The 144,179-nt window shown below is 33.5% G+C and overlaps 2 protein-coding genes and 1 long non-coding RNA gene across 3 annotated transcripts; 1 reads left to right on the forward strand and 2 right to left on the reverse strand.

The window, feature by feature from the left end:
- Window positions 1–5,597: 5,597 nt before the first annotated feature.
- LOC129219461 (uncharacterized) lies at window positions 5,598–8,381 on the reverse strand. Its single transcript, XR_008580420.1, has 3 exons — window positions 8,029–8,381; window positions 5,930–6,041; window positions 5,598–5,806 (listed from the first exon to the last, which is right to left on the reverse strand). It is a non-coding gene; the product is annotated as an uncharacterized LOC129219461 (long non-coding RNA).
- Window positions 8,382–9,402: 1,021 nt separating this feature from the next.
- LOC129218864 (uncharacterized) lies at window positions 9,403–11,348 on the reverse strand. The gene is made up of 2 exons (XM_054853184.1): window positions 11,153–11,348; window positions 9,403–9,575 (listed from the first exon to the last, which is right to left on the reverse strand). Exons 1-2 carry the CDS (start codon window positions 11,346–11,348, stop codon window positions 9,403–9,405), a joined length of 369 nt encoding a protein of 122 aa, XP_054709159.1.
- Window positions 11,349–15,003: 3,655 nt separating this feature from the next.
- LOC129218330 (UDP-glucose 4-epimerase-like) lies at window positions 15,004–91,110 on the forward strand. Its single transcript, XM_054852565.1, has 9 exons — window positions 15,004–15,326; window positions 22,894–23,043; window positions 30,973–31,091; window positions 31,884–31,997; window positions 44,028–44,207; window positions 78,156–78,336; window positions 86,095–86,186; window positions 87,769–87,961; window positions 90,543–91,110. Exons 2-9 carry the CDS (start codon window positions 22,911–22,913, stop codon window positions 90,593–90,595), a joined length of 1,065 nt encoding a protein of 354 aa, XP_054708540.1. The 5' UTR covers window positions 15,004–15,326; window positions 22,894–22,910; the 3' UTR covers window positions 90,596–91,110.
- Window positions 91,111–144,179: the final 53,069 nt, after the last annotated feature.

The following is a 144,179-nucleotide window of genomic DNA, read 5'->3' on the forward strand; positions in this document are numbered from 1 at the left end:
AAAGTATTGCTGTATCGCTGTATGTATCAGATGAAAGAGACAGACATAGTAAAGGAGAAAAAAAAAATATTAAAAAATGCATCTCTTACACCACCGAGAGAAACGTTGTTAAAACTGCAAAAGGGGCCCCATACCTTAAATGGCTTAGAGCCCCGTTAAATCTAAATCTGGCCCTGAGTTGGAGTCGGCCATTTTCCCTCCGACTCAGTAGATCTGCAAAAATGGTCTATGTAGATAAATTTTGGGGTAAGACTTTGAATTTACATTTCCCCCCTTTAGTCTGGAAAGAGAATTAAAACTTAAAATTTGAAATTATGACCTATTTCAACTGGCATGTTCAATAAAAAGTTTGAAACTAATGGTTATGCATTTTCGAATTATGAATGCTTCAAAAAATTTGAAAAATAAAAAAGTTAGGTATATAGTTAATTTAAAAAAAAAAAAAAAAACTTACACAAAAGAAACTGGTGCAATTAATGTTAATCACTTTGATACTTAATAAGTTTGTTTATGACGTAATATCGTCGGCACTATGCTGAACTACCGAATATGAAAATTGGCTCTTTTCAGGAGAGCCGAAACAATATTTTTGTCCACCAGACGCTTTAGTTATTTTCAATTTTTTGATTTTTATAAACAACATTAAGTGTAAATCTTATTGTTTGAAGTACAGTAAACTCTCGATTATCCGCGAAAGTCTCGGAAAAAGAAAAAAAAATAGTTGAAAAATTCTGTTCTTCAAAAACGCGGATCTGAAATCAATTCGTCCCAGACTTTTTTTCCCTTTCCCACGACAAGTGCTCCTTCTCAAGAAACGCGAAAGTCGGTATGCATTGTCATCAACTTCTCTTTGACACGTGCCTCAAGGGAAAGCGTTCAGCTGATTTCGGTAAAACACATGTGTTTACTGAAGACCCCTAGTTTAAAAGAGCGTAAGACATTATCTTTATCATCTGTTCCGATTGAGAAAGGTTAGGAAAACGCCTACAGGTCTTCTGGGAATTCTCTGATGGGGTCTTTTTTTGTTGTGGTCACTGTTTTCACTTCTGGGCTGTTGAATGTTTTAGGTTGACGGAAAGTTCCTACTCATGATTTAAATTTTAGTTTATTTTAGTTCTGTAGAACTTGAAATACAAGTATTTTTTAATGCCGCATCTCTTTTAAACGTTTCACGTTTTATTAACAATACAATCACTGTCAAGCAAAAGATAATTTATGTCTTCTTTACCTCTGGTTTTAAACCTTTTTCGGATTATAAGCGACTTCCTTTATCCGCGGTACCTGAGCCACTCAATTCCGCGGATAATCGGGAGTGTACAGTAGTAATAGCCCTTTTTGAGTACTACGGCAAACCATTGAATTTGAAAAACGAGATTCGCGATTTTTCACCTTCGTTTGTTACCGAGTTTAGCATAGTGCCAATCATATTATAAAGTTTCGTTTTTTTTTTTTTTTGGATTACACAAAACACACACACATACACATTACTTTCGTTTAGTACATTCAAAAACTTAGAACCAACGGTGAGGAGTTGAAGTCGGACTGATTTTGAGGCAAAGAAGTCGGAGTCAGGAGTCGAAGGTTTAAAAATTCAACAGTCGGAGTCGATCATTTTCACTTAAAATCAGCAACCCTGCCAGTTCTTGTGGAATCAGAGTCGAAGGCTCTAAAATTCCCGAAGTCGGAGGTCGGAGTCGGTCATTTTTCTTCCGACTCCGCAGTCTTGCTTAGAACTGCTGGTGTGACTATTCATTTCAATAATTTAAATCTCACTACATTTTAACTTTTATTTTCTATTTCAAACATGCTTCGGCGGCCCACACATTTTCCTCCAAATAGCTGTGATTTGTACGATGATATTTGTAAAAATCTAGGAATGAAATATGTTTGCGGCCCCTATGAAACTATCATGATTATTTATCTGATTAGCCCGGTTGCCCGCCGGCTCCATCCACCACCAGCTAGGCCTAATCGATGTAGACCTTTTATTACCATACAAATTAATTAAAAAATCGTAAAAATTTGCACCTTTTCTAATTTTTTTAGCGCAAAATTTTTACCCGTTTCCAGTTTCTATTTGTTATCAAATAAAATACTTGTAATGGGTTTTAGCAAACTAGGCTCTTCAAAATATTTTCAATTTTTTCTCTTGATTCTGCTTTTGCGCTAGCAAAACTTGGTAGCTGTAATCGTTTTCCCTTTTCCATGCTTTCCCAAGTTATCCCGGAAAAATAATATAATGAAAGAAAATATAAATAAATTTAATTTTATACGTGTTCTGACTCGCGAGGTTCATCTTAATATAAAGCTAGGCATCGGACTCAAGTTTTTTTTTTTGAATTTTTTAACTTAATATTAGTTGCTCTTCTTTTGTTTACTTAAGATGTGGGTTTCTCTGCTCCCCAATAAATATTTTGAGCTAGTGGATGAGCACTGCTATAACCTTGAGCCCTGGAGTTTCCCTCCGTAAATTTGTGTGTTTATAAGGTTTGATTACGGAAGGAGGGGGGCAGCGGCGTACGCAGACAAATCAGTTCGGGAGGGGCTGAGCTCGAAAGTCTTTGAGCTGGGGAGGGATACTTATGAACTGTAGCTAAGAAAAGTTCATGTATCGCTTTTCTGATATCAATACGAATGTAAGATTTCAAAAATACATCATAAAAAAAAAACTTGTTCTTTATTATAATTTTTATAATTAATTTTGAAAATTTCAGGGGGGGCTGTAGCCCTATCAGCCCACCCCCTGGGTACGCCACTGGAGGGGGGGGGGAACCCTCAGTATCTTAATTGGTCACTAACCCCATCACCCTAACGTTACCAAACATGACCTAAAATTGCGTTTTCGATACTTTAATTTTAAAACTTTTTCAGGATGCACCTCGGCTCTCACTCCCTATAAAATACCATTACAGATCGACTAAAAGTTCGTTTATTGGACTTCAATTTCTTAAAATTATCATAGTCAGACTTTTCGTCAATATCTGATTCTCAGACAGTTCTAGTTTATTGATCTCGCGATGACCCTGCTCACAAAAACCTAGTTTCATGTTTTGCATTTTAAATTTGATTTTTTTTCCATACATATTTCATTTTATCTATTTTAATTTTTTTATTTTTTGCTTTTAATTTTTATAGGGAATTCGTACTTTTAGATGCAAAGAATGATTAGTTTCTTTATCACTTTAATTGGAGGGGGGCAGAGCCTGATTACCGCAGGGGCATGTGGGGCACAGGCCCTTCCTCTTAGATTTCAGGGAGGGGGGCCAAAATCCCCTTAATTTATCATGTTAATTAAAAATAAATAATGATTTCACTCAGAATCTAGAGTACAATGATATCATTGATAGTTTTGCAAATGCCAAAACAAGGAAAAAATCTATTTGTTGTTAAAAATTCGCCTTAAAAGTGTGATCTCTTTGCAAATCAGAAAACCACTCCAAATTTAGTCTGTATTTACTATTAAAAGTTATATGATAGATCATTTTGGTATTTACGGTTTACTGCAAAGTTTAACCACATTTATATATTTATCGTATACTACTATATCTCTTCTACTTTTTGAATGTATATATTACATTGTGATATGAGGTACCACCAAATTTAGTACGGTTGTGTAAAAACACAAGTATCGAAATATTTTATTGCTTCAACATATAAAAAAAAGCTGGAATGGGGGGGAGGCACAAAATGAATTTCCTGAAATAGAAATGTGCCCCATGTCCAATGTCAGGATGATCAGGCTCTGGGGGGGGGGGGGATCTTGCAAAGTAAAATTTGGCTATGCCCCCCTGTCGGGCAAGTTTGCCACCCTGTCGGGGAATTCCTAGCGCCACCACTGTTTAAGCTTGACCTTGATAATGTTTATATTCTTTTGTGATATCAAGGAAGGGTAATTGGCACCAAATTGAGTTGGGTTGCTTTTGTAGAAGTTTCTCAAAAGTATTCCAACCCAAATCCGTGCAGCAATTACACGTCCCTTTTTCATTGAAGTTCCCAAAAAGAAGTAGTCAAGGTCAATCTTGAATTTATCAGAGCCACACTATAATATTTTCTTTCTCAACACCAACTTTTTAATTCATTTTATAACTTTTGACACTGGACCCAAAATTCATGATATTTTGTATCATGATTTAATTTTTAATTGCATTAATTGAAAATTTAACTGCTACGTTACAGATTCATCATTTACACAGATTACACATTTATTTATTATTATTAAGCTCAGCGTTTTCGATTTGAAAATTTTAATGTACTGAAAAAAGGTGGATAGGGCGGTTTTTCCCAGGGTGGACAAAATCTGGCAACCTTGCCTTTCGGTGATATTCCGCATAGCTTTGAACCCGACATTTCTTTGAAAAAACTTCTCAAGATACCATTTAAGGATTTTTTTTCCTCTAGTAAATGCTTTCACTTGATTCATAGCATATTATAGGATTCTAATAGAGACTTTTATCAGTTTATATTGATTGTTTTCAGTTGTAAGACGTGATTTTTTTGATAAGTTGACCAAAAGTTTAAAAAGATGTGATATATGGAAATTCACTGTATAATATTGATTACATTTTGTTTCACTAGCTGTGAAACTAGCTAGCAGACGAGTGACCGAAGCAATGGTTTGGTCACTCGTCTGGTCATCAGTGCTGATTCTACATTAGCTACCAGTTTGTTTGGCACTCTAGGCTTCCTTAAGAGGTTTTCCACCTCCAGCTCACTCACTTCCTATGCCGGGCTGATGAGTGCTAATAAGCGCGAAACTGCAGTCATCGGCTGGAATTGACTGAGCTGGCGGTGTACTTCATGTATTTCCGCCTTAACCCTGGCTATAGGGCGGTAAGTTACTGAAAAGTATATATGGACTTTCAATATTTTACCCCGCCATGGAGAACAACATAGTGGCATGTTCTGAGTATGAAATCTCTCACTACACAGCAAATCATGGATTATACAAAGTATAGTTTTACCATATGGACACATCAAGCCATTGTTGAGTATATATAGATTATTGTGTATGTGTGTTGTAATTTTTTATTTTACTTTATCCTGGTAAACTTTGCTTCTTTAATAATAAATTGATAAAAATTACCCTCTTATCCATACTATTCACTACTTACTAGTAATCAGACTGCCTATTGTTTGGGAGGAAAACTTTTTGATGCTTAAAATACATATTACTCATTAGTCTTAAAACCAATTTTGAATGTTCAACAGTTTGTATAAAAAATAACAATGACACATTCAAATAAAATAATTTTATTTTAAAAAAAAATCCATTGTTTTTATGAAAATCAGCCTTGTGTGCAAAATTTTTCGCTATGCCAATGAATCTGATGTTATGTTAGCCACTTCAACTGTGATAACCTAGAAATATATGTTGCATGAAAATCCTTCTTGTTTGAGTATGAAAGGTTTTTTAAGAAAGATAAAGTTCTGCATCAATTTCCACACTACCTTAAAGTGGCATCCAGACTGGAGCATCATAAAACAGCTTCTGAACATGACCTAAGATCAAAAGCACTCTAGTGGGGATGCCACTTTGGAGGTATGATGCAATAAGCGCATTACCCCTTTTTGCAGAAGCAAGGCGGGTTCCCCAGGAGGTATATTTCCATCACAGAAAAGAAAAGCTATTTGCTACTATTTTTAAAATGTCATTAAGAATTGATGGTGTAATAATCATTTACAAGAGTTGTTAGATAGTTCTAACTAATGGGAAAATTTTATACCAGGTATGTATCCAATGAAGGTGTAAGAATTGGAACATTTCTTCATTTATAAATGTTCATCCATCTGAAAATGCAGCAGGAAACTAAAAAATACAAAATTGTGTTTGGAAAATCAATAATTTTATGTAAGGACATTACACAAATATTTTATTTACTTTGAAAAATAAAAAATCATTTATAAACAGAAAAGATATTAAAAGTAATACCTCTAGTGTGATACTTTAATGTCCAAAAGAAAAACATTTACTCGAATTGACTGGTTCTCAAAAATATTCATGAATGCAAGCCTTCATTGAGTTAGCACACTTTGTCCTTTGCCTAATATTTTAAATAAAAGAAATGAATAAAATTGTAGAAAAGTTATCAAAATTCAACATTTGACAAAAAAAAAAAGAAAAATTAATTTGAATTATGAAATTTTGAATCCAAATTATGTTTTTCGCAATCATGAGTTGCGACAGGACCCTACTCATTGGAGTTATTGTTTCTGGAAACGGCTCCTGTCCCTCCAAGCCTGCCCCTTCTCCTGGGCCTGAGCGGTTACGTGTTTATAGTTTTGTGTATGTAGGCGCGCGTTCGGGCATGTGTCGGCTTGTGTGTGTGCGTAAACCTGTGTGTATGCACGAAGGCGCGTGCGTATGTGTGTAAAAGCGTGTGTGAGTGTATGAGCGTGTGTGTAAGTAGGACATGAACACCACCGCCGAGCTGATTTTAGAGGACAGTGGTTAGGACCAGAGGAGCCGCGCCTGCAGAGGCTCCCAATCCAAGCTGAAAAAGGAACCACAATGCCAAGGACGGTCAAATGAAAACAATTAGCAATCGTTATTGCTCAAAAAGAATAAACACAAATAAGCAACTGTTGAAAATGCAAGAACATTAATGAACAACAAATGGGCGATTTTCGGAAAAAATGTCCCGTTCGTAACGCTGGAGAATCAAAAATCAGGATACTACGTGTAAAAAGCGAAAGAGCTTAAAGAGGCATAACAATTTTGTATCGGGATGAAGAAAAAAAACTATGTTTTGTTACAAAAATTAGAATCGTTTACAAGACATTTAAAAACATATGAATAATTTTCCACATTACAGTCAAATCTCAATAACTCGAATATTCCTTTATCTCGAAGTTTTCATCAGATGCCAAACTTTTGAGACTGTTGTGAAAATTCCCCATAACTCGAAGTACCAACAACTCGAACGTTTTAGCCCATGGACTTCGAGTTATCGAGAGTTGACTGTATTTCCTAACAAAGAATTAGTCTACTTATCTTCTGTTTCAAACACAAGTGACATTTCAATGAAGCACGGTCATGAAAATGCTTCATTAATAGATCAAAATATAAATGGAATCTTTCTTGCACTCAGAGTTATATTTTTACTTTCATAACTTAAAATTATATATATGAAAAAACAGGATTTTTAAAGAAATTTTTAAATTTGATTAACGAGACTACTGTACTGTACATTGGTTTGAAATGCACTTCTTAATTTCACTTCAACAGCTTTGTCAAAAATGTTTGTATTCTCGTTGGGCCCTCACACCGAACATAGTATAACAGTAAAGCAGACCTGTAGGTACTCAGAAAAGTAATTTTGCATTGAAGGTGCACTGCTTGGCATTGAATTTATGGTACGAGATTTGGCGAATCACATAATATGTATACAGTATAGAAAATATGTTTAATCATCCAGTGGTAAATATAGAATGATAAGTGTTCTTCATCTCTTCAGCAGGAAATTACTAAGATTTAAAAGATATAAATATGGCACAGCTCCAAAGACTAGTTTTAATCATTAAAATTTTGTACAGTATTTATATTACTTGACAAATATCACATGAATTTACAATTAATATACCTGAATCAATGGAATGCATGAGCTGTATATGAATGTTGAAAATTTATTTAACCTGAGAACTAATGTTCGGGGATGAAGGAAATAAGAATGAATTCAGGTAATTGCAGGACTAGTAGAATAAACCTTTGTATTCAACAAGAGAAAATAATTTATAGTTTTTTTGCACTTGGTGGTATAGTTTTTTTTTTTTTTTTTTTTTTTTTTTTTTTTTGTACTAATAGTGAGACAAGTTTACAACATCATTTTTTAATACTCAAAGCTAAAAAAAAAAAAAAAAAAAAAAACTGAAAAAAAAATGATTTGTTTATAAAAATTCCATTATTTGATTTTTTTTAACGGGAATAAATGAAAATTCAAGAAGTATTATACATATCATTCAACTTTACATGGGCAAAACTGATGTAAACATAACGACTATAAAGTGTAGATTAATGACGAAATAACTTACTATGCTTCAGCAGCTCGAGGCATAAAATTTGTATTCCTCCTTCTTACAAGATGGCTTGCACAAAAAGAAAGAAAAAGTTGACACAGCATCAGTTTTCAGTACTCTTTTTTAGTCCGATAAAATCCTTGTGGTCATACATGGCCGTCGTGACAACCTTGAATATCGTGATTTGACATTGACAACCGATTTATTTTTTTAGCTCTGTAGTTGAATGTGAAAGGATTTTGAGGGATATTTCCTGCTCTTTGAATTCTTCTTTATCATCATTATTCGTTCATCTACACGCACAACCGCTTGTTAGCATTTTTCTTTACGAAAAAACCTAATTTCGACAGCTAACGCCACGCTCCCAATACCTTTAACATTACCATGTGCGTTTGTTTTGCATAAGGAGCCGTATCCGCGGTGTTCTTCTTCTCGGCGTGAAAGTATCCCATTCATTAAAAAAAAAAAAAAAAACATTATTCAAATACCATTGCTCGTAATTAAATCATGAAATATTACATTTACAAAATATATTAAACAACTATAGAATTAAAAATATTGATTCTTCCCAACAGATACCACATAGTGTTTCAATAATGATCTCACTATTGCCGAGATTTATTATCCTATAAAGCATTCTTGAAAACAATGACTGTAATTTAAAACTGATATTCATGTTAAATACTGCTCGTGAATTTTCGAATGAATATCAGAAATAGTTATTCAAAACACAAGCAACTGTATAAATAAATGAAATAACTATAATATGTACAGATAATGAAATATTTGCATTTGTAGAATATATGAATACATGTTAAGCTACAGAGGAAAAAATACGTACTGTCCGAAATTGACACAATATGATGTTCTAATAATTACCCCAATATTTCGTAAATTTATTATAATTTGAACAAATTTTCTTTCTTTTAAACAATTCATGAAAAAACTGACTACTATAGATAATTATAATACTATGAAACATTTTTGCAAACAATTACTGTAACTTCAAACAGATATTTCTGAAAACTATTGCTCAAGAATAGAATGAATATCAATGATAACATTCAAAATATCAGTCACTATACAAAAATAATGAAATAAATAAGTACAGATAATGGAATATTCACATATACGAATTCATGGTACAACTATAGAGAAAAAAATACTGATTCGCCAAAACTTACAACTAATTGCTGTTCATTAACTACACATTCAATACTACAGACACAGTTTTCACTTTTTAAAACATTTTTTTTTAAATCCAATACTTTTATTTTAAGGTTTACTCGAAAGTATTAGTTTAAAAGACTAAATATGGAAAAATGAAGCATTTTTTTTCAAACTTTTACTAATTTAATTTTGTATTCCAAATATTAATTAAACATACCGTTATCGTTTTTGAGAATCAATCCATTTCTGCATTTTCTTTTCTGATTTTTTTCGATCTCTTTCAAATTTAGAATTTAGTCGCCGAATTCTTATGAATGTGCGAGCCCGGGAATAAATCTTAATGGCATCTTTACTTGTATCCGGAAACTTCTCCTCCAATATTTGAGCAAGGTCTTTTGTCACATTTTTTGAAGTCAAAATATTATTTTTTCCATGAATTGCAATGAATATTTTTTCAAATTCGGTCACTTTTTCCAGCCAATTGTCATGTGGAACAGTTACGCCTCCATGAGATAATGCGCTAATCCAAGGTGCTTTTTGAGGATTTTCTTCGTTTATGGAGAAACGTCCTAATGTTGGGTCTTGATTACGCACTTTGAATGCGATGTATCCGGCAATATATTTCAATCCTTCATGCTCGGAATAAGTCATCAAACAATCCGATGTATTCTCTTCTGCTTTCCAAGACATGGGTATTTCATCTCGAAATAAGAGTGAGCAAACTTCATCTTGATTTAGAATGCTTTCAGGGGAGGGGATTGTGGATATTGCGTTTAATTCCTCAGAGTCAAATGCATTTTCAATGATGTCAGCTGTCAAGTAACAAGATATTTGTGATTTTTCCTCTTCGTGCTCATCGAGAATATTAGCTTTTGAAGAAATAGCGGGAAGTTTATTCGCCAAAAGTAATTTCTTCAACCTATAGGTCACTTCAATTGGTGATGGATGGTCATAAAAGTTTCCCGCTCCTCTAATTTGGCTGAATAAGCTCTCCAGCGCATCTTGGGTAAGACGAGACGTCAAAATGTATTTGAAATTTTTTTCTTTCAATGTTTCCCATAGTTCGAGAAGTGAAGCGATTGAGATAATAATCCCTTTCTGAAATGGCAGAAGGCTTTTTTTCCCGCAAACTCTCATACCAGTTATTGTTTTCTTCATTTCTTCTAACGTAGTTTTTTGAGCCTTAAAATAATTTTCTAAACCAAATGCTGCTTGCAATGGCTTGTTACTTTTGGGCTTGGTTTGTCTGCTGTTAAATATATCGAAAAATCTATCAACAAGTTCGAAAAATTCCGACGCTTTTTTATTTCCTGTTAATATCATTACAGCTTTCGCTGTAGTCTCGGAAAAAACAGCTTTAGCAGGAGCAACTTTTTGGCGCTCATTTCCTTTGACGGTCAGATGATGGGGTTTTAATTTAAAACACATCTTTATTTCTCCTCTATCTTTATTCAAAACTTCTTCCAAGACCTTTTTGTTTATCTCCGATCCATCCTCAAGCTTTAAACCACTATCCAAAAAATGGTTTCTGAGCAATTTCAAAAAATGTGGAGGGTCAGCAAATACACATATTCTTTCGTTTTTTAACGGGTGTTTAAAAGAATTTTTGTCCACGCTAATTTGCAATTGGTTCCAAAGTGTATTTGATCCTCCTAAATCAGAAACAATTGCTTTTACTAGCATTCCACAATTTTCAGCTTTCGCAATTATATCAAACAACAAATCTTTAGTCATTGGGGTGTTGAAATTGTAGAAGATAGGTTGTTTCCACGGGGCTAATATGCCGCGTGCCATCACAAATTGCACTTTGGAAAATGATCCTAAAACCTGATCTTCGCTGCAATCATAACAGTATTTGCTGTCGATGTGCATCTCATCAAAACTTAAGATGCACATTCTCTCCCCTTCATTCATTGATTCAAATTTTTTTTCATAATGAAAAGAACTGCATTCAAAATGCCTGGCTTACAGTTAAATTTAGAGCACCATCTCTTCAGAGTGCTAGAGCTAGGTAGAGGGATTCCGACTTTATTTCTCAAATAATCGTAAGATTTTCTAGACAGAGCTCTCAGCACTAAACTTCTTGAAATGTCCTCTGCAGTCCAGTTTACATATTTCCTTTTCGTTACCAAAGCATTAAACTGCGTATTAGTAAGAACTTTCATCATTGATTTTTTAATATTGGACAAGTTCTTTACTTTATTCTCCAGTTGTTTTTTTTCAGCGACTAGTCGTTTTTTATGTTGTCGCACACCAGTAATCACTTTTTGCAAAATTTGATTCGATTTTAGGGCCTCGTCTCTTTCTTCTGACACCTTTTTCAGTTCTTGCTCTAAAAAAACTATCTTTCTCCTTAAATGTTCATTAGTTTCACTATTTTTGTCATAGTCGTTCATCGGTACAGAGCCGTCTTCCTCCAAAATCGTTTCAATAGCAGTCTCTGCTTCACATATTTTATTCATACTCGAAAAAGCCTCTTTCAAATAATTTCTTTTCTTGCATCTTTCCAAACGGTTACCCTTGTTAACGCTTTTGCTTGAATCTTCCTCGTTAAAGGCTAATCTGCAGCTTGGAACAGCATTTTCTTTGAGAATTTTTTTTTCTGGCAAGCCAAGTAGTCTATTTTTCAAATCCACAATGTAATCACTTGCTACAAAATGTTCACTGCAGATTCGAGCATTCTTGGGATTGACTTTGTCGTTCCTTTTACATTTAACCAACCAAATTTTCGCAATGGCCTCATTTTTAGGAAATTGATGATACGTGACGGAGCTTCCTTTTGTTTTTCGATTATAATTTTTGCAAGTCGCTACTGCACAATTGGGCATCTTGATTTATTGCATATTTAAAAATGAATGAAAAATAAGCTTTTAATGAAACATTCTAACAGAATAGTGCTGAAAATCTGCAAACACCAAATTTTTTGAACGAACGCGATTTGAGAAAAAATGAGACTCTAAGCACTTGATGCAAATCGTACGGCAGAAATATTCCAATGAACTTCTTGAAAAAGTGGACACACACCTGGACAAAGTCAATAAGTCACCTGTTATCAGCGATGTCAGACAGGTTTTTTTCCACCCCTTTTTCCCACGCTTCTGATAAGTCGAAACATCAAAGAGACGCACCGTCAAAACCCTTTCATGTTTTGGACTTCATGCTCAATTGAAGAAATTTCGAACTTATGTTAAGCAATTTTTGTTAAATGTTTTGCTTCTTGTGTACAGGTAAGTATGTTTCATAAAAAGATTTTAAATTCGAAAAAAATAAAGAATAACCACTCAGGTACACAACTATAAAACGGAAATAATTATGAAGCGATACGAATTAATACGAATTGAAATGAAAAGATGCACAAGTCATCAAATATATACATATTTTTTATTAATCTCCAATTAATTTACATTCTTAAATAATTTCATTCAATAAACATCATTGATTATGAAATAACAAAAAAGTGCCTATTATTTCGAATTCAAAGGTAATTTTTAAAAAACCACTCTGAAATCCATAACTATTCAGGGGCGGACAGGATTCCCCAAGATAGAACCAACCTTGACTCCCAAAGGTTTCAAAAAAAAAAAGAAAAAAAAAACCTCGAAAGTCCACAAGTTTAAGGGGGAGGGGGAACACCCCTAAAGCGCACAGGTTTTAGTCCGTAAAAAATTAAGTAAAATAAAATAAATAAACCGAAGGTACACAGGTTCAAGGGATGAAAGAAAAACTGAGTTTAGGTTTGAGGAAGCAAGGAAAAAAAAAAGAGGCTCAGGATTAAAGGGGTGCAAAAAAAAAAAAAAAAAAAAAATGAATGAAAAAAAAAACGAAGTCACACAAATTTGAGGGTGCAAAAAAGAAAATAATAATAACCAAGGTACACTGAGGGCGCATCGGCCGGCGGGCCCGTCCGCCCCTATCACTGTCTGACCCCTTTTTTTCCAATTATAAAAAAACCTATGTTGCAGCTGCTCTTAATTTTCGTCATTAGTTATTTTATTTTTGCTTCTGTGTTTTAAATTCATTATAAACTACACCCCCCCTCACCGAACGAAAAAGGGAAATCAATATAGGAAGGAATACTAAGAATTAAAGAATTTATTTCAAAACACTGGGATAGTTTTTGAAAAATAATTTAAATAAAGTATAAAAAATTCTCCTGTTTCTTGGAAATGTCATGCCCAGGGCACGGGCAAGGGGAGCCCGTGTGATAAACAGTGCGAGCAGAAAAATTAAAATTGAAGATGCAAACCAGTATTGAGCTATGGAAATACGCAAGTCAGTGCTTCCAGGATGACGTCAGACACGGCCGTTTCCCCCCTCCTTTAGCCACTAAGCGGCGAAACTGAAAGATCAAAGACACGGTCCCACCCTCCTTTTCCTTCACCCTGCCCACCACCCATGAATTCGCAGAACTCGGCCGGGTACGGGCGGACTCGAATCTAAGTTACAAAGCCGTATACGGCCGGCCTCTGTCTTAAGGAGTTAAATCTTGAAAATTAATTTTTTAAAAAGCTGAAAAAAGGTTAACGCAGTAACTTAACATGTTCCATTTTTTCTTAAATTATTTAAATAAAATCTAAATATTCATTTATATTTGAAATGAATTAATTTTTGAATTAATTTTGTCATTTTTAATTATTTTACTGAGTTATATTCCAAATTTGAATTTCGTTCAAATGATGTTTTTTTAAATCCTAAGTATATTACTGGTTTAAAAAGTTTGAGGGTTATAAAAAAAGTTTTAAAGACTTCCAAAAAGTGTGCAAACAGTCTATAAATTATTGGTAATTAATTTACCAAATGCAGTTTATGTAGATATTTCGTTACACAAACAGGTGAAAAAATCGTTGATAAATCCTCTGAAACAGGTTGTTAGTTCATCTAATATCGGTAGATAAATCCATTTAACGTCTAAAATTCGTTGAAAACTCCTCCAGAGTGCAATGTAACCTAAATAGAAATAACGTTGATATTTTGTAAGCATCCAAAAAACGTTGATAATTGCTCCAAAAAATGTTGAAAGTGATGTCATATCTACAGCGATTTCACGTAAAATCGCTGTGCTGGGGCGATTTTGGGACGATTTGTGCTGTTTGGTATTGTATTCGTACTCTTTAACCGGTAACCATTTTTATTTCTAAAATAATAGAGTTTTTACGGTACCCATGATCAGTTCTCAATGTTTACATTTGACAAGCTCAACCGGTAGCAACCGGTTAATTGCTCACGTGACAGCTAGTGACGTCAGCTAATGTTAAAACATTGGAGGTGACGTCCTTATTTGACGTCATTATTTTAACCGGTAGCTACCGTTGCTCATCGAACACAACCAATGCAAATGTCATTACTGTTTGCGTGTTTATTTATTTACATATTTAACATAAGCTAAGCCTGGATACGCGAACGATTTATAACTCAAGAGACGAAAATAAGCGCCGTAGTCCCATGTATGCTTACGTTCGACGACCTGGATCGGTAGCTACCGGTTGGGTAATCACGTGACAGCTAATGATCACTTTCAGCCAATCAACTTGATCAACCAATCATCAGCTTAAATCGGTAACCGGTTCGGCCACCGGTTCATCATCGAACGTTGCGGTTGTTATTGGTTAGTCACTGGTCGACCGGTTGAGCGGGTTTCTCTCTTAAATTTGGCAACCGATAAAAATAAGGAACCTTCTGTAAAGAGCGCGCACATTCTGCCGAGAACACGCCCTTTATAAACTCTCGTTCAGGGAGGCTCTCGTTTTATAACAGCCTACTATTTCCGGTTCCCGATCCTATTTCTCAACAGGAAGATTCGCGCTTGTTAATTTATTCCTGTGTACTAATGTAAACAAGAAGGATAAAAATATTTGACTGATTGTAATATTCATAGTTTTATTGTTTTTTCTCCTACAGTAAACAAAAGAAATGCACGCATTGTGTGAAAAGAAATGAGTTATTGAGCGGAAAAAAAAAAAAATATGGATTCGGGAACCCGAGTAGCAAAATTTAAAAGTTTACGATGGGTTTTGTTTTTGCTACTGCTGCGCAAGTGAGATCTCTGTGTAATTTAATCTTATGATAAGTGACGGCTTAGGATGACATAATGCGTACACGTGTGCAAGATTGCATTGCGTTGTACTATTCTCTGTTTCTAAGCGGTAGGTTAACAGTATGACTTTGGAAAAAATGCTTCCTTGTACAATTTACCATGCTGTTTTGTGAATATTATTGCTCCGATTTCTTGTTAATGTATTCTTTAAATAAATATATACATTTTTTATGTTATTCTGTCGGTATTAGAGCTATTCTTTTTTTACCTTTGAGTTTAAGAATGCGTTGAATGAAAGAAATTAACTAATTTTTAAACTGATTTTTGTGCTGCCATTCATGTATTACACGTTAAAAAACTTCTTTTTCATGTCATTAAAAAGTTAGTCTTAAAGTGGCAGTAGTGTCATGTTATTTGCAATTACAAGTTTATATTTTGTGTTCTGTGTTGTTTTAGTATATAAAAATATAAATAAAGTAGGTCATTTCATTTCAAATATTTTTCAACATTAAATTCTAGAAATCAATAGGTAATTCTGAACTTTTTTTTTTTTTTAACAATTAAAGATTCTTTATTCCCAATTAAAGATTCCTGATTGTTTATGTGTAGTTAATTTTTTATTTTTTGCTTTCACCTACATCTAACAGGTGTAGAAGACAGTATTGGAGGCCTGAGATCAGTTTTACCAGAATACTGGCAATATGTTATAGTTTTAATTCGAGATGCACCAAATGCCATATTTTACTAAATGGGTCATTTCATAGTATTTTTTACATTTATGTAGAGTCCGTAACGTGACCTTTTTTTGCCATAACTTTTTAATTTACTGTTTGATTTGCAAATTATTTTAATATGAGTTTGTGTGTTGGTAGGAAAAGCTCAAAATAAAATAATATGGTAATCAGACAGTAAATTAAAAAGTTATGGCAAAAGAAGGTCACGTTATGAACTCTACATAAATGTCAAAAATACCGTGAAATGACCCAAGTACCAAATGTTCAGCCAAATATTGAATATTTGGTTAAATATTTTAAACTAACATTTGAATTTTATGTCATTTTAGAACAAAATGTCTATTAATTTGATGAAATGTAAGTGCATTTCCATTGAATATTGTACATTTATCAACATTAAGTATAATTATTAATTTAAAATGAATGAAAAATGAGTTAAATAATTCTAAAAGCATTAAAAATTAATATAACAAATTAATAATTTGATTTCTGTTTATCTGCAATTCTGCATAAATGGACAATTACACATTATTTCCACTGGTATATGATTTGATAACTGATAATCATGGCAGCATGTTATGTTATAAACAGGGTTGGCAAGGTTTTGGACACTAGTAAAAACTGCCCAAAAGTCATGGGCAGATTTATGGGGGGGGGGGGGCAGTTTCTTGGAGAACTGCATATAGTAACAACACACTTTCTAAAATCTAAATACAAAAATCATGATTTTGTTCTTTTTTGCATAGTCTAAGAGTGAATGAAGAGAATAACAAATGTACTTTTATGATGGGAAAAAAAGAAAAAAAAAAAAAAACATCCTACATTAAATACAACAGGGTGGCGACAGATCAGGGAAAAGTCAGGGAACTTTACTAATCAGGGAAAAAATCAGGGAAATATCAGGGAATTTTGAAAAAATAGCAAAAAATCAGGGAAAATTGATTTTATGAAGAAATTTTTTTTTTTTAATTTACAAAATTAAGTACTCTAATTCCCTACGCATTTTCCGCCAATTATCTGTTAAACATAATGTTAAATTAATGAGGTGCAATTATATACTGTCGCATATTTGTGCATCTTTTTTCCTCAACGTCAAAGTATTGAATCTTACTTATTAACCACAGGATGAACTTCCTAAGATTGTTTATTTTACTGTTAGGTTGTTTATTTTACCTAGCTTGAAATTTCCTTTTACAATTTCAATGCTATGTAAAATAAACAACCATACAGGCAAAGAGGAAGCCTTCATTAATGTCTTAGCTCCTTTGCCTTTATTCCATTGTCTCGAAGTAATTAAGTACTGTAATCATTATTTCAGGAATAAATCTTTGTTTTTTGAATTAATACTATAAAAGCTTAAAAGTTATTACTTCTTCGGGTTTTTAATTTATTTGCTAAAATTGAACTTTAAATTAAAATAACTTTGCTTTTTGCCGTTATACCATTTTTTGTCACAGCAGATTGTAATGGTTTTCTTTTCTTCAGACTTAAGTATAATTCTTTAATTTTATAACCAAGTTGTATTATTCTTTTATATATTTTGAAATTAACTAATTGCTTTTTTTCTTTTTTTTTTCTTGCATTTCAAAGTTGTTTGTTACAAAAGCAATCTAAGATTTTTTTTTCGTTACATACTGAAATCATTTGAAATAAAGTTAACTTGTGTACTTAAGTAAATATCTTTATTTTTTTATTGTTAAAATGCTGTATTCATTCATTAAAACCTATGTTCTTGATTAAAGAAAAGCTCCCTATGAATGGATGTCAAATGGTTTCATCAGTTTTGCATAAATATGCCAATTAGTTATATAAGAATAACTACATTACTTCTATTCTTTCACTATTACTTGTTATTCTTGCAACAATTATTATACTGTTTGAAAACTTAATTCAAAATAATTTCAATTACTTTTTAGTTCTATCATAAGTACACATATGTTTTTAAGAGTAATTTTAATAGTTTCTTAAAATTCTTATGCTAAGTGGGTTCTGGAAGTAAAGTATTTGTTTTTTTTTTTTTAATTGTCTATAATCTTTCCGTGTATAAAAATTTAATATACTGTTTTGTAGGTTCCCCCCCCCTCCCCGAAAAAATTGTCATTTTTTTAAAAAAACATTTTTTTAAAAGAGTAGCATCTTTTTAAAAAATATCTTTAGTTCAACAACTTTACACAACTTAAAACGTTTAAAATACTGCATTTTATACAAACATACAATGGATTTCAAGTAAAGCAAAGAAAGAAAACCATTCTCATTGGTAATATAAATCAGGGAAATTTGGTGAACTTAATCAGGGAAATCAGGGAAAAGTCAGGGAACTTTTTTTCAGTTTCTGTCGCCACCCTGTACAAGTAGTCAAGCTGATGCTGACTGGGGTGCTAAGTATGTATTTAAAATGACTCTTTTGAACTGAAATCCATTATAGACCTCAAGATTCAGAAAATTTTCAAGTGGTCAATGGCCACTAGACTCAAAAAACTTGGTGGCCACCAGTTTCACTGGGTTTCGAAAACAGCGCTCTAGTACGAGAAGGGGGGGGGGGATTTCAATTTGTATTTTTTGAAACAAATATTATGAAAGTGATGCTAAAGGAATGCTAACAAGAAATATAAATTATATTAATCATGGAAATATAAGAGGGATTGGGTTGGGAGCTCCTAAAGCGAATGGTTCATTCCACCCATTTTAAAGTTTCATAAGAAAAAAAAATCATTAAACCAAAAATAAAGTAGTGTACACAGTACCATGGTCCCACAGTGAAAAAAAAAATATTTCCCATAAAAACAACAACAAATTCCTTTAAAATCTTTTTGTAAATCATTTCAAACACCATGGCAGTAAAAATCAACATGCACTTTTCAGGTAACTAGTTTAATGAAAAGAATTAACTGTAAGAAAATTAGCACGAAGGGAATAGAAAAAATATTAGATAAACATATGATTTGAATTTTTTCAATAATTAAGATTATTGTTTTTTTTTCTTGCATAAAAATAATTAACTACAAACCTCCTCCAGTAATATACAATTTGGCATTTAGCAAGAATATATTTCCAAAAAAAAAACCCCATTCTTTTTGCATTATTTAAATGAAGAGTATGACCAAACATGGCGACTACGTTCCATATGCAGCGTCTCCATGTTAGGATGACTATGAAGGGAAAACGATCAAAGGACTGGCTATTTAGCTTATATTTTAATCTGATGCAATTGAAAATTAAAAAATTGCAACAGTTATTCGAATAAATAGAAACTAGCCTTTGTTGTCTAAACGATTTTCAATGGAACGTATTTCTAATTGATCGCGAGTATTAGCATCCACATCACAGCAGAAATATAAGATATAGTTTATCGAAATATAGTTTTTTCCTTTCTATTTTTAATGATGTATAGGATTTTTAATGAAATAAAGGATTTATGGGACAACAAGGAACTTTGATTACGGCAAAGGAATGTTAAAATGGGGCGTGGGGGAGGGGGCTTTGTGCGGAAAAAACCAAATTGCTTTTCCAAGTTTTAAATTAAATAATTTGTCTTCCTATTTTGACGATTTTCAGAATAAAGGCTGTTTGAATTAATTGGGAATCAAATAGGATCGGAACGACCTTCGAGGGTTTACATAAAAGACATACAATATGGTGTTTTTTTTTCCCCCACGTTTAAAGGGCCAAAATATGCATAATATTTTCATACTTTCAGAACAAGATTTAAAGCAAAACATAAAACTGTTTTAGAAAAAAAATTTGAAAAAAGTAATACAGGGTTCATACACTTTTGGTTAAAAAAAAATCCCCGAATTTTTCGGGTTTTCCATGTTATTTTTTAGAAAATTCCAGGTTACTCAGTTCATTCAAAATTAAGTTTAAGTAACAATGTTTTCAAAATAGTCAAAATTGTTCAAAGTAGCAATGCGTAAGAACTGAAACTTTTCCACTTGTAAAATAATAATAATAAAAAAGAACTTGGATTTTTTTAAAAACATTTCTGTCACAATTTAAGTTTTTTTTATTTATTTATTTTTTTTCCATTTTGTTCAAATTTGTTTTCATTTGTTTACTATTTGTCAAAAACAAAGTACTTTCAACTTATTTTAGCATTTTTTTGATGCCACATGTCATGCATATTAGCATTTTGCTGTAATCGGCAGCAATCTTTCTTCGCTTTTGGTTTACGATTCTTCTTTTTATTTTCTTATTAGTATGTAACACAAAACATATTGAGCAAAGTATAAAGGTATTTTTCAGTATAAATATGTTTAAATTGTTGCATCGATGGGCTTACCATGTAATGCATTCTAACAAAAGTCAACATCCGTCGATCATAGGCCAATGCCAATAATCAGTTTTTTTCCTTTTGCATATAAAGGATGCTTGAATTAAAATTAAAAATTTTCTTTTTTGCACATTTACTTTCAATAGACATTGCTTTCAATATACATTGAGATAAACATCTAATTACGTTTTTGTAAATTTTTGTCTATTTCCATCTCAAACGACCAAATATGGCGACTAAGCAAAAAATTAAAGATAATGAGTAGATTTTTGAATTTGTAGCATAAAAGTAGTTATAAATAATATTTTATCCTTATAAAGCTACAATTATAAGATAAAATTGTCGATTTTTAGCACATAAGTGTCTAAATCAATTAGAATTAAAAAAAAATGTTCTGGAGATAAAATTTTGCTTTTTTCCAGAAAATAATTATGAATTACCCGGAAAAAAGGGCACATTGTTCGTTGTTATGAATTGTTTGCAATGCAATAAACATCCAATGCCATTTTCTAAAACTTAGGGACTTAAAAAGACTTGTGTACTGCCATCTTGGGAATGACCAAATATGGCGGCTACCAAAGGCGCCCATATAGGGGGCAAGGGGGGCCTCAAGGCCCCCCTTTGAAATTAAAACTTCCTTCCTTTAAGTACTTATTTCTTTGCAAACTTGTAAAAACATTTTTTCTCCAGCCATTAATGAATAAGTAATTAAAAATGTCAAATTTTAATGACTCTAATCTGCCCTGAAATCGGTTTCCACGTGGAAAATATGCAGCTAAACCATGGGGGAAATATTTGAGCCCCCCTTTCAACTTTGCACATGGGCGCCCATGGCGGCTACGACAAAAATTAAGAAATATTTTTTTGAATTTGTAGCATGAACACAATTTAAAAATAAATCTTCGTGAAACTACAATTCAGTTGAAAAGTTTTTAGCACATTTGCGTCCAAGGCAATGAGGATAAGATGAAGTTTTAAGAACAAAATATTTCATTTCTCAAAAAAATTACATATTTAAAATAAAATTTAAAAAAAAAAAGTTGCAGCACATTTTGCGTTGTTTTCATTCGTTTGCAGAAAAAGAGAACATCCAATTCTGCTTTGTTTTTGGAAACTTAGGCATTTAATGATCGTGTCTACTTCCATCTTATGAATGACCAAAACTGGCGACTACGTTTCTAGCTGAAAAGACTTTTCGATTAAAAAATGATTTTCCCAACTGACCCTACCATCCTTAGGCTTGTGCTTTAGATGCAGGAAAACGTTCTTCTCCCGTTAAATTTGTGCATAATTCCTGTTCACCCTAGGAATTTTTTTCTTTGGAACTATTGAGGGGCAAAAACCAGAGTGTTCCCAGAGCGTACGAAACCTGCGTATTATCCGCGGGCGGCCTACAATCTGCAGGTCCTAAAATGGGCCTGAAGAAAAAAAAAGCTTCGTATAATCGGAGGCGGTGTATAATACGATGTAAAAGAATAAAGTTTCAATTTAATATACCATTTGAGCAACTAAACTAAAAACGTGAAAAGGTAATTACTTTGAAGGCATAATCAAAATTAATCTGAAATATAATCTAAAATATAATAATTTCTTCTTGAAATCATGATTATAGTAAGCTAATTACTTGAAAACAAAGAGTCAAGACAAAGAAGCAAACGCTCTAATCTTGTGCAAATGGCTTCCTAATTCACTGTATTCTTGCTTATTTTACATGGCTTGAATCGGGTAAGAGGAACATTCAAGCAGCGTAAAGTAACCAACATACAGGCAGGCATTGAGAAAGAACATGCAAGTTTTGTAAAATAAACAACATTCAGTCAGAGTACGGTCTCTATCGGTGAATCTTTATTGTACTGATGCATCTGTGGAGTGGTGTGGAATTCTTTTCTTGGAATTTAAAATAAAAATAACTCCCCAAAAAAGTTGGCGACTGTAGAAATTTTTTGGGGTCGCCAATTTTGAAAACTGAGTCGCCACGTGGCGAGTGGCGACCGTAAATCTTGACCTTTAATCCATTACGGCAAGTATATAAATGAAAATATCCGCTAAATCAGCTATGCATTCAACTGCAATACGTAAAATAATTTACAATTATTTTAACAAATTAGAAGCTTAAAAAAAGGGAACAAAAACCTCACCACCGCTTTTGCACTAACAGAATGATCTACTTATGATTTTTTTTTTTTGCAAAATGTTAATTTCCAATTTTCGTGATTTTAAAAGCGAGATATTTTGGGTTGTTGCAGACGAAAAATTATGAAGAATCTTCTAGTTTCATTTATCTAAACAAAATTAGCTGATCTGAAGTGAACTAAGTTGTGTACCAGTTGGGCATTCTTTCCCTTTCTTAATTAATATGGATTTCTTAATTTTCTCTGCACAAAATCAAATGTAAAGAAGGAATATAACACTGACTAAGAAAATGCCAAAATTAATGAGACTTATGTTTTGAGAAGATTTTGAGGATATAAAATAAAAAGTGACTTAAATAGAATATTTAAAAATTCATTGATTGAGAACATAATTAAAATCGCTGATTTAAATCACAGACACCTTGAGGTTATCATGGTAGAAATCACGGGATTCTCACGGATTGTCATTTGACAAATCAATGAAATTACAAAGATTCTTGTTACCCATCCAAAATGTCATAGAATGCATTTCTTTTTTAGAGCTTTAGCGATTGAAAATGAATGATAATGAAAAGACTGAGATATTCGTAACTGGTGGTGCTGGCTATGTAGGAAGTCATTCAATTCTAGAGTTATTGAAAAATGGGTATAGTGTTGTTGCTGTTGACAATTTCTCAAATTCTAAACCTGGTAAGTTTAGCTTTTCACTCTTATTTTATTTTCTTTTGAATATTTTGATAAATTTTTATACAGACCTTTAATGCAGTGCTCTTATAGTCCTATATTTTCTTAAACTGAAAAAATTCTTATTGTTTTCGAATTTCCTATATTTTTTAGTCTTTGCTCCTTGCTTCTCCTATTTTACCTTGTAATCTTTCACGTGATGTTTAGAAATATGCCAACATTGATTGTCTGCTTTGCCGGAAATTGCTTGTCTTATTTGAGGTTTCAGTCATTTTGCATCCTGTGAAGGTTTCAATTATTTTCAAAGTTAGTCGGTATTTCAAAATATGCTAACTTAAAATGGCTTATTTTCGTTTTAATTTCGTTAGTTTATACATTTCTTAACTTGATTTTAGTTGTTGGGTCAAATCAATCGGGGAAAATGGGAGTTAACTCCCATTGCCTTGGATTTTGATGAAACATGTCGTGGTTATTCCTTTTTTGTATTTAAGACAGCATGCAAGAGAATTTCTGATGAATCTATGATATCTTTTTATAGATTTTTGTATGCTCAATTTTTACAAAAAAAAAAAGCCTGAAATTTTTAGCAATTGAAGAAAAATGTGGAAAGAAAATCCTGCATTTAATTAAAGGCTCGGCACTGAAGTGTGGAATACCTCCAAACACATTATCAACAGTTAATGTCGAACCAGAAAAAAATCTTAGAACATTACCGAAAATAGGATGTCTTTGCTAATCTTCCTTCCAAAAAAAAAAAAAAAAAAATCAAGGAGTTTTATACCCAGTGGTTGAGACTTCTTTTGACCATGGGTGCAAGACTTTCCGTCTCAGGACGGATTTCCGTCTTGACAAAATTTCCGAGACGGAGGTCGGTACGGAAAGAAATTCGATGACTTTCTTTTAGTTTTTAATGAAAAAAGAAAAATTGAGTGTTTGAAAAATATGCTTTAATATTACTGAACCGTTCCATAACCACGAATTTACATCGACATTCTCTCGGTTTTCCGCCATGGGCTCGTTTTGTTTGCAACATGCTTTTGGAGGAGTGGCTTTTCGACTCGTGCCGTTTGACTTTTTTTTAGGTGTAGCTTTGTTATTTCCAACTCACTGCATTGACCAAGGAGTTGCTCGCTATTCTCCCTGATTTTTCGAAGCAATCGGCTCTAATTGAAAATTTAGCCTTTTCTCATGCTATTTTCGATCATCCATTCATTTTTTTCATTTACGGTTTTTTTTTTGCAAACTTTACACGCATAAATAAAAATTATGTATGCTCTTAAAATGTCTTAAGAGTTGAGATCCATCACCGATTGAGAGTGATTGCTGACAAGATGAAATATTTTCGCCACATCAAAGGGCGTACACATACCAGGTAAAACGGAAACTATCAAGGATTTTGGAGATTTTAATGAAAATGGAAATTTTGGAAATATTCGGGGGGGGGGGGGGGATTTCAAGCTGGTTGGAAACACCGATGGGCAACCGTTCCTGCATTTTTGGCAAAGACTTGAGGAAACACTAAATTCTGTCATTGAATCTAACACTCGCTAGAATGGGAATATGGGAGGGGGGGGGGGGTAGAGTAAAGGAAAGAAGAAAAATAACGGAGCAGGAGTTAGCGAAAAAACGCTGCTCTTGCAAAGAGGGTAATCTGTTCGCAAATTAACCTGCAATACTGCGATCTTAAAACGTTGATATCTTGGACAATCTAAGGCGGGGGGGGGGGTTACTCACGGGTTACAGTATAAAATATCGAAAAACTGAATTGAAAATATTTTTGAAGCTAGGAGTGGTTCAATATTTCTCCTCTGCAAACCCTTAAAAATTTAAAAGTCAAAAAGTTTTAGGCTGTCTTTAATGATGTAAAAGTGGGGAGGGGGAGGTTAAAAAAAAAATCGAAGACTGGAGACTTAAAAACACTAATTTAGGCAATCTTTGGTGAATTTATGAGAGATGGTTTTGATGTTCTAACATGAAAATGTTTTGTAGCTGATGTATTAAAAACTATTTGAGGCTATAAGTAAATGACTTAAGTTAAAGGGCATTTGCGACCCTCTTCCGAAAAGTGTTTGTAATTGAAGTCTTAAAACTTTTATGCTGTCTTTGGCAATGTCAAGAGGGAGGGAGGTGGCTCTCTTTAGGCGAAATTCCGAAACTGGAGTCTTAAAAGCGCAACTTTAGACCATCTTGGGGATCGGGGTTCTCCTTTCCCAAAAAATATTCAAAGCTGAAGTACTCAGCTTTAGGTAATCTTTGGAAGACTTAAGAAGAGGGAATTCGAAGGTTTTCTCTCAGTACGTTTTTGAATTTAAATTCTTAAATCTTCGGTGATGAAAAGTGGAAACCGCAAATTTAAGTAAAATTTAGTGAACTTAGAGGAAAGAGTTCGGAGGGGGGGGGGGGGTCTCTCTCCCCGAAGTATTGAAATGCTACTTTATCTATTTTTTGAGCGAGTTAAGAGTTAGGGAATTCAGGGGTCTTTCTCGAAACGTTTTCGAAATTGAAGTCTTAAAACTTTGGGTTGTCATTGGCGATGTGTGGAAGGGAGTTGCTCTCTCAATAGAAAAATTAATCTTAAACAAAAACTTACACTGCATTTAGTAAACACAATGAGAGGGGGGGGGGGGTATTCCGCACCCCCAGGCTGAAATATTTTCGTTTCTGAAATTTTTAGAGCTTTGTTTTGGGCTATCTTTGAATGACTTAAGGGGGAAGGATATAGGAAGATTCTTTCAAAAAGTTTCCAAAATTAAAGTACTAAAATTTTTAGGCGGTCATAAGTCATGTTTATATGTAAGAGGGATACTATTCCTACAAAACAATTTGGAAACTGAAGCCTTAAAAACTGAAATTTAGGATATTTATGGTGAATTCAGAAGAAGGGTTTCGGGAGTTCTCTTCCGAAAATTCTTTGATGCTGAAATATTTAAAGCGCCACTTTAGACTATATTTGAGTGCCTTAAGAGGGATGTGATTCGGGAACCCTGCCTGGGGTCAGGATTCAGTTCCCCTGTTTCTTTTTTTAATTAATGAATGTTGAAAAGGGTACCTTGTTTAAAAAATATATCTACTTCACTGAAGCGATTTTTTATTGCTAATTTCACCACCTGCTATCTTATAAAAGAATTCTTTTTCAAATGAAGACTGTGTGGGGGTATGGTGACAGTTCATTATCATTAGTCGGCCTTATCCTTCCCCCACCTTTCCTTCTTTTCTAGTTTGTTGGCGCTACCTTGAGTAGACTTTCCGATCAGAACTCATTTATGTTGCAAAAGTGAAAATCTTATGTCCTAAGCGATTTTATTGCTACAATAAAAATGTTTACGATCGGCAAAAAACTAATGGTGGGGTGCTGCAAACGCTTTTACCCCTTACATTATCCAACATCGTCTAAAATTGCGTTTTTGAAACTTCAATTTCGAAATGTTACCGAGGGTGGGTTCCTGAACTCCATCCCTTCAATAGTGCATTCAAAAAGCGTATAAACGTTATGAAATTTAAATTACAATTTCGTTTTTAAATCTTCAATTTCAGGAAAAGCCCATAGCGTCCCCCCCCCTTTCTCTAATATTTTTTGAAGTTTGCCCAATGTTGTGATTTTGGGACTATCAGTTTGAAATAATTGATGTAAGAGTCCCTGAACCCCTCCTTTCCCTGAACTTTACCAAAATGGCCTACCATAGCGTTTTTTGGGTTTCAATTTGAAAAAAATTCTGGGGGAGACCCCCCCCTCTTTTTATTCCCGGATTTTAGAGTTTTTGGAATTGTGATGTCAAATCACTTAAATATTACAATTTTAAGGCTTAAAATTTAAATCAAACAGATTCCAAAACTGGCATTGTTAAAATCTACAACATTTATACATACAAATTTTTCCTTAAGCTCGCATGCGGGGGGGGGGGGGGGGGGGGGCTGAAATATTTTCCGTCTTGAACACATCACCAAACTTGCACCCATGCTTTTGACAGGGTTTTAACATTTTCAGAATAACCATACTAAAATTTCTGTAAGTAGAGCTCTCTTTCTTGAGAAAGTGTTTAATTTTGCCAAATAATTTTTGTAAGTGCTGGAATTAAATGGGTGGGATCTTACTCTTTTCTGTGTATTTGTGCATTAAAAAAATACTGTAAGAGAGGCCTCAAAAATGAAGAAATTTTTATTTCTTGATGTATTGAAATTTGATTACCTCGAATATTTTTTTTGTTCTCCTGTATTTCAAGATATAGGATAAGCCACAATCTATTTTTTCGTTGCGAAGGAGACATTTCATTGTTTATTCTATTTTGACGCTTCAAATTATAATGTTTTTTTAAGTTTTATTTTTTATGAGAGTATAGTGAATGCTAAAAAGATTCCTACATAGAAATCAAAGTGAGTTACAGAAGCTCAAAAAAATATTGAAAATATGTTTAAGAGTGTACCTCCACAATGCATTAGCCACCAAAGATATGTTCTGTAAAATGTTTTTATAGTTTCATTCAGTATTGATTTTCTGAGCTATAAATAGAAATATATTGGGTTTGTTCTGTAAATTGAACAGAACTTCTGTCTGGATATAATTTTCAGAATAGTATGTTTTCAAAATTACAAACATCTTTTGGATAAAATTATCATTTTTCGCAAAAATTGTCACTTATTGTAATTAAGTGCATATTATACTTTTAATAATTTGTCACAAAAGATGCATTTAGGAACAATGACCCAGCTTATTGACAGGAGTAGGAATTTTCAGTAACAACCATTTACATTAGAACCTGCAGTTGACAAATACTTCCTTTGAACAATCTCATTTTGCACCAGGAAGAGCAAATCCAAAGCTCCATCTGATATAATCTGCTTTTGCCTCTCTTTTTAAGGAAAGTTTCATGTAGTAGCTGCAATGAAAAAGTACAGATTAGAGATCGCAACTCGCCAATTGACTGCAAAATAATTTAAATGTCAACCAAAACTGTTAGTGCCTGTCTGCGCATTGGTGGTCAAAAATACTCCCGTAACTGTCTATGAGTTTATAATAGCATTAACCATACTGAGATAAATGTATAAAATATCAACAAGAGAACTTTCTGTGAATTACTGCTATGACAGTACCATTTTCCGATTTTCTCTTGTGACATTGCAACTCGCAGTAAATCAAGTGTTTTTCCTGCATAACTATTTATTTTGCTGAAATATTTCAGCATTTGAATGAGCTTTCTCCTCTCTTTAATTTTTGTCTGAGGTATTGCCAATCCTGATCATCTCACAAGACAGGATCTTCATTTTCTGCTCCCTAACACGCAACTTAATTCGCCATCCACGCCATTTTTAAAATATTGAAATTGAAATTTTTGCATTTCTAAAAATTTCTATTGGTCCCTGCTTTTGTCAAAGGCTGTTTTTCATTAAACTTACTTAAATTTGCTCTAAAATCAGCGGCATATTGAAAAAGTGATACTCATCAAAACCTTCATACTTTTTTTATTTTTCAATCCCTTTTATTTTTGGAGCTTCCATTCATTAAATAAAGATAAAGCTGAACTGTTAATTTACTGAAAACCATTTTTTAATGAATTAAGTAATTTACAGCATAAGTAAGTATTGCATCGAGTTTCAGTTTCCAGCACATTAAAAAATAAAAAAAAATTTTTTTTTAGTTTTAGAAAAATGCCGAACATTGCGCGCATTCTAAACCAAAATATGAAAGTTCTGTTTGAATTTTCAATCTTTTTGTATCCTGTACATATTTTAACAATTCTGAAAGTTGGAAGTCATTGCAACACATGCTGGCTTAAATGTGTCGATTTAAATTTTCATTTTACAAAGTCATTTAATTATTTTTTTTCAACTTTATTGCAATTGTTATGAATTTATTATAGGTTATTATTTTTCGGAAAATGTAAGTAGTACAAACTTCTGTTGATAGGTATTAATCAAAATATTTAAATTTGATAGCTCAGTGTGCCTAGATTTTGCAGAATAACATGGGCAATTCGATTTTGTTTGGTGTTATCATACTGCAAATAAGTTCTTAATAACCATGCATAACATTTTTTATATGATTAAAAATTAATCACCATCAAATTAATCTGGTTATATCGACTTAATAGCTGCTGGCAGGAGCCAATGGCTTTTATTGTAGCTACCAAACAGTTTAAGTCGCTACCAAGTTTTCTTATACACTGGCCTCAAAAAGTTAAGGTACAACCGTTTTTTTGCATCTAATTTGCAAACAAATGAATTTAGAAACAAAAAATTTGGAAGATATGTGCATTAAATGGTTTTTTATAGAATGCGTTATAGAAATTTGTATAAGTGTATTAAAAAAACGATTTATAACAAAAAATGCAATTTTTGCAGAAAAGTTCTTTCTTGAAGAAAACAGAACATTGCTGTTTTATGTAGTAAAATGTCAGAGAAACTACAAAAATGGGTGCTAATATGGAATGTGTCCCCCCTAATTTGAATTCATTGGCGGCATCGATTTTCTTTGCTGTTTATTATGTTGTCGGACACCGGAATAGGAAGCAAAGACCAGACACAGAGTAAGCCTTGTTTCAGCTCATGTAAGGACCTCAGAGGAGGATTTAAAGCATCAGTCTGTCTGCAAAGATAGTCCTAAAGATGTCCTATCGCATTCAGATCTGGAGGTCAAGCTGGCCATTCCATTTGTCCCAAACCGTGATCTTCAAGATACTCCTCAACAATCTGACCTTGGTGAGGTCGTGCATTATAATCCATTAGAATGAAGTCATTACCAATAGCATTAGCATATGAGCAGACATATGGATCAAGGATCCCATCCTGATATCCCAGACCAGTCAGTTCCTCCATGGAACACATAGAGGTCAGTGTGACCACCGAGCGAGATCCCTGCCCAAATCATGATTCCACCACCTCTATAACTGTGGTCTTCCAACAGTTTTGGATTGATGGGATCTATTGCGCTATTCCTCCAGATCAGTAGACGGCCTGAATCACTCTCAGTGTAAATCTGAACTCGCCTGTTAAGAGCACTGAAGCCCATTGCTGCTGGGTTCAGGCCACATGTTATCTTGCCCAACATAAGCGGATCCTTCGCTGTGGTTCATTGAGGGGAACACAAACAACTGGTTGTCTTGCATAGAGACCTGCATTGTGAAGACGATTTCGCACTGTAGTAGCAGAGATTCTTCTTCCTGATGCTACAAAGTGGTCTGGAACGAGCTGCGGCACAGTAGTGGTTCTTCTACTTCGGGCCGAAAAAACTATAAAACTGTCTTCTACAGGTGCTGTAGCTCGTGGTCGACCTGGAACAGGTCTTCTGCACACAGAATCTTCAGATTGGTATCGATCCTAAAGTCGCTGAGCATTACTATGAGACACATTGAGACATCTAGCAGCATCAGCCTGTGACAATCCCATTTCCATCCAAATGCCCTACACCTTAACAAATCTGGTAAATGACGTCTCTGAGACATTTTCTAAACTTTATTGACTATTGTCACCAATACTGCCAACAATGCTTGAAAATCAACACATAATACACACAAAAGTACGAAAGCTCAATATTTGCATATTTTTTCTCAATCGTAAAAATATGTTCTTTTCTAAAACATAAAAGTGGTATTAACCTTTTTTTATAAATGGTTTTCAAGTTCATTATTACCATTCATGTAAACTAAGCATTTTATTGTTACTGCCATTTTTTTATGGTGAGCTTCAAAAAACATGTTGTACCTTAACTTTTTGAGGTCAGCGTATTAGTAACCACTGGCTGCCTAACAAAAATACCAGTCTACAGTGTTATTCGAATGAAGTGGATCAGTATAAATGGGCATCTTATTTAATTCTTAGCTTATTTTGATATAATTTGATTATTGAAAACTATTTGCATATTTTGAATATTTTACGTTTTGCAATTGATCTTTGCATTTCTAGTGAACTGTTATTAACTTAATCTTTATTTTTACATCATAGGCAAAGACCAAACTATGCCTGAGAGTTTGAAAAGGGTTCAATGTTTGGCTGGTAAAGAGCTTACATTTTATGAGGTTGACCTTTTAAACAAAGATAGTTTGAAGCAAATTTTCCAAAAGGTTTTTATTCCTGTTATTTTTTTGGCGAATAATATTTCATTAGATGCTGTTTAAGTTTAATTTATTCTATTTTATGAATACTATGCTTTAAATTTAAGTGATGTAATTTCATGTATTAGAAAAACTTCATTTAAATGCCAAGTCCCAACTACATTTGATTGAATAAGTTGAGGAATGCAATTTAAAACAGATGTTTGAAAAAAGTTGTTTTGTTCCATAAAAAATAGCATATGTTTAACTAATTGTATTATCCTAGAGGAAAAAAAAGGAAACGCTCCTAATTATTCAGCCATAATGCATACTACAAAACAAGCTAGGTATTATTCAATTTTTGCTAAAGTCTTTAAAAGTGTTGAAATTAATTTTTTTATGTGGAGCCATATAGAACAATAAAACTAAAGTTGGGACATGTTTTTCTCTTCCAGTTTATTTTTAACCATTCAGTCACAAAATGAAATAAGGAATGAATTACTGTTAATATAGTAGAGCTCACATAAAATCACTCAATGCTCAATAAATTAAGGTACTTTTGTAAATTTCATTTCTAAATTTTTCCATTCACATGTTTTGCAGCATTTTAAATTTTTCCTTCAGTCTTTAATCAATCCAAAAAAATAGGTTCAAAATGATAATTCCTAATTTATAATATGATCCTAATTAAAGTGCTGAAATTTATGTTTACGGTCAAGTTTTTTGCTTTAAATATAACTGGAAATTTAAAACTAAGTTTGAATTTAAAATTTTGTAATGTATGTTACTTTACTCAAAAAATAAACTTTGAACTTCTTACAGCATACATTTTCATGTGTGGTCCACTTTGCTGCCTTAAAAGCTGTTGGTGAATCTTGTAGAGTACCTTTAGATTATTACCGCAACAATGTGGGTGGCTCAGTGAATCTTTTAGAAGTATGTGTTTTATTTTCCGTTACTTATCTCATAACTTTATGAAGTCTTGCAGTGATAGAAAAAAAATTGCATAAAAAAAAACAACTACTTTAGATTTAACATAAGTTTTGTTGTTTTCAACCCTGTTCTTAAATAATTTTTTCGCAAGTGAGACACTTATGCATGTGCAACTTTCATAATTCTGTGAAGCTGCAGATTTTCATCTTTGTGCTTGGCACTACCATGCCTATAATTTAACTCCTGGGGAATGAGTTTCATACCAACCGTTCTTACATGTACATGAACTCATATTATACAACATATATATGTTAAAACCAAAGGTTTAGGAGGGGAGGGATTGGGAGGTACTAACACCCTTTCACGGTGCCCCAGGGAGTTTTTTCTTTCATAGATGCCACTTTCAGTGTAGCCTTCAGCCTCATGCCTTTTTCTAGTTTTGTACTAATGAGGGGAAAAAAACATGATTGGATTAGGCTCAAAATTAGAAAAGAATTATTTATAAATCTTTATCTTTTTTTAAAAAAATGGCCTTTATCAGTGTAAGACTTTATAAGAACTTTTTTGTGATAATGTTTTCTGTATAACATACCGTATATTGCCCTGCATCATCCGACATGCCGCAAAATTCAACGGTCACCAGATTTTCAATAACTCTTGCCTGGTCCTTTTTTCGGCATGCCGGAAAAATTGAGGTTAGAAAAAAAATACCAGAAAATATATGTTCAGCTTAAAAATGAATATAAGTTCTATAAATATCTTATTAATGTTAATAAGCAGTTTAATTTTCTAAAAATATTTACTAACAATGTCATTTGTTATTTTATCAAGTAAAGTATTGTTTGATAACGAATATTTTTATAAAAATTAAATTAAAACTAACTAAGCAGGCATTTAAGCAGTAAGTTACAACCCCCAAAACAGTGCTCAAGAATTTACCGTAGCTAGTCAATAAATAAAAATTAAACTTAGTTCTCTAAAAGGAACCTAATACAATTTATTTAAAGCGAATTATGAACAAATTGCAGTAACAATGATTGATTCTGAATTTATTACTTTATTGGCACATAATTAAATCCATTAATAATGACCTGCCATGAATAAATAACATGCACATATTATATGCAATGCACATTTTTTTTGATAGAAGGTTACTTTCGGGATTTATTTTTTTCCCCCTTATAGTGGTGTGCTTTCTGATTGGAACTGAATGGGTAAAGTTATTTTTGTTTTGTTGCAAAACAAACCACGAATTTTCCGGCATGCTGGTCAATCTCGCTTTTTCCGGCATGTCAGATAATGCAGGGTAATATGGTATATTTTTAGGTTAAAGCTAAATGATTTTAGTTATTTTGTATTTTATAAAATACAGTATTAACATTTTCAGTAAAATACCTTTTCTTTATATGTTAATCTTTAGAACAAAAATAATTCTCATCTCATTTGAAGAAACTAAAGACATTCCTACAGCCAAGGGCGTATATAAGGGAGGACTGAGGGGGCCCGGGCCCCCTCCAAAATCTGGATTTTTTTTTTTTTTTGCTAAAGATAGTTAATTTTGGTTTTAGTTGCTCACAAAGAATTTCTAAACTTTTAGCAACGATAAAAAAACAGAATAAATAATTATGATAGTGATAGTAAAAATTATAAAAAGTTAGATCAGAGACTTCCGAACTGGGTGCTGCAGGAGGAGGTGAGGGGTGCCGCAAAGGGACCATAGTAACAATAATATATACATAAAATCAGACTATAGGATGCTGTGAGAAAATTCTAATTCTTCAATGGGTGCCGCGCGAATCATTAAAGTTTGGGAACCTTGCGTTAGCTGGGATGGTACTAGGCAATGGTGTTCAAAAGGGGTCAGGGGATCTTTACCCTTTACTCAAGAAAAGAACATGTCTTGGGAAAGCTAGGTTATTTCAACAAAAAGAAAAGCAAATTATGTTGGAAAAAAGATTTTAATTCTCCCAAAAAGAAATCTTTAAATTTATTTTTTTTTTTAAAACAGATGCAGCTTATTGCTTAGCAAATTAAGTTCCCCTCTCTTTCTACCCCCCTCACTCTTTTTTTCCCCTTCCTAGTCTGTCTAAAAAAGAAGGTCTTTAAAATGTTTCTCTTCTTAACTCGCGTCCCCTGCAAGAAATTGCTTAAAATAATTTTCAGTTGTTCGGTTGGAGTAATGACAGAAATTGACGTCCTAAAGACGCATTTATTTAGGCGTTTTTCAGACATCAATTTCAGAACATTTCCAGAGGAGGGTCCCCGAACCAACACCCCTTCACTAAGGTTACTACAAAAAATAGCCTGAAATTGTGCCTTTAACTGCTTTGAAAAGCTTCGGAGGAAGATCCCGGAAACCTCTCCTTTCGTCTAAACGTCTCCAAAGATGACCTGAAATTGCGTTTTACCTTTCAGAGGAGGATTCTTGAATTCTTCCTTTCCAAAGATGCCTAATGTTTGGGAACAAGTTTGAATTGCTTTTGAAAAGAACCCTAAAATAAAAAAAAAATTAAAAGTTACTATTTATCAGGTTATTTCGTCCGACATCTCATATTTCTTTCACCCCCACCCCCCTCGTCCCATTCTTTTTTTCCGAGTCGGTCTAAAAATAGGAAAGTCTTCAAAATGCTACACTTTGCAAGCCCCCTCCACCCACTAAAACCATTAAAGAGCTTCTCAAACCTAGTTTTCAGGGCTTAAGTGTCAAAAATTTTTCAGGGGACAATACCAAATCCCTTGCCTTCTGAAAGCATCGAAAATCGTTTAAGATAGCTTTTATGGAACTTCAATTTCGAAAAATGGCCGAACCCCTATAACGTTACCAAATATAGTCCACAGTCGCGGTTTTAAGACACCAATTACGAAAAAATTTCGGACGGAGGGTCCGACTACTCCCGTGTAATATCTGGAAGCGAAAAAAACTAGTTTCGAAAAATTTAAGGTGGAGAGCGTTTAAATCCCTCCATCTAGTATCACTGAATATCTCTTTAAAACTTCGTTTTTTAGGACTTAAATTTCAAAAGTTTTTGGGGAGAGAGAGCCTCAGAACCGAACCTCATATTCCGAAACTGCGTTTTTAGAACTTCAATTTCGAAAAGTTGAGTGGAGGGGTTGTTTCATCACACTAACGTCAAAAAATATAGCCTATAATGGCATTTTAAAGATTTCAGTTTTTAAAAATTTCTCGCAGAAAGCCGCCCCCGCCCCCCCTTCCGTTTTTTTTTTCTACCCGTAACATTACCAAACACTGTCTAAAACAGCTTTCTAAGGACAAAATTCCAAAAAAATTTCCCCGGATTTCCCTCCACCCCTCTCACTGGAAGTGACAATTTTTTAAGAGTGCCCTCCTTAACACTATTTTTTGGTTGCGCCAATGGGTGACAGTATGAAGTCCTTGCCTCACCTCGACAAAAAGAAGATCAGGGCACTATTGCTCCCCCCTTCAAAAAAAACTGAAATTACGAAAAAAGTGGGGGGTTACCTAATATCGGTTATATGGGCCCCCTCCAAAACAAAAACATATATAAGTCACTGCCTGCAGCACCAAGTTAAAATATCAAAATTTTTATGTATTGCTGACAGAATAAATTAAAGAGAAGAATAAATTAAAAAAATAAATTATCCTTTTGGTGAATAACAAAATACAAATATTTAGGTGATGTAGTTCTTAAGTTCAGTGAAATCCCCGGAATATGATACTTTAAATACAGACATTAAGATCTTTTAAAGTTGGTGGAGATTATTGTTCTCATGCATATTTTTGGCATTGTCCTAAGGTTATCTTTGTTGTAGGGTTTCATTTTTAGGGGGGCTATTGTTCAAAAAAAAAGTGTTTCAGATTAATATTTTATAAGTCATTTTGAGAGTTATGAATTTGATATTTATGGGATCTCTCCATTACATTCATGACATTTATTGGTGTGCTTTTCAAAGCATTTTAAGGATTTTTGAAAAGATCTCTTATCTAATTGCATAGTTGACGCCACCACCAAAAGCCTATTCAAGTGAACCATACAAATGATAATTTTCTCATTGATTAGTTTCTGGTTACTCTTTCTCTACACCTAACTTGTTAATATTTATGTCAAAATCATTTGAAACAGGCATTCATCAGCTATTTCAGGTCTGTTATAATGTAAAAGAATCTATATTGTTCTTTTTGTAATGTAATCTGTTTATAAGAAATTGCTGATGTCAGTTTATATTTGCTTTGTTGATGGAAAGTTCTGTTTTTTATTTGTACATAATTTTTGCCCTAGTTGAACGCTTAGTATGTTGTTCTTTAAAATTAAAGTTTTTAATCTTTGAAAAAGCTTGTATAATAAACTGAAATTGTGAGGCAAGTCATCGTAAACAAATCCTTTGCTACTACACTCTTGTATTTACATTAGGACTGGGCAATATCAGAATTTTAATTCCGTGATATGTTGCTTTCTAAATGTCGATATTTTTGATGTATCAATATATTCACGGAAGAGTTCAAAGTTTTCCGGGGGGGGGGGGGCAAAATTTTTAGTTCAGTGCACATTATATTGAAAAACAACAAAAAATACTACCAAATAAAGGGTGTCCCAAAATTAACACAAGATTTGAATTTTCCACAATTTTTGCTGTGAATTGTTGGCAGCCACGGAAAAAGAACATTTTGACAGCTGGGAGTTTAGGGTTAGTAAAAAGGAGTGTTATGCTATACAGCCAGCAAAACAATTCAATCACTGCATGAGAAATTTCCTGTTTGTGTACTCTCTGGTTTCGGTGATATGAATTGTACCCTAGATCATGTGATTTTACATCATTAGACTTCTCCCTATGGGGTTATTTGAAGTCAAACGTCTATGTCAGCAATCCCACAACCACCTGCGCATTACCTAATTGTGATATCGAGCGCCAATAACAGTAAACCGCTTGACCCGCCCAAACTTTCATTATTTTTCAAATAATTGTTCGATAATGAAAACGCATTATAGAATCGAAAACGCTCCATTTGTAATAACCCTAGACCCTCAGCTGCCAAATTGTTCTTTTTTCAAGATTGCCCACAATTTATTGCAAAAATGGCGGCAAATTCAAATCTTGCGTGAATTTTGGGACACCCTTTATAATAAATGCAATTGTTTCTCTAATTCAAAACTTTCCTGGAGGGGGGGGGGGAGAGCATGCAAATAATATAGCTCAGTGCATGACAAAAGTGCTTTGCAACGAAAAAGTTTAAAGATTCTATTTATTATTTTGTTTAAATCTTTTAATTTGAGCAGTCTAAATAATTTGAATATACTTAGAACTATATTTCGTATTGATGTCTTAGTTCATTTTTAATCATTTAATAGCCTTTGCATTAAGAGTTTTTACTTCTTAGTTGAGTAACATTAAAGTAAAATACTAGTAATAAATCTTTAAAGAATGCAGCTATTAATTTCGGAAAGAATCACACCATACACCCACTAAGCACAAAGAACTATGAAATATACTTTTACTAATGCATATGTCACTATATTCAGCATTGCAAGATCTACCTCGAAAATAAAATTTTTCGTCTAGTGAAGCATGTTTAACAATCAGGTTTTTTAAAAAAGAAAAAAAAAATAGCATAAACATTTCCTGTCAATGTGTTCAAGGAGCAATTTCATGACTCAAAATTCAATTGGATTTTTTGTCATCATTCCGTTTCATGGATTTTTTGGAGAAACCCTTAAAGGTGGTCCATCCCCACACACTCCACTGGGGAGCAAAAAACTTATGTGAATTCCTGAATATCAAAGGACCGCAGTGCCATGCCTTCCTTGGAAAAAATCGGACATAAACTGGATTTGCATTAGGACCCCCCCCCCCCGTGTGGTGTATAAGCACCCTTCCCCCTTCCCTTATAGGTAGGCAAAAAACACTATGACAATTCCTGACCATCAAAGAACCACTGTGCCAAACTTGGCAAAGATCCGTCGAAAACTAAATTCGTAAAAGGAAACCCCCGTTGGGCGTCGGGGGGTCCCAAATTGCGAACAAAAAGTTCCCAATGTGAATTCTTGAGCATCAAAAGACTGCTGTGCCAGTTTGGAAAAAATCCGACATAAACTGTATTTGCATAAGGAACCCCCCCCCCTTGTGGTTTATTTGCACCCTCCCCTTCCCTTTTAGGTAGGCGAAAAGCCTTATGACAATTCTTGACCATCAAAGAATCGCTGTGCCAAATTCGGCAAAGATCTGTCAAAAACTGTGGATTCGTAAAAGGAAATCCCCGGTGTGAGGGAGCATGGGGTTGTTCCGATTGCGAACAAAAACTACCCTATGTGAAATCTTGAGCATTAAAAGACCTCTCTGCCATATTTGGCAAAAATCTGACACAAATTGTGAATTTGCATTAATAAAATTGTCATTTGGTTAAATATAAATATATAACACATATGAAACTATTGTTTTTCTAATTGTTTTCTAAGGATACACACATTTTTTAATGTTGATTTTAAAAATGCAATCTATTTTCCTTCAGCAGATCCAATCCAAAATGCATATTGTTAGGTAAATTAATTTTCTCATCAGTGTCATTATTTCACAAGCAATTTCAGAAAAACGAATACGAAAATGTCCTCTCTTTTTTTTAAATCTGGTATTTTACGACGACTGTTATAAACTAAACTCAAAAAATACCAAGCAATGAATTATTATGGCTTCAAATCCGTTGATACGTAAAACTTATATAAAAACCCTATTTTTGCGCATTCATCCAAAACATGCTTCATCTCGCCGAAAATGCGTAGAACTTAAATAAAAACCCAATTTTCGTGCATATCGCCTTAAATGCATAGAACTTACTTAAAATTCCTATTTTTGCGCATCGCTCGGAGTTGCCAGCAATAGCGAGAATGTATCAACGTTTCAAGTGGTGCCGTGTGTCATGAATGGAATTTATGTTTTTCCTTTTAGTTTCGTTCAGATGAGTTGCTCTCCCTCTAATGAGATAAAAATGCCACAAAAGTAGTCTCATTAGAATTTTTTCATTTTTTTAAAATGAAAATATTTCTGTTCAGTATTTTTCTTAAACCTTTTATTCAGTGCAATATCAATGGTTTAGTGTAATTTGATTTATGAATCTTGTTGATACCTCAATTGATTATTTTTTAATTGTTGCATTAAGATGCTTTCTTAACCAACCCATATTCATTTTTCCCATGAGGGGCTATGTCAGCTTTGTCAGAAATTAGGGCCCAGTCCTTGGAAGGACCTCACTCTGAGTCTTAGTAGTATAAATTTTGGAAATTTAATAGGTGGAGGGGATTCAAAGACCTAACTGTCAAAGGGTCCTCCTTGACCTTCGACGACATTGTTAATTTTCCCTTTTACTATAATTAAATATTAAATAACTATTTGAAGAAAGCAGATAATTTCTCGAAATTTCAAACATTTACCCATCTTACCGAATTATGAAAGATTATGTTTTTTTGAGTCAGTATCTTAATTTCTCTGTAATTAAGTCCTGTATTTCCTTTTCAAGCGATATATCATATGGATAGAAATTTAAATATTGTTATCGTGGTAGTAGATACGTACGGATATACGACGGTATATCGGTATATCGCCCAGCCTTAATTTACATGGATATGCTAGAGTTTTTTGTTCATTGGACATTATATGTTTATATAAAGTACAAATTCATGTTAGTTGCAGTTTTCTTTATAGTATAGTTTTATGAACTGTCTACACAGTTTTTTGTAAGTAATTACTTGTAAAAACTGTTCTGATGAATTGAAGCATTTGCATTATGTGTAGACTAAATACAAACTTTAAAAAAAATTCTGTATTATATTTGAGCATAGTTTTGCTATGTTATTCAAAAAAAAAAAAAAAAAAAAAATCTGAATTTTGACATTTTGAATTCAAATTATGTTTTTCACAATCACGAGTGTGTGTTTGTGTGTAGGGGTTATGTGTATGTGTGTGTAGGGCATGTGTGTTTGTGTGCTGGCATAAGTGTGTGGGTAGTTGTGTGTATGAATGTGTGTGTAGGGGGGAGTATGTGTATGTGTGTGTAGGCATAGGTGTTTGTGTCTGTGTGCAGGCATGAATGTGTGGGTAGTTGTGTGTATGTATGTTTTTGTGTGTGTATGTGTGGGTGTCTGTATGTATGCATGTGTGTATGTGTTTGTGTATTGTGTTTGTGTGTGTATGTGTGCATGTAGATGTGTATGTATGCGCATGTGTGTAGGACATGGATGCAACCTGGAGACAGCTTTCGCTATAGGGAGCAGCATCGTGAGGAGCCCGTCGACGGTGATGGTGCGGAGGGTGGCGGTGGGAAAAATCAAAGGAACGTCAAAAACAGTCAAGTGAGAACAATAAGCAATCGTGATTGCTCAAAAAAAAAAAAAAAAAAATCTCTGTTACAATCTTCACAGAGCTTTGACTGTATGTAAAATATTACATTCTGTCATAAACTCATATTTAAGTTTTTGGTAGAAATATGTGATTTGTAAATGTTAGATAACTTTCTTGTCAGGTTTTTTTACTTTTTTCAAAAGTCTTTTGTGATGGTTTGAATTAGGGATATTACTAAGAATATATCTTGCATCCAAATGAGTTCTTCCCTTAAATTTAAAAATCCCCATGCAATTTATATGAAAGAAAGCAGACAGTCTAATTTAAAAAAAAAGAAAAAGAAAAGTCAATTTTGAGACTCTGAGAAAGTTATAGAACCTCTATATTCCTCTTTCTGAATCGGCAAAGTTTTTGTTTGAATCAATGAACTATTGAGAAAACTGAAAGAAATTTTAGGATCGCAAATACACTGCTTATTACTGAAATTTATTTTTTTGTTTCATGATTTTCTCATAATTACATTTTTAAAGCTTTAAAAAATATTTGCTCTAAACATTTGAAACTTTGCACAAAATAGTAATTGAATACTGTGATATAAACCTCCAAAAGCTAATGTACATGCAGTATGTGGATTTGAAATTCAAACATTTACTGTAAAACCTGTTTTTAGTTAATTATTTCAAAGTTAGAAGTTCATATCATTCTTTGGTATCTAACAAAGAGTTAGATGCAAAAAGTTTTAAAAAATAGAAAAAAGTGAATGCACTGGAAGTGTTAAAGAAATGGTTGCTTTTTGCTGAAAAAAAAAGACTTTTTACTGAAAAAAAAAGAAAATTAAAAATTCAACATATTTCTGTCATATTAAATAATTAAGATTTAGAAAGGTGCAATGAATACTGGGAAAAAGGGGGGGGGGTTGTGCTTACCTAATTCAAAACATGATAAAAAATACCAAAAAAAAAATTTTTTTTGCATTTTTAGATTGCTCACTAGGGTGGAGTGAAAAAAACGAAATTGAGAAATAAGTTAAACCTGTATGTGGAAAAGTTGCCTCTTACAAGCCTATTTATCATACAAAATTTCAGCTAAATCAAACAATATCTTTAGCTGCCCATTTGAGGTTCAATTTTAAGTATTTAGCCTCATTTTTCACCAAACTCGTGAAAATGAGCTGACAAAATATAATTATCTCCATTTTAAATGGTTGAAATTAAACTCTGGAGGATTAAATACTTAATGTATAGTTAGTTGAATGACCTACGAGTAATTGCGAAATGGCCTTCAAATGTGCATCAAGAGCGCACATCGCATATGCCGTCTCAGCTCTGGTTTGTCCTTTCTTTGACTTCACCGCTATCAACTGGGTTCTTTGTTCTAGTTTGTTGTTTTCTTACTTAAAATATTCTATTTAGTTTGAATTATTTCAAACTATTACGTTATAACTTCAAATGTAAATAAAGAGGCTGTTTTTACATATGAACATTTTGAAAAAAAAAAAAAACAATTACTAGTCAAGGTTTTTCTTCACCAAAGTAAATGAGAAAGTATTCACTTCGAACAATACACAATGAATTAGGTTTTATTTTATAGAGTATGTATACTATAATAACATATTCTTTTGAAACTTTCACGTTCTCTGATGGACATTTTCTTGAAATATATGCCTGAAAAGCTCTATTAGCATGTTGTTAACCTTTTGCAATAACTGTATTCTTTCTTAACTCTGAATTGTTACTTCAAATGTAAATGAAAGAGATTTCAGTATTTTTTTTCCATTTATTATTTTTTAAATTAAATGTCTGAAGTATTTCTTCTTTTTATTGCTCGTGAGATTGATTACTAATCTTTGTGCCCTACTAAGTGCCTTATTAATGGCCGATTTGATGCTTTTTATTGACACCCAAGCACTTTCAGAAATTGTTCGTAACCCAGACTGTAAGTTTGTTCTTGTGTGTATGTGTGTGGGGGAGGGGGTTCAATTTTCAGCATGATTCCCTCTCCTTAATGTGGTAGTCTGTATCTGCCCCTGTCCCGATAGATCATCCTCAACTATAATAAGGGATATTGTTTAGAAATTGGGGACAAACTAGAGTAATGTAAAAAGATGACCGTGTTAAACTTTGTACATGTATGTCTACGAAATATGGAATGTAATTTCAAATGGAGATATTTCAATCAGTTCGTTAAGAAAGAATACAGTCATTGCAGAAGGCTAACGACAGCTAATAGATCTTTTCGGTTATATATTTCAAGAAAATGCCCATCAGAGAACGTAAAAGTTTCAACAGAATATGTTATTAGAGTATACTCTATTATATGAAACCTAAATCATCACGTATTATTAGAAATGAATACTTTTACAGTTTAATAGAATAATGTATAGTCAGGTCAAGAAAACATTATATTGGTCAATGCCGACCAACAATAGAAAACGCGTGAGAGAGCTGAGCCCTCAAGAGCTTTAAAGGGAAAAAATGCTAAACTCGATAACCATGTTTAAGAATTTAAGATTACTTCAATAAATTTCAATAGAATTCAGCTCTATTTATAAAAATTGACGGTTATCTCATTTACTTTGGTGAAGAAAAATCTTGACTTGTAATTGTTTTTTTTTTCAAACTGTTTATATGTAAAAACAGCCTCTTCATTTACATTTGAAGTTATAATTTAATAGTTTGAAATAATTCAAACTAAATAGAATATTTTAAGAAAAACAACAAATTAGAACAAAAAACCCAGTTGATAGCGGTGAATGCAAAGAAAGGACAAACCAGAGCTGAGACAGCATATGCAATGTGCGCTCTTGATGCACATTTGAAGGCCATTTCGCAATTACTCGTAGGTCATTCAACTAACTATACATTAAGTATTTAAGTCTCCAGAGTTTAGTTTCGACCATTCGTAGATTTAAAATGGAGATAATTATAGTTTGTTAGCTCATTTTCGAGAGTTTGGTGAAAAATGAGGCTAAATACTTAAAATTGAACCTCAAATGGGCAGCTAAAGATATTGTTTGATTTAGCTGAAATTTTGTATGATAAATAGTCTTGGTAAGAGGCAACTTTTCCACATACAGGCTTAACTTATTTCTCAATTTCGTTTTTTTCACTCTACCCTATTGCTAACATTGCGGGATTTTGGATTTGAAATCCATTTAGTTTTTGACATATTTGAAATTATCTGAACTTTGTCAGCCAAATGCTTACAGCTGAGAGTGGGTATTGAATATCAATATTGTGTAAAAATGTACTATATAGAAAAACAAAAATATTCACTCATATCGAGTCAAAAATGTGTTTTATTGCAACCTGTGATGATTGTGCCACCTTCCTGACATTTTTAACACCTTAAATTATAATTGTGCCTCTTATATTTATTGCACGTTCTTTGTGTTTTGTTATGAAATATTTATCTATATATATAAGACTTAATGATGAATTCTCTTTTTTTAATCAGTAAGTTTTATATTACTCGAAACTAATCATGTTTGAAATTTTTGCTTACCCAAATCCATTATTTAGTAACTAAATAGTTACAAATTAGGGGAGAACAACATTCACAATGAGAAACCCATATATTTTAAAGTTGTAAAAAACCCTTTCTTGATTCAATGTTCAACATTTATAGCATTTTTATAGTCTTATTAGAAATTTCATGGATCTGCTTTTGGAAACTTGGCTTTTGTTTGTGATCACTAAAGGAACATTGTGTTTATCATTCTTTTAGGTTATGCAGGAGTTTAATGTGAAAAGGATAGTTTTCTCTAGTTCAGCAACTGTATATGGTGTGCCTTTATATCTTCCAATTGATGAAACACATCCAGTTGGTTCCACATGCACCAATCCTTATGGTCGGACCAAATATTTTATTGAGGAAATCTTAAAAGATGTTTCAAAATCAGAAAAAGTATGTAAATTGTTGTCATTATATATGCACTTCAATACTTTTTTCAAGTTTAATTCTAAATTTCACAGATCTCACTTTTTTTTCTTTGTTTATTCTAAAAATCAGTTTTATGGAAATGAAATGCATAATTGTACTTTGAAAAGGCATTAATAATTGATCTACTTTACTTACTATTTATAATAAGATATTTTATTCTGTATCTTTCATGTACATAACCTATTAATACGAAGATTCAGGATTTTGCCTAGCATTTTCTTAATTGTTTTAAAAACAAATGCAGTGAAACTCCGATATAACACCTCTATGTCCCATTCTATGGTGGCCTTATATCAAGTTTGGTGGTATCGACTTATAAAATATAAGATTACACATTTGGGTATGCTGAAAAAATCAAAATCCTGCACAGTACTTAGCCTGAGTAAGAAAAATTTGTGAATCCCTAACATTAATTACTATGCAAAATTTCATGATTGTGAGTTTGTTTTATTCTCTGCAAGAGACTTGAATTTTTGAGATTTTTTAGAAAAAACTAAATATAGAAAATACAGTATAACTTTGATTTAACAATTTCCTCAATTTAATGATACATTTCACTGGCCTGGATTTAACTGCATTGAATGTATATGCACCTCAATTTAATGATGTCCTTGATTGAACGATAACTTTTTCCAGCCCCTTGACAATTGTTAAATCAGGGTTATACTGTATTTACAAAATATTTCAAATTCTGCAGACATTAAGCTTTAGTGCGGGAATTTCATAACTTAACATAAACTACTGCATAAAGTTTCAAGCCTCTCAGTTAATTATTTCTGCTCTGGCAAGACGTCTGAATTTTGGGAATTTAATAAAAAATTCCAAACATGCGAGTGACATATAACAAAGCAGCTACATGCCTAATATGCTGCAATACTTTGAAATTTTAATAACCTCAATGCTAACACCAGACCAGCCCTTGAACTAGGCCCGTCATTTAGAAGAGTTAGTGTCAAGGGTTCAATGGCCCCCTTTACTTTGAAAACTAATGTTTTTGCATAAAAGTGGTTATGTTTTTGTGATGTTCCGATATAATTTCATTCAGTTCACACCCTTTGTGCTCCATCCCCCTTTAAACATTTGAAATAATGGGCTTGTCTTTAATTTTGTAAACCCCTATCTCAAATTATTATGCAAAGTTTCCTGTAGCTGGGGAAATTCCCTCTGCTCTGGAAAGATGTCTAAATTTCAATAGAAAAACTTAAAAAAAAAATCATGTGACTTTTGTAGTGGGTAGAGATTTAAAATTTAGTCTTTAACTGTAATCTAATTGTACTAGGGGGCTATCGCCCCCTGCTCGCTAACGCTCGCCAACGATCGCTTCGCGATCCGAGCTCGCTACGCTCGCTTACCGTTCACCAAATATTGGTCTAGCTTTATCTGTATTTAAAAAAAGGAATTTTTTTTTTAATATGAATATCATAACACATATGATTTTCATACATTTAAAAGGGGACAATTAGTTTGACATGCAAACTCGTGCATTGATTATAAAGCAAAAGTTTGCAATTCCATTATCTTTTGAGAGAAGTATGCAAAGGAACATTTTTGTACTAAAATTACAAACATAATATAATCTTTGTTTCCTACATTTACTGAATGCAAAAGAAATTGATTGCAGTGTAAAAAACCCTACCATGTTAACACACTTAAAAACACTTCATGGTCATTAACTATACTATGTTCAGTGTCAAAGCATGTGTGTATATATGTTTGAATATGTCTAACAGTTGCAAAGAGCAAGCAACTTTTGACATTCTCTGAAAGCAGTGATTTAGTAAAAAAAATGTTAGAATGAGTGTTTAAGAGTCAAGAAACCAAATCCAGTGGCACAACAGCTTATGAGGGCCAAGGCCTACTGTACCCCTCTCACTCCTTCTGACCAAGGGCTCTGGGGTGCTAGGCAGATGTTCCGGTTAAGAGGTCAGCCTAATGCGGAACCCCCAGGGTTTAGTTCCCAAGCATACTTGGTACTTATTTTTATCGACCCACTGAAGGAATGAACAGCTGAATCAATCATCCCCAACCTGGAGATCGAACCCGGACCTGCAGCATGGAAGGGCTACCACTGAGACTCTGGGCTTCAGAGCACTTGAATATAATTTACGAAGCAGGCTACGGAGTCTTCAGATGAAAGATCTGAACGCAATTGGTCAGAAATGCTGCTGATACGCTAAGGTGCACAAATGCACACTGTCTTCAAATCGAGAGAATTCCGCAAGTGTTTCTGAATACATTTACGGATTAATCATGCACTTTACTGGAGAAAAAGGGTTGACATAAGACTGATAATTATAAAACTGGAGAAAAATATTAGTGTAGGAGAAAAATATTAGTGTAGCAAAAAAAATTATTGGTTATTATATAACACTAATATTTGTCATACCTCGGATACCATTTATTTCATTCGATAGCAATGTGCCTTTGAAATTCAAACGTAATCAATTTCCCATTAGATTAGCCTTCCTAATGACTATAAATAAAGCAGAGGGTCAAAATGATTTTGTGAAAACATATTAGCAGTAAAATTAGTTTTCACGATTCAATTTGTTGCTTTACTTTGCCACTGTGGTTCAGTTCTTAACATCAATGCCATTGCAAAAGTATGTGAAATGTTTCGCTCTTCAGGTCTTCACAATTCAATTTGTTGTTTTACTTTGTCATTGTTATTTAGTTCTTAACTTCAATGCATTGCAAAACTAAGTGACATGTTTTGCAATGAGAATTGTCCAATAAATTCATTTAGTCTATGTGGAATAACATAATACAGCGAAGCACAGTTTATACATTTCTCTTCTATTCGTTTTTATCAATTATACTTTTTTGAAATTGTCTCTAGAGGGTCTAATGTACATTTTCTTTACCAATTATACATTTTTTAAATTTTTATGCTTTTTTCATTAGTCCCTTCAAAAACGTATAAGTGGTGCTTCACTGTATACGAGGCGTATTTTTAAAGTAAGTTCCGTTTTGATATAAAAAAAGAACGAGTACAGATAGAGCAAAGAAATTTATTGCACAAAAATCTACCATCCTTACGCTATTTTTTGACATTGCTCCCGTGATTTTCCAAACATTTGTCATAGCGTGGTACAGGTTTTTGTATACCTATTCATAGAAAATTGCCGCCTGTGTAGTCAGCCATGGGATAACATGTTCTCTGAGCTCATTATTGCTGTTGTGCCACAGACCACCTTGGAAAGACTTTAGATGCCGAAACAAATGAAAGATGCTGCGAGCGAGGTGAGGGCACACCAGAGGATGTTCAAAAACGCCCCAGCCAAAGCCCTGTAAGAGTCCTCATGGTTGACTAAACGGGCGGTAACTTTGTACGAATAGGTATACAAAAACCTGTACCACGCTATGACAAATGCTCGGAAAATCACGGGAGCAATGTCGAAAAATAGCGTAAGGGTGGTAGATTTTTGTGCACTAAATTACTTAGCTCTATCTGTACTCGTTCCTTTTTTATATAAAAACGAAACTTACTTTAAAAACACGCCTCGTATAAAAAAATGTGGTTGGAAAAAAAACTTCAGTATTCACAGGTTGCAGTTAGTTAAGCTTGATCACGAAAAGAAGGTGGATGACCTTGAAGCGAAACATCATTTGTAATAGGTAGAATCTTCCAGAAAGCACCAAATAGTAAGAGGCATGATCTCGCTAATCCTATCTATTCCAAAATAATAACAAACAACCTATTAAAAATGATACAAATGATGTTTTTTCATTAAGGTTATCCACCTTCTTTTCGTGGTAAGCTATAGCAGGGCTGTGGAGTCGTACTCTGGTTTTATGGTAAAGGAGTCAGAGTCAAAGGTGGAAAATTTCAAGAGACGGGGTCGGTAATCTTCTCTCAAAATTCACAGCTCTGCCAATATTTGCGGAGTTACAGCCAGAGTCAGACTAATTTTTGGTAAAGAAGTCGGAGTCTCTAAAAATCCTGTAGTCGGAGTAAGACATTTTTCCTCCGCCTCTAACTTTATTTTTTGTAAGCACTATGGTTAAGGGAAAAACCTTTCGACATCAACATTAACTTTGCAAAGGATTTTTAAAAAAAAAAGAAGAAAATCATAATACTTCTCTGCATACACGAAAGAAAATTTCTGGGTTTTCAGATACTATGACTCTTGAATGCCTATGTCTATGACTGAAAAGTGGTTTTGTCAAATCTAAAAAAATATTATCAAAAGTTTGACCCTATGCGTTATTTATAGTCATTAGGGAAGGCTAATCTAACAGGAAATTGACGTTTGAATTTAAAAGGCACGTTACTATCGGATAAAATAAGTGGTATTTGAGGCTAAGTATGTGTTATTATTAGCATTTTTTTAAAAATAAAATGCTATTTTCCTCCAGTTTCATTAGTATCACTGTTATTTCAACTCTTTTCTCCAGTAAAGTGCATGATTATACCGGAAATATGTTTGAAACCACTTACAGAACTCACTCGATTTGCAATTCGCGGTTCACGGCATGCGTTTGCGCGCCTAATCCTATCGACAGCATATCTTATCGATCAGCGTTTAAATCTTGCATCTAAAGAATCCTAAGCACAATGCTCTTTTCTTTGTAAATTATATTCAAGTGACTGGAAACACTCATTCAAAAATCAAATTTCTAACGCTAGACATCTAACGCTAGAAGCGAGTCTGCAACACTTGTAAACTGTTGGCATAAAATATTATTTTTTTTTTATTCTCGGTCCACAGCCGATAATTTAAAGAAAATAATTTAAAGTTAAATGTACCTACTTTAAGCCCAGTCTGGTAAAAGTAGAACTAGTCAACTAGTTAGAGCTAACGCTTCAATCGACAATTCCCCCACGCCATAATTAATGGCGACTGTTTACTAAGACCATTGAAGATTGCATGTCTCGATGTGTCGATTCAGAAAAAGTTGAGTTGTCACCTGATTGATTCGAATTAATTCCACTTGTTGACCGCACGTGCTATGGAGAGGAGTACGAATATTCGCGGCAGTGGAATAAACAAATGAGTGATGGTTGAAGTAGAAGATAGTGTGGTGACGTCATCGAGGCATGGAATCTCATTGGCTGATGAAACATATATATTGAGGTGAGTGGCAGCACTCTCTCTCTCTTCTCTCAACGATCCCCAGTTTTGTTTTGATCGTGAAGCCTAGTTCGGCTCAGGTATGGGGGGTTTTTCCCCGCGGGGCTAGCAGGGGTTTTTCAGTGGTGTGTGAATGGTGATGAATATTCACCTTGCTTTTCAAATATTGAAATTTTCCAAGTCCTGGAATTAGAATGAGTCCAGGTGAAGAAACACTTGTGTTGTGTCCGGCCAATTGATATTGCCGGGGCAGTAAGTTCCTAAAAGTCTACCTGAGATGTTCACCGATCTCCGAACTGTCTAACGTTGCCTTCCTGTTACGGGCGTTTCTGAAGTGTGATCCGGGGAACTTTTTGTGTTTCTGGACGTGGATCCTATGGACTGGCCAGTGACTACATCGACAGATTGGTGACATTTTTCTTTTACTTTTTGGAACCACTTTTGTTGTGATATTTTGGGGGTGTTCTTTTATGGGGATATTGTATTACAGTTCTAGTCATATTTAATAAATGTATTTTTCTGAAACATGTTTTTTGCTTGTCTCCAACTTGACATTACACGGCCAGTTAATGTTCGCTTAGTTTAAATATCTTAAACTTTGGTTTTTTAAACTTAACTTTAACTATGCCAACAGACTATTTACATTGCCCACAGCTTTGAGAGAAGAGAGAGAGAGTGCTGCCACTCGCCTCAATATATATGTTTCATCAGCCAATGAGATTTCATGCCTCGATGACGTCACCGCACTAACTTCTACTTCCACCATCGCTCATTTGTTTATTCCACTGCCGCGAATATTCGTACTCCTCTCCATAGCACGTGCGGACAACAAGTGGAATTAATTCGAATCAATCAGGTGACAACTCAACTTTTTCTGAATCGACACATCGAGACATGCAATCTTCAATGGTTTTAGTAAACAGTCGCCATTAATTATGGCGTGGGGGAATTGTCGATTGAAGCGTTAGCTCTAACTAGTTGACTAGTTCTACTTTTACCAGACTGGGCTTAAAGTAGGTACATTTAACTTTAAATTATTTTCATTAAATTATTGGCTGTGGACCGAGAATAAAAATAAAATATTTTATGCCAACATAGTCAAGTCGAGGGGGTAGGGAAAATTGTTTTCGAAATTAAAACAGATGGTAAGCTAGTAACCATCACATTGAATGAGGTCTATTATGTTCCAACACTTAGACGAAATTTGCTTTCCGGATCCAGGATAGACAGTCTTGGTTTTTCTTTAAGGTGGTATCCTGGTAAAATATGTATTTTTAACAATGATGGTATCAAACTTTTCTCTGCACTTTTAATTGATAAGTTATATTTTGTAAAACCTACCTCATTTTTAAGTAATCAAAGTAGTGACTCACCACCGAATGTAAATGAAACCAAAGTCAAAGGATTAGACCTGGAGTTGTGGCATGAACGGTTTTGCCATATTAATTATGATAGTATTTTGGAAACTGAAAAGAAGAACTTTGTCAAAGGGCTTAATATAAAAGGTAAAAACCGGCCAGACTGTGAGCCTTGTATTATTGCGAAGAAAAGAAGGTGTTCATTAAAGCCCACCCCAGGGATAAGGTCTAGAAGACAACTTGAGTTTCTTTTCATGGATCTAGCAGGGCCATTTCCGGTGGAGTCACTAGGGGGGAAAAGATATATTTTTACGATAATTGATGATTTTTCAAGGAAGTCCACTATTTACTTTCTAAAGTCAAAAGATGAAGCTTTTAAATATTTTCTTAGATACCAGAGGCATGTAGAGAGAGTCCTCAACAAGAAAATTTTGGCCATAAGGTCTGATAATGGGGGGGGGGGGGGGAATTTACAAATTCTAATTTTGAGACCCATTTAATTAAAGAAGGCATCAGCATAGAGAGAACCAACCCTTATACTCCCGAACAAAACGGAGTAGTAGAAAGGTACAATTTGACCTTGATGAATGGGGTTAGAGCGATGCTGAAAGACTCTGGACTAAAGGAAGAATTTTGGGCGGAAGCCACCTTATGCTTTAACTATATCAGGAATAGAACAGTTCTAAAAGAAAGGGGGAAAACCCCATTTGAGCTGTTCTGGGGAAACAAGCCTTCAGTAAAGCATTTCCGGAGGTTTGGATGTATTGCCTACAGAGGCATGCCAAAACAAAATCTAAAGAAATTTGACTCAAGAAGTAGGAAGGGCATAATGGTAGGCTACGCAACCCAAGCAAAAGGGTACAGAATTTGGGACCCAGAGCTAAAGAAAATTTTTGAAACTATCAATGTGGACTTCAGGGAAAATTTAATTTGGGGGGAAATCAAATTTGAATCGGAATGTAGACAATGATGATGATTATTCTTTTATTAAACCTATGAGTGAAGTTCTCTTAGATAAAGAGACAGATGAAATACAGTCTTCCACCCCTTGTGAGGAAGTTGAATGGGTAAGGGATGCAGTGAAAAGAAAGAAAGGGGACCGTACTGATATCTACTATTATGAAAAGGGAAATAAAACAAGGTTGAGGTCACCCAATGATGTAGAAAAATATTGTAAGGAGAATAACATTGTTTACAATCCTGAACTATTTGATTTCAAGAGTAAAAATGTACCTTATAATCCTTTGTTTGATATTTTTTATTCCCCTAGTGAACAAATGGAACCCGAGCCAGAGGCAAATTTGTCAGAAGTGCTAATTCCCCAAAACTATAATCAATGCTTAAAAACCCCAGAAGTAAAACATTGGCAAGAAGCCATGTCTAAGAAATGAAAGTGATTCAAGAAAGGGGTGTGTGGCAGTTAGTTCCCCAGCCAGTTGGTAAACCAGTACTTGGTAATAAGTGGGTCTATGACTTGAAGAGGAATGCCCAAGGGGAAATTGCCAGGTTTAAAAGCAGATTGGTTGCGATGGGAAGTAGACAGGTGGCAGGAGAATCGTATTCTCAGGTTTTCTCCCCAGTTATCAATTTCTCCCTGATTAGAATGTTTTTCTCAATTCTGGTGATATTCCTAGGTTGGAGCCATTTCCAATTAGACGTAAAAAACGCATATCTTTGTGCTGATTTGCATGAAGAAATCTATATGCGACAACCACAGGGTTTTGTAATCCCGGGAAAAGAAGACTGGGTATGTCGTCTAAAGAAATCACTATATGGTCTTCATCAATCGGGGAGAAATTGGTACCTGGAAATTGATAGGGTTCTCCAAGGTCTAAATTTTGTGAAATTTAAATGTAGTAACTGTGTTTATACAAGAAACAGAAATGTATTTTTATTGATGTATGTAGACGATATAATAATTTTTGGAAAAAGTGAAATTATAATTCAGGAAACAATTCAGGATTTATCTAAACATTATGATATTAAGGAATTAGGGAGAACTAAAAAATTATTGGGGGTAGAATTTGAAGAAATAAATGGGGGAATTTTTATACACAAAAATTCTTATATTAAGACAGTTTGTGAAAATTTTAAAAAGTATCAATACCCATACTCGACCCTCCCAATAGCGAAAGGTACAATTTTGTCTTTAGGTGATTGTCCAAAAACGGACCAAGAAATGGAGAAAGTACCTTATCGCAATTTATTGGGATGTTTGTCCTATATAGCAGGGAAAACTAGACCGGATATTGCCTATACAGTTAATCTATTATCTCAATTTCACGCAAATCCGGGTAAAAAACATTGGCAGTGTTTATTAAGACTTTTAGGGTATTTAAAATATACAAATTATTATAAATTAAGTCTATCTGCAATAAATGAAATTAAAATCAATGGCTTTTCTGACTCAGACTATGCTGCTAATAGGGACGATAGGATTTCGATGGGGGGAATTATTTACATTGACAGAGTACCTATTATCTGGCGAACATTTAAACAAAAGTGTGCTTCATTGTCCACCATGGAAGCTGAGTATATCTCTTTAACAGAAGCAGCAAAAGAGGTGGTGTGGTTAAAAAGAATTTTAGAAGAAACATCACATTTTGAAATAGCTGGATATAAATTTAACGGGTCTGTGATTAATTGTGACAATATAGCTGCAATAGAATTTTCAAATTCCCCTATAGAAAATTCCAGAACAAAGCATATTGATGTCAGGTATCATTTTTTGAGAAACTTAGTAGAGGAGAATACATTTGAATTAAAATATGTGAAAAGCGCAGAAAATCCTGCGGATACGTTTACAAAGCCTCTGACTCGGGGTACATTGAAAAAAATGTGCAAACTCATTTTTGGTAATTATGAAAATGTAAAAGTTTAATATTCAGATGTGTAAATCTTTCAATGTTTCTCAAAAGTGTTTAAAATTTTTTAAAATTGTTGTTTGAAATATGTCAGTTTTCATGTCGTTTTGAAGTGTATCGTGCTGTGTGACCGAGAAGGGGGGAATTTGTTGGCATAAAATATTATTTTATTTTTTATTCTCGGTCCACAGCCGATAATTTAAAGAAAATAATTTAAAGTTAAATGTACCTACTTTAAGCCCAGTCTGGTAAAAGTAGAACTAGTCAACTAGTTAGAGCTAACGCTTCAATCGACAATTCCCCCACGCCATAATTAATGGCGACTGTTTACTAAGACCATTGAAGATTGCATGTCTCGATGTGTCGATTCAGAAAAAGTTGAGTTGTCACCTGATTGATTCGAATTAATTCCACTTGTTGACCGCACGTCAGTGGTGGCGCTAGGAAATCCCCGACGGAGGGGCAAGCTTTCCCGACAGGGGGGCATAGCCAAATTTTAGCTTGAAAGATCCCCCCCCCCCCAATTTAGGTGATAAAGAAACTAATCATTCTTGGCGTCTAACAACACGAATTCCCCATAAAAATTAAAAGCAAACAATAAAAATTTTAATAAAGATAAAATAAAATAATTAGAAAAATAAAATTAAATTTAAAATTAAACACATGAAACTAGGCTTTTGTGAGCAGGTTCATATCGCGAGATCAATAAACTAGAACAGTGTACAAAGCAGAATTTGACGAAAAATCTGAATATGATGTAAAATCATTAAAGTTGTGTGCTCTACAGAGTTTATGCGGAGAAAGAAACTTAACAACATTAATGTAGTTGTGAATGTAATGTTGCTCTTACAGAAATGAGGGGGGTCCGGGGGGTCCTCCCCCGGAAAATTTTCGAAATTGTAGCTCTGAAAACGCAATTTTAGATGATCTTCAGTAGTTTCATGCAGACAAGGGTTGGATGCTCACCTCCAAATAATTTTAAGAAATTGAAGTCCAATAAACGAGATTTTAGTCGATCTGTAATGGTATTTTGTAGGGAGTGAGAGTCGAGGTGCACAACCGAAAAAGTTCCAAAATTAAAGAAACAAAATTGTAGGTCATGTATTGTAACGTTAGGGTGATGAGGTTAATGACCAATTAAGATATTCAGTGTTCCTCCCCCCCTCCTTCTTCCGTAATCAAACCTTATAAACACACAAATTTACGGGATGGAAACTCTAGGGTTCAAGAGTATAGCGGTGCTCATCCACTAGCTCATCAACATATTTATTAGGGAGCAGAGAAATCCACATCTTAAGTAAGCAGAAGAACAGTAACTAATATTAAGTTAAAAAATTCAAAAGAAACTTGAGCCCGATGCCTACCTTTATATTAAGATGAACCTCGCGAGTCAGAACATGTATAAAATTAAATTTATTTATATTTTCTTTCATTATTTTATTTTTCCGAGATAACTTGGGAAAGCACGAAAAAGGGAATACAATCACAACTACTAAGTTTTGTTATTGCAAAAGCAGAATCAAGAGAAAAAAATTAATATCTTTTGAAGAGCCTTGCTTGCTAAAACCAATTACTAGTATTTTATTTGATAACAAATAGAAACTGGAAACGGATAAAAATTTTGCGCTAAAAAAATGAGAAAAGGCGCAAATTTTTACGGATTTTAATTATTTTCTATGGTAATAAAAGGTCTACATCGATTAGGCCTAGCTGGTGGTGGATGGAACCGGCGGGCCGCATTGGATTTTGCAATTAAATAGTATAAAAATAAATCCATGATTTTTCCTTCCTTTCTTTCTTTTGATCGTATAAATAATCATGATAGTTTCATAGGGACCGCCAACGTATTTCATTCCTAGATTTTTAAAAATATCATCCTGCAAATCACAGATTATTTGGAAGAAAATGTGTGGGCCGTCGAAGCATGTTTGAAATAGAAAATAAAAATTAAAATGTAGTGAGCGAGATTGAAATTATACAAATGAATAGTCACACCAGTAGTTCTAAGCAGGACTGAGGAGTCGGAAGAAAAATGACCGACTCCAACTACGGGAATTTTAAAGCCTTCGACTCCGATTCCACAAGAACTGGCAGGGTTGCAGATTTTAATTAAAAATGATCGACCCCGACTCTTGAAGTTTTAAACTTTCGAGTCCTGACTCCGACTTCTTGACCTCAAAATCAGTCCGACTCCAACTTCTCAGACTTGGTTCTAAGTTTTGAATGCACAAAACGAAAGTAATGTGTGTGTGTGTTGTGCAATCAAAAAAAAAAAAAAAAAAATTTAAAAAAAAAAAAAAAAAAAAAAAAACGAAACTTAATAGTATGGTCAGCACCATGCTAAACTTAATAAACAAACTAAGGTGAAAAATCGCGAATCTCGTTTTTTAAATTCAATGGTTTGCCGCAGTACTGAAAAAAGGCTATTACTACTTCGAACAATAAATTTTACACTTAAAGTTATCTATAAAAATTAATACATTGAAAATAACTAAACGCGTCTAATGGACAAAATTTTGTTTTAGCTCTCCTGAAAAGAGCCAATTTTCAGATTCGTTAGTTCAGCATGGTGCCGACGATATTACGCAATAAACAAATTTATTAAGTATCAAAGTGATTAACATTAATTGCACCAATTTAATCTTGTGGAAGGTTTTTTTCTTTTTTTTAATTTACTATATACCTACCTTTTTTTTATTTTTAAAATTTTTTGAAGCACTTTTCATAATTCGAAAATGCATAACCATTAGTTTCAAACTTTTTATTGATCATGTCAGTTGAAATCTGTCATACTTTCAAATTTTAAGTTTGCACTCGCTTTCCAGACCAAGAGGAAAAAGTGTAAATTCTAAGTCTTACCATAAAATTTCCATACATGGAGCTTTTTTGCAGATCTACGGAGTCGGAGGGAAAATGGTCGACTCCAACTTCGAAAGTTTTAGAGCACTCAACTCCGACTCCTTTACCTTAACGTCAGTTCGATTCCAACTCTCACTCCGACCCAGCAATCACTGGCAGTGTTACGGCCATTGGGGGAAAATGACTCCAACTCTGACTCTTGTCATTATTAACCAACAAATTCTGATTCAGACTCCTTCTCTCCAAAATCAGTCCGACTCCGACTCCGCAGCACTGCTTTTTTTACACTATTTTAGCACTTGAAAAAAAGCATATTAAAAAAAAAAATAAAACATAACTTGCAAAAAAAAACTTAAACAAGACTGAGCCTGGTACCAGTTTGTAAGTTGGTTTGATCGATTTCGAAGGAGCAATGTTGACTTTTGAATTAGACCTGGTCCAATCAAATAATTACAGCTGTATGGACTAAGCGCAGCTTATTGCAGGCTTTACTTTAAGTTAGAAACATGAGTTTCGACTACATGATAACATCTGAAAAAATGAAATTTGGAAGCAAAATATATTTTCAATTGCCTTTAGCACATGATTTATTTATTTATTTAATTTGGCCTTTTCCAAAAGGTTCGCCCCTCCCCTTCCTCCAGACATTTTTCTCAAAAAGAACCCAAACCTGATGCAATACCAACCCGACGCTTAATAATCCAATGATTGTTTAGTTGTGCCAAACCCGATGTTTACTAAATCATTCTCATTTCTTCTTCATTCCCAGCAAAACTATTATGCTCCCTAGTATGATCCCCTGATCCCCCAGCATGCAGCCTACAAACAAGATCAATATAAGTTTTTGAGAAACATGTATTTAAAATGTTAAACATGTATTTGCCGACAAAACATCATTACACTAAAAAATTAAATCTACTTTAGTACGCTTCCTTGTATGAGGTAAAAGGATCGTTTACTCATCGATATGTTTTGTTGTAGAATAATCCAACAATAATCAGATAAATTTTAAATAACTATAGTAATAACTTACTTGTAACTACAGAGTGAAAATGAAAGATAATATTGCAGTTATTTACCCAGAGAAGTATTTTAAAACGCATCAATGGTGTGTCAGCACTGACTGAAGTGCTGTTTAGCAAATGTGTAATAGAAAAGGAAAAATCTCCGAAGCATGTTTTTTCTCCGATGACCCCCCCCCCCCGTCTCGTCCTGTCTGTTGTCATTCGGTACGTATTTGTCTCGTAACCCGATAACCAGATGACGACGCCTTAGGTCTGACCGGAAATCACCACTACATTCGGCAGGGACGTGGATAGTCAAGGGGAGATTGTACTCTTTTATTAGTCGTCGACACCCTGAGGTGTCGAAACCAGCTCATCGATAAATAGAAATTTCAAGGATGAAAAACACACCATTTCCCCCGTAGCAATAGCTATCCCTTATTTTATCACCATCTGGGCGACGTTAAAAGGGGACTTATGGACTCGGGCTAAATTGCAGGTGTCAAGGTGGGTGGCCCCGAAGGGAATTGATTTTTTGTTTCCTTTTTTTAAAATATTTAAGATACTTCTACTTTTTTCTACTAATGTTTTTCGAGTTCATATCCGAGGAAAAAATTTTTCATTTACGATAAACGCCAAAGCAAACAGATTCCCCGACGAAACACAAAATTTTCCCCGACGGGGGGCAAGACGTTTCCGACAGGGGGGCAATTGCCCCCCCTGCCCCTCCCTTGGAGCCACGTCTGCCGCACGTGCTATGGAGAGGAGTACGAATATTCGCGGCAGTGGAATAAACAAATGAGTGATGGTTGAAGTAGAAGTTAGTGTGGTGACGTCATCGAGGCATGGAATCTCATTGGCTGATGAAACATATATATTGAGGCGAGTGGCAGCACTCTCTCTCTCTTCTCTCAACGATCCCCAGTTTTGTTTTGATCGTGAAGCCTAGTTCGGCTCACGTGTGGGGGGTTTTCCCCGCGGTGCTAGTGGGGGGTTTTCCCCGCGGTGCTAGCGGGGGTTTTTCAGTGGTGTGTGAATGGTGATGAATATTCACCTTGCTTTTCAAGTATTGAAATTTTCCAAGTCCTGGAATTAGAATGAGTCCAGGTGAAGAAACACTTGTGTTGTGTCCGGCCAATTGATATTGCCGGGGAAGTGAGTTCCTAAAAGTCTACCTGAGATGTTCACCGATCTCCGAACTGTCTAACATTGCCTTCCTGTTACGGGCGTTCCTGAAGTGTGATCCGGGGGACTTTTTATGTTTCTGGACGTGGATCCTTTGGACTGGCCAGTGACTACATCAACAGATTGGTGACATTTTTCTTTTACTTATTGGAACCACTTTTGTTGTGATATTTTGGGGGTGTTCTTTTATGGGGATATTGTATTACAGTTCTAGTCATATTTAATAAATGTATTTTTCTGAAACATGTTTTTTGCTTGTCTCCAACTTGACATTACACGGCCAGTTAATGTTGGCTTAGTTTAAATCTCTTAAACTTTGGGTTTTTAAACTTAACTATAATTTACCAACATAAACAACGATCGTAAACAAAGCGGATCGTTGCCAACGGAGAGAAAGAAATAAAGGCTTGTTTTGCGCTACTCATAAGCGTTTTATATATATAGATGTATGCACAAGTTGGATTAGAAATCAGTGTATTTATGCACTTACAAAAACTCTCTGGGAAATATGCAATAAAGTAAGAACTGCATTTAGGACATAGATTTCTATTAATTGAGGAAAAAATTATAAAATGATTTATAAAGCTTGTTAGCTATGTGCTATGAAATCTACAAAATCTACCTCTCCGAGCAAGTGATGGGATAAATTACATTGATACATTTTTTACAAGTATCTTGATTCGAGAATGAATTCCTTTACATGCTTTACTGGATCTCTGATAGAATGGATGATTTTTATTCTCATCAGGATGGAGTATATACATTTGAAAATGAACTTGATCAAGATGTGCTACTCATTTGATGGTTTTATAGTTGACGTGTACAATCTCGAGATTCTATTAGCTGTTTTCAAAAAGCGAGACACATTTAGTGCACCCAGTTCGTGGTTAGCAAGATAAGGAGTGCATACACCTTATATTTTGGCATGTGATATTAGTAATAAATATTGTTGGTCTTAACTCAATATCGTTGTGTCAACTTGCAACCCACTGGTTCAAAACTAAATATGGGAAGCTTTTCAGAGACACACTGACTTTTTCTAACTTTATTGAAGTAATATTTAGGGCTTGAGGTAGTACCACAAACAAATAGGGAAGAGATGCCGCAATTTTGTTAAGATGTAAACAGCAAATAACCCACTGGATAGGTCTGCAAAGATTTTGCTCTAAAAGGCAAATGATTCCAGCTTTTAGTTTAGTGAATGGAAAATATTTTGAAATATGTTACTGACAAATGTTTAAACCAGATGACTTCTTATCATTTTCCTCGTATAAAAACGATGTAGAGCCTATTTCAGTTCAAAACAGGCCCGTAGTTTTGAATTTTTATAAAAGGGGGGGGGAGGCGTAAACGCTATGAAATTTTCTCGGAAAACCATGCCCACTTACGACGGTCTTGGTTCAAGGGGTAGTCTGATGTTGTCATTGAGGTGATTAAAAATTGGAAGTATTGCAGCGTATTAGATATGTAGCTACTTTGTTATACGTCATTTGTATTTAAGGATTTTTTTAATAAAATTCTCAAAATTCAAGCCTCTTGCCAAAGCAGATATAATTAACTCACAGACTTGAAATTTTTCGCACTAGTTTGTGTTAGGAAGTCACTAAATTCCCCCACTAAAGCTTAACATTCAGCAGAATTTACAATGTTTTGTAAATATTCTCTTCATTTGATTTTTTTGTAAAAATTTCAAAAATTCAAGTCTTTTGCCAGACCAGAAGGCATTAACTCAGAGTCACAAAATTTTGCACAATAATTAGTGTTAGGGAGTCAAATTTTCCACACTAAGTCAAAGTGCTCTGCAGAATTTCGATTTTTTTTTCATCCCACCCTATTACACATATATGTAGATATAATGTTTATGGTCTTCATGCACTTTCCTCTAGAAGTTCAAAATGTATAAAAATAATGGGCAGCTGCAGGGATAACATTTGAAAACATAATATAGATTTCTGTAATGCAACATCATTTATTTCATCCTAATTATCTTTTCTGATGAAAAAATATTTTAAAATGCTATGTTGACTGTTTTGATGTTGAGAGTGCTCACAATCTAATTCTGTGTGCAATAAGTTTTGGAATTTAAGTGAATCAGTTTTTCATTAATCCTTTTGAAAGCATTTAGGCAGTAAATTAAGCCTTTCTAGGATATAAACCTGAGGAAGAACTTACATTTTCACAGCATTGAAAATGAAACAGCATCATAAAACAGGGGCGGACTGGCCCCGGAAATTCTATGTAAAAATATATTCTTACCGGCCCTACCCAAAAAATTTTTGCTGTTTTTTTCCCAACCCCAAAAGTCCTCTAGTGATTTTTTCATAAAAAAAAAAAGAATAGAACAAGTTTTTTCGAAGACTACATGTCTTGAATGTGTTGGCAGCTGTCCGTTTTCGGATTGAGCTTAAAACGGAGAATGATATCAAGAAAGCAATATAAGGTTCTCCCTGTAAGTGGGGTATGGAATATCCTCAACTTTCGGGGGTCCGGGTGTTTCTCCCCCGGAGAAAATTTTGAAAAATAGGTATAAAATTCTGCATTTAGAAGCCTATAAGCAGTGATTGGAACAAAAGAAATCAGGGAAAAAAAATAGGCAGACAAGACTTTTATTTTGAGTTTCTTTTTCAAATTAAGATAATTAAACTTTTTGGTATCGATAAATCAATGACAGCAGTTGACAGACAAAAAGACTGAGGAAGGAGAAAATATAATGCATTGTTCCTTGGTCACATTGGTTTTCGGTACGATTAATTTTTGATTAACCTTCCAATTCACTACAAATACAACACTGCATTAGATATAAAATTATCAATAGTAAAAAAAGTTTTAAAAGAAATGGTGTACAGATTTCGAAAATGGGAAACGTAAGAGTAACATATTACCTAATTTTACTGTTTGATCTATACACACTCCTGTTTGTGAAAATTGCAACGCCATGAAGGAAGCATCATAGTTGATCGAAATTTAATACACAGTTAAGTGGTAATGATACAAATAAATGATTACATTTTCAAACCAAACAAACAATAAAAAGAGATAGAAATTAGTATTTTGTGTGGCCACCATGTGCCGCAATAAGAGCTGCTACACGACTCGGCATGGAGTGAAACAAAGTTTGAATATCTGCCTGCAGAAGAGTGTTCCATATTTTTTGTATGCGCAAAACAAAGTTCGTCTGTCGAAGCAACAGGACGAGGATCACGAGCGAGATGCCGCCCAACAAAATCCCACAATGTTCAATCGGTGACATATCCGGGGAATATGCAGGTAAAGGAAGAAGCTGTACCTGTTGCGAATCAAGGTAGGATTGGACAGTCCTGGCGACATGTGGACGCGCATTATCCTGCTAGCATACAGCCCCTGACAATCTTTGCAGGAAAGGAATAGCTTGGGGCTGTAAAACTTCCTTTATGTATCAGTTGCTGTTCAAATTGCAAACAATTCATAGCAATTGTGATCGTCCATGATATGCTATGGCACCCCAGACCATAACTCCAGGTGTTCGTCCGCTGTGGCGTTCGATAATGCACTCCAAAATGTGCCATTCACCGGAATGGCGCCTGACACAAATTCGGCCATCATGGTGCCACAAATTGAAGCGAGATTCATCAGAAAAGACGATTTGCTGCCAATCAACACGCTAGCTCGTATGCACATTGGCCCATTGTAGCCGCAGGCGGCGATGGTTTTGCGTGAGAGGAATCCTGTATAAAGGAATCCTTAAGGATCCTAAAGGAATCCCAATAAGATGCTTGAGTTTATCAATAGATCTATTTCAAACAAATCTAAAGAAGTTATTCTGCCCTTATATAGACGCTTGGTAAGACCTCATTTGGAGTATGCTGTTCAGTTTTGGTCTCCTTATCTTAAGAAAGGTATTAATGTATTGGAAAGGGTTCAAAGGCGGTCTACAAGACTAATAAATGGACTTTCTCACTTAGACTATGATTCCAGGCTTAGAAGGCTAAATATGTACAGTCTTGAGCAAAGAAGAGACCGAGGGGACATGATTCAGTTGTTTAAATTTATTAAATAAAAGATGTTACCGGGCTGAAGTTTAGCACTGAAAACAGGACAAGGGGTCATTGTTTTAAGCTATTTAAATCTCAAGCTAACATGGATATTAGGAAAAATTATTATTTTAGCAGGGTAGTGGAACCTTGGAACAGCTTACTGGAAGAGGTGGTAATGAGCAAGGGAGTAGATAGTTTTAAGAGGACCATTGATCTTCACTGTGGATTGTAAATTGACTAGGACCAGTCTAGCTGGGCCCAGAGCCTGTTGTTGGTCATCACTTTTGTATTTGTATTTGTGCGCAGCCCACACTGCAGCAAACATCTCCGAATTGATGAAGCACGCAGTGAAACACCTGTGGCTGTTGACAACTGTGCTGCCAATTGTCTAGAAGAAGCTGTGCTGTCCGTCAGCGCCATACGCACCAGGTGTCTGTCATCAGGAGCTGACGTCACATTTCGGCGTCCACTCCCGGATTTCCGAGCTGTCCGACCCTCTGTTGGCATAATTAAAGTTAAGTTTAAAATCCAAAGTTTAAGAGATTTAAACTAAGCCAACATTAACTGGCCGTGTAATGTCAAGTTGGAGACAAGCAAAAAACATGTTTCAGAAAAATACATTTATTAAATATGACTAGAACTATAATACAATATCCCCATAAAAGAACACCCCCAAAATATCACAACAAAAGTGGTTCCAATAAGTAAAAGAAAAATGTCACCAATCTGTCGATGAAGTCACTGGCCAGTCCGAAGGATTCTCATCCAGGAACGCAAAAAGTCACCCGGATCATGCTTCAGGAATGCCCTTAGCAGGTAGGCAACGTTAGACAGTTCGAAGATTCGGCGAACATATCAGGTAGAATTTTCGGAACGCACTTCCCCGGCAATATCAATTGGCCGGACACAAAACAAGTGTTTCTTCACCTGGACTCATTCTAATTCCAGGACTTGGAAAATTCCAATACTTGAAAAGCAAGGTGAATATTCATCACCAGTTACACACCTCTAAAAAACCCGCTAGCACCGCAGGGAAAACCCCCCCACACACGTGAGCCAAACTAGGCTTCACGATCAAAACAAAACTGGGGATCGTTGAGAAGAGAGAGAGAATGTTGCCACTCGCCTCAATATATATGTTTCATCAGCCAATGAGATTTCATGCCTCGATGACGTCACCACACTAACTTCTACTGCAACTATCACTCATTTGTTTATTCCACTGCCGCGAATATTCGTACTCCTCTCCATGGCACGAGCGGACAACAAGTGGAATTAATTTGAATCAATCAGGTGACAACTCAACTTTTTCTGAATCGACACATCGAGACATGCAATCTTCAATGGTTTTTAGTAAACAGTCGCCATTAACTATGGCGTGGGGGAATTGTCGATTGAAATGTCAGCACCAACTAGTTGAATTCTACTTTTACCAGACTGGGCTTAAAGTAGGTAACAAATAACTTTAAAATATTTTCTTTAAATTATCGGCTGTGGACCGAGAATAAAAATAAAATAATATTTTATGCCAACACCCTCGTCCGTCCACTGCTTCCAAACACGCATGATTGTGCTGCTAGGCTGCATGCAAGCGGTTACTGCACGATAAGACAATCCAGCTTCATGAAGGCCGACGATTCTGCCCCGTTCAAAATCCGAAATTTGCTCAAATTTCGCTTTTTTTTCGCCAAAGAGGCTTAGTAAGGATTCAGTTAATGTTTACTCTAGCGTATAACCACCAATAATCATACACGCCTCGCTACAGCCGTGTATTTATATTCTGTTTGATCCGCCGTTCAGAGGGCGCTGCTCAGCATACGCATGCGCTACCGGTCTGCAATTCTAATCATTTGCATATCATGTCCTACTTTACATTTCCTGCAATTTTCAGCTCACTCACGTAAGTCCTTCGTGGTGTTGCAATTTTCACAAACAGGAGTGTATATAAAGGTGATGGTGTTTCTTTGTTTCTACCCAATGGCCCAGAAGCCTCCATACCACCTACGGCTCTGAAACTTGGCACAAAATTCGAACGTACCCCGAGAGTCTGCACCTCGAAGCCGAAATTATAAATTTCAAATTTGTTTTTTTCTAATTAACTAATTAAGCTAAATTTCGGCTAATTAGGAGGTAAAAATATCCCCACCCCCAAATATTATATATTTTTGGAAAGGATTTTCCTTCCCAAACAAGATGATGTTTGTTCCATTTTTCTCAATCAATTAGAACATGAGGTATAAGCGATTCTAATTGAGCCAATTTTCAAGCTTTCTCTTTCGAGAAATTGCTATAACAGTAGTTCCACTTTCAAGACAATTTTCAACTATAACATTAGGTTCATTTTCAAGACATTTTTTCAATTATTTTCTTTTTAACATTTTGGAGGAAGTTGCCTTTGTTGTTTATGAATATTTTACTGTTATTACTAGAGACGTACCGAGTAGCACTTTGGCCGAGTACCGAGTACTCTGCCTTTCACTACTCGGCCGAGTACCGAGTTACCGAGTACTCGGCCTTTCACTACTCGGCCGAGTTACCAAGAACCATCGACACACGTGATGAATTTTGAACTTATTGGAATAGTAGTATAGCCTGCTGAAATTTAATTACACATTTTATAAACAATTTTGTTTGTGTCTAAAATTTTACAAAAAAATTATTTTTAAAATTAAAAATAAATAAAAGGTATGATTAATCAAGTTGGAATTAAAACAAATCACAGTAAAATCCCTCTAATGCAAACACTAACAGGACAATTTTTTTTGTCCGCAGTAGAGAGGTGTCTGCAGGACAGGGGTTTAAGAATGTTATTTGCATTGGAACTGGGGAATTAAAAATTGTCCGCATAAGAGGGGTGTCTGCCTTTGAGGGGTGTACGTTAGGAGGATTTTCACTGTATACCAATCAATTATAGTTCTAGTCCGCCAAACATAAATAATTTTCAAAACCAGATAAAACAAATGTGCAGGAACACTGCAGACACGTGTTTCTGCCCCCCCCCCCCCCCCCCCCCATTGCAAGGAACGTCTTTTTCAGTGCATAACATGTGAGCTAAAGAATGTAAAGACATTCGACAAAAAAATCCGAGTTTTGTCTTTAAATCCACGAGCTCCCATTTTGTGCATTGAAAAAAAGAGTTCCTTGTAACGCCAAAACATGTGTCTGCAGTATTCCTGCACTGTACTTTTAACGTTGTTTTATTTCCTTGCATTTTTTAAGCAAAGATATTTTTATATTTTTTATAACTAATTTTTGGTTGAAGCAAAAATCCATTTTTAATATAAAAATTCCATATTTTCTATACTTACCTTTATAGCATAATTTTTAATAAATAAGTTTTATTAACTTTGGAGACATTAAAATAAAGATTTATTCAATTAAAGCATTACAAACTTCATTATTCTCAAAATTTAAATTTGACTTATAAATTTTAATTGTAAATGATTGCAGAATATAATACTTGCTCCTTTTTTTATAAATTTCATTATCTGTCTTGGACAATATTCAATTTTTTGCTACTACTCGGTATTGGCCGAGTATCTGATCAGAAGTTGGCCGAGTACCGAGTACTAGGCAAACTAGCCGAGTAGGCCGAGTACTGAGTAGTTACCGAGTACTCGGTACATCTCTAGTTATTACTTCATTTTAAATTCATTGTGCGTATGTTAATTGATTTTCTTTTTAATTAGAGAGTCGCTTGGTGAATTTGGCGATGAATTATTGAGTTTTTTACATTTGAAAGCTACTGCAAATGTAATTTTGATGTAATTTGTTTTTCTTTAATTCAACGGATTTTCTTTAAATTTTTAGCACAGGCATCGCTGTGCGGGTACTGCTAGTAAGAAATAAAATGAAGCACACTTTGCTTAGGAGTTTCAAAGACTAATTTAGTTATTTACAAGGACTCTAGATTTGAACTTTAATAAACGAAAATAAGTTAATTTAAAGTAATCGTTATTTTAAATTCATATTCTTTTATTTAAATTATTGTAGTTTGTATTAACAACAAAATTTTAGCAAACACCTGATGATTAAAAATATTAAACTGTTCTGTAAATATATAAACAGTTCTTGTCATTGTTGGTTCAAAACAGATGTAATTCCACGCTGTATAACAAATGATTCGCTATTTTTCTCTGAGACAAAATTGCGAAGAGAGAGATTATATCTAATTGATTGAAAAAATCATGCTCCGTCCATTATATAGAAAGTGGCGGGAAAATTAACAGTAAACATGAAAGGAAAAGAGAGAGAGAGAAAAAAAAAGCTTTCTTAGCAGGCGTTTGCATGTTACCAGAACCGGTATACATCCTATTCTTCGGATGGAGTCTTTTTCTTATGAAGGAAAGGGATCAATGTAGTCTTTCCCAGACAGCTTTAGATGGTCATAAAAAACACCCTCACCCCCAATATACTGCTCCTTATAACAGAATTCCAGGAAACGTCAATTCCCAACAGATAGCAAGAGACACCACCTGCCCTTAAGGCTTCACTTTGGGCGAAGGAATACACCACGAAGCCATTGTGTCCTAACTTAGTAACAAGACACGGCAATAGTTCGACAAGAAAAGAGTGACCACTGGAAGAGGAAAACCAACTAATCATCATCCTCTCCAACTATCTTCCCCCAATTGCAGTTCTTTCAATGGTCTAAGACAACTGACTGTGACTCTTATTACACGAGAACAACTGTCCTAGTAAAAAAAAATTTCATTTATTTCCTTCTTTTTTTTCAAAATAAAACTGACTTTGAAAAAAGAAAACGTCCCGAGTTGGATACGGCCCATGTGGAATTTTCCACATCTTCCACATGGCCAGTCCGCCCCTGTCATAAAGTTGATTCACAGGAATCATAACGATAGATAAGGTGCATCATTGCTGCAGAAACTCATTTAGCTAAAAGCATTGAGAAGAATGCAAAGTATGAAGTCGCATCTTACCAAAGAAATAGCTCCTCTTTTTTTCAATTCTTAATCATGTTTCTTGGTAGGCCACATGTTTATTGCTAACAAAAACTCCACGGGGGCTTTTGGCCCAGAAACATTTTTGGGTATCTTTAATTTTGAATAACCCTCAATGCTCGTTACACATGAGATGCTCAAGTAGAAAGCAGTAATAATATTAATTACAAAGCATAATGTATAACTTTGTTTTAAAATGAAAAAAAAAGAAAAAGAAAGTGAAATATTTTCCTGGAGTGTATGGCATTGGTTAGCATCATTTTGAGTAGGTGTCTTAACAGCTTAATAATATATTTTTTTCCTTTAAAATATCACAAAACATTGCTCAAAGAGTTACAACAGAGAGTTTCCCCTCCATTCTGCTTTGACCACTATGGAGCTTTCTTTTTGCTGCAATTTTCCTATGGCGTTTTTGCTTGCTTAAAAGCTTCTTGAGAAAACTGGAATGTACTGTTATATGCATTCCTGATAACATTTTTTTGTATTTAAAAATTTTTCCAACTCATGTTAACAAATTAACAAATGTCTATACTTGGGGCTGAATTTCTTGTTAGTTAATTTTTATTGTACATAGTGTAATATTTAAATTTTAAAAATATGATAAAACCATACTTAAAACTTAAAAAAAAAAAAAAATAATATCACACAAAATAGTTCCCTAAAGGGCATTTTCACTGAAGATTAATTGGGTGAAATATTTTTACAAAATTCTTTGGCTAATGAAAGATAATTCTTTCATTTGTCTTTCTTGCCTGTTAAGATATTAGTATTGGAGATAGCAAATTTTCTTCAGTTCAAAAATGGAACTTATATTTTCGCTAAGACAAAATCTTTTCATATAGAGTAAAATACAAGCATCTTTAGTGTTTTTTTTTTTTTTTTTTTGCAGTATATTATTCCAAATTAAATAATTGAATTCAAAAAGCATGCTGCATGCAATTGACAAGTATTTTTTTCTTGAATTGCATGTTTAAACTTGTCAAAGTTGCACTGTCCTTACTAAAAGGGGACTATAAATTGATGTTACACAGTGGTAACCCGATTTAATGTTTCCTGTCAAACCAGTGTTAAAAAAACATTCCAAGCAATAAAATTGGAGCACCCTAGGTCACTGTTGGTTAAAGGATTTTTATGCTAGAGAAAATATTATTTACAAGATTTTTTGGGAATGGTTTTCAAGTAGTTTATTTTTAAGTAGATTAATTTCTTGGTTGAATGCTTTTATCGTGTTGCAGATTCTTTTGATTCAGATGGCTTGTGAAACAATGATGCCAATAAAATTTTTTTTACTGACACAAGAAGAAAAATTTTGCAGACAGTTAACTTTGAATTGAAATTCGCGTCTTTTATCATAAATAGTGGTTTCACAGTTGAAGTCAATATGAATTTTAATGTCAAGGAAGTTAAAAATTTTACTATTAGAACTAGTCTTTTTTTTAATGTGAAGGAGTTATGATAAATATTTTTGCTGAGTTCAGAAAAATTGGAATAGTTGATACATAATAAATCATCAATATATCTGCATCAAAAAAGGTGTAGTACTAAGATTATCAATAGAAAATTTTCTTTCATAAAATAAAAGAAAAACGTTAGCTAGGGTAGAACTAAAGTTAGCACCAATAGCAATACCATTAATTTGTTGAAAGCAAGAATTGCCATTTTTGAAAAAGTTGTTAAAGATGCAAAATTTAAGAAATTTAAGAATAAAATCCTCATTAATATTGAGTGAAGTATTGACAGTTTTAAAAAGTTCAGTAACAGTAAATTGTAGTTCATTGAGTGGAATGTTGGTAAACAGATTTTCAAAATCAAATGTTTCTAGATGAAAGATGTCGAGCATATTAAGTAATTTGATTGCATCATTGCTATTATCGATTATCCAATACCATTTCTCTTGACAGAGCTTAAGTTGGTTTAAAATCTTTTTAAGACAAAATTAAAGTTTAACACTGAGATTTTTTCCAATGGTGTTAGTGGCAGAAAAGATCAAACAAAAAGAAACAGGTGTTTTGTGGAATTAGGGAATTGCATAAAGATAAGGTAAATGGATAGTCTTAGGTCGGGGTAATTTCATGACTTTGTAGGCACCAAAGAATTTTTTTATGATGTACAATTTTGAAATTTGTTATGCTACGATACAACATATACGTTTTGAATTGTTATTCTACGATCTTTTAATCTATAAAATTGGTACGTTTCAAGATAAGAAATCCTGTTTTTGAACTTTCAGCTTCTTACAGAAATGTTTTGACAACCTTCATCTCTCAAAAAGTCACAATAATCTCTTAAAATTTTTTCCAGTTCGAGATCTTGATATTATGTTTAGATTCAAATTCAATCCCCCTTTTTCCAAAAAAATTCTTAATTATCATGATGTGGCTAAAAATTATGAAAAATACCTAGACTTCAATTGTAATTGTGTTAATTTTGCTGACACTGAATTTTTCAACTCTACTTTTGGTCATGTTTTAACTGGCGATCTAAATTTTCTGCAAAATAATAATCTTAAAAACATTTTTGTACTTGGTACCAAATTCCATCCCAACTTCAGAATTAATTTTTGGAAAGCCTATAATAGACTTTCCAGTGAACTTGATGATTTTATTAGAAAACTCTTCTACTGTTACAATACTCCACTTGTTGCATTTCTGGAATACAGACCCCATTTTCTGTTTCATTTAAAAGTGAAACTTCGTTTACTTTTAAATTTATTCGTTTACTTTAAAAAGGTATTTTCTGCAGATGATCTTAATTCCCTTAAAAAACTTACAGAAGCATATGTTTTCACTGTTGTTGACAAAGCCAGCTCCAATTTTTCTATCTGTTGTAAAAAACTTTATGCAGCTGTTATGAAATCTGAATTAGAAGAAACTACTACTTATAAATGTTCCACACTAAATGAATCTTCCATCATAAAAAATTCTTTGCTGCCTACAAACTCATGAAATTACCCCGTCCTAAGACTATCCATTTACCTTATCTTTATACAATTCCCAAATTCCGCAAAGCACATGTTCCTTTCGTTTTATCTGTTCTGCCACTAACACCATTAGAAAAAATCTCAGTGTTAAACTTGAATTTTATCTTAAAAAGATTTTAAACCAACTTAAGCTCTGTCAAGAGAAATGGTATTCGTTAATTGATAACAGCAATGATGTGATCAAATTACTTAATATGGTAGACATCTTTCATCTAGAAACATTTGATTTTGAAAATCTGTTTACCAACATTCCACTCAATGAACTACAATTTACTGTTACTGAACTTCTTAAAACTGTCAATACTTCACTCAATATTGATGAGGATTTTTTCTCAAAATTTTTGAATTTTGCATCTTTAACATTCTTTTCAAAAATGGCAATTCTTGCTTTCAACAAATTTTGTATTTTCAACAATTTTTTCAAAAATGGTAATTCATGTTTTCTTCAGCTTAATAGCATTGCGATGGGAGTTAATTTTAGCTCTACATTAGCCAACCTTTTTCTTTTAAATTATGAGAGGAAATTTTTAATTGATAATCCTCCTTCTGCACCTTTTTGTTGCAGATACGTTGATGACCTATTGTGTATAAATATTCTGAATTTTTCTGAACTTAGCAAAACTATATATCATAATTCATTAACGCTCAAAAAAACTAAATTTAATCAAAATAACTTCAATTTCCTGGATATTAACATACAAATTGATTCAAATTGTTACACTACAATCTATGATAAAATGCGTGAATTTAATTTCAAAGTTAACAGCTTAAAAGATTTTTCCTCCTGCTTAAGTAAAAAGGTTTTTATTGGCATCATTGTTTTGCAAGCTATCAGAATAAAAAGAACTTGCAATACTATTTTCGCATTTAATCAAGAAATTTCTGTACTCAAAAATATACTTTTTAACAATAATGTCCCTAAAGTTCTGATAGAAAACATTTGCTTAAGCATTTGCCTTCGATGAACATTTTAACTGTGTAAATGTATGATACAACGGTGACAAACTATTTTTTTTTGAATTGCTGGGGTGGAAGGATTTTACATGTGGGAAACGGACGACTGGCATGTTTTTGGATTAATCTCTTTGGATATCAGGCGCGGAACCCTCGGGAGGGGAACTGGGGGAACGTTCCCCCTCCAAAACCCCAAGTATACATAAAAATTTTCAAAAGAGAGTACGGGAAAACAATTCCGTTTTCCAAAACTTGAACTTTAAGAAAGGCGCCAGAAAAAGTGACGGAACGTTCTCCCCCCCCCCCCAAAAAAAAAACTCCATATATACCAAAAAAATTTCACAACAGAGTGCAAAAAAATTCTTCTGTTTAATAAAACTTAAACTTGAGGAAAAGCTCCAGAAAATTCGATCAAACAATAGCAGAGGCGGATCCATGGAGGGGAACTGGGGGAACGTTCCCCTTCCTCTAAAATCGCATATGTACTTAAAATTTTTCACAACATAGTACAGCGAAATTCTCCTGTTATATAGAACTTGAGCTTGAAGAAAGCCGCAAGAAAAAGCGAGGAGAGAATTGCAAAAGCGGATTTAAAGAGGAGAACTGGGGAATGTTCCCTTCTTCCCTGCATAAGAAAAATAACGAGTGATCCTAAAACTGTGCAGAAAACAGATTACTGGAAAAATGTTCCGTTTGTTAGAACTTTAGAAAATGCTCCAGGAAAAGCGATTAGACAAGAGCAAAAGTGGATGCAAGGAGGGAATTGGGGCAATGTTCTCCTCTCACCAAAAATCCCACGTGTTCCTAAAAATTTTTAAACAGAGTGCAGAAAAATTCTTCTGTTTTATAAAAATTGAACTTGAAAAAAGGAGCAGGGAGAAGAGAGGGGAGAATTGCAAAAGCGGGTTCAAAGAAATCAACTGGGGAACGTCCTTCTCCAAAACAAAATCCCAAGTGATCCTAAAACTTCAGAAAACAGAGTACAGGAAAATGTTTCCGTTTTTTAGAACTTGACAAAAGGCTCCAGGAAAAGCGATGTGACAATAGCGGAAGTGGATCCACGGTGGGGATCTGGGGAAATGTTCCCCTCCTCCCAAAAATCACAACTGTACCTAAAAATTTTTAGAACAGAGTGCAGGAAAATTCTTGTGTTTTATAAAAATTGAACTTGAAGAAAGGCGCAGGGAAAAGCAAGGAAAAAATTGCAAAAGCGGACTTAAAGAGGGGAACTGGGGAATGTCCTTCGACAAAACAAAATAATCTTAAGTAAACCTAAAACTGTGCGGAAAACAGAGTAAGAAAAAACACCTGTAGTTGACCACTTAAAGGATTAATTTTTGGGGTTAGTTAACATAGCTTAGAGGGAACTCATCGTAGGGGAAACTTTTAATAAGTTATAACTCGCCAACTAGTCACCTATTATAATGTAATTTGCTCCAGTTCTAAAAAACCGAAAATCCGGCACTGAAGGAATGTAAAGATAGTTATATGATAGAAAAATATAAAAATTAAATGCTTTCGTCACAGTTTATAAGCTATGCTAAGTTATAAGACTACGGGAAGTTAACTACATAAAAATTCGAGTTCGGGGACTGAGAGTAAATATTTTTCATCGTACTTATTTTTTAAGACTCATTGATATGGTACAATACAACTTTCCAGTCGTAGTTCAATTTATCCACTTTAGGGCCATTATAAGTCTCCCAAATTTCTGTACTTGCTTTTTGTATCTGTTTTCAAGTAATCTTTCAAAGTAAGCCTCTTTGAACACAAACCAGTTTAAACTGTATTTTGCATTTATTTGGTGAAGGGTTGATCATTGTAAAGCTTTTGCAATTCAGAGGCGTTATCAGAGGTGGAGGCGAGAGGGGGGGGGGGGCACAGGGCGACAGGACCCGTGTTCCCCCAGAAGGCCGTTCCGTTTATGTAAAATATTTCTTAATGTACCTTGGGAACAGTCGCCTTTTTTTAGTTAGTCTAAAAATAAGAAAGTCTTCATAATGCTATGCTGTCCGCTTCCTCCGCCAATACCTTTAAAGTGCTTCTTAAATCTTGTTTTCAGGACTTCAATTTTGAAAATTTTAAACGGGGAGAACTACCTAACACCTCGCATTCTAATAACATCGAGAATCGTTTAACATTGCTTCTTTGGAGCTTCAATTTTGAAAAATTGCCAAACCCCTGATGTTACCAAATATGGTCTACAGTCATGTTTTTAAAATGTCAATAACGAAAAATTTCCGGACAAGGGTCCGAATGCTCCTGTAGAAAATCTGAACATTAAAAAATTACAATTTTGAAAAATTTAATGAGGAGAGCGTTTAAATCCTTTATCACCGATTATCGCTTAAAAACTTCGTTTTCTAGGACTTCAATTTCGAAATATTTTTTGGGGAAAGCGCCAGAACCGTACTGCTCAAAGCATTGTCAAAGTTAGTCTGTAACTGCGTTTTTGGAAATTCAATTTCGAAAAATTTAGCGGAGGGATTATCGATTTAAATTTATTTTACAAAAAATCGATCGGAGGCAGCCCCAAAAAAATCCCATCTCTTATCTACCGTCAACAAATATCGCTTATAATCGCGTTTTTAAAACTTTAATTTCCGCAGACGGCCCCCGAACCTTTCTTTCTCGTAACATCACCAGAGACCGTCTAAAACTGCGCTCTTAAAACTAAAATTTCAACATTTTTTCCGGGGGACGGCCCCCGGAATCTCCGTCAGATAGTGAAAATTTTAAAAGTGCCCCCTCTAAAACTTTTTCTGGTTAAACCACTGCTGCAAATTTCATTTCAGCACTTAAAAATAGAAGAATGGACAAATTTTTAAAAATAATTATTTAAGAATTGTACTTTTAGAATTTGTAATGAATAAAATTTTTTAACATGAAGCATTAAGGAGCAGTAGATAGGTTGTAAAACTCAATATTTATGGTTATTTTTAATGTGTAATTTCATATACCCTCCCCCCCCCACAATCATATTTGATAGAAAAGTTCCCCTCCCAAATCCATAGTCTGGATCCGCCCCTGTTGGATATAGACTTATTTTTTACTTTTCGTTGATTACTGGAATGAATTCTGTCAAGTTGAACATCGGATTAGTTTTCTTATAAATGGATCTCAAGGTCAGATAATGTAAGTTATTGGCAGGTACTGTCCCGTGGATGGCTAATTATTTCGGAACTTGTTTTCCTAATTAGTCGAGGCAAAACCCCCTGCTTTTAATTTTAGGTTTGAGCTCTTGTTCATTGTTTATAGTTTAACATGTAATGCATTTGCCCAATGTTACTCTATATTGCATGTACAGGAGCTTAAACACTCTCTTTTAGTTCATAGTTAAATTTTTCGATCTTTTGACCATATTTATTGAATCCTCCACGGCTGATGTGCTCTGGATTCATGTTTTGTCTTTTCCTATTAAATACCTGTTTGCAATTTTCCTTTTTCTCATCATTATTTTTTATATAGTTTGTTTAATATTTGGTATTTGGCTTTCATATTTCATACATATATATAAATATATATACACAGTTTTAAATGTCCGAAATTTTGAAAATGGTATTTTTCAGAAGGCAGGTTCTGTTAGATTTGTATTAACAAAATAAAGCGACAGCGAATCCAAATGAAGCAGATGTTTTCAGTATTATTTAATGATACATTAAGCAGGTTCTACTAAACTATTTTTGTTGTATCCATGCAGATATCTCTAAAAATGACTAGTAATAGTCACTTTCCATTAAATTGACCTAGTATATAAAAAGGTTTTGAGGAGAAAATTTATCGTAACTACATTTATTAATTTTAAATAAAGATTTTACAAAAATACTCTCTTACGTAGGTTAAATAAGTTACTTACGAAATGACTGCCATGAGTTGAGCATTAATTAAGTCACAAATCAAAGAAACAAATTGTAAAACTTTAATCACCAATTTCTCATTTTAAGCTCTACTGCAGATACCACATCTGTGATTAGCACGTCATTGTAGGCCTTGCTATACTTCTTTGTTTTTGTAACTATGTTTGCCAGAATTACATCTTATTTTAACCTTTCTCAATGTGTTATTGATGCTTATATGTAATTATGACTGTTTACTAATTTGATCAGTGTTATAGTAGTACACTAAGCAGACTTTTTGAAAGGTTTTACCACATGGTTTACAGTTCTAGTTGGGACAATGAAGAAGACAATGTGTGGCTCGGTCAATTTAAAAGTGCAGCATTCCACGAGCTTATGCCTACACCAGAGAGAATTACCAAAAAACACCAATTGTTAGAAGAAAAGTCATTAGTTATCAGGTAACTCCAGTCATCAAAGACCTGTTTGACAAAACAAGAAGGAGAGGGAAATAAGAAAGACGTAAACCATCAAAGAAAGAAATGAAACTAAAGAAAGCACTGTCACACTTGTGAGAAGGATAAGGTAAATGACATGAGACCATGTCTAAAATACAGCAAGTGGTTAGGGCCGTATCCAGGGGGGGGGGGGGGGGAGGTGAGGCCGGGCCTGATGGGTCCGCCTCCCCCCCAAAACCCGAAATGCTTTTAACCGTAACCAGAAGAAAGCTTTAAATTTTTATTTCTAATGTCAGAAAAGTAAAATAACCAAGTTTTTTCTATTCTTAATTTTGTAACCATTGAACGGGTGAAAATTTGAAGAAATACAGAAAAAGCAATTCTAGTTCTCATTAGCTGCAAAGCATATTTGAAATTTAGGCCCTTAATTAGGACTTCCTGCTCTCTTTCCCAATTAATTCAGGGCCTTCCAGGGCCAAGGCAGGCCCCTTGTTAGTTTGGTAGACTTGCCCTCCACAGAAATTTTGGGGCCATCACAAATGACTTTTTCGGCCCTCCATCCATATTGTTTACTAAGAACAAAAGAATAATGAATTTTCACCCCTAGTTTTAAAAATATTGGACCTTCTTCAGTTTCAGGCCCCCATCAACATGTGTCCCTCCTCCCCCTAAAACTCTTATAAAACTTATACTGCACCAATTTCAAGCCCCTAGTTTCTGGTTAGGCTAGTATCTGGTTACCAAGATGTGCCAAATTCAGCTCCTTGATACATCCTGTGTAAAAAATGCAAAATTCACGATTCTCGTGTTTTTGTAGCGTACAAGTATTTCTCAAGATAAATTTTTGTGACTCATATGTTCCATGTCTTGCCATTTATTTAATACTGAATTCAGTATTTTGGAAGTTCTTTTGTTATTGCTTGTTTTTGTCTTACTTCTACTGTACACTGTTAATATTTTAAGCATGAGAAAAAAAATAACCCTTACTCTATTCTATTTCATTTTCTGCACTACTTGTAATTGAAAAAAACATTGTTTGTTTTGAGAAATATTTCGTTATGCATTTATTTTTAATTTAAAACGGGTGTGTCTTACAAAGTTATAATCATTTTGTAAGACTGTACAATCAACTTCTGAAAAGTGCAAATAAAGTGCTTTAAATAATTTCAACTCTTCAAGAGTATTTGAAAATTATTTGAGTTTTTGAAATTTCTTGAATAGTTTTTCAATTTTGTCTCTTATCAAGAAAATAAATTATGAATTGTCCAAATGGTCAGAATATTACTCTTTCGTACTTATTTTCTGAATTTCTTCTAAACCATTTTGTACAATTTTTATACTGTAGGACATTTGATAAAAGGGGGGGGGGGGGGGAGGGGGAGATGTTCGAGAAGTAATCAAAAACAAACTACACTAAAAGCCGATATGAGCAAATGACGATGTGCTTCTCTTTTCTCCTCTCTCATTTTTCCTCTCTGTCGATTAATGTCAAGGATTTGTTGAGCAAGCAATTTATATTTTGATTGATCTTGATTTGCAAAAGAATGCATAACTTTTGAGAGACTTAGTTTGCCTATTTTTCTTAATATTTTTGTAGTCTCAATTATCCCAAATACAGGCTCAAAATACAGAGTTATATACATATATATATATATATATATATATATATATATATATATATATCGTCAAAAAATTTCCCAGGGGAGAAACCCCGGGACCCCCTAAATTTATGGATCTTCCGACTTAAAGGGACACTCTTCTGTTATCCTTACCACTGCAAGGTGAATAAAAAATAATAAGAAATAAAAATAATAGTCCAACAATGGAAACATTTAAAATCAAGTCAAAAAACATCTATGTTAAATATTCTTATGCATGTATGTGTGTGAGTTAGGGCTATGTGTGAATCCGGGCCCCTCCCCTAAAAAAATTCTGGATACGGCCTTGCAAGGGTATCATAAAGAATGTGTCGGTTCGACTATCTATGACAAAGATAAGTTTGAGTGCCCTGACGGCTGTTGAACAAAGAATATTTTTGTCATTTTGAAGATTTTAAACATGATTAATGCATATATTTTATAATTGATCTCAATTACCTATTTTAGAAGTTTTTTTGCTTATTTCTGAGTGTTAAAATTCTTAGGCCTTATTATCCTACCATAAGGGCCTAATGACAAGGTTTTTAAAAATGTTTAATTTTATGCTTGTTTTTGGCAAAAGTGGTCCTTTTTTGTTAGTTTCTTATAGTAATTGATCTGTATGTTTAATTAATATTACAATTCGTTGATTCAGATGCATTATCTTTAAAAATTGATTAATAAAAATTACATTATTCCTCGATTTTTCATTCTTTCATATTCTTCAGGGCTGGTCTGTCATTTTGCTGAGATATTTTAATCCTGTTGGAGCACATGAATCTGGCATCATAGGAGAGGATCCACATGGTGTGCCAAATAATCTCATGCCATACATTTCACAAGTTGCTGTTGGTCGCCTAAAAGAGTTAATGGTGTTTGGAAATGATTATGACACTGTGGATGGAACTGGTAAGTACTCATTAAGTATCTTTTTTTTTTTGTGAATGCTTTAGTTTTTAATATGCACTGAAATAATCTGAAGTTATTACTGCTTTTTGTTTTGATGTATAAAAATTTTGAAAATGTGTGTATAGCTATTTTCATGTTATTGTTATTATTTTTTTAACTGTCAATGTTCTTATGGGCTGAAAGTTATTAATAATATTTCTCTGACTTTGAAACTAGAAAAGTATTTATTAAGTCTAAGAAATTTTTTTCATAATACCATGCTTCTATTTTTTGTGTAATCCACAGTTCTCTTTGAATTCTAGTGTAACCAGAATGAATTACTTTTAAATTAAAAAAAAAAAATGCCTTCAAAAAACACCTAGGAACTAAAAAGCAAAAAATAACTGATTATACTTACATACTATTTCCTACCCAAACCTAGAAATGAAATTTATTTTACAATTCCAGTACAAAAATCAACTAAATTAAACACCCATTTATAAAAAACAAAACACTTTTAATTACTGTACGGTAAACTATTTTAATACCTAACTAATTATACACCATTTCTTAATTTTTATGCACCTTTTGAAGTCGGTGCCTCCTATAAACTATCTAACCAAACTGACTACCCATCGAATATTAAGTTAAACACTAATTGAACTAAACACAAAATTAGTTTCTAAAATCAAACTTAGTCATTTATGTTAGGTAGTAGTTTATAGGAGGCACCGACTTCAAAAGGTGAATAAAAATTAAGAAATGGTTTACCGTACAGTAATTAAAATCAGTGTTTATTTTATAAATGGCTATTTAGTTTAGTTGATTTTTTACTGGAATTGTAAAATAAATTTCATTTCTAGGTTCGGGTAGGAAATAGCAATGATATTCTACTGGCAAAGATGTTCCACTCTTGTAGAAACTTATGTTAACTGCTTTTCGACCTGAAACGAAGCATGGTTTGACAAAAAAGCCAACATCTAGGAACAGGTTGGCGAGGCAAGTTTGGGAAAAAGCATGCTTGAATAATCAGAAGGGCACTAAATTGCCGATGCTGATGGTGCTGCATTTGCAATACAAATCGGGTACTCAACTAAGTTGTGAAGACGTTTTCTCTATTCTCTCTCCTCTGCATAAGCCCTGAAAGGGAAGTAATGAAGCCTCATTTGCCCAATGGTTAAGGTTCATTTCTAAAGGGTAGTGAAAATGACATTGTAGAATCGTCAAGCGTAAGTTATGTGTTAGTGACATTTGGTTTAAAAGAAATGGGGCAAAATCAGAATGGCGCAAAAGTATGAAACAAGTAAGAATTTTGAATCCTTAAAATAAATTAATTTTGCAATAAAAAAGGAACCTTGCGTTGTTTTTTACTTCAAGATTTTTTAAAAGTACAATTTGCTTAACACCAGCGCCTGTCATCAGTCGGTGGACTCTGGTATCGGACATTATAAAGGAACCGCTCATGAACCCCCCTCCCCATTCCTTTTCACTTATTAATTTTGTTACGACATTTTGACCTTTTAAATATCCCCCCCCTTCTCAATTCTAAAATGAGAGTACTAGTGGGTTGTAAGATAACTATATATCAAAAGTACTAAATAAACGATCAGCAAACTTCAACAGATAAGTTAATTAGCATACTAATTTGCATCAGAACTAAGCATCCGAAATCTAAATATTTTATTTTAGTTACTGGAAAAACCAAAGCATACTTTTTCATTGTTTCATACATTTATGTAACTCTACAGTGAATTTTTGCAGTCACACTGTTCTAGGCTTATGTTAAACACTAAACACATCTATTATTTGTTCCCAAACGTGCTAAATACCCCTTCTGTTGTTGTAAAGCAATTGTTAGAGGAGGAAAATTCAGATGGATGGACATTCCCTCTATTCAATTCTAAGTTCCACATTAATTTTTATGAAATTTCACGAGGAAAATATAAAGCACGCACTTGAGTAAAATCTTGCTTCCTTAAGCAGGTGAATCAATTGAATCACTGATATAGTAGAGATATATAATTTGCAATTATTCAAGTGCATTCAGATTATAAGCATTTGCTTATAATCTGAGCTCCCATTGTACACCCCTCTTAAGATTAAGGGCGCACCCCCTACTCCTTAAATATTGCCAAGACCCCTTCCCCCCCAAAACAAGAAACTCCTCAAGAAAGGGAAAAATGTTGACCTAACAATTTGTGTCTAACTCCTGTAATGAAGGTAAACACCTAGGGCTTAGCAGATGCCTTTCTAATTCACATTTCTGTAGCTATCTAGTGAATGAAATGTCAGAACTCAAATTGAAAAACTAAATCATTTTATTTATAAATCTAATAATCAACACTAAAACATAAAAACTTCTGTAAATGATATAAACAAGTATGAGGGACATGAAATACACCGCCAGCTCAGTCATTTCCAGCCGAGGACTGCAGTTTTGTGCTTATTAGTACTCATCAGCCCGGCATAGAAAAGTGACTGAGCTGGAGATGGAAAACCTCTTTTGGAAGCCAAGAGGGCCAAACAAACTGGTAGCTAATGTAGTATTAGCACAGACCAGCCGAGTGACGGAAGCAATGGTTCGGTTCAACTCGAAAATTGATGACAAGGCAAGGTATATTCAGTAAATTACCGCCCATTAGCCAGGGCTGAAGCAGAAATACATGAAATACACCGCCAGCTCAGTTATTTCCAGCCGAGGATTGCAGTTTCGTGCTTATTAGCACTCATCAGCCCGGCATAGGAAAGTGACTGAGCTGGAGATGGAAAACCTCTTATGGAAGCCAAGAGGGCCAAACAAACTGGTAGCTAATGTAGTATTGGCACAGACCAGCCAAGTGACCGAAGCAATGGTTCAGTTCAACTCAAATATTGATGGCAAGGCAAGGTATATTCAGTAAATTACCGCCCATTAGCCAGGACTGAAGCAGAAATACATGAAATACACCGCCAGCTCAGTCATTTCCAGCCGAGGCCTGCAGTTTCATGCTTACTAGCACTTATCAGTGCGGCATAGGAAAGTGACTGAGCTGGAGATGGAAAACCTCTTATGGAAGCCAAGAGGGCCAAACAAACTGGTAGCTATTGTAGTATTAGCACAGACCAGCCGAGTTTGATTTCTGATACATTTGTAGCAACTATATTATGTGGGTTCTACTATTGATTTGAATCCTATAGAACATACTGTTAAAATTTTTAAGAGAATCAAAAAACAAAAAAAACAAAAAAAATATTTGGCCATTTGTCAGATATTGCGACTGTAGAGAATCGGTTAATTTTTTATGGTCCCTTAGACTCATCGAGTCAATATTCCTTTTTCTGTAGCTATAATTCATAAAATCAAAACTGCATACCGACTAATGAAACAGCAATAATATCAATATTTTTTTCCATGCGACACTCCAAATTTGTTTTTATTTCTCTAAAATACTTTTTCAACGTCAAGGTGTATGATTTAACATTAATTTAAGTAAAATTACCTTCTTTAAATTAACATTAATCATGTTTCTTATGATGATAAAATTTGTATGTAGTATAAAAGTGAAAAAGTGATTTTCCAGTTTTATTAACATGTGCCAATTACTGGATCACAAGGTGTCATACACTGGGGTATCAGGTGCCAATTACTAGTGATTTTGGTAACTTTTTATACATACATATTTTTAAAAATATCTATTCAAATATTTTTGATTTTAGTGAACTAAATAGATGCATAGATGTGCATTCTTTAATACAAACATATTTGCAAGTGAATATTTTTTTCTAAGTAATGAAAACAGAGGTAAGTTTAAGGACAAACTCTTAAAGTGCCAATTAAGATCTAAAAGTCCCTTTTTTGACTACGAAAATCACTTTTGATGACCTCTAAAAAATCAAAGAAGTTGAGAGAAAAAATAAAAGTGGTTTTAAACATCTTTCATATCCAGCTTTTAGGGATATGAATTTCAAAAAAATTAAAAATGGTCGAGCGAACCCATCCATCAAACCTGTATGGATTGACCCATAAAACACAAAGAAAATGCTTTTTTTCTGAATTTTATTTTACGTTTGGAAATCAAAAACCAATTTCGAGTTTCTTCAAGCAAATACTAGAAACACAGCTCTATATTCTTGTAAAATTTTAAAGTTGTCTGACTTTTCCCTCATTTGAATTTTTGTGTCTATGTGAAGGAGAAAATCATCATTTTACAAAATGTCACTAAGTTAAAAACTGATTTTGAAGACAAAGGAGTTAAAATACAACTTCAAAAGTAAGGTATTTCTTTTATGATACTTAGCACATTATTGGGTATTAATTTCATCAAAGCTAATGCATTCTTTAAAGATTGAGATTAAAAAATAAAATGCTTAATTTTGAGAAAATTGAAATATTTTCAGTTTTTGAAACTCGGTTAAAAGTTAACTATAATAACTTTGAAAATTTTACTGACATCAGATTAATTACCCTACTCCATAGATTGCAACAACGTATAACCTTTATGTTTTCATTAAATAGTTAATAAGATACAAGCCTTCAAAAATGCAACATTTAGCATTTATGAGAATGCCGCTCAATTTGACCAATTTTCAATCTTATGTAACTATTCAAATAAAAAATTTTAAGCAAAAATATTTTAGAAATTTTTATATAGGCATAAAAGGAACCTGTATACCAAGTTTCATAAAAATCTGATACAATGCGGCCACCACTTTTTTGCGAATTTTGCTCATTACGTATGGAATGACCCATATTTGTTGTACAATTTTTCGATTTTGTTGTCCCCGCAATTTTTTTTCAAATACACATACACATACCTATGTACATAGAGCTGTACATACATATGGAGAGGAGGGTGAGCTTTTAGTTTAGAAAGGGATCATTAGCTACAGGAATCCGGATAATGCTTCGCAATGGAGATAAAAAGAATTAGCAATTGTTGAATTGTAATTGTAAATATAATATTTGTACAGAAATAAGTATTCAAAGGGAGTTTAAAATTCTTCTAATTCAGGGCCCTTCGTCGTAAATTTTTCAACATTGAAGTTTTAAAAACGCGAGTGCAAGTCCTTTTTTGTAAACGTAATGGAAAATGGTCAGTAGCTCTCTTCCACAAATATTTTGGTAATGGAAGTTTGAAAAAAACATTTTTTGAAGATCTTCGATGATGTTAAAACAACGCGTTTGTGTAACAAACGAGTTCGGTGGTCATCCCCGGAAATTTTTCGAATTTGAACTTCTAAAAATGCAATAGGTCACTTTTGATGACATTACATGAAAAGATGAGGTTCAGAACTCTCTCCCAGAGTTCTTCGAATTTCCAAAGTATTCATTTTAAACTTTCATTGTAAGGAGGATGGATGGTTCGGGGGCTTTACCCATAAATTTTTCGAAAGTTCTTACACAAGTGATTGTGAATCACCTTTGGGGGAAGGAGTCAGAGACTCTTCCAAAAATCTATTGACATTAAAGTTCCAAAAACGTAATTTTAGACTATCTTTGTTAATGTTAATGAAAAGGGTGGGGTGGGGGGGGGGTTCGGGGGCTCTCCTCTGGAAATTTTTTAAAATGGAACTCATAAAATTGCAGTTGTACGACACCTTTGATGATGTTACAACAAAGGATTGAGTTGGGACCATTGCCCCAAAATTGTTGAAAATGAAGTTCCAAAAACGCAAATTTTAGGCAAATTTAGATGATATTAAGAAAATTGCAAGTTTTGGGAACCTTCTTTGTAAACGTTTCGAAAATTGCGATTGTAAACCATCCTCAAATAGAATTTTTGCAACTTCGATTTCGAAAAAATTACGGAGAAAAGTTCCAAACCCCTCATGCCCTTCTCCTAACTTCATTCAAAGTGGTCCACAAATGCGTTTTTAGGATGTTATGTAAGGGGATTTTGCTCAAAGATGAGACTTCTGGAAAATTTTCTGATATTGAAGTTCCCAAATTGTAATTTTAGATAATCTTTGGTAATTTAAAAAGAAACAAGGGTTCGGAGGCTCTCTTCCAGAAAATTTTCAAAATTATGCTCCAGAAAGGCAATTGTAGGCCATGCACCTTTGATGACCTCACGAAAAGGGATGGGGTTCCGGGACTGCCCCAACCTTTTTTGAAAATCAAAGTTTAAAAATCATAAATTTTTGAGAAGGGTTCGGAACTTTGCCTCTGAATGTTTCGAAATCAAAGTTCCAAAAAGGCAATTTTAAGCGGTTTTTGGACATATTAGGGAAAAGGAGGTTTTTTGGACTGTCTTCCAGAATGTTTCCGAAATTGAAGTTTAAAAACACAATAGGCTGTCTTTGATGAAGTAAAAGGAAATTATTTAGTTTTAGGATCCCTTCCTTCACACTTTGTTAATTAAGTCCCTATCTTTTATTTGTTTTGAAAAAAAAAAAATGTGATAACAGTTAGTGGGTAATATGTTAACAATTGCCCTCATAAAAACTGTTTAGTCTTAAATCAAAGTAGTTATTGCATTTCTTTTCTTCAAATTGCAAGGTCAGGAGTTGGGGGGCTATTCTCCCCACTTAATGTCAGGGCCTCTTTACTGAATAGGCTAACTAAGCCATGGCCTAGAGCCCCGGCTGTTTGGGGAGCCCAAAATGATGAAAACTGTTTAAGCAAATGGCAAAAATTGTAATGTTTGATTACAAGAGGACCCCGAAAAAGTGTTTGGTCAATGACCTTTGATTTCTTACTCGAGGGCTCCTAAGCCAATAGGATCTGGGGCCCAGAACCAATATAAGCAAGTTTGATTCACAGAAAATTAAAAAAAATTGAATTAGAACAAAGCTCAAAAATTGTCGGACTCTTTCCTATTCCGCCCCGCTCCCCGCCATCAATCTAGATCCTACTAAAAAAAAATCTTGGCTGTCGTTTACCAAGCTCCGGTACGGTCAGGAGTTTTCCCTTCTTTCCGTGGCAGATGATGGCATAGAGCCTTTTTGCACCAAGTCAAGGTTTGATTTTTGCGTATGGAATTTATGGACAGTGGGCCCCCTTCTCTCTACTCAGGACCTGTTTACTGAATAGGCCAACTAGGCTGTGACCTAGAGCTCTTGATATTTGGAGGCCCAAATTGGCAAAAATTTATTTTTTGGCTACATGAGGTCCTTGAAAAAGTGTTTGGTCAAGGGCCTCCGATATCTTAATCGGGGACCCTAGTAAATAGGTTCTGGGGTTCTAGCGAGGCCCCGCTGCATTCCTAAGCTTCATAAAATTAATGAATTCTATGATTTTTTTTTCCAATGCTCTTATGTTTATGTCTTTAAAACCAAGTTTGATTCCAGGAAAAATTTTAATAAAATTGAATGAAAACAGAGCTCAGAATTTTTTGGGCCCTTTCCGACTCTGGGGCCCTCCTGCATTGCAGGGTCTTGCGGTACATAGTTACGCCACTGATGTTAACTGTCCTGCTTTATACAGGAGGCTCCTGCTTCAGTGTTCAATCCCGAATCTCTTACCACTGAAAACATTTTTATGACATAAATTTTTCTTTTAGTAATTGTATTTCTCATGACCATGTAAAAATGCCAGCTATGATGGAATAAATTTCTTAATTAACTTTGCATTAAAATTTTCCTGTCTAATCGATTGCTAGACTGAACAAAAATGTTGAAATTAATGTAGTGAATAATCTTGAAAATAAAATATCAATCAGTATCACTTTTGTCTGACTAATTTAAGAAATATTTTAATGTATTTTGAGGAGATGGAACTTTCTGGTTTGTTGAAACACCAAAATGCAGTAAAATAATCATATTATGAAAAGCTATTATTTAACATTGATATTGTTTCAGGTGTGAGAGATTTTATTCATGTTATGGATTTAGCTGAAGGTCATGTATCAGCTGTAAAGGAAATCCTGACAGCCGAGTTTAAAGGATGCACGGTAAACAACAACTTTAATTTATCATAGACTAGGAGTCAAGGGTTTTGAAGTATTCTGTAGAACACAGCAGCTCTTACTCTCCTTTCTAAAATATGGACCTAGGATGCAGGATTGAGTGATACTTGCAATATTTCCCCAAATCCCACTCAACAAAATTTCATTTACAGATTGAATGCATCAGGCTGTTCTTAAAAATCAGCATACCTTGGCTATGAACCTAGTGACATTATGAGAGAATGGCATATTACTAGGGTGTTAAATCTGTCTTTGCTCTTTAGTCATCCCTCTCTGGTGCAATACCAGGGATCCCCCCCCCCTTCATCAGGCATCAGCCCTACTTGTGGTACATCTTCTACCTCTTCTTTTTGGCACTGATTCAAAATTAAAATTCCTTCTCCTAGAAATATAGTTTACAAAAGGAAAAGAAGGAAGAATACTTTTGAATTAGTTTAGGATGGTAATAAAACAGCTAAAATCTTCCGCACAGAGAAAATATTTGAAGGACAGCAATGGTCAAAAAGTTTTCCCCTAAAAATGGCAAAAATATGAATAAAAGTTTGTAACAATGAATTATATGAAAAAAGCGAGTAGGGATTATATATAAAAGAAGTGTGTTGAAGATTTTAATAAGCCAAACATAAGTGAAATAAATTAAGACTAAACTGCTTTTGAAAATATATAAATATTAATCATAAAAACAATGATTGCTAGAAAGTTTTTAAGGCGTAACATGTTAACAATTTTATCATGCATGTTATGCAGACCTAAACTGCAAATCCAGGAGATCACTCCAGAAGGTTTTGAGTTTAAGTTAATTATCAGATTAAATTGCTATAAACTAACAGTTTGAGGAATTACATCATGCAGTGAGAAACAAGCTAATGATGGAAACGGACCAGTATTCAATTAAGTTAAAAAAAATTAAAAAGTTAAATTTAAGATACTCAAATAAAACACCAGTAATATTTGTGTATTATTCTTTTTGGGGAAGTGTAAGTATGTACTGAAGGGTAATCAGTTTTATGCAAATCATCTGTTACTACTTATTCTAACAGATATTCCAATGTTTATTTCAAATGCTATCGAAAATTACTCAACTTTTGCATACTGAAAAATTGTTAGCCTGGTTAACTATTTTTCATTTAAAATGTATTCTTATTACTCACTAGTTCATAAATCTGTAAAAAATAAATGTTGAAGTAGTTAGTTAAATTGAACAAGTATGCATTAAAAAAAAAGTTATGTATAAATACCTTGAATTATTAAGCATTAGTTGTAGTAAACATTTTATTATTCGGTTGTCAAATTCGCAAACGTGACTTGATTGTTTGCTAAATGTTTGTTATTTGATGAAAACACTATTCTTTGTCACTAGTTTGAATGTAAGTTCAGATAATTCTCTCGTAATTATATTGTATAGATAGCAAAAAAATTGTATGTTCCAAAAAAAAAAAAAAAAAAACCAATAAAATCATTTCTTGTTGTATGCAGAAATATATTCATTTAAAAATATATTAACTTATTATTACCTTTTAACTTATTTACTGAATTGAGGCTAAAAACCATTCATTTTTCAATGTAGGCATACAATTTAGGAACTGGTAAAGGATATTCTGTTCTTGAAGTAATAAAAGCATTTGAAGATGCCTGCTCAGTTAAGATACCTTATATTATTGTTGATCGTAGAGATGGGGATGTTGATAGTATTTATGCAGATGTATCATTGGCGGAGAAGTGTCTTGGTTGGAAATCAAAACGGTCATTAAAGCAAATGTGTATGTTAACATTTTTTCTATTTTTGCTTCCATTGCATGAATTAATGTTCAATTCTCTTTATTATTCTCAAAAAGCACTGAATTTCTTAAAGATTTTATAAAAATGTGTAATATTGTATGATTTGCTGAACTCTTAAGTTTAAAAAAAAATTATTTATCAGTGAACGTAATATCACTGATGAATAAATTTACTGAATGATAGTTAAAGTATGATTTTAGAATTCAATTATAATGGTTTTGCTTCTATATAATTCATCGTATGATATATTTGTTTTAAATAAAAACATATTAAAATTATTAATTTTGACATGATCATTTCTTTATCTGTAGTATGACAGGCTTTTAGAATTTTCCGTAGTTTTTTTAGACTTCCTTTTTATTTTAGTAATTTAACTTTTTATAATTATTATTTTTCAATAAAGATAATTCCAAAATTAAACTTTCTGCCCAATTATGGTACTATTTTGCTTTTCTGCATTTATTACTATCTTTATTTTGAAGAATTAAATTTTTTTTATTACAGTCAAACCTCGCTATAACGAACCCTCAGTAGACTGGCTAAGGAGATCGCTATGACCAGGGTTCTCGCCTGGAAGGTTTTCAAAATTATATTGTTGAATTGAAAAAATTGTTGAATTGTATTGAAATTGCAGTCCACAATTTTTGCCAGTCTTTGGTGATGTCAGGGGAGCGGAGGTTCAAGGTCTCTCCCCTAGCAATTATTCAAAAATAAAACTCCAAAAACAGAATTTAAAATAATCTTCGATCGGTTTCAGGCTCTCCCCCATAAGTTTTTTTAAATATTAGTTCTAAATTGCAGTTTTAGTAGACTTTTGGTGATGTTAAGGGAGGAGAGATTGCAAGGCCATCCACCAGACATTTTTTAAACTGAAGTCTTGAAAGCCTTCTTTCATAAAGACTTGGGTGCCGACAGTTTTTCAAAAGTTAAATTCCAAAAACAAAATTTTAGCTGACCTTTGGTGATGTTAGGACGAGAAGTTTTTGCGGAGTTCACTGCGGAAATTGTTCGAAATTGAACCACTAAACAAGATATTTAAAACATATTTTACAGTAACAGTTTAGAGAAAAAAAGCTATTTTAATAGGAAAAAATCTTCTTTCTAATAGTGCCAATGAAAAGAAGATGCACGGTGACAAACTTGTGAGCTACCACACATTAAAAATAAGCTATTTTTCTGGTAAACAATTTGATACCACTATGAATGAGTATATCTTTTAGAAAATCAATATTTAGGCTCTGCAGCGGTAATCCATAAAAAACATGAAGATTGACAAATGAATGTAATTAAAAAATACGAGCTTTTAAACAATTTTTTTCAGAATTTATGACATTTTAAAATCCAAGAAAACATTTCTCCACTGCGTTATGTCAAGGTTTTGCATGCATGCTACACAAAAGTTAATGAGCTCAAACTTGCAACAGAACTGGAATGTATTAACAATCAAAAGCACTTAAAGCTTCTTGAATTTCAGGCTTCCAGTTTGATAAAATTTTCAGCATCCTTAACTTAAACATGGCAATTTGTTACGACAGATAGAATTTTAAGCTCATTTTTTTATCCTTATCTGAAAGAACACCGTCAAAAAAAAAAAACTTATTTTGATCAGAAAATTCTGTTCTTTCTAATGGTCTTAACGAAAAAAAGGTGCAAGGTGACAAACTTGAGCTACATCACTTTAAAAATAGGCTTGAACGATTTTGGTAGTAACTTTGGATGACAATATACTTTTAGAAAACAGATATTTATGCTCTTTAACTATAACCCATCAAAGACAAGTATATTGAAAATTGAATCACAAAGTACGAGCCTTTGAATTATTTTTGTTCAAATTTTATGATAACGTAAAAATCCAGGAAAAAATTTCTCCAACATGCTTTTTCACAAGTTTACATGTATGCTACACAAAATCTAATGAGCTCAATCTCACAAAAATATTTGAATATATTAACAGCTTCCAGTGTGATAATTTTGCTGCAACTATCCTGCTTTGTAATAAAGTGCCTAAACATGGCAATTTGGAACAAAAAGTTGATCTGCCATTTTGGATCACTTTGTTGGAGATCCTAGTTCTCGGAAGCTGAAAATTTGTTATAGGCTAGTTTCAAAGGTGTCTTTCAACCTCTATGAAATTTGATCAAATTCAGGGATGGTCGAGCAGGGATGATTTGAAAAGTTAGGTCAGTTAAGATGGAATGACGCAAAACTAAATTCAAGGTTTTGCATATGGTATGCGAGTTTCTCTCAAAGCTGTAAATGGGAGGGAGAATGACTTCCGGAATTTTAAAAAAGCCTCCGACTCCTTTACCCAAAAACCAAACCCGATCCACTCAAACTCTGCAGCCCTGGTTCCTTTCCATGTTGAAATTTCACTCATCTTAAAGAAAAATTCATGTAAAAGATGTAGCCTTTAATGCATGTTTAATATGATGCACACTTCTTTTATTTTATACTAACATTTATTTGTAGAAGAGTGAACTTAGTTGTTTAATTTTTTACGGATAAAGTTTTTTAAACTCATTTCTTGACTTACTGATATTTTATTGATTTTCCCCCACATAGGTGAAGATACTTGGAGATGGCAGTCAAAGAACCCAATTGGATTCAGAACTTAAAAATTTGTAATTATAAAAAAAAACACTTTTTCAGTTTTTCTAAGTTTTATATTATTTGCAAAATGCATCGTTAGTAAAATATTTTTTTAAAATCATGATCATCAGCAGAATTTTCAAGTTCTGATTTCCACAAGCCAATTCAATTTTGTCATATCCTATTGTTTAATGATTATAAATGAACAAAATAACTATGAGATAATACTGCCGTGAGCAGGTAATTGGCAGTACCTGCAGAAATGAGTTTGAGACATTTGATGAAACATGTTTTGAATTTAAAGGTAACAATAGGGAAATGCTGGAATTAAACTCTTTTTGGTGCATTTTTTTCAAAAACCAAAACCAAAGCTTGTACAACAAATGACAAAATTGCAAAAAGTAAAAAAAAATTTAAAAAAAAGAAAAAAATGAAATTGCCTTTACCTGCCCACAGCAGAATACGTTCTTATTCTTTGACCAGTTTATGTACTATAGATTATGATTGCAATCCAATGTGTTAAATGTTGTGAATTTAACTAGCTTAAGTTCCTTTCATTTTTGTTTTCATAAGTTAGATATAATGCACATAAAAATGTGTATTTTCCCCACCTTTTTTTTCCCCAACTATTTTACAATATCTCAACTTCAGCAGTAAATTTTCTTGCTTTTTTTTTTGCTACATGTGTATGGAAAGAGATTGTATATTTTCAAAACAGTAGAAATAGGAATATATTGTACATGTTTCTATTTCTAAAATGCGTTATCTATTTATGGCAATTTTTTTATGCTCTTGAAAATAATTTTTATTTTGTCATTTCTGAACATTATTATCAAAATTTCATCATTGAGCTAAAATTGATGATTTTTCAGCATACTATCATATGCGAAGTATTTTACTAATATATTTTCTTTAAGTGTTGAAAAAAATACAACACAGAACAGCAAAAAAAAAGTCATTTTAGTATTTGCTGTAAATACTGACAGGGGTTACTTCTACTCTTTCATTTGTACATGTTCTTAAAGAAGAGAAACTGGTATTTTTATTTTAAATATTTCTATTTGCTGCTAGTCATAAAAAAGGTTGTTAATGATATGCTCTCATGTGGATTGCAAGGCTACTTCTACCAAATATATATCTAGACCAAAGAAAAAAACCCTCTCACCACACCTGTGAATTGGGAATTGTATTTTGTAGATAATAAGTTTTGTAGATAATTAAGTTTAATATTTTTTTATTTAAAATTATTTTAATTGGTAAATTTTGTTGCTTGGCTACTTGTGATGTAATTTTCATTTTAATTATTCATTATTCTTGAGTGAAAGTCTGTATATTAAAATTTTTCCTTTATAATCTCTTAAGTTGATTGCCCAACTTCCTTTAAGTATGAAAGTGTATAGTGATTTCAAGTATTCAGAATGTTCTGCATTTATTATTGCAATAAAAAAATTGCATTATTGTTATTTACATAGTCAAGTGGGTGCCATTTTAGGAAAGCTAAGCATAATAGAAGCTTTCAAATTCTGTTAATATTAATGTGTTGAAAATTTAGCTTTTTGTTTTGTAATGTGTGAATATATATAAATAATTTAAATAAGATTTTTGAATTTTAAATTGCCTCCATTTGCTCCATAATTAGAGCAATGAGCTTTTGTTCTCATTAGCATCATATTTAGGTGTGTAGCTAATAATTTGATTTTTAGATATATATATGCAGTAAACTCCCAATTATCCACAAGCGGATTATCCACGAGTGAATCAATAATTAGGAATATGAATTTTTTTAGCAAAAAACAAATACTGATGGCTAATTTTTTTGTACAAAAATAGTAAATTTTAACATGGAGTTTTTGGTTTATTTATTTGCTTATTTATTGAGCATTCACAAATTACTTATTATCCTCACTTGACCGAAGTTGATGTTGTTCTTATTTTTCAGATTCCCATGATGATGAAAATAAGTTAAGCTCACGTTGTTTTAATATTTATCAAGAAGACAAATCTTCATGAACATGATTACAAATTGTTTGTGCTCATTCAAGGCTTCACTTAAGCAGATTTTACTTTTAAAAAAGCATGTAAAATTACCTTTTTTTCCGGAAAAACATCAACATAGATGAACTTAAAAAGCAAAACCTCATTTAATACAAAATTGCCAGATTATTATTCCCTATTACTTAAGATTAATAAGAAATAAAAATACCATTAAAGTATGTACAGTAAATTTAATCTTTATGATGAATATATGGGCACAAATTTACCCTAATAACTAGATCTTTATTTCTTCATCCTAATGACCATTTCTTTTTCATGGATATGCCTTGTATTACCTAATCTAGAAAATCACCAGTCATAGTACGACAGGTGCGAATTTCTTCTCCATTTCCATTCCAGTCCATTTTAGAAACAAACTCAATGAGTAGGGTCCTATCGCAATCTGTGATTGTGAAAAAAGCAATTTGATTTCAAATGTCAAAATTCATATATATATATATATATATATATATATATATATATATATATATATATATATATATATATATATGTATATATATTTTTCATTTATTGCACATTCTTCATCGTACGTACACTTGTTCTTTCATGGTATTAAGTTTTGTTGGGCAAAAATAGAGTATGTTGGGGGTGCTGTATGCATTTTCACTGTTCGTCAAAAGTATTATGCAACAATACAACCAAGATTTTGAGGAAGGAACATTTTTATCTTATTAGTCCCTTATTTTAGCCCTTTTGTGGCTTATTCTCACTTTTTATTATTTGCGGCACTTGTGCCACCCAATTCCGCTGATAATCGGGAGTTTACTGTGTATATATATGTATGTACAGTGGGTCCCAAAAGTGTTTGTACACTTACGATTTTCAATGAAATATTCCCCTATCCATTGGTTAAATTTATTATTTTGGAATAGGTATTAAATTATTAGAGATCTATGATCTATTTTCAACAAAACTACATGAAAATTTTAATAACATAATAAAACTTTATTTTTAAGAAATCAATAATCAAAAAATGCCAGAAACTTGACCTCACAAAAGTCTTCTTACACTTTGAAAAAATATCTATATATCAGAAATAATCTATTTAAGTTAATATTTAGTAGAATATCATATGCAGTATCAACACCAGCTTTGTTTTTTTTTTCTTTTTTTGTGCAATTAAGTAAGTGTTCAACCGCACTTCGAGTCTTACTTTTTCGTGTTCCCTTTTCGTTTCAATGCTGTATTTTCGTAATCTAGCCTCCAGATTTCTCGCAGTATGTTACATTCAGTTTAAATCTGGCGATTTGGGAGATATTTCTAAGCTTAAGGACAATTTTTGAGGCACCCGACGCAAACGTTGAAAACTGTGTGCTTCTTATCTTTATCTTGATAAAAAACAAAGTTGTATCCAATAACCAAATTTTGGGCTAACAGTTTAAAATTGTCTTAAAAAATATTTAAATGAACAGCATGATTCATTATTCCTTCAAAAATTCCAAACTACCAAGTAGGACTCGACCGATGCATCGGCGCCGATGGTTCAACAATTTAGCCAGCGGCATCGACAGCCGATGCTAAGTTGCGGGAAACATCGGCCCATCGGCCTTAAAAAACATCGAAAAGCCGATGGAATTGGCCGATGTTTTTGAAAAAAAAAGGACCTTTGCTGTTTTACTTTTTAATACAAAGTAAATGGAGTTGTTGTTTTCATATAAAATTATTTACTTAAATTTCAGTATGAATTTCTATTTTTAGTCATCCCTAGAAGAGTTTTTAATACTACATTCAGGTACCAAACAAGTTAATTATTGCGTTGTTTTTTGCAGCAGGATGTACGTATGTATCTGTCATAAGTCATAACTCAAAAATGATAATCTGTAGAAGGTTAAAGTTTCGTATGTGGGGTCTGTGGACGTTCCAGCTGTGCACTTCCGTTTTTGTTTTCGATCGGGTGTTCTGAAAAGCCTGTTTACTCATTTTTTTTGGCTATTAATTACTTATTTCAATGCAAAACTAATATAGCGTCTCAGACTGCGGATCATTTGGTGATATATTGCCGAATTGGAGACCATGGAAACAAATATGAGATGGCGAAACCGATTTTTGTGTCAATTTATTAGATTCCCGTTGAACCGACGGTAATTTTTAATTTTTCGATATTTGTAATATGAATCACAGTAATGCAGTCTTTTTTGTATCGCTTCGGAGGAGTTACAAGTTTGGGGCCCGTCGAAATACATTTTGGGGATCACAGAAGTTGTAAAACATTTATCATTCGCATTTTTGTAACTCCTTCAGTGGCCCTATGGTCAGGGCTGCGGAGTCGGAAGGAAAATGACTCCGACTCCTGGATTTTGAAATGCCTGACTCCGACTCTAACTCCGACTCCGGATTTTTTATATTTTTTTGAATTGTATTTTTTCAATTCCCTCTCTCCCTTCAGGGGGGAACCTCTAAACAGAAATTGAAATATTAATTCCTTTTTATGAAAATTTCGCATTTTGTTTTTTATTGTAAACACAAGACGCATACAGCGTTGTAAATTTAATTTAAAAATCAAATTTTCCAATAGTTATGAGTTATAAAATGAGATGACTTAAAAATCCCATGTAAAAAATTTGAAAAGGATCATCTGTAATTGTAATCTGTAATTTGTCCCCCTTTAATGTTTAACAATTATATATTGATCAAATTGTGTGCTTTCAATTTTTGAAAGCTGTAATTTGAGAAGAAAAAAGCTTTTTTTCTAAATCCAAGTTTTTGAGAGGGGGTGGTTTGCCCCGGGTGAAACCCAGCTGGTAGATGACACCCAAAGTTAATTTCAGAGTTTTTAAAAAATATAAATATTTTAATTCTGAAAATTTTCTTGAATATATTTTAAATTATATTTCATCAATAAAATTTCAACGAAAATAGGGCACTGCTACAGAAAGTTCGGTAAGCACTCAAACTAGCTGATTGCCATAATATTACTTATTTTCTCATTAGTATCTTTTTATACATGTAATCGAACCAATTGGTAGTCAGTTTTTAAAAAATGCAAGGAGAGCCGGTGAAAAGGAAAGAAAAAAAACGTCCAGAGTCGGAGTCGGCATGTTTTCTAACGACTCCGACTCCACAGCCCTGCCTATGGTTATGGGGCCTCTCGCGCAATTGCAACATTTTCTATATTTTAAATCTGCCATTGCACGTCAAAACAAACTCGGGTGCAAGTTTTGAAAGGGTTTTCTGCTCAATGTTTATGATTATTTTGAACTCTATTTTTATGACTATTTTTTGAATTTCCGAGAACACTTGCGTGCCCCTCCTCCCACTCCCTCAATTTCTGAAATTAAACTAGTTGTACTTCTGTGTTGTTTAAAACTAACACCATTCATAAAATTGGAGATGTTTTTTTTCAAACTTTATCTATTGTTTAGAAAGAATTTAGGGCATTAATGTAAGAAATTGATTTAAGACGTTTTGAATGGTGACATAATTCGGAAATCAAAGGGACTTTTGAATTTTTTTTTTCGGAAGTGCTGAAGTAGATTCAGAAACTCTTCCGAGGTGTTGGTGGTAGCTGTTCTGTACTAAAAAAATGAGGGTAGGTTGGGGCCGAAGTGTGATTTACTCCAAAATCAGAGGGTGACCCCCCTAACCCTACGTCGTCGTTTCAAGCATTTCTTAAATATTTAGCGATTATTTATTTTGGTCAAGAAATGTCATTTTGCATATTTCTTATACTTGTTTCACCTATATTTCGTAAATTGCCATCTTTTTTGCATCATTAATAGCGATTGATTTTTTCTGTTGTAAGTAACTATTTTTATGTATTTATATAAAATCAATAAATAAGTTAATTTCGTTTTTTATAGAAAAGTTTCAAGGATTTTCTATTATGCAATTTTTCAAATTTCAGAAAATTATTGTTAAATTGAAAAATTTAATTTAAACTTGTTTGTAAAGCTTCATAAAAGATTAAACAATCAAATTGTTCAATACTATGTGTTCAAACATCAGATCAAGTAGTATATGTAATCAGTTATTAACTTGGTGTAAATATTGAGTGTGTTTATTGTACCTGCGTTTTAAGAACCTTGTTCTTTCATGGCTATTTTTTTTTCAGCAAAATGCATGTCACTGTTATAGCTTTTATGAAAAATGCAAACTTTTCTATTCATAAATTTTAAATAAGTATAAAAATATTCCTATTTTGATTTAATATTGTAATTTATCTGTTACCTTTTTTTATTTAGTTTGATGACTAAAAAATGTCTACGTGCAATCTTTCCACTTTAATTGCGTAATTTGTTGACGGTTTCATAGTTCTATTCTTAATTTTTTTTTTTGAATGATTAAACAACGTAATTTAATTTTTTTAACTATGTTTAGTGTACCTAAATCCATACATTATTACAACATTACTGAAATCTTAGTTATATGCTCAATTAAAAAAAAAAAAAAACAAAAAACAAATCAATTGGTTATTAAACAGTCTCTTTGTTTTTCTTCCTTCTTTTTTTGGCTATTGTTCTTTCTCTTTCATCATACAGCAGTCAAAACAGGAGAAGCATAACTACACCCTATACAGATTGTACGTAGTACGATGCAAAAGTTCGGGGACAAGCTGTATAAAAACTTACCCAGAATAGTTCACATTACCGAAGTACATCCACCTTCAAAAGGTCGCCTTGAGGGACTATGTACTTCTGCCAGTGTTCATATAACTTTTGGAAACACTCCTGGAAGCCATTTTTCGCTACCTTCTATGATGCAGCTTCATCTTCTCCTGACGGAAAAAAGTGGCGTCTATGCAAATGTTTTTTTGCTGGGAACAGGTAAAAGTCACGCGGAGCTAAGTCCGATGAAACGTTATGTTATTTGTTTGTCATATCAGAGTATTGACCAATCGAACCGTGCATCCTCAACATGAAAGTCGCCTTCTTCCCCACGATGAAGTTAAAGCAGCAGCGCAAGAGGCCTTACAGGAATTTGCGAAAAATGTCTTCCAGGAGTGCTTCTAAAAGCTTTACGAACGTTGGCAGAAGTGCATAATCGTTCAAAATGACTATTTTGTAGATAGATATATGCTTCGGTAATGTGAACTATTCAGGGTAAGGTTTTATACAACTTGACCTCGAACTTTTTGATCATACTACGTACGTATGAGTTTTCAATTTACTATTTCATAACGTTTTTGAGTGACGCAAGTTTACGCGCATGAAGACATCACAAGAGAATTTGCGATAATTAACTGAGGAGGCATTCAAAATGGATATTTGGTTATCTATATGTTCTTAGGTACATATGTATGTACAGATGTGCCGAAAAAACTTGTGAAGTATAAATTTGGTGATAGTAAAATAGAAATTTAGGTCAAAATCTGATTTTTTTTTTTGTGATTACAATTCTTTATTCGTAGAAAGGAAGTAAAGTGAAATGAATCAATGATCCTTTAAATCCCTGACAATCTTATCAATTTATTTCTGTTTGATTTTTTTTTTTTTTTTTTGCCATCGGCCAACGGCATTGGCCATCGGCAATCGGCCATTTGGTGGAAAACAATCGGCCGACAATCGGCATCGGCCCATCGGCCAAAAAATGCCATCGGTCGAGCCCTACTACCAAGTCCTGATGCTGATAAGCACCCTCACACAAGAACACTTTCACTGTCCTGATTAACTCATCCAACTAAGTTCTTAAGATTAAATTCCTTATTTTTTCTTCTATTTACAATTATACAGCAATTCAACCAAAAATGTTGAATTTATTTTCATCTGAAAGTAAGACGTTATTCCAAAATGTTTTGAGCTTATTTATCATTGATTTTGCAACGGAAAGCGTAAGCTTTCTGTTTTTCGCAGAACAAGAAAATTTCTGCGGGAAGAGGTCCCATTTAATTCAGCTAATCATAGAACTTGGTGAACAATTTTAGGTGAAAATTAAACATAAAATTTTTCATTAAATTCTGCAGAAACTTTTACAGCACTCAAATGTGTGTTTTTCATAAATTTTTTAACTGTAAATCTCCGATCACGCTTTGTTCACTTTGCCGGTTGACCTTTTCTTACCTTGTTTTCGATCAGATTCTTTTCTTTAAAACATTTTATCTAGCACTTTACTATAGAATGGTATAAATCAACTAATTTAGAGACATTTCAAACCAATGTACCGCAACTGTGAGGAAAAAAAAATCAAATTTTGAATGGTGTTTGTCGTTTTTTACGAATACCAGACATTGAAAAATAATAAGCAGAATATTTGGGAATAAATAAACAAAATATTTAAGTCAAGTGACTCACAATGCAATAGTAATAAAAAAAGACTTGTGATAATTTTATTCATGGATTTATTCATAAATATTTCAGTGTACGATGACTTTTGTGGCATATTATTTCTCTGTCTTTTCGTTTTTTGACAAATTTCAGAAATAAAATCAGGCAATATTTTGAAAAAACTTCTGGGTTTTATTTAGAATGGCATAGGAGTGATGTGAAAAAACGTTGGACTTCATACTCAAATTCAGTTTTGAATTATTTTGGTTTTACTACAAAACTTCAAGGTGCATAAACAATTTTGGGAGCCACTGTATATATACATACAGGGTGCCCACTAAAGTCCCTTCCCACCCTCTTAACGGCAGCTGCTGTATTCATAAAAGTGGTATCTACGTATCGTAAAGAAACCATGCGCTACTGAATAAAACCACTTATACTGCCACCTAGTGAATAAATTTGGAGTTAGAATTCCCACCTCAGAAATGGTTTGGGAAAAAAGTTATTTACATAGTTGTAGGATACTATCGATTTCGTTTAAAAATATACTTTGTTGACATGAATGCTAAGATTAAAACGGCTAAAATGTGCATTTGGATTTTCATGATTTAACGAAAACGTCCTGGATTCACTTCGGTGTAATGCCACAAAATTTGATTGTAATCAGAAATAATAATCTTCCAAGTAAAGAATGAGACCAAAATGTTAAATAAAGGTATATTGCTGTAGCTTGTTATTTTTTTCCTATCTAAGAGCATTTCATGAAGTCACAGTATAGGAAATCAAGAAAAAATAAATGGGTTTTAGCTTTCTATCCATTGCATTGATGTTTACTAGGTATCTTTTCGTACTAAATTGGCTTTGCTCTACAACTTTGTAAATCACTTTCTCTATCTCAATCTGTTTTCAAGATAGACATCCTACCTCCACAGTTTTCCTCAAGGTTTTATTCAGTAGCATATGACCCTTTTACTATATTTAGACACCTCTCTCATGAATGTAGCAGCAGTCACTCTAAAATTAAGAGGGTGGGAAGGGAGTTTAGTGGGCACCCTTGCATAGATATACAGGGTGTTTCTGAACTCTTGCGCAAAATTTTAAGGGGTGATAGTACATATCAGGACAAACAATATAATGGCAAAAATAAGGGTCCCAAATGTCTTTCAAAGGAGATAGGCGCCATTAAAATTTTAGGATCCAAAATTTCAAATGTTCATAAAAAACAGAAAAATTGGTCGATTCGCTTGTGGTTTTTGCTAAATTTACTCTTTTTATCAGTATTTTCTTAAAAATAAATTTTGAAGATGTAGTTCAAAAAATACCGATAGCGGGCGCTTTAGACTTTGGAGTAACGAACAACTATTTTTGCCGCTACTTTTGAATCTCATTGCCTTTTTTTCTAATGCTTGGACTTAAACTTAAATTTTCAGCTCAAAATCAGAATCATTGAGCGTGATTAAGTAGCAAAAACTGAACTGTCTTCAAAGGTTGAAATACACTTCGTCACAAAAAAAATTTATGCATCAAGAATATTTTGAGCTGTAACCAACAAACTTGGCAGGAAAGTCTGGCAAGGGATGATTCAAATTTCATCGGCAGTGATGAAAGGGTAAACTCGCTATGTGCATACAACATGCGCAGATAGGTACGATTGAAAGTGAAAGTTTGTGTAAAAGGGCACTTCAAACGAAACTGTCGAGTTGTAAGGACGCTATTGTGACTATGACGAACTTTAAGAGGCATACGAACAGTTGTTGGACTTTTTAATGGGATGTACAGTAGGTCTCAGAGAAGCAGGTTGTTTTTACGAGTAGCTGCCACCACCACGGTCGGAGCGATATAGCGGAGCTTAAAATAAATGAATCACTCCCACTGCAGTAGGTTAAGGCATTCTAGACACAGAATTGAGCTCAAAGATCGCACATCATAAGAGCGGCCACTTGTATCAACAAGGTCACTAACATTAGTTCAATGCCGTTTAACACCTTCCAAGAAACTGATGGTACCAAGGAAAACAATCCTGAGTACACTGAAAGACATTGGTATCTCAAACCGGCGTCCATTGGGATGAATTGGATTTTCGTGGATTTTCACTGAACTCAATTAGCTGGGTCATGACAGTAAGAAGGAATGTTACCTTCAACGATGAATCCCGATTTAGTCCCAGTGGTCATAGGTAACCTATTTCACTCCATATCATGCCGTGTTTTGTCTTGTATAGCTACTAGAGGAGGCTATACAACTTACGGTTTTGTAACCTTTATTGAGTCATAACTTCTTAATAAAACGATATTTTGTTCTGAATTTGTTTTCGTTTTCTTATCTAATGATAGGCCACATCCATTTTAAGTTGCATGAAGATTGCTCGTTTCCTTATGGGTTAATGTATTTTTTTGTGACAGAGTGTATTTTAACTTCTGAAGACGGTTCAGTTTGCGCAACTTAATCGCGCTCAGTGATTCTGATTTTGAGCTGAAAATTTAAGTTTAAGTACAAGTATTAGAAAAAATCCAATGAGATTCAAAAATAGCGGTAAAAAATAGTTGTTAGTTACTCCAAAGTCTAAAGCGCCCTCTATTGGCATTTTTTAAACTACATCTTCAAAATTTATTTTCAAGAAGATACTGATAAAAGGAATAATTTTAGCAGAAACCACAAAAAAAAAAAAAAAAAAAAATCAAATCGACCAATTTTTTCGTTTCTTATGATCATTTGAAATTTTGGACACTAAACTTGAATGGCACCTATCTCCATTGGAAGACGTTTGGGACCCTTATTTTTGCTATTATATTGTTTGTCCTGATGTGTACTATCACCCCTTAATGTTTCGCCTAAGAGTTCTGAAACACCCTGTATATTATATACTGTGATTTCATTATTTAAACATAACTTTAATGTAAATCATTCAAAAATATCAAATATTTATCTTTCTAAATCAAAAGTTCAAGCAGTAAGAGCGTTTGTATCGTGCAATATCTGGGGTCTTAGAGGTTATACAAATGTATTAAAAGCTGTGTAATATTTTGTGTGAATGTGATAAATTTTGTTCACTCTTTTTACAATGAGCATCAGCAGCCAATGTTAACTTGAATGTTTTTGCTTTAAAATCAAATATTGCAGTTTTGTAGAAACAAATTTTGTATTTTGCCTTATTCTTAAAAGTGGTAAGATAAACATTGCTACTTAGGAAGTTATGCAAGAATCATTACTATTAGTTGTTGACAAAATCAAATGAGACTATGTGATATATCTTATGCTTTTCTAGTGAACATATTACAATCAAACACTCGCAATTATACATATAATGTTCTTTAAGTTTGATGAAGCCCATGAAAATTGTTGAAATAACTTGTTTATTTGCTGCAGGATTTTATTCAGCTTGAGATAATACTATTATATTTACTTTTATGAATACTAATTAATTTCTGCACCTTTGCATTGATGATGGTAGGAAACTTATAGCAAAGCATCTTTAATATTAAAAGTATAGTTCTTTTAAACTTTAGGTAATATGTAATGAGGGTGTCAGTGGTTTAAATGAATTGATATACATTGAGGATTTTAATTGATTTAAAAAATAATAGTTTTTTAGCTTAAACCCAAGAAATGGTCTTAAATTCTAATTTTCACTAGTTCTGCCTTTTTCTTAAGAGCCAGTTTTTATAAGAGTCAGGCAGGTCAGCTACATGCCATTTTTGATTTCGCTAAAAATGTTACAGTGGATTCTTTGAATGATTTTAGAAGACACGTATTTTTTCTTTTCTTCCAAAAAAAAATTTTTGTGACCCACAAAAAATCCGAAAATTGGTCCCAACTTAGTGTGTTTCTCAAATCGACATTTTTTTAATATTCAACTATCTAAGCGCATTGAGCATCCGCAAAAGTAATCTTTGTTATTACAACATGATATTTAGTGCCTCAAACGAAATATAACATAAATTTTATGGCTGATCTTCAATGAACCCTGGCAGGGGTGGCTAAACTGTGCCGAAGAAAGTGAAAATGTGTCATATTTGAGGCCTCCTGGTTCCATGCGCTGAGGTTCAACCGTAGTTTTTGCGAACAATTTGTGTTGTGCTGAGAAAAAATAACAGTTTTGTCATCAAAATATGATAAAAAGTGTACTTTTTAGGATCTTGTATCTCAGTACACTGAGGGTCAGTGCAGAAATTACTGCCTGCATTTCAAACTAGAGTATGTGTATTTTCACAATCAAGTGACAGAACTATGGGCAAATTCTTTTCAAGAACACAATACGTATTTCAAAACAGTAAAATCAACTATTTAGTTTTCAATTCAATCAACATATCCGGGTTTAAACTTTCCTCCAGGGACTTCAGATACTAACTAAAAAACTAGTATGATCAAAAACTTACCATAAAAGAGTTATAGACTTGCAAATAGACTGATTATGCTTACTCACATACTTTATAATATGATAACTAGGAGCTAAGTGAAAAAAAAAAAAAAAAACGGTTATTATTGCGGTAAAAACGCAAGTTATATTTGTAGCACTTTTTTGAAGGTGTTTTAGGTATATTTTTAATTATTTTAATTAAGATAGCTTTTTTTTCGTTCGTACTGTACATTATAATATGTTGGCATTCGTTTAGGCTGTACATTATAGTAACAAAAATTATTTTCTCTGCACTAAACTACCGACTGCCCCCTCTGTAGCCGTCATTTTCCGAAAACAATATAAAATTGAAGAATATACTAGCAATTGCTACTATTTTAATCAAGTGAATTCTAGAAATTTGCTTTAAAGTAGTTTTAAACAATAGTTTCGTTGAGGATGAACGGCGTCAAACACTTTGATTTTAACCCAAGCTCCCCCTTCCCCTGTTTTTAAACTTTAACAACACTGCTCGGCAAAACCAAACCAAAAAAAAATCGAAATGCTTTTGACATAATTCTTGTTGATTCTTACATAAAATTACCCAGAGTCCAAATACGACTGCAGTTTCCCCCATATACGTCCCAGGTTTTGGACATGGCACCCAACAATTTTATTTCCGTTTTCAACAGTTTTACAGCCATTACTTTTTTGGATTGAAAGGGAGCATTATATTAGCCATTAACGCTCTTCTGAGGGACTAGAGAGGTGCAAAGTTCAAAAGCATGGGAATTTGGAAAAAATGAGAGACTCATCAGGATTATTCCATACATATTCTAAAAATCAACAAAACCGATCTTTGTTTTCTAGGGGCTTGTTTTGCAATGATTTCACTTATTTTGGTCATAAATTCTGAGTATATAAGACTCACTCCTATGAGCCATATGTCCAAAGAAATGTAGACGTTTAAAACAAAAATATATAAAAAAATATTTGAAGCCTCGTATTTTGCATAGCAAAAACCATGCTCACTAACAGGGGTGCCCACAGGGGGGGGGGGGGGGATTATGGCGCAAGTTGCGCCATAAAATTTTTGGGGGGGGGATTTTTTTTTTTAACTTTTTTTTTCCTTTAGCACATGAAATTTTTGAATTTTGGAAAGAAAAAAATATTTAAACTTATTCAACAAGAAATAGATGCATTAATAATACTTTTTTCACATACTTTTCAGGGCCATCGCCAAAAGGGGCGGGGGTTCTACACCCCCCAGTTTTTCAGAGGTGGGGCCGCCAATTTCATTTTAGCGATGAAAACGAACGAAAAGAAAGGAAAACTCTTTGCTGTTTTAAAAAATTAAAATAGTAATTATAAATGAACAATTGAAATAATAGTGCCAAAAAGTATCTTTTCTGTAAAATTTGAATAAAAAATGTAATTTTAAAATACAATTTAGGAACATCCACGATTTTCTTTTATTAAGAGTTGCGGAAATGTACGCTTCAAACATTTTTATTAACGCAAAAAAAAAAAAGTATTCAGTAAGGTACACTCTTCACTAGGTCGCAGAAAGGGTATGCACGTCTTGTCACTCGGCGGCCTTGGTTATACAAAACTATGCTTCATGGTTCTTCAGTTTAAAAAAAAAAAACATAAATAAATAGGACAGCTTCATTGGAACAGCCCATAGAACAGGGTTCGCAGAAAAATTCCCCATATGTAATTATTATTATTATTTTTTTTAATGAAAAATATTGTCCTGAAAATCATTGCTAAGTGGAGAAAAATGTATGGGTTGCCGAAATAAATTTGAAATAGAGAGGAAAAAAAATAATAATAACAGTTAAATGCAAAGAGAGATTCAAAGTATTGTAATGAATAACTCACACCAAAAGTTCTTAATTCTTGAATGTAAAAATCGTATGTAAATCACAGCTTGATCAAGAGATGCAGGTGGCATATTTAAAATAAAATAAAGTGGAATAGAGACCTAAGGTATTGCAAAAAATTACCACGTCTGTTCAAAATATTAAAAGTTCTTTTTTTTTTAAGGCCGCAAACGCTTGTATTGCAAGAAAGCAAAAATATTAGGGGAGAAATTGAAAGTTTTGTTATGGAAAATCCAAGCAAATAATCGTGTTTGGCAAAGGAAAATTGGAAGAAAATATTACCACAATATGTTTATCAATAATTAAAATTGACAACGAATCTAAGAAGGACATAGCCAAACTGAAAGGAAGAGTGCGGAACTCCTAACCCTTCTTTTTACGTCCCCAAAGCTGGCCTGGAAATGAGTTTTTAAAATTTGAAAAAATCCCGGAAAAATGTTCTCAGACCCCATCTTTTAGCATAACGTCTAGTATTAATAAATCTTTTATGATTGCTTTAATTGAATTTCAATTTTGAAAATTTGCCAGGGGAGGACTGCGAATCTCTCCACTCATTAACATTACCAAAAATTGTCTAAAATTGCGGTTTCTACGGATTGAAATTTTTTTCGAGAGTGCTCGACAACATCATCGAAAAATGTCTTAAATCTCGCTTTTAGTGCTTCAATTACGAAACATTTCTGGTCGCGAGCCCCGTCAAAACTCCCCCCCCCTTTCGTCACAATCACAAATAATTCACAATTGGGAATGCGTGCTTACAGTTTGCATTTTGAAAAATTATAGAACGATGACCCCGAGTCTCTTCCTCCCTTAACATCGCCATAGATCGTCTAAAACTGTGTTTTTCAAATAACAGTCTTGAAAATTCCCGAGGGAGAGCTCCCGGACTTCTCTTCCTGAACCTAATTAAATATAACTTAAATTTGGAAAAATTATCGGGAGAGGCTATGCTGGAACTCTTCTCCCCCCCCCCCCCAAATTTAAAATATAGTTTAAAACTGCGTTTTTATGTCTTCAAATTGCGAAATAATGCAAGAAGGTAACCCTCCGACACCCTGATTCTGATTGAATATTATCCTTACGATCATTTATATTACTAGTACTAAAGTCTAGCAGTATGACTATCCCTGCTAAACAAGAAGCCAAATCTTCTCTCTCTCTCTGCATATTCAAACATGCGTTTGAAAAAATTAAAGGGCCGCCAAAAGCGCACCCCCCCCCCCCAGTTTTTGAAATAGCGACGGCCCTGGTACTCTTTCCAAAATTTAATGACCGTTTCTCTTTTTCAATGAAAGGAGCATCACAGACGGCATAAAGTTGGTGTCCGTTTCAAAGTTGGATCAGACGATTTGATTTCTTTTCAGTATCTTATAAATTTTCTGGAAGTAGCACTATTCTGCGTGATGAATACGTGTGACATTGATGCGAGGGAGGAAGGTCAAAAATGTTTTATTGATTGTTATAAATCTGACCAGTATGCTCTAGTCTTTCATTGATTCAATCGTTAAGAACTAGTTTTGAAGTTTGCGAATTACACATTTTTATCCCTCCAATTGACAATTTATATATTTTCTTCATTAACTAGCTTAAGCTTATAAAGAATTTTCTCATTTCACTTTACTCCCATCTTCTCTACCATTTTTAAACTGATTGTTTCAATTTATCATTAGATGATTTTTATTGAAACTTCCAGTGATGTTGGTTTTCAGGTGTTTAAATTATTTTTCGTAAATCATATTTACTTTCTCCCATAGCTGATATGTATAGAAGGATATTTGATTCGTTAAAATTCTTGAGTTCTGATTTTCGATGTGTGCAGAATAGCTGAGCTGAATTCATTTTTGAGGATTTTCGAAAAATATCTGTCATGGTGTGTGTGATCCATCTTTTTTCGCTATGCGACTTCAATTTTGGAAAATTTCCAGGAGAGCGCCCCCACTGTAACGCCATAATGACACCCTCTTTATCATCAAGAGTGTTAGATAGTGGGAATATTGTGTTAGATAGTGGGAATATTCCAGAATTAAAGGAAGAAGTTAGTAAAAAGGATGTGGGAATTAGCTGTGTGTTAGGTAGTGGGAAAATTCCAGAGGTAAAGGGGAAAGTTATTGCTGAGGCGACTGACTGGGAAACAAAGGGTATAATTTTGGGAGATTTAATGGTGCGTGAGGTGGGAAACTCAATAGGCAGAGTTAGACGTAAGGTGACTAGATGTTGTTTGCCAGGGGCTCGGGTGAGAGATGTAAATAGGGTTGCTGAAAAGAAGGGGGTATTTAATAAAGAGGATGTAGTTTTTTTGTGGGTGGGAACTAACGATGTAGGCCATAGTAACAATGATGAGTTTACAAAGGAATGGGATTCCCTGTTGGACAAAGCAACCAACTGTTCGGCAAATGTCCAAGTGGTTGGTTTGCTTCCCAGGTATGGAGTGCATAGGAGTTGGTTAAACCAACGGGCTAGGTGTATGAACCTGGTACTCAAGGAAATTTGCGTTAAGCCTAGTATCAGGTTTATTGATGTGTGGAGTAGATGTAAACGAGATTGGATTGCTAGGGATGGCCTACATCTGAGCTCTACAGGGGTCAAAATGGTTAGTGGTTTGGTTTTAGAGGCTTCAGAATCAAAAAACTAAGTTGGAATGGGGGGCATGGTTTTTGGAGCAGAATTCCAAAGGGTACTAACTATCGGGATTTTAGTAGAAACGGAAATAGGGTGGCTAATAAGGGAAAAGATTTTAACACTTGGGATTCAAACAATCGTGCAGCATTAAATAAAAGTAAGATGGGCTTACTTAAGGTTTTTTATATAAATGCTCGTAGTATTAGGAACAAGATGGAAGAATTGAAAAGCATAATTATAGACGAGAGGTTGGATATTATTGGAGTTACCGAGACATGGGCTACCGAAAGTGATGATGATTTATTGTCTATTGCTGGGTATAATTTGTTTAGACAAGATAGAGTAGGTAAAAGAGGTGGTGGGGTTTTATTTTATGTCAGAGACACTTTAATTTGCAATGAATTGGTAATTAATGATAAACCTAATGAGATTGATATGATTTGGTTGGAGTTGATTAGTAATGAGGGCAAAAACTACGTTTGGGGAATATTTATAGGCCACCCAATTTAAGCCAGGGTCAAGACGAACAGATGTTTAGTATTATAAGTGACATTTCTAGCAAGGGGTCAGTCATCATAATGGGAGATTTTAATTTCCCAGGAATTGATTGGAATAATTTTTACCATAGTAATAGCAGAGAAGAGGAATTTTTGAAAGTAATTGGTGACTGTTTCTTAGATCAAATTGTAACTCAGGGTACTCGACAGGACGCGATTTTAGATCTAGTTTTCTGCGACATGGAAGGCTCTGTTCAGGGGTTAAGTGTAGGGGAACACATTAGAGATAGTGACCACAACAGTATTAGGTTTGGGATTAAATTTGATATGCACAAAGTAGAGAATTTTAGGTTTGTGCCCAATTTCAGAAATACTGACTTTGTGGCACTTCGGCAGAGTTTGAAAGCAGTTTTTTCTTCTGGATTGGACAATAGCGATGTGAATCTTCAGTGGGCAGAGTTTAAGGATAAACTTGCTAAAACCGTTGGGGACTATGTTCCATTTAGGAGAAAAGGTGTTAGTACCAAAATTTGGCCCATGTGGTTCTCCAGGGAGACTAAAGAAGCTCTTAATTATAAGCAAGCCACTTTTCGTAAGTTTAAAGAAACTGGTCAGAGTGCGGAGAGACTCCAGTATAGTGAGGCAAGGCGAAATTTTAAGTATTTGGTACGGATTCAGAAAAGGGAATTGGAGCAAAGGCTGGCAGATGACATTGATGGGAACCCTAAGAGGTTTTTTGCTTACGCTAATTCTGGGAAAGCTCGAAACAGTCAAATTGGGCCTTTGGTTGATGAATATGGAAATTTAATCCAAAACGATAGGGATATTGCAAATGTTCTAAATAACTTTTTTTCCAGTGTGTTTAACGATAACTGTATCTCAACAGTTGACACTAACAAGACACAAGCTATTATACAGCTTGAGGATTTTGTATTTTCCAGGGATGACGTTTTACTTCATTTGAAAAAAATTAAAGAGACTAAGGCTCCGGGGCCAGATAATATTTATCCGAAAATTTTAGTTGAATGTGCAGAGGAATTAGCAGATGTAATCGCAAACATTTTCAATGCTTCTTATAATTCGGGGACAGTGCCAGAGGACTGGAAGCTGGCTAACATTACACCGCTCTTCAAGAAAGGGTCTAAAGGGAGTGCGGGAAATTATAGACCTGTGAGTCTAACTTCGGTGGTTTGCAAAATATTTGAAACATTGATGAAAATTAAGATAGTAAATTTTCTAGAGACTAATAATCTATTGACTAGTTTTCAGTACGGTTTCAGGAAAGGTAAATCTTGTGCAACTAATTTATTACATTTCTATGACAAAGTTACCATGGCTTTGGACAATAAGAAGCCTGTAGATGTTGTTTACATTGATTTTCAAAAAGCTTTCGATAAGGTACCACATGTTGTTCTACTTAGCAAATTAGCTGATATAGGAATAGGAGGGAAAACTTTCATTTGGGTAAAAAATTGGCTGACCGGAAGGAAACAAATAGTTGTAAGGGGAAATTATTCTAATTGGAGTGAGGTCTTAAGCGGGGTTCCTCAAGGATCAGTGTTAGGGCCTGTTTTGTTCATTGTCTTTATGAACGATATTCACAAAAATATTTCTGGGAACATGAATTGTTTTGCTGATGATGTCAAAATTATGGGGACTGTAGAAAATGAAGAACAAGCAAATCAGCTGCAAGAGGATCTAGATCATATTACAGAGTGGGCTGATAAATGGGGTATGGCTGTTAATGTTGGGAAATGTCAAGTGCTACATTTAGGGCATGGAAATAAGTGTACAAGTTATTATTTGCAAGGTTCAGTCATTAGTCAGGCAGACAAAGTTACTGATCTGGGGGTCTTAATAAGTCAGGATTTAAAGTTTAGCCAACAGTGCAGCATTGCTAGCAACAAAGCCAATAAGATGTTTGGATTTATCAATAGATCTATTTCAAATAAATCTAAAGAAGTTCTTCTGCCCTTATATAGAAGTTTGGTAAGACCCCATTTGGAGTATGCTGTTCAGTTTTGGTCTCCTTATCTTAAGAAAGACATTAATGTATTGGAAATGGTTCAAAGGCGGGCTACAAGGCTAATAAGTGGACTTTCCCACTTAGATTATGATTCCAGGCTTAGAAGGCTAAAAATGTAGTCTTGAGCAAAGAAGAGTCCGAGGGGACATGATTCAGCTGTTTAAATTTATTAAAACGAAAGATGTTACGGGGCTAAAGTTTAGCACTGAAAACAGGACAAGGGGTCATTGTTTTAAGCTATTTAAATCTCAGGCTAACATAGATATTAGGAAAAATTATTATTTCAGCAGGGTAGTGGAACCGTGGAACAGCTTACCGGAAGAGGTGGTAATGAGCAAAGGAGTAGACAGTTTTAAGAGGGCCATTGATCTTCACTGGGGATTGTAAATTGACTAGGACCAGTCTAGCTGGGCCCAGAGCCTGTTGCTGGTCGTCTGTTTTGTATTTGTATAAGAGTCATCTAAAACAGCGTTTCTAGTAATGCAATTTTGAAAGCTAGATAGGAGAGAACCCCTGATTCCCCCCTCTTTCCTTAACACGATCAAAGACAAGCCTAGAATTGCGTTTTTGGAGTACCAATTTCAAAAAACTGCCGGGGGAATGCCACCGAAATTCACCTTCCGTTAACATTATCAAGATATATCAAAATTGCGTTTCTAAAGCTACAGGTTCGGAAATTTAAGAGAAGCGTCCCTCTCCCTCCTCCAAACTCTCGTCAACATGATTAAAAAGTCGTCTTAAATTTGGTTTTTAGGGCTTCAATATCGAGAAATTTCCGGGAGAGCTTCCGAAAACTCTTTTTCTTAACGTCACAAAGGTCGGCTACAATTGCAACTTTAGAACTTCAGTTTCAGAAAACTGCTTGTCCCCCAACCATAGATAGCGTTTTTAAGACTTCAATTTTGAAAATTTTCCAGGGGCGAGCCCTATGATCTCTTCTTTCCTTACCACAGATAGTCTAAAACTGCGTTTTTAGAACTACAATTTTGAAAACAAAGGAAAGTCCTCCTTAACACAACGGTAGACTATTTACAGTTGCACTTTTAAAGTTTCAATATCGAAAAATTACCGGGAAGGGACCACCAAACCTTTTATTCCCCTAACATCACCAGAGATCGTGTAAAACTGGTTTTAAAATTACACTTTCGAAAATTTTTCGGGGGAGAAACTACCCGCACCCCCTATTTAAGGGACAATAAATTTCCGTTTCACGGTTCATATTGTATATGCATCTAGTAATGGCTCCATCCCAAGCCAGAAAGTTGTGTCTGTAATTATTAATACGTTTGATAAAATAATAATAATAATAATAAGGTGTAGCTAAATTCAGGGGTACCCGAAACTTGTTTAGTCAAGGTCCACGTTTTAAAATTAGGGAAGGCAAGGCAGGTCAGCAATCCAACAACCTTCCAATTCAAATGGTATTTGTTAGCGCTACCCCCCCCCCTCGTGAATTTGACTGGAAATTATACACTCTAAAAACTTATGTTTAACCCAATTCGAAAGCGAGAATTTTTTTTTTTTTGGGGGGGGGGGAATCGCGCCATTGAGCTTGGGGGGGGGGGATGGGCACCCCTGCTCACTAATATGTAAAACATTAGTTTTCAAAGCCCTACTGGATGGGTGGGGGGAGCATTTGCTCCCGGACCTCCCCCCCTATGTGACGGGTCTGGGGGCTTTTACGGTTTTTGACTGCCACCCCCTTGAATACGCTGTAAATCCGCCCCTGTATGGTTTTGTCTGCAACAAAATAAATAATGAATCCATTTGCATTCCTTTCACTTAATGTATTCTATTTCCTAAGAGTCGGAGCGAAGGCTTTTCCACTTAATAGATTGAAAAACTTAATGTTGCTCTTATTCTGTCCTTGATTTTTTTTTTTTTTTTTGGCTTTCACTTCTTGCTTTTATTTACTGCAAATAAACGTGGCAGAATTGAAGTAGCAAATCAGTCCTCATTCAAGTGTTGTTAAACATTTTTTCCCTTAAAAATGGATTAGCCTTTTGACCCCGATTTAAACACTTCACATATTTTTCCAACAATTACTCCAGAATATTTTTGTATGAATTTCATCGTGGAATAATTTTTTCATTAAAAAAGTGCCTGATATTTTAACTTGTCATTACCATTGTTGGCTTTATTTTATTCAATGGTGCTTTATTTTATCCAACAGAGTACTTAGCTAGAAGTTTTACATTATTTATGTATAATGTTGTTAGAAATATCTTTTTTGTTCAGATCTTATAGCTCTCTTTTTTGTAATGTGTTACATGTAATATACAGTACAACCTCGTTAATCCAGACTAACTGGGACCAAAGGCAATATGGATAAGTGAAAATCTGGATAATAAGTAAAACAGATTTGTAAATATGCAGACTTATAAGAGCAAAAAATGATGCTGTGAAACAAAATTACATTGAATTGCTACTCGCCAACACTTCATCATTCGTAGTTCAGCTGCAGTGGTGTCAGACTTGACACTCCAAATATGCCACGTTGTTTATTAGATTACTGAAGGGCAATTTCAGTATTTTTTTTTACAAAGGGAGAGTCTGCAACATTATTCTCTTTTTGCCATAAATATATTTACTGTTTGATCTGCACATAATTTTATTTTGAGTTAGTCCTACCAACACACAAACTCAAAACAAAACAGTGTGCTAATCAAACAGTAAATTAAATAGTTATGGCGGAAGAAGTTTCATGTTGTGAACTCTAACATTTAAAAAAAATACTGTGAAATAGCGCTAAAACTTATTGCATGACCTATGTAGGAGTTGTGTATTTAACCAAAATACATTTATAGTTCCATTCTTGCCACCATAATTTAGAATTATTATTTAAGTGAATATCAAGTTTTTTTTTTAATCTACAAGTTTGATCTGGATAAACAAGAGATACAGATAAATGGGAGCCAGATAAACTAAGTTCTACTGTATATTGTAAAATTTTCACAATTAGTTACAGAATTTTTAATTGATATTATTTCATGAACATTAAGCAATGTATTAAGAACAGCTGAATTAATCGGCAAATTTTAAAAATTTGTATTTATTAAAAGTTTTTGTTAAAATTTCATTCCCTGATTCTATTGTAATATTGTTACAGTTTATTTTCCCCATAAATGTGTTTATTCTAGTCATTATAATGAATAATGAATCAATGAAGAATTTTGAAATTGATAATTTGCATGTTATATTAGATACTAATGTAATAGTAAAATGTTGCACAATTACACTTACAGAATTTTTAATTGATATTATTTCATGAACATTAACCAAAGAACAGAATATTTATATGAATTATCGGCATATTTTAAAATTTTGTATTCATTAAATGTTTTAAGTTTTATTTCCTGATTCTGTTTTTTAATGTTTGTAACAATTATTCCTATACATGTATTTATTCTAGTCGTTATAATGAATGATGAATCAATCAAGAATTTTGAAATTGATAATTTGCATGTTATATTAGATACTCATGTAGAAATAAGGTTCGACTAGCTGAGACCCATGAGAAGCATTCGCACTGGATAGAAGGAATTTAAAAAAACGGTTTAAAAAGTTTTTTTTGTTTTTGAATAACCGTAAAAACATGACTAGTTTGTCTAATTTTTGGTGATAGAGATGAAAAAAATCTTTAAAATGATATTTTAATTTTGAAGGTTGATGAAGTATTAAGAAAGTTATAGCATTCCAACCATACAAATTCTGAAAAAATGTACTATTTTCCACAAAAAGGAAGAGTTACAAAAGATTTTGCTCTTGCTGTTGCAAATCTTTATAGAGCTGTAATTATTTCATTTAAACTTGAATACTTTTGTTTTATCTGGTCATAATTGGAAAATGAAACCTTTTGTTTCTTATGCAATAAATGTCTTTCAATTTCAATATAATCATCTTAAAAGCTTTGAACCTTTGTAACCTAATTGATAAAAACATTTCTTACCATTTACACATATTTTTATATGTTTAGTTTTGAAATTTTATACATTGTGAGGAATTTATTAAATACAAATCTATATTTTATTTCTCCTATGTTTGTATGCATATATAATGAAAACATGTATACTTGATAAGTTAACATCTTGGTAATTTTAAAATTGCTGAAAAAAAAATCGCACGGAAATTTAAGATATTGAATTTGGCTTCATTTTCATGCTTGTAGCTAATAATTTTCATTCGTTTTTAAAAGAGGTTAACTGTGATTTAGATAAGAGTTTTAATCATTAAAAAGACATGTTTGGAGTTATTTGGGGTCCAAGCCCGGGAAGAAAGAGAAAAAACTAATGTTATAAAATCATTGTTAGTTTATGCAAAATTAAGCTCACTTATTTTTGGATGAGGTTCTTGAAAATAAGTATTATAGCAATCATAAGCAACAAATTTTTATTACTTTTTATTGAATGTTTTGCAAATAACATTAGCACTTAAATTCCTTTTGCGTTCAAATGATCATTCAGCATTTGGATGATTATTCCACATCTACCTTTCTTTCCTAATGTCAGTCAGCAAGATGCTGAAATTCTTAACCAGTTCAATCTGTAGGCTGTTTTCTTCCCTTTTTTCTGCCATGAACAATTCGATGTATCACATTTGACCTACTTTGCTATTTAAAAGATCAACTAACTGAAAATGCAAATTTTCTCCTGCATGGTAAATTAGACAAACTCCTTGGAGTAACACAGTAGCAGCTTTTACGGGGGGGGGGGGGGGGGGGGGAGAGGTGCAGGGGGACTAGGCACCCCCAAAAGGAAAAATTAATTTAACTATTTCATTTTTTAAAAATTGACTTCGCTATATAACATGAAGAATAGTTTTACAGTTATTTAAAAAAAACACAAAAGACACATCTTATTTGAATAAAAGCATTTTTGTTTGCTAAAGAAGTAATGCTGGAGTCAGAGACTAGAGTGGCAAAAATAGTCAGAGACTAAAGCGGCAATTGTACTTGCTGGTTTCGAACTCAAAGGAACCTAATACATCGCGATTTGTCTATTAATTCTTCTTTGATGGAATCAGTAATTGACATTTAAAAAAGAATGTGTGAAGATGTGCCTCAAAAAGTCATTTCAATCCAAGAAGCTATTTTCAAAATACTTTTTTTTTTCAGATTGTAAAAAAATGCAAAATGAAATAAATCACATGATAGTTTCTTGGCAAAACCATAATACATTAATTGAAACAGCAAATAGTGTTGTTTAAAAACAAATCAGCAACTGCTTTGAAATTTTCAAAATAGTAGCTTCTGAATTCTTCAATAAAACCTATGTGCTATAAAGCTATAATTCTCCTTTATAATATTTTATAGTTAAAATATAAATTCATTAAAAAAACTCATATGAGGTAGGGTTTATTTAATAACCCTGTCCTCGTACCATAATCATTATGAAAATGTTCCTAATTAAAACTGCTCATTTTACAGCATCTCGATGAAATTATATAGTGTTTAGTGTTGAATGGGCATGAAATGTTAAAGATATTTGAAGTAGAAAAGTGCATAGTATTTAGGCACTAAAAGTATATTAATTGGCCTTAAGGGGTCTTGAAAAAAAATCTTTGAAAATAAAGTCATGAAAACTTTGCTATGAAAAAATGAAATTGGGGTGGGGGTGGGGGGAGCTTTTCAATTTCTTGGGCCTCTTCCAGAAATTATTTCTGTATCGGCCTCTGGAGTAACACCATGCATTCATACCTATATCTGCAATGAAATCCTGTTTCAACGAAGGTATCCGGACGTAATCCCGACAGTCGAAATACCAACAAGCCAGAATCCCGACAGCCGAAATCTCCACGAGCCACAATCCCGACGGGGTCGAAATACCGACAAACCAAAATCCCGACAGGGTCGAAATCCCGACAGACCGAAATCCCGACAGACCAAAATCCTGACAGGGTCGAAATCCCGACAGACCAAAATTCCGACAGGTTGAAATCCCGACAGACCAAAATCCGGTCAAGGTCGAAATCCCGACAAGCCAGAATCCCGACAGGGTCAAATTCCCGACAAATCAAAGTCCCGACTGTCCAATATCCAGGGCAGTAGAAATCGGAGTCGGGCTGGTTTTGGGGTTGAGGAGTCGGAGTCTGTAGTCGAAGGTTTAAAATTTCAAGAGTCGGAGTCTGTCATTTTCTGTCAAAGTCCACAACTCTGCCAGTGCTGGTGGAGTCGGACTGGTTTTGGAGTAAAAGAGTCGGAGTCGAAGGCTCTCCAACTCCGCAACCCTGCAAAAATCCCAACAAGGTCAAAATCCCAATAAGGCCTAGCAGCCCCTCAACTAGTAAATTTTCGCTACAAAAATTTCGAATGAATTCTAATTCAGTTTTTACTTCCTTTTACAAAAAAGGAAGTATTGTATTCGCAAAAAAAATTTCACTCCAAAATCGGCCTTAATTTCCATTTTGCTATCCCCAAATGAATGTTGAGTTTTTTTTTCGACCCGACCACACGTGGATACATGCGTAGGAACGTACAGACACCCGAAACATCCATTTTGACGATCCCCGAGTTCATTACAACGAGTTTTCTCCTGACGTCCGTATGTATCTCGCATAACTCAAAAAAATTATGTCTTAGAAAGTTGAAATTTGGTACGTAGACTCCTAGTGGGGTCTAGTTGTGCACCTTCCCTTTTGGTTGCTTTCGAATGTTTCTAAGGGTTTTTTTACACCTTTTTGGAGGGAAATCATTGTTAATTTCAATGCTAACTTAAGTGGTGTTATAATTTGTCAAAAACTTGGAGATATATCGCCAAGCTTTCAGCCGCAAAGTTTTGTTGCCAACTTGGCGACAAATTTGGCGAATTTTTTTTTTTCCAAATCTGGTTTTATTTTGGCCACTATTGGCAATATTCAGAGAGTTGACCATTAAATTACGTTAAAATGTCCAATTTTGGGAAAATCAATCTGAATAAACGTTTTTTTGCTTCGGTTCGCAACAAAATATATTTAAAGTGTTTCTTTGCATAATCCAAGGCACTACTGTCATTAAATTGACGTAAAAGGTAGTCATGTGATGCACACATCAGCTACTTATTTTATGTCCCGGGTATTTACATTATAAAGAAAATGAGCTGATGTGTGCATCACATGACTTCTTTTTACACCTATTTAATGTTATTTCCCCATTATTGCAGTTTTAATGCGATTCAAGAGTTAACTCTCTAAATATCACCAACAATGGTCACATTAAAACCAGATTTTAAAAAAATTGCCAAGTTGGCGACAAAACTTGGCAACCAAGAGACTGACGATAAATCGCCAAGTGTCCTTCAAATTATAACACCATTTGAGTTTGCATCGAAATTAACAATGAATTCCCCCCAAAAAGGTGCAAAAGACCCCTTTTGAAACACCCGAATGTAACCAAAAAGAGAGGTGCACAACTAGACCCCACTAGGAGTCTATGTACCAAATTTCAAATTTCTAGGACATGCCGTTCTTGAGTTATGCGACATACATACACACATATGCATATACGCACATACATACCTACATACAGACGTCACGAGAAAACTCACTGTTATTAACTCGGGAAATGTAAAAATGGATATTTCGGGTGTCTATACGTTCTTAGGAACATATGTAATACTTTGCTAATTTAGATTTTTTTTTTAAAGCTTGCTCATATTCTCTTTATTTTTTTCTCTTGGCTGATCTTGAGGCAAACTAATAAAAATTTTAAATTTAATTTATTTTTCATTGCTTATTTAATCACGCTAATTATGACTCTCGCAAAATGATTTAAAAAAATCAACTTAATACAGAAATAGGGCCAGTTTAAATAAATTTGCACCTGTATGCTAAATTTTGTCTGAAACCTTGCCTTACTTCTTGAGATAATAGTAGTCATAGTAAATGAGAAAGAATATCTGTTTGCGCCATCTCTTTGAAAGGATAAACACTAATAAAATTATAAAAAAAAAATCAGCACCTTGTGTTTTACAAGGTCTGCAGACCAAATTTTGTCTGAATCCTTGCATTACTTCTCGAGACATAGCAGTCACAAATAATGAGAGAAAAACGTTCGACTGCTCCGCCCTCCTGAAGCTATAGGCACCAAATCGAATCATCTGTACCTTCTGGGGTCTACCCTTTTTCTAAATCCGTCAATCACTTCTTGAGATATAGAAGCCTCGCATGACATAGAAAACGTTGCACTCCACCCTCTTGGAGAAAATGGAACCAAAACACCATTCAGCACCAAATCACATGTGATTCCATGCTTGTACGAAATGTCATTTGAATTCATATTGAAGTCTGTTTTGAAATAGAGATCACAAAAATAGTAATGTGTAATATGCAAACTATACATGTAATACGTGTATATATATATGTAATATGTATAAAAGAAGTGAACATTTTAAGTAATATGTAAACTTATATTAAAAACTGAACATGTGTCGAGAACGTGGCGCCCGCCGAAGGCGGCTAGTATTTAGTTAAAAATTGTCTTTTATTAAGCAAAATTGAGTGTTTCTATTTAGATTTTGTTATCGGGATTCTCGAGCTTGTCGAGATTTTGACGATGTCGGGATTCTGGCTTATCGGGATTTTGACTATGTTGGGATTCTGGCCAGTCGGGATTTTGACCTTGTCGGGATCCTGGCTTGTCGGGATTTTGACCCTGTCGGGATTCATGGCTTGTCGGGATTTTGACCCTGTCGGGATTTCGACCCTGTCGGGATTCTGGACAGTCGGGATATCGGGCAGTCGGGATTCTGGCTTGTCGGGGTTTGGGCTGTCAGGATTTCGACCCAGACCCTTCAACGAATACCAATACTACAAAATATCCTTTTTAGGGAATTTTTTTTTGTTCTGGCTTAATTGTAATTACATTGCTTGAATTCCATTCAACACCCATTACAACAAATAAAATTTGCGGCCCCTTGAAGTTCGTGGGAATGGGATTTTACTGTATATTATATGAGGGGGCATGAAAGATTTTGGTGCTCATAAGGGAGCCACAAGTCAAAAAAAGTTGAGAAACCCTGTTCTAGACACACATTTGGTTTTTAAAATATATTTTAAACTTATTCATAAGCTAAATAAGCTTGTTCAAAATTCCTCAGTTTTTAAGCATTAGGGGGGAAAATATGTTTCATAAATATATTAAACGCATCACTTAAACTCTCAGAGCATATTGATAAATTATAAAGGACACGCCAGGGAGATGGAAAAACTTGAACTATCATCATGGTAACACATTGATTTCCAAAAGCAAGTACAGTATTAAATATATTCCTTGTAATCCTAGCAAAAAATTAAGTATTTTTGAGATACTTTTGTCCCCCTCACAATTATTGGGCACTTGTCTTCAAATGCTGCCCCTTTAAATTTGGTTGAAAATGGGAGAAGCCGGAGTGTCCATAATAAAGCTCTGGAAAAATAAGATTTTTTTGTGTAATGCTGTGTTAAAAAAAGGCACAGTTTGGGGTTTTAATAAGTGATTTTTGTAGTTTTCTAAGTGTCTTTTATAAGTGAGACAGACTAAATAAACTTTGTTGAAAAATTTTGAATTTAACATTAACACAAACTTTAGTTCATAATGCATGTATATATAAACAATATTTTGCAAATATTTATACTAGTGTTGTCAATAGAGACACAGAAGCTTAATGTACAAGAATTCTAAGGCTCATTATGTTTGTGAAAAGAGAAACTTCAGTTTATTATCTAAGTATTTCAAATAATAAAATATCACTATTTGCCAAGGGAAATGCTTAGAGACTTCTTAAAACCTGATTTCAGTTGAAAATGTTTACTACTACTAGAAGAAGGAGATTTTCATGAAAGTAAAGACAACATAGATGATATGTTGAATGTCAATTTATTGGAGGTACTTCCTGAAAATATTTTATGTATAAGAATTTAGATTTATTTATTTGTAGACAATCTTAAATCATTGCAAAGTTTTAGCTGACTTATAAGCGTTATTTTTGCCTTCAATGTGAAAGAAGGTGAAGTTTTGTTTACATTTAACAAACTGACAGTTAAGTTTTCAAAAAGTCTGAATTACCTTCAAATATTTTGAAAGTATCTTTTTCAAAATGTGTTTCTGTAGTTAAGAAGTAAGACATCAATTTTTTATAAATCTTTAATTATAAAAAAGAAAAAAAATCACAATGAAAAAGAAAGTGTGCAGTACAATGCAAAACAATTTTACTTGAGAAAGACAAAATTTCATGCATGTACATAAGAAAATGATATCACATAAAACTGTAGAGTATACAAGTTTAAATAGAATTAAACAAAATCAATGGAAAATCTTACACTTTAATATAATTCTTCACCTATTTTTCATAGAATCAAATCTAAATTAAGAGAATTTAAATCTTTTATAAATATACATGTATCTTTTATATGGCACAAAAAAGTAATATCATTAATATGTTATAATAAATTTTAACAACTTAAAATATCACAAGTTTCAAGGCATCTTCTGAGCTGGTGAGTTTTTTTTCTCTTTTACATTTTACTATGACAAATATAACGTTCATAATAAAGTGCATCATAACTGTAACAATATTACAACTCTAATTTCTATTAATAAGCACATGCCAACTGGAATTGCAATACTCAATTATTTGCGGATCGTTTACTTCTGGTAACCAATGTCTTTATAATTTAAAGCTATGATGCTGTCAAAAGACATACAAAATATAACAAACATTTGAAGCGGAAATTTATGCATTTAGAAGTTCAAACAATTTTTGCTTTCACAAACACAAACCTTTAATAAAATCCTTTTGATAAACAAGGCATTAAACTTGAGATTTTGAAACTGGTTTACAAATTTTTCTGTCTAAATCATTTCATACTGCCATTTCAAATTAATTCAAAAAGTACATTTTTATGAAATATGTGCTTTTAATAAAAATTCTATGAATTTGAAATGGAAAAAAGTATTTTGGTATAATTGCTGTGACACGAGAAATTACTTTTTGCCACTACAGTGATTATTACACAAGTAGCTTATTTAAGCAAAATATTTTTTTAATAATATGATGGCAATAACAACACAGATTATATTTTTGGGAAAAAGAGCAAATATACTATCATATAAAATGTCAAAAATACATAAAAACATAAATTCAAATGCCATAACTGCTTGCCCCACCATGGTACATAAACTCAAACATGTTTTTGTGCGGTAGATAGGGACCACATAAAAAAAACTTTGTTTTAAAAGGAATTTAATCTATTTTAAAAAGAATTTCCTCAATTGAGTCCCAATCTGATTGAAGTTTTCACTTATCGCACAAAAAAAAAAAAAAAAAAGGTTTGAGTGTGTACTTTTACTAGAAAAATGATTAGTACTTTTTTTTCTTTTAATATTATTTATTTAATTATTTATCTATTTTCCTTCAGGAGAGGGGGGGAGGGGTTGAGAATAAAAACAGTAGTAGAAAATATTTGAAACTGTTCAAATATATGTCCGTCTTCAATTCTGTCACTAAGCATTCAAAAAAGTTGCATAGAAATATGCTTTTTAAAAAATTAGTTTTCAGTAGAAATAAACTGACATCTTCTAGAACTAAGCAGAGTATAGGAAATAATATTGCGTATGTTACGATTTTAAATTGATTTTATGTTACTTAAACTCCGCTCTGACTTAGCCTCCTGCACATTAGGGTTATGACTTAAATGTTTTAAACAATTTTTTCTATCTTCTGTGGTTACAATTGGTGAATATTTGTGTCCTGATTGCTAAAAACACTATTGATTGTTGTACTATTTAAAATTGTGTGAATTAGTGATTACCCAGAGAAGAAATTTCCCATCTCCTCTCCTCTAAGTCAGTGGCGGGGCAATTAATGATTCTTACAATTTCAGAACTGCACATGGAAAATGAATGCTAGTTGAAGATGCAAAATAGTCCCAGATTTTGAAGAATAGTGAGAATTTTGAGAGGTCACTAACTACATCCCTTTACACATTGATAGTGTGTGATAGACTAAACCATTCCATTTAAGATTTTCTTTACACAATATTGCTTTAAAAAACTTTTGTATGTTCTCAATAACTAGCTGTTCTTAAAGTAAAATTGAGCTAACACTGAAAAAATACTTGTTCCGAGTTTTTTTTTTTTTTTTTGCATTAAAGGATAATTAAAATTCGAGGGTTGGTGTTTGAAGAGATGTATGTAAACTGCTTGCTCGTATAATCGGATATTTTTGTGAATGGTATGAAAAGTTATTGGTAAGTTGGTTTTATAATTGTGTATGTGTTACATACACTATTACGTTTCCTTAAAGAAACTGGTGCATTTTGCATAATTAAATGGGGGAAGATTCTTTTTTCATTCACAATGTGAGATGGAATCTTAAAACAACGTATAATCTCATTTTGTACTTCTTCATTCCTAAATGAAGGACATCACTGTAAATATAGTTTGCTTTCATTTCAAATACATAACAGAAGCCTGGTTTTGATGGATAAAATTTTGAAATTCAAATGTTCTGTATTTCAAGTATTTCAGAAGTAAACGAACAATGTAAAATGAAAGTATGATTTAAAAAAAAAAAAGAAAGAAATAATAGAGCAGCTGAAGAAAAAAATTTAATGTGTTATCTGAACAGGAAAGTACTTAAAATATATATTTTTTAAATCCAACTATGAATTACTCCATATTTTAAGCACAAAGCTTAGAAAATCAAATTTTCTAAGAAAATGAAACAATTTATTTTTTTCATTTACTTATTTCTATAGCATTACACTTAAGAGCATAATTATATACAACTGTAAATACTTAAATTTTTTTCAAGATCTGAATAATATAAGGCCTTAGCCCATATGAGTTTTAATGCTCAAAAATCCTATTTTAAACGGATGAAAATTATTAAAGTGTTTAACGATGAAAAAAATATTTGATGCCAGATATTAATATGCATGGTGAGTCTTTTAAAAGAAGCCCCATGAAACACATGAAAATAGTACTGTGATTGAGTAAATACAGTAGAGTAACAAGAACTTAAGAGATGGGCTGGAAATGGCCACTAGATCTAGTATTCCGGATGGCTGTTTTTCACCTAGAAACCCCAGGCACAATCCCTGGCATGGGAATTAACTACCATTTTTCTCAGACTCCATGCTAAAAGGTAGGCAGTTTCAGGAAAAAAAAAAGTGATTTTAAAGCATTTGAGCAGATGAGATCACATATTCTTAAAAGCACAGACAGAGACATCATGTAAAAAGACCCAAAGAGCTGTGATAATATAAAACTTTTTCACAAACAGTCAGTGTTCTTGCCTGATGTTCTCCAGATTTATCACCACATGATTTTTTTTTCTTGGAGTTGTAAAGTTACATGAGTAGGAACAAGCATCAAACTTGCAGGGCTTCCAACTGGTCCCCTTTTATAGTTTCAAGTCCTCAGAAATCTGTGTTTTTCCTTTACAATATCAGTTTTGTTTTGAACTCTCCCTGTGACTTCTTAGATCAATTTGCATTTTTTCGTAATGACTGTTGTTCATACTTCTGCTCAAATAATTTTCAAATTTTAAATCAAATGGGGCACTACAGCTAGACTCCGAAACTACTGGTAGATGTAATAAATACATTACAATTTCTTCATATTGGCAGAAGTAGTTTTAAATAAAAAAATAATTTACCAGCCAATGAAGCGATTAAACTTGGTCACTTATAAATAATGGGCAAAGTGGCCGATTGCTGACTACTATAAAGTAATCAGTGCATCCAAATTTTAGCCTTTATAAATTAAGATCAGCCCTTTTTGAAAATTTAGATTCCTTTTCTCCCATAGGACAAACTAAAAATCAGTTGGGAGCTCTGCACTTGGAAGTACTCAAGACCAACATTATGACACTTAAACAGGCCTTCCCACGGGATGCTTTCTGGAGCACGTGGTCTTATCTGCACAAATGGCATGAAGTCAACAAAGGATACACACAGCATTAGCTCAGTATATTAGTGTCACAATACTTTAATAACTGACTACCCTCTTTTTTTTGTATGGAGTGCTGGTGCCAAATAACATTAGCACACAATAGGACAAGATCATATTCCTTACTTACCCTTTATAAGGAGAATTTTTTGTACTCTCCCTCTCCTTTAGGTAGACAGTCATTCATACAAATGCAATTCGTTCAATAATATTTCTCCTTGCTTGATATTGTATGTTTTACATTCCTTCTTGTGATACTATAAAAGTACTAATTATCATGTCTGTATTGAGGATATCATGTCTTTTACGGTTTTTTGTGAAATTCTTAAAAGTAAAGAGTTTTCTCATTTTATTTTCATTTCAGAGTATTAATTTATAATATTATTTAACTGAAATTAATTTGTTAATAGAAAGGAGGAGTTTTAAATATTTTAGTTGCGCTATTTTTTTATTAGTTTTTGTATTCTGCATATAGATTAACCACCATGTGACTTTTATTTAAATTATGTGATGGTTGAACCTTCAAAAAATATTAAATCTATGGAAAACAGAGGTTTGGTATAATTTTTAATAATTTAAATGTCTTTTGCTGTTAGGTGATTTCATCTGCACTTTATATTGGGTGTATTTAATAAAAATAAGTGATTTAGTTTTAGTATGAATTAATATTAAGTATTAATTTACATGAAATGAAGTCTACCTAAAGGTACAGCTGAGTATTGAGCCTTTGTACATTTTGCAATAACAGTTCAAAGGACACAATTTTTTATTTTCAAATTGCTTCTATAGGGAATTTCATGAAATATAGGAATATGTTGTTGTATTTAAACGTAGCCTTTCAATTATGAACCCAACTTTTAACTATTGAAGTTTATAAATTAAAATGCTAAAATGGTCCCTTGGAGCAACTCTATACTCTCTAGTGAAATAATCTAATTGCTGTAATCATTGCAGGTGACAAAATCAGACTTAAGGAAGTTTTCAGACACTGATATACAAGTTTTTCATCTGAAAAACCTCTATTAAATGATGTCATTGCATTGCGTCTCAAAAGTAATGTATAGCAATTGAATTAGTTGCATAAAAGATTATAGGATTATATATATATATGTTTCAATTTGCATAGTGCATTTGGGAACCTCAAGAACTCTGTTGTCATGTTTTCTTATCTAGAGCCCAATTTTGTATACTCTACTACAAAATGACCTTTTGACTTTTGTAGCTAACTTACCCCTATGCTCTTTTATTTCAAAGTTTATACCCCAGATATTGTTCAGTTAAAACATTTTATACATAAGAATTTTTTTTATTACATGCTGATAAATAAAACTTTGTAGAAATTGTAGAAAAGATGGGGGAAAAAATATTTTATGTGAATAACCAGAAAATATATAATACAGATATATTTATGTTATATACAAACAAATAAAAAAACAATAAATAACACCAATATAACAGGAATTTGGAAAATAACTCTTCAAATAAAAGAATATGAAACATACTAGACTTTGATTAGTCACTGCTCTACTAAAATTAGAGATTTAAAATGTGACTTTCTAAATAGTATAAAAATGTGGTATTTGAACAAAACTCAAGTGAAATGTGGAAGTGGTCTTGCCTATAACTAACTACCACTGCATTTATAAATACACTGAACAATAGTGCCAGATATTTGCTTGGTTTTCTCCATACTCTATGAAATTTGAGAATTACCATTGTTAAAAGGAAATACTTGTGATGAAATTTGCAATTTTTTTATGCTGAAGATTCGACTTTTTGAAGATATATGCTATTAGAAGATAAAATATGTTTTCTCTTGGAAAATGAGGTTTAAGTAGTGATCTAGTTATGTTGAGGTCAGTTAAGAGAGAGTGAACTGTATTGACTGATGGTTAACATTATGCATGACTAAAATGAAGCTAAAAACAACAAATATTCACAAATAGAAATGACACATGACATTGTTCAAATATTAACCCATTTACACATTTTTATTTTCATAAATAAGAATAAATTAGTCTAATTTCATAATGACTAGTATTCAACATGGATGCAAATATCAAGTGCGTTCAATTCACTAAATGCTTGAGAAGTGTCTTAACACATTCTTAGTTTTTAGGAAGAAAAAAGAGGAACATTTATAAAACATTTAAAAATTGTCTTTAAAAGGCACTGACTTACTTAACTTCCATGATAATGATACTCATTGTAACAAAAAGACATATTTTTTCATAATAATAGGTAGCTTTCAATAAAACTATAAGCTCGGTAATAAATTAGAATCAATTGAGCAAAACGCAATGAATAACATGCATTTCAATAGATTGGAAGAAAATTTTGTTGTATTTAAAAATACAAATTTATTTTATGAATGATGGCAAAGTACATCATGAAAAATAAATAGAGGAATAAACAATGCCATTTGTGTTTCTATTAATAAGCATCAGGGCATGCTTAGGATTTGAGCAACACTGGGCGAGTCATATTTTATTGATTTTCAAATTTCTTAAAAAACTCGATGGCAGTTCTGGGAGGAATGGATAAGGACTGATAAATGGTATTAGTACAATTAAAGTTGCAACAAAATTAACACTGCATTATTGTTAGATAATAAGCTGTAAGTATTGCATGATCTTATAGTTAGATGAAATACTTGAAAAAAAAACCTGATATACATAGGAAAATGTTTGAAAATTTAAAATTTAACTACTTTATGAGGATTATTAACAAGCAGTTATTGTTGAAATTATTTCATCATAAATTATGAAACCCCAAATGATGTGAAAAATAAATATACAGAAATTAGCAAATATAAAATCAAAAAATAGTTACAAACAACTACGAACATATTATATGTAAAACATTTTGTTTAGCTTTTAAAGCTGAAAAACTGTCTATTGAAAATATCAATTCAAAGATGAAGCATCATTTTCAACTTTAATCAGTGCTTAGGATGAAAGGCAAGAACTAGTCATTATTGATATCAAATATATTTTATCAATTTTAAGTTAGAAAATGATTGCTCTGCTCTGGGAATGGTTACAGAGACAGTCAAAAGAATTCTTAAAGCTTAAAGCTATGACAAAGTTGGGCACAACATCATTAAGGCTGTTTTTGAACAAATATTTCAACATTTTAAACAAAGTTTTTGTATCTTAAATTGGGTGGATAAAATCTCATTTTGGTTCATAATTTTTTTACATTTATGTCATCAAGTACAGTTGCTAAATGAATGCAATTATTTAGCAACTCACTTTCACATTTTTTTTAGTATAGTGATATTAAATATTAATCCAAGAGGTTGTTCAAAGCATTTAAAAGTTGAAAGTATTTCTCAGATGACATTGCTTATAAGAAAAGATTTAAGAAAATGAAATACTTTTCTTGGGGATAAAAAACGCTTATGTCATTTCATTCATTCAAGCTGTTTTGTTGATCTTTCAAGCATTCATTCCAAGTTTACCCCTGCTAATCTTGAAAACGAACCCTTTCAGATTAGCCATAGCAGGCCAATAAACTTCACCATTAATTCTTTTGCATTTAAGTTCTCAAATTTTCAGTTTTATTTCTCTTTTGAATGTGTTGAAGTTACTTTGATAAATTGAACGAATTTGTAAAGATCAGTTCAGATTTAATTGATCTCTTAACATTTATATGTTCCAAGTATAATAATAAAAATTAATACTCTTTTTGGAGGGTTGATATTATTATTTTTTAAAATTTTCTTTTCATTTCATACATACTTTAAATAAAAAGAAAAAGCAAGAAATTTAGCAGCCGTGGACAGCTATCCAATTTGCCAACCCCTAAGCACAGCCCTGATAAGAATGACACTTTTTGATTCAAAGAATTCGTTAAAAATGCATTGTAAAATGATCACTGTAATATGCTGTCATGAGTTGTAATATGCTTTGACGATAATATACTGAGCAACAATCTGATGGCATAAAAAATCAGACTGTCCATATTTGAAAATGTTTGTGCTTTTCTCCTTTGCAACTAAAAAGACATTGTGCATTAGGGACACAGTGAAAAGAATTAATTGCATTGCTGAAAGGGGCGAGGGTTACTTATATCACAATACATATGTACTCCAATATGTATGCAGGACATATTATTCTTCATGGGGGGGGGATAACCCCTCTTTAACCGCCCACCTCTGTTCTACCCATTATGCATATTGAGTTCAATAAATTGAACAGACACGATCATGTACTTTAGATATTTGTTAATGATCAAACATAATACACTTTTAGAGAAACATCCTGAAATTATGACAATCAAAAAACTGGCTCAGATTATCAGAGCAAAGTTTCTGTATTACTTGCTTAATGAAATCAAATGTAATTTACTAGAAGTTTGTTACAAACCTATAAATAGTCCCCCTCATAACAGATGAAAAATTCAGGAGGGATAGGAACATTAACCAAATTACTTCATTGATATTGAATGGCTATGATCAATCTATAAAATAAAAATAGTTAGATAAGCTTATGGATTCATAACTTAATATTTTTAATGAGCATTTAATTGCACTGAAATGAGTTTTTTATGAGCACTCACATTCCTGGTTTAGGAAAAGAAAGGGAAAAAAAATACATATTTTCCACGGCATCTATTTCTTTTCTTTCTTTCTTAGGTTTTACATGCACAAAAAGGATAATGTGATTAGATTCCAATTTCTTAAAGATTTTAATCCTTTTTTGAATATTTTATCAGTAACATGTTTACTTATGTAAGTACTTTTTCTACTGAAGTTTTACTGCAAAAATCCAGTTGTGACTATTTTGAGGAAATCTACAAACTTATGCAAATAATAATAATAATAAAAATGTCATAAAAACTATTACAATGAGATTATAACTTTACTAATTGATTTCAGACTATGTGTTGTTTTACAAAAGTTTGTCAGGGCTAAAAGAAAATTTAAAAAAAAAAAAAATAGTGGGGAAGGAAGCCTCTTTGATCTTGATGGTAAATTTATTTTATCGACCTAATCTTTGAGTTTGTCAAAATATCTAACAAAAAATTGTATATAAAACTAGTCCTGACAAATCCTAACCATTGATGCAACAATACAAACAGTTGATGATGATTTTAGATTTTGTAAGGGTGGATCACCACAGTAATTATGAAAAGGAAGGTTATCGTGACTTACAGGTGCTGGGCCGCTGAGAGCATATAACTTGACCGCTGTGAAAAATAGACATGAGGGCCCTCATCTGACCCCTACCTAAAACCGCTTCACTTGGTAGTCCTTTTGCCGAGTTGCGGAGATTTTTCCACTGCTGCTCTCACTTTTTGGCAGCTTTGCGTACATACAGGAAAAGTATCTCGGCAAAATTTTCCTACTTTAAGATGAATATGCAAATGAACACAGTATTTTAAAATTGCATAGTGTGTTACATAGAGAAACAGAATGAACATTATGACTATTAGGTAGCACAACGTATTAAAACTGCTAGAATATTTTTATGTGCATTTAAATTCTCAAATGAGGCCCAATTAACCAGTTTTCGTATCCTTTTCGCAAAACAGATCTATGACAAATGGGGCATTTTCTCTGTTCATTCAACCATTTACGAAGACAATATTCATGAAAAAAATGATTGCAACGAGCTATGCGAACAATATAATTATGTACAGATAAATTTTCATAACAAATTGTACATACATCATCAGCTTCCATTTTTTCTTCCTCGCTTGCTATTGGTAAGGAGCGAACACAACTCAAAATTTTCAGTCTCATAAAAAGACTTTCACAAGCACAAATAAACTGCAAAAATATATTGCAATATGAATGAACTATCAGAAAAAAAAGTCTTAGTAAGCTACCAGATTCAAAAAATGCATATATTCCTCTCATTAATATTAAAACTCCCAAAATAAAATTGATGAAATTTTTTGTACTTTCAAGGCAATAAACATAATCATCAAGTTCAAGCCAGACATCTTTTAAAAAAATGTGTATCACATTCAGTATATATATAAAACAGCTAATTAAAACAGAAACTAAGATTTCAGTGACAAGGATAATAATAGCTACAAAAAAAGAATTGTGAGTCAAATTACGCCATAAAATTACAAGCCATATAACGCAAAAGAAAAAGATCAGGGCAGCGCTAAGTACAACTCTTGAATGCTTTACAAATGATCTATTACCTGTTAAACTTAGAGTTGTTAAAATACTATAAATATGTAAATTAATTTTGTCTAAGACCATGCAGACACACAGCCCAGCAATACTTACAAGAACTTTGTAACGACTTTCTGTTTCTAAAGAGGTAATTCCTCTCTGTAATGCAAAAGCTATTACTAAGCAGCAAATTTTGATTTTGATACTTTGCTGCTCAGCATGAGGAACAAACAAGAAATTTTGCACAGGTATATAAATGAATTTGTCCACAAAAACAGCAAGTAACATTGCTGTCCCACTCAACAGAATTATGTTATCACAGCTGTTCAGTAATACCTTGTTCAATATAAATGAAAACTGAAATGCAGTGTTGTTCAAGTGTTCTATTTCAACATATTCGATCAAATTCAAATCCTCATGCATGAAATATATAAGCTTGTTAAACAAACGAAGACTACAATATATTTGTAAAGTACCTGAAATGTGATATTTTTCCCATACGTATGTAATTGTTCCAGAGACTCCAGAAACTTCATACAACTCGTTAAGATTGCTAAATTGCACATATAAAACTTGCAAAATATTTGGAATGTTTTTTAACAAGTATAAAGTTACAGCAATGCATGCTAATAATGCAACAAGAGTAGGAATAAAAATGAATACATATGAAGAAATAACAACATTCAATAGTGTAGGCAAAATAAATGTAACCCCTACCAATATTTTTATGTGAGGAAAATTTGGTAGACTCATAGTACAAAACCAAAAAACAAGAGAGAAGATTGTTTGTGACACATAGTGCGTAAGGGCAGTGTAGATTGCATCAAAATTTCGATTAAACAACTCATTCTGTAATGAAGAATGTTCCTTGAATTTCAGGCAATATTTGTAAAACTCTGAGTTCAGAATATAGGACCACATTAGAACACTTGCAGAGAATATAAAAAAATAAAATATTTTTAAATTACGTTTACTTTGCATGAAAACAAGAAGTCCAAAGAGAAGTCCTGTAAAAGAAAACAAACTGTTCAATTCCTTTTAAATTTTACACACAATAAATTTTCATGAAATGTGTTTCATGAAATTCTTTTATTAAAGACTTGAATAATATTAATTGCTTGAGTTTCAGCAAGAATGGAAAAAAAATAGTTTAATATTACACATATCAATATCAGAAGAAAATTCTTACACTACAAATTTATAAAGGAGTCAATGGGTAAAAGAAACAACAGATAAATACGTTCGAAATAAACAATCAATAGGTAAAGATTAATAAATAGGTATATAGATCAATCTAGATCTATACTGGTTCTTTTAATTAGAGGGATCCTGTTTTTTTTTCTGTTTTTTATACGTCTTTCAATAGTTAAAGAAATGAAGTATTAACTATTAGTTCTTTCTATTCCCCTGAGCATGATGCTCCCCCCCCCCCCCAATTGGTGGTCTGTGTCTGCCTCTGACCCTAGGGCTGCAAGATGTAGGGATTTCTACATTGTGATGCATTGTCAATTTTGCATCGTTATTCATCAGGATCAGTGGTTGTAAAGCAGGAGCATGCATGGGGGGCACCCGTTGGCCCAGGTCCGAGCCTGAAGCAGGTTGATTATTTATAATACCGTGGTTGAAATATAGATGCTTGGGTTTATCAATAGATCTATTTCAAACAAATCTAAAGAAGTTCTTCTGCCCTTATATAGAAGTTTGATAAGACCTCATTTGGAGTATGCCGTTCAGTTTTGGTCGCCTTATCTTAAGAAAGATATTAATGTATTGGAAAGGTTCAAAGGCGGGCTACAAGGCTAATAAATGGACTTTCTCATTTAGACTACGATTCCAGGCTTAGAATGCTAAAAATGTACTCTTGAGCAAAGAAGAGACCGAGGGGACATGATTCAGTTGTTTAAATTTATTAAAATGAAAGATGTTACAGGGCTAAAGTTTAGCACTGAAAACAGGACAAGGGGTCATTGTTTTAAGCTATTTAAATCTCAGGCTAACATGGATATTAGGAAAAATTATTATTTTAGCAGGGTAGTGGAACCTTGGAACAGCTTACCGGAAGAGGTGGTAATGAGCAAGGGAGTAGATAGTTTTAAGAGGGCCATTGATCTTCACTGGGGATTGTAAATTGACTAGGACCAGCCTAGCTGGGCCCAGAGCCTGTTGCTGGTCCTCACTTTTGTATTTGTATATTTGTACAGTAGAAGACCGTTATAACGCCGACCTGCATAACGCAATTCTCTATAAACCGCACTGTTAAATCCCTTGCATACATTAAAGTAGAGGGCGTGCAATTACAATTTTGTCAGAAATCGAAGGTGTTTTAAATTCCCGGCCTCTCATACCAATGTTATCAGAAATGGACAATTTTGAAATATTAACACCAGGTCACTTTCTTATTGGCAGACCTATCACTACCCTTAGTGAACCACAATTGATTGATGTTAAGGAAAACACCCTTTCTAAGTGGCAAAGGATTACCAAATTTAGTCAACGAATTTGGAAGTTGTGGAAAAGGGATTACTTAACCCATTTACAACAGAGAAATAAATGGAGATTTAGCAAAAATGATGTTAAAACAGGGACTCTTGTTCTCATTCGAGAAGAAAACTTGTCATCGACAAAATGGTGTGTTGGCAGAATTATTGAAACGAACATTGGTCGTGATAATAGAGTTTGAGCAGTAAAATTATGTTTGCCAAGTGGAAGCACACTAATAAGAAATGTTAGAGATGTTTGCATTCTTCCAGTTGAAGAAACTGTTTAATTTTTATATATAGTTTTGGAACTAGGATGTTTACTATTTTTGTGCTTGAGTAAATAATGTTTAATTTGTTCTTGTTATCAATTGTTATTTTGAACTTTTTGTTTTGAATGTTGTATTGAAATAGCAATTTGAATCGCGGGGGAGTGTTAAATCCCTTGCATACATTAAAGTAGAGGGCGCGCTGGCAGTGTGCGTCAAGTAGGTGCGCATACGTGCCCCTATATTATAAAAACTGATTTGATTATTTTTGCCAGTTAGTTAGTTGTTAGTTGTTCGTTGGTTGTTGTCAGTTGTATTTTCTGTTAGTGGTTAGGGCGGTGTTTTCAGTTTCTTTAGTTCATTGTATGATTTTTATATTTACATGTTTTTAATAAATGTATTGTATTGTTCGAAATGAGTTTATTGCCTATTGAAATACAGTCCACATAACCTACACAAGAGCATCGTACACGCACTACTTTTCAGAAGTAAACAATAAGTTTTGAAATGGAAAAAATCCTCCTATTTTGCCTTGCAAACATAAAAATTGTTAGGAAAATTAAATTTTGAAACAGTTTTTCATCTTTCCATCTTGTTTCAAAGCTTTTAAATTGAAAATGAGTACTCATAGTAAACAGTAAATACCAGCTGGCTCTTGAAAATGCAGCTGTTATGCAAACCATGAAGCTAGCAGAAGTACAGGATTTTGATTGTGAATTATATTTATTTGTGAATAACTAATTGTAATATTGGTGCTTTAATACTCATTGCAGATAAAACTTATTCTGATATATTCTGAATATTAGTTTCAAAATTTGTGAAATGATCTGTATAACGCAAAAGCTCTGGTCACGAGGTGTGCGTTATAACGGTCTTCTACTGTATTTGCAAGTAGTGCCTTACTGTAGTAGCTACATTTTTTAGTAGTTTGTAGCATATTACTTTTTAAAAAAAAGTATAGTGAGTAGTGCAATACAAAAAAAAAAAGTTTGTAGCGATTTCTGCACACAACTTTTAAATAAAGTTTTTAAAAAAAGGAAACAAGGTTAAAAAGAATCTGACTGGTGCAAATCTTATGCAAGTACATCAGCGGATGCAATGAGAAATGAGACTCATTAAAATGTGAGCTGACCTCAGACATATCATTTTGACACCATATGTTTTTTCTGTTTAACACTATTAGTTTGTTTGGCATCGTAGTTTTCATATTTTGCCAATATTCACATTAAATAGAGTGTGGCCTAGAAAGAAAAGAATAAGTGATAAATACAACTTTAGTAGTACATTTGTGCTTTCTGGCATCCAACAATGTCTCTTGGATGAACGTTTTAAATTTCAATGGGATGATTGTTCCAATATTCATCTTTTGGGGGAGGTTGGAAACTCCGGAAGAAGTGGTAAAAATAAAATTTTAAGTGAGATCTTGAATGATGAGAAGGTGAGTTTTTCTTGGGCACATTGGTGAAGGGCTCACCTGGAAGCTTTTTAAATTTGCAGTCCTAAATACCTATTTGTAGACCATCCTTGATGATAAGAGAAGGGATGGGATTCAGGAAATTTTTGAAATGAGTTTCAAAAACGCACTTCTAGGCCACCTTTGGTGTTGCAAAGAGATCAGAAAACACGGCGTCTATCGTTCAATTTATACACATTTTTGTCAGTTACCTCAGCGCTCCCAACCCTTTCCTTCCCCCATCACTTAAAGTTTTGCCTTGTCCAGCTCAAAACGGTTGGAAGAAAGAAATGGCGTCCAAGATGTCTAAGCAATAAGTTCAATAAAACTGTCTTGAAATCTTTGGGTATAGTATAGACCCTCCCCCCCCAAAAAAAAAAGAAAACAACCAACGACTGGTGCATTGGGCACTAGGGTGGGACATTATCCTATAGTTAAAAAAAAAAAGCTTCCGATTTCCATCGGGCAGGGCAAGAGAAAGAAGCCAAATGATGTTTTAAGGTTATATATAAAATTTCCTTCGATTAGGAGTTTATTTTTTGCCTCCGGATTGAGTTTGAGAAACCTGTATTTAAGAAAAAAAAAATCTATTTTCATAATTAAACAGAAAAAGAAAATTTGAAATATATATAACAACTTAATGTTGTCCAAGTATTAATCATTTATTTACAAAAACGTTTATGATAATCATTAATTTTCAAAATTAAAAATATTCATTTTAAAATAGCTTGAAAGTCCTTACTACCTAGTTTTGAAATAAGTTTCCTAGACTCCCAGTGGGTTCTTTATTAAAGCTTATCTTTTTACACAATGTAGTTGTAACTTACGTCAATTTTAACTGCCCTTCCACAGGGACGCCCATCCTCATAGGGTGATGGCACCCCCCCTCCTTCCCATGCTCAAAAGTGCCCCCCAAAATGAGATCCCCCCCCCCAAAAAAAAAAGTAAGGTCGAAAATCTGTAAAATCTACCCTCTTAAAAATTTTAATCCCTCAGTCTGCGCCATATGAACCCCCCTGGTTGGCACCCCTGCCTTTCAATAGCCTGTGTGTATGGCATGGCAGGCATAGTAGTAAACAGTTCTTTTTTGCCTGAAACAAACTGTTGAATACAGTAGAAGACCGTTATAACGCCGACCTGTATAACGCAATTCTCTATAAACCGCACTACTTTTCAGAAGTAAACAATAGGTTTTGAAGTTTAAAAAATCCCTCTGTTTTGCTTTGCAATTATAAGAATTCTTAGGCACATTAAATTTTGAAAGTTTTTCATCTTTCCATCTTATTTCAAAGCTTTTAAACTGAAAATTAGTACTCATAGTAAACAGAAAATACCAGATGGCTCTTGAAAATGCAGCTTTTATGCAAATCATGAAACTAGCAGAAGTGCAGGATTTTGATTGTGAAACATATTTATTTGTGAATAACTCATTTTAATATTGGTGCTTTAATACTCATTGCAGATAAAACTCATTCTGAAGTGCTAATATATAGATATATTCTGAATATTAGTTTCAAAATTTGTGAAATGATCTATATAACGCAAAAACCTGTATAACGCAAAAGCTCTGGTCCCAAGGTGTGCATTATAACGGTCTTCTACTGTATCTTCTTCAGAGATCGATTTCAGTATTGGTGAATTAGACACATTTTTCCAGTCATTGAGATCAATGTAAGATTCTGCATAAAATTTAACAATAAGAATGTGAAAAAGTTGTCTTTTGGGAGTTGTTTTTGCTGAACACTATGAGCTTCTAAAATCCAACAGGCTGCGAATTCACGGATGTGCTGTTCCAAGTCTGTCAGCATTGTAATAAATTAATTTTCAGGACATATGAAAACACGATCTCTTTGGATTGCGGGATCTATTTTTCACTTCAACGCATTGGATAAATATCTAGTTGCAGTGATTCCGAGCCAATCTGCACATAAAGGGTAACTTTTGATAGCAAACCAGATTGGAGCATAAACGTTGACGAATTATATCGAATGAATTATAAAATTTTCAGCAGGAGATTCAACTGAAACACACAAATGTAGAATTGTATTAACATGAGTTAGTCATTGAACACGAGACATTTTGCTAGGTTTTGACTCTCGCTAGGGCAGATTTTCGTTCTATTTTGCGATTCTGGCGAAGCATGTTTTTCTCAATAATTTCTGAAGTGGTGGGGTAAAGTCAGGGTTGGCCGGATTGGACCCAATGGGTTTTTTTGAAAAAACCCATTAAAAAAAACCCATTATTTAGCCCACTTTTGGGTTTTTTAAAATTTTCGGAGAACTTTTTTTAAAAAAATAATTAATTTAAATACTTTTACAATTTAAACTTCTTTTTTATTTCTTCTTCACAATAGGCAATGGACATAAAAAATGAGTTTTGAACTTTAAAAGTATTTCTTAACTCTTAAGGGCATTAAAAAATGTTTCAGAGATTTCAAATAAATATATTTAACTTTTTTCCTTCAACTGGTCAATAAGGAACTCAAATTATCTTGACTAAGTCCTGTCACGTCAGATTTTCACAATATTTGCAGATTGTACAAAGGATACTACTTTAGCTAAAAGGCTCTCATGTGAATTATTTTCTGCAAACCAACATGTCACAAAACTCGAATAAACAAGGTATATTTTTTAGAAATTAACAGGTTTTACAAATGGTCGGACAGACAACGGAATAGGATGTACAGTATTTTCATTATCTTATGAAAAAATTTAATATTTCTTACTCTGTACACAGAAATAGAAAAACAGGCAACATAAAATTCAAAGAAATGTCTTGATTAAGCTGGAATTCAGTAAAAAGGGATTGACTACTTGATAAACTACTTGAGGTTCTACAGTAGTTTTGCATAACAAAATGAAATACAATAAAGTAAAATACAAAAAAAAAAATGTTGAAATTAAAAACGAACAAATAAACAATAGATTTTATCACTCAAGAAGTAACTTTGCCTTAACTGTTGGTAATCATGGAAACTAAAAAAATTTGAAACTTCACCATTCTTGAATTTTGTTGTCTTTTATACCTTTCTTCAGAAAACGCTGAATTTTCCAGCTTTTTTTATCAAGACAATTTTTGTGCTTTGTCCATATACTTATGCTACAATATGCTATGAGTACCCCACCTTTCCCCTAAAAAAAGACAAAAAAACCCAAATTTCTTTTAAAAAACCCAGCTTTAGTTGGGTTTTTTTGGGTTTTATTTAAAAAACCCAAAAAACCCTGGGTCCATGGGCTTTTTTTAAAAAACATGGGTTTTTGCCAACCCTGGGTAAAGTACTGCTGAAGCAATAGCTACTCCAGCCCTATCGGGTACATTGTATCTATCACATGTACGTGAAAACAAATTAAAGTTCACTGTATTGCTTGTAGTAGTAAATTTATCGATATAAGCGTTTGTAGCTCGAAGCTTGTAAAAGTCCCTTGAATTCATCCTCACTGTCCGTATCGGATAGATGAGATGCGATGAAGTAATGTTACTAAAACTGTCTTCACTTTCTTCTTGAGGCTGAAGCTGCAATTTCTCTCCCTCTCTCATGTTTTTTTTTTTTTTTTTCTTTTTTTTTTAATCTGACAAATGTGGTTGTTAATATCTTTGCATTTGCAAGATGAAGTGTCAAATAGCAATTTACTAGCTTGGCAAAATGATTCTGATTATTTTCTTAGTCATTTTCAGATAGGATTTAAAAAGGCAGGGAGCATTTGACCTTATTCCCACATTTCAGCGAATTCTAACACCTGAAAAGGCAACTGTGAATTTAAACCAGGTGCAAATTGAAAGTTTAATCACATGTTTCTGTAAACGAAGTAACATTTATTATTATTGCAATCTTACATGCAACATATCCTATTTGGGTAAGGAAATCCAAACTTCAAACTCAATCCGGAGGCAACAAAGGCTTATCAGGTTGGAACAAAATTTCACACATGTTAGTTTGAGATCATTTAGCACTTTTTTAATCCCCTGCCCCTTAACATTTCGATTTTTTTTTTGACCCATCCTATTGGGCACCTGCTCTAACACCTACATGGCCAGTCCGACCCGAGGCTTGACTTGAAATCAGGTTTTTGGTTTTTTCCCTGATTTTTCTTCTAAAAGCAGGGGGATCGACTTACATATGAGATCGACTCATAGACAAGTACATACGGTACTGCACCAAATTATTAGTAGGTCTCAATCAATACTTAAAATGTTAGTAACAAGAACTTTATCATTTTATATTAACAAAAAATATTTTTGACACAACAAAATATTACAATACAAGTATCAATTTTTGAAAATTACTTGTGTTATCAGATGCTTTTGTCTTCAGAGATTATTTTTCCGTAACTGGAGTCAACAACATGCATTACTACATAGTTAAAATATTACCAGATAGGTGTCCAGCATAAACAATCTCACCATCTCACTTTCCCCACTACAAAAAGCTACAGAAAAATGAAAAATTTTTTTTTGAATATAGAAACCAGAGAGAATAACAGAGCGGGAGCTAGGGAGAGCAAGTTGGAGCCCATACCCCAGGCGGTGCGTTTTGTTTAAACTCGATATAAAATTAAAAGTAAGATGGGAATGGGCAGTTGTTTGAAGTTTTTGCTCCAGTTCGGAAGAATCTGAGGAGTGGACACCATGTCTCACCATAAAAGTTACAAACACTATGTGATCTAGTTTCTTCTAAACATGCAATTTATTTACCTGCCTATATCAAAGAACATTGAAGAAAAACCAGAGGTTTACAGTTAAAATGTAAAATAACTTAAGATGGAATTTACAGTTGAAAGTTAGGAAACATTAAAAAAAAAAAAAAGGATAAACACATCAAATGTTTAACGGATAACAAACGGTGAACAGGTAAAATAAATGTTCTTGAAATACCGAGAGAAATGATATAAAAGTTGTGTACAAGTAAATGTTACATTATTTGAAACAAACTGAAATGAAAGTTTTATCAAGAGAATCTCACCTGTTGAGTTCAGGACTTTGTAACAAAACATGCTGAAATCTAACGAGAAATTTTCAGCCGAAATTCCATTTCTGAATCCCGTTAAAGTAGTAACAACTTTGGTTAAAAATCCCCATCCGTCAATGGAAAAGCTATATTTATTGCAAAATAATGTCTCAATAAATAGACAAATTGGTAATCGTATAAATATTTCCAACAAATATGATTGCTTTCTTTGGAGGTTGTAATCTAAGTCTGAAAAGCTCGTATCCATTCTTCTTTGAGAATCGAAAGACCAACACAGTCACATCGTGCGGTGTAGCTGTCAAAACAAGAAACAAGATCATAAACACGGTAGAAACAGTACAAATGCAGCAATTGATCTTGGATGCTCGTATCGTAGCCTACGAGAATCTGTGCTGTTGCATGCAGAGCATGAAGTGTATCAGTGTGACGTCACTCCCATACATGCCAGCGCTACTTTTCCATGCTATTTCTACGAGGACACTGAGTGAGGTATAATAATTGCGAAATTAGGAAAGGTTTTATCGATTTCTTCGTTTTAAAAAGGACTTATTTCAATACCAGGTAAGTTGAAGTATCAAATGCAATCATTCTTATGTTCATTTTAGATGCAGATTTTATTTGAGAGTTCAATAAAATTTTGTTTACGTTCGCATAGTGAACCATTGAGCCACCATTCTGCATGTGGTGTTACTATATAGTCGTACATTTTCCTTCCATCAAAAACTATTTGAATTGATGAAACTATTTCCATATTAGATGAGTAAAAGTCACCAAAAAATCCGTATTTCACGAAATTTATGGGGTTTTTTTTTCGGTTTTTCAGCATAACATAAACGTTTGTTTACATTCGTTGAGGTGAAGTGTTGTTAAATTTGCTTCTTTTTAAAAAAATTCTGCATATTTCTACTCAGTCATGAAGCTTTTTAAGTCATTTTATAGTATTTTAAAGCATCATATGCAATGTGTATGTTATAAAATTTTGTTTATAATCACTGAATGAACCACCCTGCTCCACGTTGTGTTGCTATAATTTTTAACTCTAAACAAATTCGTTACACATTTTCCTCTAATTAAAAGCAAGTTACATTGGGATTAAATAAATTAAAGTCACAAAATAAGCGGCATTTCCTTAATTTTATGTGTTTTTTCTGTTTTTGAAAAAAAAAAACGAATGTTTGTCTACGTTCGTCGTACCGATATCCTACGTTATATCGTTTGCCGGTTCTGTTTATTCTGCAGATATTAATTTCTTTTTAGAACTAATTAGCCTTAAGTTTAAATATTTTGGTTCAAAGTAGGTTAGAGCGAGGAATGCAATAATTGTGAAGTATAGTCTCCACCCATATGTTCCATGTTGTGATTTTCACTATTCACTAATCACTGCAGGTTTTTCTTGGATTATGCACCATTTGCATGAATAAAAGATTAAAGTTACAAAATACATATACGTATTTCATTCATTTCATATACCATTTTTTATTCTTCAGAGTAAGACGTTTGTCCTCATTTGTTGAACCTATATCCATCTATAATGTCATTTGCTGTGTAGTGTTGGTGTTATTTTCTGCTTTTATTAATTTTTTCTAAAACTTTTATTCATAGCTTTACATTAAAAAAAATTATTGCAGATCCATTAATGTCTAAAGCATTTAAACAGAACATTTTGAGCAGTGATGCAAAGATTTTCTAGACATAGTTTAAACTTTGGAAACTATGTTGTCAAAAGCGACAAATTTTAGTAAAAAAATTTTTTTTTTGAAGAAAGTTATATGATCGTGACAATACCTAAAAGAGGCAAGGTGAGGGAGAGGGCAACTCCGCATCTTGCTTCAGAAAAGAATGGAATTCCGGGTTAGTCTAGGTAGAGTCCCTATATGAAAACGTAGTTTTCAGAGTTGCGACAACAGCTACGCTCGGAAAGCGCAACCGGTTACAGGGGGAAGATAGGGTTGCCGCCGAGCTGCAAGATTGGCTCCTTGTTCGCTTTCAAGTTTCGTTACAAAAAATAGTCACAAGCGGGAGCGGGAGGAGTGGCTGAAACGGGTTCTGAAGGATGTAAAAGCACGCAGATTCGAAAATGCATGCAGTCAATAAATGAAACGCTCGATTTTGATTCAAACATTAAAAGACAAAATGGCCCTGTGTTAGCAAAATTAAGAGCAGATTTTTTTTCTTAAACCTTATTCTCTTTAATACGATCAATTTTAAATTGATCAAAAGATTCCGAGACAACGAAAATTATATTATAATTTTAATTGATTCAAAATGAATGAAAGAATAAACACTGATTAAGAAAATTAAAATAAATAAATAAGCAACAAATAACGAACATAAAAAATTGCTTGTTTTTGCTACATTAAATTAAGCTTTATAAAGATTTTTGAACATAGAAATATTTCTTGTATTGATATCAAAAGCATTACTTATTTTTTTTCTATAAAAGGAAAATATACACTTTTCTGATTTAAATGGAACAAAGTTTAGCATTAGCTTAAAAATTCCGAGAGGAAATGTATGCCTAGGATGCCTACCTACGGGGGGGGGTGCTGTTAGGGGTGTGGCACCCATGTATATGCAAAGGAAAGTTTGAAAGAGTAATAAAAGAAATATGTAGAAGCTTAAAACAAGGTATCCTATCCAGGCCAGGATCTATACATTTTAGGCCTCCCTGCAACAAAATCTGTATAGCCCCTCCCCAGAGGTCATCAGTGTATATTTGTAACGTTAAATAAGTCTTAGTGCTAGGTTTTTTCAATTTTTTTCTTTAATTTAAGAGGCCGTTGGACCCTTTAAGACGTGGGGCACCCCACACTGCAGGGATCCTATCTCGCCCCAACCCACTCCAAAAAAAAAGAGATTAAGCACCTCTGAATATTTTAATGGTTTAGTGGGCACACCTAGTTAATAGATTAATTTGTATAAAGTTGAAAACTGAAATTATATTAATCAGAGGTCATTTCCAAGTAGCATTGAATCTTGGCGCAATATTGTACTTGGTTGGCTGAATGTTGGCGTACGATTTACACCCAATATTGGCTGAAGCTCGTAGGGGATACATTTTAACAATATTGGCCAATATTGCTATTGCAATCTTGAGCCATTATTGCATGCCGATCTAATGCCAATATTGGCGTTACGTTGGCTAAATAGAGGCTCACAATATTGGCTGAAGCACGGAGGGGATACATTTTGACAATATCGGCCAATATTGCTATTGCAATCTTGAGCCATTATTGCATGCCGATCTAAGGCCAATATTGGCGTTACGTTGGCTAAATAGTGGCTCACAATATTGGTTGAAGCACGGAGGGGATACATTTTGACAATATTGGCCAATATTGCAATCACACTCTTGAGCCATTATTGCATGCCGATTTTAAGCCAATATTGGTTAAATAGTGGCTTCCATTATTGTTATTGTTATATACACTGCTGTCTACATAAAATGCGACATCAAGAAGGTGCAGTCAGAATGATACAAAATTTTACACTTGATGGCAACATTGATTACAAAATGAAAATAAAATGAACATTTATTACTGGAAAAATCCCAAATGAATGGAGGTTTAAGTACCCTGTTGAATCAACTCTAGCTTGAATGTACATCACGATACAGTCGAACATTGAGGTATACTAGTCTCATGATGTAATAGGTCAATTCCTATCAGTTAATGTAAAGCACTACTAATTCAATCAAACTCATAGATTGTTCAATTTACCGTCAAATCATTCCAGATATGCTCAATTTGTGACAAATCATGACATCACGCAGGTCAGAAAAGGTGATAATGTGGGAGAGGACCCCCCCCCCTGCTGTGTGTGACGGTGCATTGCCCTATTGAACACGAGTCTCAACACTTGACAAAAATGTACCATTAGGTTGTGATAGTGCAGCGAATCAATGTTAGAGGTGATCCTGTCCCACACACAATATAGCACCCCATAGCATCACTACAGCTGTCGATGTGGTGTGCTCCTAAAAAGCAGGCTTTATTAGGGTCGCATACACTTGGAGTAGGTTCGAGTTCAAATCGATTTGTTAGCAACCGAATGGTTCCTGATTGCTCTCATAGCGATGAATCCAGATCGAATTTGGCAAAAGTAACATTTTTGTAAGGTTATGGAGAACACTTTGTGAACTACCAAATAATGCTTTTGCTTTTCAGCGGCATACCCCACCCACAGCTGGGACGCCTTTATGGGTTGAAATCATGTACAAAACATAGTCACTTCTAATATTGATCCACAGCACTACGACAGGTCACCCTGCGGTCCCCATGACACCAAACTGCGTTAATATCATTATTCAGTCACATGTGTTGGCACTCATGGCGGGGCTCCCAGGAAGACACTGCTTGATCACACACAGCAAGGGTGTGAGAGGACTTCCTTTTCCACTTTCTATGTCCAGTGCATCACCCTGCTTTGTCACAAATTGAGCATATCTGGGGGGATCATTTGAGAAGGTAAATTGTGTAGGCTATGAGCTCGATGGAATTAGTGGCACATTGACATTTCTAGTACCTGTGTACTAGGATATCCTACAAGACTGCTATGCTTCAATATTTGACTGTATTACCTCGTACATTCACACAATAGGTAGCTTGACAGGAGACTTAAACCTTCATTCATTAGGGATTTTTCCAATAATAAATGATCACTTTGCTTTCATTTGTAATCACTTTCTGATATTGTTGCCATCACCAGTATAAAATTTCATTTCATTCTGACAAATCCATCTTGGCGTTGCTGCATTTCATGTGGCCAACAGTGTAGCTAGCTGT

This window comes from Uloborus diversus, chromosome 3 (assembly GCF_026930045.1).
Source record: "Uloborus diversus isolate 005 chromosome 3, Udiv.v.3.1, whole genome shotgun sequence".
In the NCBI taxonomy this organism is placed as follows: domain Eukaryota; kingdom Metazoa; phylum Arthropoda; class Arachnida; order Araneae; family Uloboridae; genus Uloborus; species Uloborus diversus.

Excerpts from the sequence above, each read along its gene's own strand:
- LOC129218330 (XM_054852565.1), top strand. The coding sequence starts at position 22,911 with ATGAATGATAATGAAAAGACTGAGATATTCGTAACTGGTGGTGCTGGC. Across the intron at positions 31,998-44,027 it reads GCTCAGTGAATCTTTTAGAA|GTTATGCAGGAGTTTAATGT; the intron begins GTATGTGTTTTA and ends TCATTCTTTTAG. Across the intron at positions 86,187-87,768 it reads CCGAGTTTAAAGGATGCACG|GCATACAATTTAGGAACTGG; the intron begins GTAAACAACAAC and ends TTTTCAATGTAG.
- LOC129218864 (XM_054853184.1), bottom strand. The coding sequence starts at position 11,348 with ATGAAAGTTCTTACTAATACGCAGTTTAATGCTTTGGTAACGAAAAGG. Across the intron at positions 9,576-11,152 it reads ATGGTGCTCTAAATTTAACT|ACCTTGCTCAAATATTGGAG; the intron begins GTAAGCCAGGCA and ends ATGTGACAAAAG.